A 144,179-nucleotide genomic window follows, 5' to 3' on the forward strand; every position below is an offset into this window, starting at 1 on the left:
CCGTTGCTGTCAGATCGATTTTGATTTGTTTGTTTACCATCAATATTTACCGAAGTCAAACTGGAGCCTTTGAGAGAGATTTATTTTTTTCAAGCATGAAGCACAATGTTCACAGAGGCATCAGTACCAGCTTTCACTCCATTTGGAGTGAGTGATAGAAGAGAGAGTAGAGCTCAGAAAGAGAAAGAGAGAGAGAGAAAGAGAGAGAGAGATCTACATGTCATCAGAGTGCTATGCTGGCAGATCTACTCTTGCTCTTTTATCAAAGATAAGTAGTATTGATTTACTTTGAGGCTGTAAAAAGTATTGGTCTTAAGAGCTGACATTTAATAATCTCCATCTAATCCATGTTTTGCCGAGAGCCTCATGAGATCTTGGTAAATCCTCTATAGTTTTACCCCTCACTCCTGAATGCAAGTTGATATACGAGGAAAATTAGCATTCACCTTTTCAAGTTTAAGTACGCAATATTTGTGATCCCTTTGTTATTTAATTTATTTTCAAAATGCATCAAACAAACAGATACAATCCACTTCAGAAATAGCTTTTCAAGTCTAATACGTACATGAGGTTGGCAATGTTGTACTTAATGTTGCCTGTGATTGTCAAAATAAATGCAGAGTACAAAATCTAAATAATGTATCTTTTCTGTGTGCATGTGTACCTATAATAGAAAGCTGTCTTCTCATCAGGGATGGTGGATACAGGCTCTGCATGTGTATATCCATTAACAAGCCTCTGCCTTCTCTCTCGGTCGCCCTCTGTGTCCGAAATCTCCATGGAGGTCCGTTTGAAATACAACCCACCAAATGAGATGTGACTGGCTCCGCCATACTGTTCTATTTATACTGGACGACACTCAGCCTGGGATACAGGAGTGTTCACCTGCTGCTTGATTAGGTTTGGTGCCTCTCCAAATCCGTGGTGGGGCCGTGCAATTTTCACCATCATGTCCAAAGATAGGGGAGTTTAGAAACCCCCCTTCCTCAGAGGACTAAGTCAAACAATAGATAATTATCTGGTGTGAAATTTCATTGTGCCACCAGACAGACATCTCTCCCACTCCAGGTTTATGGGGGCAAAGCCGCACATGTGTATCTGTGTTTGAGAACATGTGTCTTGGCTACTGTGGTGACTGGAGGTTTTCTCCCTTAGGGGAGAGAGGAGGCGTGCACTGCTTGTTTACAGGAGTGAAACTGTAGCAGCCAGGTTCCATCATTCACTCGTTGTTAAGCCTCTACCCTCCCCCCAAACAAGCACACACACACACACAAAAAGAAACAATGTAATTTCCTGGTTGGGTTTTTAAGACAACAGTGGACCAGGATTAATGATCAGAGCTTCAAACTTGGCTTTTGCTTGCATCAGGTAATCAATGAAGTTGAGTGAAGCAGATGGGAGGCCAGTATAGAAGGTCGGTGGAAACACAGATACCAACCAACTCTCATCCCTCACTAAGACAAAGAGCCAATGCTAGACCAAACAGACAAGGTGACACACCAGCAATGCCACAGCTGAACGGCAAAGGCGTGAGTGTAATATAAATTTGGCTAGTTCTGTTCATTTGTGAATCAGTCTGGCCTCTTCTCTATAAAAGGATGTTCAGCACTAGAATTTGGTAACACAGCTGCCTTAACAGATGAATACTTAATGATAGCTCCCAGTGTTTCTGTCCAGGCATGAGCTTTGCTGGCTGAGATATAGATTGAATTACTGTCCGACACAATGACGAATGCACACCTCGAATTACATGCGAGAGCCAAGTGTATGCTTTGGCCTGTCCCGACATTAGGTCATTTTAAACTAAACTCTTCCTCACCTCAGACGAACCCTCTTCCACAGCAGATGTACGAGGAAAGTGCTCACATTGCTGTGATGAAGCGCTGGTTCATTTGAACATGCTGACCTCACAAAGGAAAAGTGTCACAAACTTAGTCAAATCTCCCAAGTATCCAGCCTCTGAAATCATACGATCAATTGAGCTGACTCAAGTGTTTTACGAGCGTGATTCTCAGTCAAGGGTGTCAGTGCGTGATAATACCTCCATCTATCACGATGACGAGACTAAGTATTGGCTGCCTGTGACAGACTCTGAGGAATGGGACTGGGCTCTGAGACAGACTTCACAGACTCACTAGATCAGCAGTCTAGCAACATCACAAGAGACGACAATCCCTTGCCAATCCATTCGAGAACTTAATTTATACGTGGGCCCATCTGAAAGCCAGACATTTTCTAGAACACTCTTCTTTGTTTTTCGTATTTCTTGGGGGGCGACGTCACTCGGCATTGTTTGTTCATATGACAGTTTTTCTCCATTGCTTTGGCTAATTTCGCGAAACAGAAATGACATTCTCAAAACAACATGTGCAAACCTCCAAACCACTGGGCACTTGTTCACAACAGATTGGAATTTCTCATTCCTTTAATCAAATTGCGATTGTATTAGCACATCTTTGCAAATGGTTAGGTACAATATTGTCATGGCAAACAATGCTATCACATCTTCTACAAGAGGGATATTTATATGATTATAGGTTTTCATAACTCTATTTGATTTATTCCTTCCTGATTTGTGATGATGTTACTATTCCAAACGCTGTCTCTGTAGTTACTATAGTGAAATGATGTCTTAAGTCATACTTAAGCCATCGTTTGTTCCTTTTATTACCTAATTGCTGCTCTCATTCCAGCTCAGATCTATTTTGTTATAGATTTCAAACAGGATATGTTGCAGTGTAACATAGCTAAAATGTCACTAGTTTTTAGTTATAATTAGAACTCAGTGAAGCTATTCCATATTGGAATCCTGTGTCTATTTCTCCTTAATGTGTAGTCATTTAGCAGAAATCGACAGAATGCCTAGTTGGACAAGAAGCAAGTTTTACTGATATAGATTGTTGTAAGGCAGGCTTAATTGGGGTGGACTTGGGCTGAATTCTCAATGAAAAAGCAATAAAACAACGGAATGCTTGACAACCATCCAGTATCGGCTGTCTTTCAGAGAACAGTTCCTCTGCACTGCCGACTTCATCCACTATTACTCAGTGTTTCACGCATGATCTCAAGTCTGTTTTCTTGTCAGATCGTCATCCATTTTCTGTAGATGTTTCAATTCAGACGTGTCTGCTTGTACAACCAACGATTAGTCTGGCAACTTTAATAATAAATAATACATGAATACAAAAAAAGAGATGGACGTTCTTCTCAATGTTTCATGTCTCTCTAATTAAATTACACTGTGGTACAGTGTGGCTTGATTACTTATTTAATTGGATGATTATTGGAAAATTGCCGTAAAAAAAGTATTAAAGTCTATTACTTTGTAGTATATGAATAAGCAAAGGGGTCAGAGAGGGTAAGTTCCTTCTACTGTTAAAAAAAATACTTATAACAGTGGGTCTCTATGACTATTAGTAAAAGGAGAGTTTTGGAAATTGTTAATTGTCAAAAAAGAAATGTCAGTGATTATGTGCTTAAGATATTACATTTTAGTCATCTAACTGTTTGCACATTTCCTGCCATAATAAATCATGTGAGGGATAAACTGGCTTTAATTGTAGTGATGGCCAGTGATGGTGGGAGAGGAGTAGAGCCTCTACATAGATGAAGACTGATGACAGGACCATACATGGTACATGACAGTCGGAACATGCTGGAGATTGAATCCCTAACCTAGTGAGCCCACCATAAATTATCCCTCCCAAATAAAATGATTGATTAGCGTTGGTGAGCGCTGCACCTGAAATGGGCTTTTATCAGCAGTTGTAGTTGTGAGAGAAAATGCTGTACTCTTCCCTAGATCAGAAAATGCTGTACTCTTCCCAAAACAAGTGCTCAATTATTTTGTATGCATTATAGATTCAAATGAATTTTTTGCCATGTTTACCATCAGCTGCATCTCTGGTTCTCTATTGCCATGTCTCTCTTTTACTAAGAACACCATCAAAGAAAGAGAGAAAGAGAGAGAGAGAGACAGAGAGAGAGAGAGAGAGAGAGAGAGAGAGAGAGAGAGAGAGAGAGAGAGAGAGAGAGAGAGAGAGAGAGAGAGAGAGAAAGAGAAGAAAAGAAACGCTTGCTAGATAAGCAGAGACAGATGCCATGCCATTCGCTCAGTAATCTCAGGAGGTCAACATCCAGACCGAAGCAATGGTCAAAACTGTCATTTACCATCTCTCACTCTCTCACTTCCTATTTTTCCCTCTTTATCTTTCCTTCTCCCTCCCTCTCTCCCTCGGTCCTTCTCTCTCCCCCCTCACACCTATCACGCCCTCCAGACCACACAGGGCTATGGCAGGTGGACTTCCAGCAGGCTGACGGGTAGTTGTGGCATGTGACATCGGCTCAAGGTTCACCATCAGACAAATGGACTCTGTCAGCCATCCCCTGGAAAGACTGCTGGGTGTTTATATTTTTGTTTTTATATTTGATATTCTACCTGACTTTGTGTGCTGCTCACCAAACCTACTTTTGTTTACTTCTGTCGCTTCACTCTTAACTCTTATGACAAGTTTTCCCAGGAGAGTCTTCCATCTCCCGTGCTTCCTCTCCTTGTCTGCCCGCCTCACAGCGGTTTCCACAGAAAATGGCCTTTCAAATGTGCTGGGGCCTTCCTCATTACTAACTAAAAGTTCACAGTATTGTAATTAAACGAGACGCAACCTATCAGAGGACTCAAGGGACATATGGTCTGATGGTGTATCTGCGCCGTAACACTGAAATGTGGCATGTGTTGTGACATGGCTGAGCGGTAGGGCAGGACTGGATCATTACAGTTTACATTGAGACCAATGGGCTAATGACCATGATGGTTGGATAAAGTATTAGTTCATTACACATAGGAATTGTTGGAGGAAGACATGGTATACTACAATAACATGGCCTGAGAGCTTTAGGCAATGGATATATTTAGCTTTGCAACATTATGCCTTCGGATGGTTAGTGAATAGAATTTCACTGAGCTCAAGATGTGTAATGATTGCTAATAAGCCTTTGGACAAACAGGATGGTCATGTCTTGGGTCAATATGGGAATGACATGCTGTAGCCTCTCAGCAGAAGGTGAAGGATCCACAAACATGCCTGTTCTCGTTGTGATCTTAGTAAATGTGTTTAAATTATATCAAAGGGTTACATTTGGAGACCGGCTGTTAGATTGTTTTCTGTTTATGCTACATCTGATTTGATAGAGTGTTTGATAGTGAATTGATTTAACAACTAAGTCAAAATGTAATTATCATGTTCCCTGAAGGGGAAATCTAAATCCTACAATTTATCAGTGAACAGTTTTTCTATTTTTGTGTCTTGGATTTGGTGTTCAAACATTTCCCCCGAATCCTTTGATGGAAGTAACTGCAACCATCGACTTTACTGAGTGTTTTAAAGAAATAGTAGGAACACACTGCAGGCTTCATTCTCATGTTCTTACTTCTGGGACACCTTCTCAATATTGAGAAAGAGCCACAATAACAACAATGTTTTAGATTTGTTTGCAGAAACAGAAAGTCCCACATGCCTTCCTGACCTCCATACTCTAACACATCGACTCCTGCACACAGGACGGTGGAGTTCACACTCTTTGTATCTTAACTCCCTCATGTCTCTCCACATACCTTTGCTCTGACTTCTAGAATTAAGTTTTTTCAAAAATGATTTTCTTCGAGTGAGCCTTCATTTATTTTTATTTTTTTTCTTTTTTTACAATTGTCAGGTTTGGTCTGTCAAAGACCTCTGGCACTTTCTGTCTATGGAGCCCATCCCAGGTGGGTTGGACCATGGTCCACGTCTCTCTTTCTCTCCCTTTCTTTGTCTGACTCCCTGTGCTCCTTCCCTTCACCCCTCTTTTTCCTTCTCTTTCACCAGCGCATGCTCTTCCTCTCTCCGGCCGGGTTGATACTGGGCAGCTTGGCAGGGGAGTGCAGGGCAGAATGACCTTGCAGGTCTCCCTAATGGAGGATTTGGCGGAGGTCCACAGCTCTGAGCCCAGTCTGCCAGCAGTTCTCTGGGTCTGGTCTTCTCACCTCTAACCCTGCTCCTTGATCCTGTACATATCACACCACTGACACTAATTGTCACCAGCAACTCCAGCTGATAAAAGCTTCTTTTTACCCTACCACAGGGACGTTCAGTCACCCCCTCATTCAGAGTGACTCCTTGGAGTTACAAATGCTGTGTGTATCTCTGTGTGTGTACATAATATATTTCAATGCTTTCCTGACTATAAATAGTTGCTACTGTGTATGTGAATGTGTGTTTCTGTGTGTTTGTGTTAGCGCATGTGCTATTGTGCTGTTTCGGTGCTAAATCATTGCTCAATCATATTCCCACAGTAAACCTCACTTTCCAGTAGTTAAAGGTGACGTGATAGGGTTCACCTGCATAACTAGCACAATGAATTATTAAGCTCTTCAGTGCGGATGAGTGAGACTCATTATGGTTGCTTGTGTAGAGTGAGAAGATAAGCGTGGCTGATCATCCCTGGGCTTGCCTGGCAGATGATTCTCTAAGGAAGGGTGAAGCCAGTCCTACAGGCTGGGGAGAGATAAGGCGCTGAATGTGTATTTTGATGTTCATTCAGGCTCTGGGAACTGTGTGCTATATAAAAGGTAAGCAGAGTGATTCAATGTTTCTTTCAGTGTGACGACGAGACAGGCTATTTGGTGATAACTTTTCAAAGTGAACAAAGGCATCAAAAGGACGAGGAGACCCAGGGATTATTTAAATACTAGGGTGCATTAGGAGGCCTGGTGTGCTTCACATCCCATAAGACACCAACAATACCCACTCCACTTCCTTCACGCCATCTGAGCTGGCGGTCTACTACTCAATATGAGGAGAGAAAGGGATAAAGTAGCTGTCTTAAACAGCATTACTGTGTATTACACAAAAGAACGTTTTAGGGAAGGGTATTAATTCTAATAATACCTGATGAAGATAAAAGCCAGTTAGATTTCAGATTATGATCAAAACCTGGGTTTTAATGTGTATCTGATATATAGGTTACATGTGCCAGGGCTGTTAGCTCTTTCTACGTTTCTGCCCCCAGAATTTTTAGGCAACTGGGTGCTACAGTGATTCACTCAAAAGATTTGATGAAATTCAGAATGAGTCACCAAGGGTAAAATGAAACGTCTGGAACTTTGATGTTTGATCTGCCTGGATTATTTGTTACCTTAAACCTCTGACATGGTGTGAACAGCAGAATCAGTGTATGTTATTTCGCCGGATTCTCACCCTGTCACAGCCTTGGTGATTAATTCCTTTAATATGTGTTTTATCTCTGCTCCTAGTCAGAGCAGGTACGACATAGGGCATTGCTCACCGGTATGAAGGTTCTCTCTAGTCATGCATCATCTGCAAGTCAAATGTTCAAATCACGGTGCATCGCATCAGACATAAAATTGCTGGTCAATTGGTGCCAATTCTGAGTAGCACACCCAATCTCTAATCAGTGACTGTGCAGTCTGTGTCATGCTGGGAACCCATTGTGTCGCATTTGTGTGTCATTTTAAAGGTTCTGAAAGAAAATTCCAGCATCACTGAAATAATTCAGAGGTCACCTAAACACTTTGGGTGACTATTTCATGTTTACTTTCCTGTATTTAATCAAGGGGTTGAAATGCAAGACTAATTGCTTGTTTTCATAAGCTACAGTACCAGCTCAATATTATAGTAATACCGTGCACTACTTAATTGATGTTCCACAAAATTGATACCGCATGAGAAATCATCGCATTTTATGATTGATTACCGTCATTAACATCATTAATTACCACCATAATAAGAAAGCTCAGGGTGAGCCTTTGAATTGTTGCACGTAAACAGCAGCAGCGGAGAGAAAATGTAGTCGCATCCTGATCGTGTTCCCTCTGTTTGGAACATTTAGATGTCGAAGAGAATTTGCAACCGACGGGGGACTGTTTTAGCTCTGACCTCTCACAACTAAATGAACAATCGTCCTTGATCACATATGCAGGGGGAAATGGATGCATAACGCAGATTTTCAAAAAGACGTGCTGTTAAGTCCTCAAGGTTAATTTACTCTTAACTCATATTAAGTGTGAGTCTGTGGGGGCTTCATTATAGTGACATGCTAGTTGCAACCACGGACAAAATTAACCTTCAGGGAAGGGAGGTGGGGGCAGGCACGCTTCTCCTCTGCTCTAAACAGCTATCCTTCCACCGACACAATCGTCACGGGGAGTCAGACGCAGAAGCTTTATGTAGCACAAGGCGAAGGACACGGTACCTACATGGTTAACTCGTTCTCCATTCTTTTTCAAGTTTGCCCCCAAAACATATTTGGTATGAAGTGAAACATTAACAAGATTAAAGAAAAAACAACATTGATGCACAGTTGTAAGTATAGTTCAATTGTTTCTTACCAGTGCATGTGGTGCCCTGATTAACTTTAAGACTAAATGTATCTTATAGGCCCACTGTATCTGTGTATTGTGACACAGGGGGAGACAGAGGGAGTCATTTTAAATGGTCAGCTCTCCAATGTTTTCTTACATTTAAACAACTTAAGAGTAAGAGAAAGTATGAAGAAAGATAAACAACAGAAGAGTAAGGTTCCGATCACAGGCTAAAACTCCACAGCAATGTACTGTAATATTCAGACTTCAACAGGACTGTGCTGCAGGGTCCCCTAAAACAACAACACCGTGTCAAGGTTTCCAAAGGTGCTGATGCTTCTAAACGTCAAACTAAATCTGCCTTGATGTGGTTTAAGGTTATGGTTCAGTCCCAGGGGAGGTCAATATTAGATTATTGAAATCATACCTTTTTTCTGGGAAAGGGGGATTTCAATACACCAGCTGTCCATATTCATCTCAGAAGTCAGATATTCCAAACCTATTCCCATTCCTACAGAAGTCAGAGGAAAAATGATTTGCATTTTTCTGTAATAGAGATATAATTGACCTGGGCACTGCAGGATACGTCGAGGAATAGATTTGATGTCCCGCAGAGAATTTTTTTTCTCCATTGGGGAAGGGGGGGGGGATCCCGTCCCAAACTAAATACAGGCCACCCCTCCCTCCCACCCACCCGTCTGTCTTTCTTCCATCACCATCTATCATTCTCTTCTGCTGCAAACTATCAAAATAACTGCAGCAGGGAGACATTTTGAAATGGGTTTGGTGGGCTTCATTGGGAAAAACGGCAGGATTTTAAATGATAATTTCAGCTGTTATGAGAAGAACAGTGATGCCTCAGTGTGCCGCCTAACTTTGCAGAACAAACAGTTTAAAATAATTACAAAGGGTACATAGAGGAAGAAATATGGAAACTGTTCAGCATAGTATGATTTCAAGGCTTTATCATTGCTACTCTATGTTTAAATAGAGACTTTTAAGTTCAGTTTCCCTGTTAAAAACTATTTTAAATCTGTATGAATTCAGTCCAGTATTACAGTACGCTGTTTTACAGCATGACAGTAGGACTGCCTGATTTCCCATGACAGAAAATGTTCCTACTGTTAACTTTTCTGAATACTGTAGGGTTTATCTCTACGGCACAGTTTAGACATACTTCTAAATACATTACCAAGTACTTATCAAGCATGTATCCATTACAGTATTGGTTGGATTCTGTATTCCACTCTATTCCACATTTGACAAGTTGTAGACTTTGACAGTACACTTGTGTGATTAGGGTTTTGTTACAGACTATGAGAAAAAAGGGAATTTGGGACACCTGCTGAGCAACTTACAACTCCATGACATGGAAACAAGAAACATTCCTTGTGTAAAGCTTCCATTTGGTTTCTGGGTGAAAGTTTGCCCAAATAATTCAGCTGTTACATGGTGTCGGAACAGATATTTCACACCAAGTGACCAGTTACCATTACACCAGGTAGCAGTGTAACTATTAATATGCATATGGTACATGATTAAATGCAGCGGCGATAAAATGTGACAAGCCATAATGAATGGGATTTTAAAACACATATATTCAGCATATATTAATCATTTAAGATACAATCAAAGCAACTTCAGACAACCAGAGACCAATTGCAAGATCTACCAAACAATACCTACAAAGTGTTTTGCATCTTTTTTTGTTTGTTTCACCAAAATAATCTAGATATCTACTATAATCTATGACTAGGCTAGTGTTAGTCCACCAGTTAAATATGTCATAATTCATAGGATTCCTTGCAGCCATCTGATAAATGTGTCATTAAGATAGCATTAATAGTAGTATAAGATTCACGACAAGGCCAAAATGGTTGGACAGAAAATGAAACTTGGCCAAAAAAAAACACCATACAAACAACCTGCCTCACAACTCAATGTGTTCATTTTTGAGAAAAGGGAGATTGATCAATCTGAAATATCAATATCTGTTTGCATCCCTTTAACTGCACACGTTTGCCAACTAATGAAATCTGTGCATGGCTCCCCTCTTATCGATCTCAGGGAGGCTCTAATTTGCCGCTTGAGATCAGGCAGCTCCAGCTCAAACCCTCACACACACACGGACACACACACACACACACAATCTAGAGTGAGGAAAGCAGCCATGCCGCAGGCTTAGCATTGAAAAATTGCTTTACCTAGTGGAAATACTGTAATGTGAAATGCATAACAGTATTTAAAGTCAGTTAGATCTAACTAAAGTGTTAGCAGGAAGCATAATCTAATCAATTACAATCATGCATACAGTCATGAACACTCATGTGTTACCCCACACCCTGGGTCCTTTGATCACATATACTATTCACTGCTGATACAGAAAATCTCACAACAAAATGATGTTTCTCTTTTAACTTTGACTGACAGTTCAGCACCAGCATACAGTAGCCTGAGGAAGGAGTACATGCTGTTTATAGAGAGAAGAACGTATACATACAGGTATGTGAACTTTATGTTAATTTGAAGGTGCTTGTGCATTTACGTAAAAGCTAGGAGAGAGAGAGAGAGACAGCGAGCGAGCATGACAACACAGTGAATACACCACATTGTGTTGTACAGTGAATTACACCGCGGAGAAAGTATTGAGACACAACGTAATTAACCAGAAGAGTGTACTTTGGTCTGTTGGATTGGAAAGCATGTTGGCATCCAGGTTTAACTTTTTACTGTAAAAGGTGTCTAACCCCAGCCAAGTGACACCAGCCAGATGTTACGTACATGCAGCTGAAGAAGACCTCCTGCTAAGCCTTCCGATGACATACCCTACACTGGATCATGGTTAGAACCATGCACTTCATAAATAGTTTCTCTTTGAATCTCACACTGAACAGTTTTTTCCCCAGATATACTGTAATGTGAAAATACTGCACACTGAAACACGAACATTTGCACAATTAGGCAATGGTGAAGCTCTAGGATGTTGTTTGTGTGGCACATGTTTGTGTGAGGGCTGCGGTCATTGTAAAATACTGTAGCTATTACTAATGTGTGGTTGAGGTTAGGTTTAGCACTGCTATGTACAGGAATGGAGAGACAGAGGGGATGTGTTAGAAGACTTGTGAAAAACATGTTGGCCCTAGTTGCTTTGACACCTTGCTTGTTACATCCGCAGGACAGACACTACGGTCTGTGGTAATGATGTGTTAATTCTTTGCCCACAGCTTTTATCAGCTACTCTCTAACAATTAGCCCAGGCAGTGATGATGGGTTCTGGGTGGCAACAGCAGGAGACCACAGAAGGCTGGATCACTGAGGTAAGGCCTGATGATGTAGCTTGCTGAAGAGATGCTTTTCATTTGTCAAAACCCATAAATAAGCCATATCCCAGTTATTCTTTCTAGAAATTCCACATTATACAGATATGGCTCCCACAGTACCTGAACAGACCATGTTGTCATAATAGCTGAATGCAGCTATTTAAATCTTTAGTTTCAAGGTCAACATAACCAGGGATATAGTTATTATCGATATGTAATCCTTTCAATATGTAAATGTTACTAAAGGACCAGCAGTATTCCTAATGTAGTTTTATATGTCAAAATGGCCATGAGACATGTGTGACCAACGGTGTGAGACAGACTATGCTAATCTTATCTGGGGTTAGGTCAAGGGGTTACTTGTTGTATGTGCGATGGAATGAAATTGCCTCCCGCTCCCTTCTCTTACGTTTATGTGACCCAACTTGTTAAGTCTCTGTCACTCAAGCGAAAGTTAGAGAGAGAGAGAGAGAGAGAGAGAGAGAGAGAGAGAGAGAGAGAGAGAGAGAGAGAGAGAGAGAGAGGGAGGAAGAGAGCGTGATTGAGTAGGAAAGTGTGGAGGGAAGGATGTGGGGAGACATTGTGATGGAGGAGAGAGAGAGAGAGAGAGAGAGAGAGAGAGAGAGAGAGAGAGAGAGAGAGAAAGAGAGAGAGAGGGGGGAATAAAGGTGTGAGAGAAAGAGAAATGGAATCACCGGAGATGATTGCAAATTGTCTGTCTAATGCAGCTGGTGTGGCCGGGAAGCCATTACAGGTGACTTGTTATCTGTCACGTGAGACACAGACCTGTCTGGAGCTCCTCTTCTCACTTTCCTCTCAGTGTGCCATCACGTCTGAGAGCTTCAGGCCATCACATGTGCCCTCGCCACTTAAAACTTCTGTCTCCTATTTAGCCTGCCCGTCTCTCTCTGTCTCCCTCTCTCTCCCTCTCTCTCTCCCTCTCTCCCTCCCTCCCTCTTCCTCTCTCTCTCTCTCTCTCTCTCTCTCTTTGTGCTCGTCTTCCCTGCAGTGCGTCTTTCTGGTTCCTGCTCAGCAGCTGTTGTTTAGTGATAGATCAGTGAAGCAAAAAATGATGCCGGTGTAAAAAAATGGATCTTGAAGCTAGCACTGCCTCCCCATTCTTTCTCCCTATTGTTCAGCATTAGCAGAAGACCTCTGGGATTCATTTAGAGGTAATCATTTGTTACTGAGGGCAGGGTGTCTTTCAGGCACCAGTGATGAAGTCACCTTTGAAAGGTCTGTAAATGAGAGGAAAATCGTTCCCTGTCTCCTCCTTCTGGATAACTATTGATTACAATAAGTGGGCAGCCGTGGAAAGAAGATGCTCAAAACACGTAAAAGATCAGTAAACTTTATCTCTTACTTCAAGCAAGTTTTTGTCTTTGAAATGAAGCCATATGGATCCAATATTTAAAATGAGCCATTCGGAAGACTTCTGAAAACAGAATAGACTCAATGGCAAAAATCATTATTGAGATTTTTCATGTATTTAACATTGCAGACAGGCTTTCAAACTAAGCATTCAAATCAGTAGCTTTTATTTCTGCTTGTGCATCCGAGTCATTTATTCTCTCGGGTGGTATGTGTAGTGCATATCAAAAAGCCGGTACGGAGGACAGAAGCATTAGAAGCACCTGTCAACCTAAGCGCACACCTCATCCTCCTGCCAGTCCTCTGACACATTCTATGACCCATGAACCAGAGTCTCGTCTTGTCCTGCCTGGTCGCTCTCAGTGCTCTCTAAACAGTAGGGGGGTGGGGGAGTTTGGGGGGGCGCACTAAATCCCTCACCCCATAACACTCACACATACAAACGCACACAAACCCTCACTCACACACACATACAGTAAACACACACACACACACACACACACTAATAGCCCTCCAGGTGTGTTCAAGCCTGTCCAGCACAGCAGGTGTCAGTGATTGGCTCCCCAACACATCTCTCAGTTGTCAGCCACAGCTCTGATGGCTCAAGGACTGCCCAAGGAAACCTGGCGTTAGCCACTATGACTGCCAATAAGCAGAGGACTGTTAAGACAAAGGGGCCATTGAAAATCATGCTTAATGTCTACTGCAAGAGTGATTCTGTTTTGCATGATGCATCTCCATGCCCGTGAGCCGCTCTCTCTGAAGGACAACCTTAGTAGGAACGGTGTTACTAATGAATCCCAGTCTTTTGTTTTTCACCATGTACCAAACCGGGATCCTGTATTCTCTTTAAGAATACACTTTTAGCATTCCATTACAGCTGCTGTGTGAAACATATATTACTTTAAAGGTGGGAGACACGTTGAAAATAACGACACGGCGAGATAAGAAATACAGCACAACATCATCAGCACCAAGTGCAGAGAAACACACCTCCCAGCCCCTATCCCTCTTTTCCAGCGGGTCCCTGTCAGCTTCTCAGGGGACTTGTGGACAGCATGGTGATGTGGCGCTGTGGTGCTTTAGGGCTCTCTAGGCATTGGGCCTGTGGAGTCTGATTGCCTTGCAGCTCCCTCTTTGGGGAGAAAATGAGGTTGAGGTGGGCCAGTCTGTAACACAGATCCATTCTAGCTGAAGTGGAGCCCTGACCCCCAGCTGATTTCTAATGGATTTCAGGAGTCACCAGCAAACACACAGCTGGGGTCCAAACAAACTCATCAGCCGACCCAGGATTTGTGGGCCTGCTGTCTCTCGTTCTCTCTCTGTCTCTTTGTCTCTCTGCCTCTCTCTCTCATATCTGTCTTTCTCTCTCTCCCCCACTCGCCTCGCCTCTCCCCTTATTCCACTTTTTGTTCTCTTTGAAATATATTGCCTTTAAGCCAAAAGAACAACTGCATAGTTTTTTTTTTTGAACACGTGTGTGATCCACATTAACTAAAAACTGTTCTCCAACATTATATCTATGCACAGTCTATGTTAGTCAATACTGACTTCCAACTATCCAGCTCTATCATAGACACCAAGGATGGCATGTGTGTCCCCCAGAAATGTGCTTCAAGGGTTGGCAAGGTCTTGCCTTTTGTCAGTTAGAAGTCCGAGAGTATTGATTCATTCGAGTTGTGCCTCTCCATGGAGATTGGCTCTCCAAAGATGTATTATTCTGGTTTGGGAGTATTCATGGGCTATGTTACATTTGAAAGCTGAGGGAGAAAGAAGCTAAATTGTGACTCAATGACTTTGCTGCTTGTCCTTCATTATCCTGAATTGCATTTTGTTATGGAGAGTGTTGTGCTATAAGAACATACAGGATACATTGAGGACCGCACCAGAGGGGAGAACTTGAACTACCAGCTGGTAAAACGTCATCTTGGATCCAACCTTAAAAAACGTCCTACTATGTAATACTTGTGTGGTTTTACTGTGATGCAAGGCAATGAACTATGACAGTGGCATGAAGTAAATAAAATGTAGCAATATGTATTGTATGTATTTTTCTAACTTCTGCATAACGTTTCGGGGTGTATAATCAGCTAAACCCTGCCTGATGTAAGAGTGGTAAAAGTATTGCCGGAAATAGGTCTGAAATGTTGCTAGAGGCTTGGCATTTCCCACTGAGTTTGGACATTTTATGCACTCAAAGAAAACATTCGGCACAATGCTTTTTTTTCTTCTTTTTTTTCAATTACTGTAGCATTCAGATTTTTTTCAACTCTAGAAACTATTTTTGCTCTTCTCAAGGATTTAAGGTAGAGCCCACAATGCAGCTTTCAGACTAATGTCATTGTGGCTGTAATGTAGTGGAGCCAGACCTGCCATGTGTGTCCTCCTAAGTCCTTTGCCCCTACTGTCTGTAATGCATGCAACCTCGTTGTTTGTGGTTTGTGATTGATGGGGTGTCTGAGCTTGTTTGATGGGAGACACAAGACAATGTCCTCCAAGGAGGACCAGCAAATGAATGTAATGACCAAACCTCTCTTACTAAAAGAGAGGGCACTTCATGCAATGAAAACAAAATGTAATCTAAAAAAATCTAAAACAATTTAACAAATGTCTTAGTAGGTCATCCTGCTTTTTTAAATGGACAACACATTCTGTAGAAGAACTGTATTGAAAATACATCTGTGAGGATGATTGCTGTTGTTTTCATTGAGAGGTGAAAATGTCATGATTAAATAAGGTATTATTCTGACACCCACATCATCAAGACATTTTCCTCATCCAAATTCTGTGATGTTTTCTGTCATAAAACATGTAGTAGAACAATTTCATCTACATACGTGAATATATGTACTGACTTGATGTTAACAAAGCAGAATAGTCTGGCTGACCTCATAATCAGCTTGTGATTGAGGAGACTACTGTGTTTCCTTCTTGAGAATAGGAAGGGCAAGTTTTGATTCCGTCTTCCCTATTGTCTGATTACAACAAAGGCTGGAAATCATGATGTGAATCATTTTCACCACAGGAGCTCTAAGTAAGTTAAATAATCTAATGAACTATCATTACCTAACTCCCATGTCTTCCACTGGGGTGGGGGAGTAGGGATAACTTCAATAATCAAACTAAATGTGTCTTTTCTGCCGTTCTTGGCATCTCCATTCTACCTTTTTATCAAATGGTGCCTCGGGTTCTTTAACCCACCTGATGTTCACCAACAACCATGAGAACCCTCTAAGGAAACATCACCATAGAAACAGCACAAGGTGAGTTTTTCTCCTGACAAAAGAAGTAAAACAAAGACGGATAGTGCTGGATGAAGTTACTAAGATATCTGCCAAGTAGGGTCTTGAAATTACTGCATGAATATGTTTTCTAAGACAGTTATGTCCTATATACTCACTCAACATTCTCAAGACTTCAGATACCTTCCAGCTTCTACTTCTCTTTACAGTTAAGCTTCAGAGAGAAAATTAAAATACAACAGAGTACACATTTCTTAATTTCATTATCAGCTGTTAGTCAGCAGACACTGTATGATGAGCAGATTGGCTTGGATTTCAAAATGTCAGTTCTCATGTACTTCCAATTCAGAATTGGATTCAAATAAAGAAGAAATAAAATTGGGAAGAGCAGTTTCTTGAAGGAGACTCCGAGACACGCGTGCTGTCCGTCAGCACCATTTTCATATCGAACAGTCTTGACACTCCTACTTACAGCCAGGGCGCTCGATTTGAGACCAGGAATTCACCCACATTCCGATATTGCATAAGTGCAACATCGGATGTTCAGCCCTTCCTTCTCTTTGCCTATACCAGTCTGGCCTCCACCCTTGGTTCTGTCTCTCTATGTGAAGGGAAATGTGAATCATAGCTTTCTGTCACGGAAGTCGAGACAGTGTCAGGGAACCATATACACCGAGACAAAGTATTGTGTTGTAAATGAAGTGTTAACTTTAAATGATTATTAACTTACTTCAGAGTCTTCCTGCCAGAACCTCCAGTCTTCAACCTCGAGGCACCCTGCTGTTCACAGCGATGATTTGATCACATTACATACATTTACATTTTACATTGTATTCACTTACCAGACGCTTTTAGCAAAAATGACGTACACATAGTGCATTTAGAATGTTCAGTAAAAGGTTCAAGGATAAAGTGCATAGTTCTGCAGGATTTTGGCATTCATAGTTAAGGAGAAGTCTGTATTCCCTATAGCCGCAAAGTAACCACATCTCAGTTACCGGTCACAAAGAACAACAAAGTCTCATGTTCTTCAAACATTATTCCTTTCTAGATGCTATAGGACAGCCATCCATTATTTGAATAGACTTATAGACATAGATCTATAAGATAGTGCTTTATTACCAGTCTCAGAAAAACAGCATCTTTCTACAGCAATGCCAATTTATATTTTATTGCAATATAAACAAGATAAATATTTCTTACCTGTAAAACCATAACAATATGTATTTACTGATTTAGAATTGTGAATTACATAAATACAGATGTTCATCTTCAACATTCTACAGATTGCCTGGAATACCAGGGAATCACAACTACTTGTAAGACCGATACAAAATGAATAAATAAAGAGATTAGAAGGTGTGTGTCTTATCCTACTTGACCCCTTAATCCAGAGTGAAGGGAGTGAGGCTAGGAGGCTAAGTAGCATTCAGGCACTATCATCATTGAGTTTATGACTATCATCATGGGTGTGCTCAGATCTGCTGTGCTAGGGCATGGTTTCCACACAAGCTCTTCAGGACAGGAGTCATTAATTATTGACGCCCAATGCTTTCTGTTAGCCCAGGTGTGTTGCAGGAAATAACCACTGACCCAATTACCTTCTACATCCAGTTTGCTTTGGTTAATTTGTGTAAAAGCTGTAATTGCTCCTAGTTTTATAATTCATGAACACCAGTGTGCAGCGCTGGCACTGGACCAGCCTCTATTACTCAAAGACACTCCTCTTGGACCCTAATGCACACACATGAGAGAACACGCACACGCGAGAGAATACACATACACACAAACATGTACACAGTCAGAATCACACACACACAAACACACACACAACAGACAGAAACAATGGACTTCTTTCATTTATAAAATATATAAGGGTGAAATCCTTTGTAACATGAGTGGGAAAATAATTGCCCTCTTTGAATTCTTTATGTCAGACTATATGCACCCATTATGTATAGAGATTGTAATTTCTTTATGCTTGCACTTTGAAACTGATGACTTATCCTACAAGCGAGCTGACTGGGGAGACAAGGTTCAGTGGCATCCAAGGGCTTGTGTGTGAGAGGGAACTGAGTGAGGTCCTGGCATGCTTTTGGACCTGGCTTCAGTACGAGCAACTTGGAAAGGTACTGTATGATCAGTGATGACATGCCTAATTAGCCCGGGTTCAAGGGAACCAAGGAGGATAATATATCACACGCTCTCCTCAGACTCCTTTGGTGCTCCACCGAATCCTCCCCTTTTTCACCTCACCAACAGTTGGGGAATGGTTAAGATAAAATGGGGGAGGACTGGGGGAGGGAGGGCAGGACTGGGGAGGTTGAGGGGGAGGTGAAGAGGGCGAAAGAAAGGGAACGAGATATTAAAATACAGGAGGAAGAGAACATTTGTGAGGGTGACGAAGGATGATGTGAGACAGATAAGCATGAGACAACGTGAGTGAGAGAAACAGAGAGGGAAACAGAGAAAGAAAGAGAGAGCGAGAGAGAGAGAGCGAGAGAGGAAGAATGAGTAGAGAGCTAGAGAGGATGTATAAGAGAAGTTAAAGACTCATTTGTCTGGTTCCTTAATGAGAGGAAGCGGAACAAAAGCCCGACTAATATTCCAAGGGGCCTAATTAAAATTAGGTGTGATCCAAGAGAGGAAGGAGCCACAGAGGTGATTTTAGTCACAGTCCAAAAGAGAGCAGCTAATTAAGGAGAGTGATGGCCTTTACTTGGTATCCACCAGAGATTGGCGAGGGCATGCACATTGTTCTGGTCCCCTTGGTGTTTCCTTTGGTCTCTCTGGCCTGGCATGGGGGAAAACAACCATGCTGACTCTCCAAGCAGGGCAGAGAAAACAGGACAAGAACAATGGCCACCAGCTGGAACAAGGATGGTTTGGACATCTATACCAATGCACTTCAGTCTGTGGAAGCGAGGAATTCCTTTATTTCATACAATTATAATGAGTTAACAACCTGAATCATCAAGTAAAGAAAATGTTGACCACTGACATAGTTTGACATAGTATGACTCCATTATAATCAACCAATCAGAATGTGTCCTCCTAACCCCAAAGAGCACTCAGTCCCTATATGGAAATGAGGTGATTTGCGGATCTTGTGATGCAGAGTTGTTTGTTGGTTTTGAGCATTATGCATACGAGCTGTGGGGTTTGTTTGGTTTTCCCCTACAGGCTGTGCATGTTCATCTTACCTTTGACATTGAGGAAGCACCATCATCTTGTTCTTTATGACACTGTGATAGCACTTGCCCTAATCTTAATTGATGGTGCTGTGACTCATCTGCTAAAAGCAGCCTATATTTATCCTGCAAGCTCTCTATATGCGCACTAATAGCAATTGCTTTCTGCCGCCTGTCCTTGGGAAGCTGCCGGGAAGGCTGGTAGGAGGGCAGGAAGTATCATTTTAATGCTTCAACGCCACACTATATCACTCCGCTTATAACAAACACGCACAGGCACACACACACACACTCTCGAGACAGGCGCGCATACACAGTCGCGCAGACGCCTGTGCACACTTACACAGGATCTCACCGGAGGAGGGAGCATTGCTCTCTTTGTCTCTGCTCTTCACTCTGTTCCTCTCTCTCTCTCTCCCACCCTCCTATGCTAACTCCTCTCTCTCCCTCTATCTCTCCCTCCATCTCTCTCTCTCTCACAGACTCATGACACTACTTCCCTATACACCTGTAATCTTTACATCAAACTAGTCTCTAGGTCTCTGAGAGCAACGATCATTGTTGCAAAGTTTGATTGGTCTGAGAGTTGTCATGGTCTGAAGTACCTCATGTGTGACCCGATGTTCCTCATGTCTGTGATCTGCCAGGCTTCCTGCCCTTGGTTTCTTACAAAGACCTCCAATGAGTAATCGATCTGACAACCATTCAAGGGTAAATCCTTTCCACAAGTTAATTACAATGGACATTTTTACACGCATGAACCTCTGAAGCACCTGCTCAGTGTTGTGAAGCCAGGTTAGAACTAGCAGGAGGGTGGGACAATACTTTTCATGGCTGGCTTCTGTAAGAAATATCAACACCAAAATGTGGTTGATTTCCAAACATAAAATAAATAATAATCTTGAATAGCAGATTTTACTTTTTTTTTTTTGTTATTTAGATTTTATTGAGTTTTTCTGTGAAAGACAATGGTACTGAACAACCAGACAAGTACAAGGTTAAGTGTCGGCGCGACAACATTCATTTTGTACATCATATTATTGTGACATGCACTACAGCATTCCCATACATATATTGACATAATATACAGCAGCAGAGAGGAAAATGAAATGGCATAAGACATCAAAAGTCAATCAATAATCACAACCCTACTTAAACTACAGATTCCATTTTGTCCATCTTCCGATATACAAGTCATTTCTCAAACGCAGTAGAAAGGTTAGTCTTTCCATCTCATGGATCTCCCTAATAATATCCAACCAATTATCCACAGTAGGTGAGTCGGTCTGTAACCATTTACGTGTGATTGCTTTCTTTGCTGCTGCCGTAAATATTCTCAACAGGTATTTATAATTTCTAGTAAGTTCTTCTGGCATAGCAGATTTTACTTCATTTCAAAATCGTTATCAAACCATCTCTTTGAACGGAAAATGTGTCGTAGTATTTTGATCATTTCCACAATGATACGATGTATTATTCTCCAAATCCATCATGGTAACTACAAAGTAATGCAGTGACATCCATCACTGATTAGATTCATGTTAAAGAAAAGCGAAAAGGAAGTCTCCAAATCTGCTTTAAGGCACTCTAATTGCTCCAATCACTCAATTAGTTTCACACCTGAGTAATACAGTGACATAATCAAACTTCATACCAGGAAAAAACACCAAGACATCTGAACGTGATAAAATGTCGAAAGAACTCACTCTGTGATTGGCCACGGCGAGATTGATCAAGACTGGCACCATGCGATCCGATTGGCTTCCCCCTGTGGATGTGAGCATGTGTTTCTCCCCTTCCCTGGAGGACCTGTCAGTTCTCTGATGTGAAGGTTCTCCCCTAGAGAAGTGAAGGGAGCACCCATGGCTGTTGACAAAACAGTCATTGTTTTCCTCTAGCACGGCAGTCTGAAACCTCCTAAATCCTCCTTCCATCTGCACAACCTCCCATTAATCAGTGACAAAGCCTTACTTAAGAGCTTGTTGTCGTGACCTATTCATGACTGACATTGGCATTTAAGAAATCCCAGCAAAGAGCGCCGAGTATCAGTGCAGTGGGAGCATAGAAAAGTGGCGCATGTAACATTTGAGTCTTAAGGAAGAGCCATTAATATTTCCTCACAGGAACAAGCTGTCAGCCTCTTTCACAGCATCATCAGCCGAGGGTGAAATAGTTCATTCAGGGCTGATGAGCTCGATAGGTGGTCACCTGGACCAATGGAGGGAGATAGAGTGATAATGAGAAGCATATCCTTCAGAACACATTAGGCTGAATGGTGGAATGGAGGCTAGCAGGATGGTTAGGAAGCAAAGGTCAACCACTCATGACTCGCCCTGGTGACACCTGTATCACAGCACATCAGTCAGACTGCAGCTGTCATTAACATAGACAAACACACACATACACACACTGTCACCTTGTGACAGGCATCTGTACCGGTTATTGACCCAGTGGTGCTCTTTTCAAATACAAGCACCTCATAACAGACCCATTTACAAGCGCTGTGTGATCGACAAAGAAAGTCACGCACTGAGTCACCCAGAGATGGAAGATAGACAAAAGGTGAAGAAATGGTGTGAAGGGAAGTAAGAAGAAAGAAGGAGAAACACACTAGCTTGAATACAAGAGCGAAATGGAGGGAGAAAGAGAGAGCGGGGGAGAGAGAAGGTTGGAGATATAATCATATTGAGTTTTGCACATGATGACCAGTGCATTCTAGAGAACAGGGATCAGTGCTCAGAGCAGGTCTAACTTTCCTCTTTTCTCAGATAAAGTGACATTTCAATGAACCACGATGTAAGTGAGCTGCCAACAAATCCTCATTTTCCCCCAGATGCTCATGACACTGGAGGGTTTGTCCCTGAAATAGATGGGCAGAAGGTGGAGCAGTATTAAAACGGTTCCACCTTTGTGTCCTCTTTCATGGTGCACCAAAACCACAGTTGGCTTTTGCATATGCAGCTCCAGTTGTAATTTAAATTCAAATGATTTAAGCTTAAATAGTTTCTGGGACCCCTCAGCTTTCATAGGTGTTTTGCATCCTCTGATCATTCTCACCCACACCCTCCCCTTCTCCCTGCCCTAAACCAATAATCCTGCCCCTCCCGCTGGCTTCACTTCCTCCCGGTTCCCACGGATCACCACATCCCACATGTTGGTATTTGGAAACCTTGCTCGTCATCTAAGGCCTGCTGGAGCAAGGCGAGTCTTCCAGCGAGAAATGAATATTAAAAAGACGTACACGGGGGAGAAAGGAGGAGGGGGGAAGCAGTAGGGGAAGCACTAGCTGCAGAATGAGAAAGACAGAGGAAGGGGGGAGTGGAGGTGTGTGGAGGGGGGGTGGTGGTGGTGGGGGGGGGGGGACGATGACAGAGAGGAGCAGTGGTGATGCTGCTGTTGTGTCAGCCAGGGCAGAGTCTAGCTCAGACTCAAAGGGGGATTTTCACATTATGATTCCGAAACAGTGTGTTGCATACTTCAAAGACCTTATTACAACCATGTTTTAGCATTCATGGGCCATTCAGATTGTAAGTCCAGCACCTGCATGGGAAACGGGGAAGACATTTGCAATGGTGGAAGGAAGAACGGGCGGGGGGGGGGATCAAAAAACAAAGGCAAGGTGAGTCTGGGATGCTCTCAGGAAAGCTCAGAGGACATGGGTTCTAATTAACACTATTGTCGGAGACTCTCCATTCCTGCTCCGTCAGTTAAAAAGAAAGTCTGATTGTGTGTCTGCTGTATACGCATGTGTGTCTTGAGTGTGTGTCTGCTGTATACGCATGTGTGTCTTGAGTGTGTGTCTGATGTATACGCATGTGTGTCTTGAGTGTGTGTCTCTGTCGACAAGTTTACATTGTCTAATACTTGCACCGTAGATGAGATCAACATCAACACATCCAATAAGGCTACCCCTTGACAGCCATGCAATTCGGTAGAGTCGGCGCTTATGTACACATTCACGTGCACCACGAGTTAAGTAACACAAGCGATCTAAACAGAAATCCCCCTCCTTTGGAAATCTCACATCATCCCCCCATTCTTTTCCAGCCTACTCTCTCAGAGGCGCACATTGGACTCACATTCCCACCAATGGAATTTGTCTATTTTATGCCAGCCTTAGGATACAGTTTGTTCATTTGAGCGAGATGCTGCATTCAACAGAGCGCTTTTGAAGCAACTTCTTGTGCCTGCTACGCCCCACAAGCTGTTAGTGGTGCTTCATTAGCTTTCTGTTGGGATGGCTGTTAACACTTGGTATCCTTGCAGGCTGTTGTCTCTGCCTCGCTCCATGCCATCCTTTGGCTGAGCAGAGGAGAGGAAAGCTCGACAGAAATCCTCTGCTATTTGAGCAAAAACCTTTGTCTAACAGGGTTCGTATAGTCCATGAATTGATTTCCGTGCATGAGTACTGTGCGATTTGTCATTGTGGACAGGTTAGCTGGTCATGTTTTTACTTGGATACAGAGTGAAACCATTAACTACTACACACGTGTCCATGCATTACCGAGCGTGCACAATTATACATTTGTACAGCACTAAACAGTCTGTGGGCGTCAGTTGTGGTCGGGTAAATTAGGGTTAAAGTTATTTATTACACACTCAAATTTAGACTCTTACACAAAACCGCAGCAGAGCAAAACAAAGGTTGCACACTCTTTCTGTAGATCCTGCATCCTCCCCAACCTGGCATCTTTCTAAACAAACAGTTTGTACAATAAAACAAGCTTTCCTTTCTATGTAGAACACAAACAATAGCATTCACTCATGTGCCTCTTCACCACATAAGAGTGTCCCTCCTCCGCCCCTGTGTGGAGCGGCAGTATTACAGTAAGAGCGGTTAGCAGGGCACCAGTTCAGTACGTGGCGACACCATCAGAGAGGGGAGGACAGGGTTTATTTACCCACCACACAGTAAACAGCCTCATAATGAGAAATCACAGCACCTGAAAAACTCACCAAGGCTTTAAACAACTTGAAAGTGTGTGTGTGTGTGTGTGTGTGTGTGTGTGTGTGTGTGTGTGTTAGCATTGGGAATACACACAGCCAATGTGTGTGTGTGTGTGTGTGTGTGTGTGCAAAGCAACACAGCAGGAGCATCTTGCCACATAAAGCCTTGCCAAACAGCCTTTCGAAAACCTTTTACAACAGTGATTTATAAAGTTCAACTGTTAACTTTAACCACTAATAAGGCAAATTAGAAATCTACAGGCTCGGTAAAGCATGCACAGTTTCAACAGTTAATGGTTTGCTTTTGTATGGGAAAACCGTCCTCTTCATCCGTGTGTTAACATTGGATAAGCCTTTATATTGAGGGGCACTGTGTAGTGTTAATGCTTTTAGATGATGCTGCCCAGTCACCTGGTAACAGATATTCATCATGGCACTGAAGGTAAAGAGAGGAAGAATGCAGAGCGTTGGCTGGATCAATATGTTGGGCAGGAATAAGAACCGGTGGCTTCAATACTGATTGCTTTCCTAAACGGATGTGAGCACCTGCTCAAATTCCTCTTTGTGATAGTCAGTTTGGCTGAGGTTGGGGCCAGAACCCCTCTCATTAGCTCACTTATCTGAAACCCTACCGCCAAGCCCATTGGGGCAGACATGTTTTCCAACAAAACAGTGTGAAGCGTTTCTGTTTGTTTATAAATGCGCCCTGTTTACTGTAATGAAAACACTTGTCCTTTAGTGGAAGTATTTTTTATTTATCTATTTATAAGCTTCTGGAATTGTTCAAATTTGCTTCGTAATTATGCCTCATTGAGACATTGACAAATTCTTAGGCTTTTGTTAGCATTATCATTGTTTACTGGATAACTGGGTAACAGTATACAATATGGTTTCAGTAACAACCATGTAACTACATAGCAATATCTACAGTAGCTACAATATTTTTACCATAGGTAAGCTATGCAATTACATGATAGCGAATGTAATCTTATGTAAAGGGTTGCCAATAATTTATTGAATACTTCTTAAAATATTTAATAATTCTACAGTTTGACTAACATCATTAATGAGGAATATTAACAGTCCCTGTGGGCATGAGAGTAGTAACTATAGGTGGTTAAATTATACCATTATTCTCTTGTTGTTCACTGTGATCAGAAAACCAGAGCTTAAACTAATCACGTTGAGAATAGCCATATAAATAACGATCAAAGTGTTGAGGAGAAAAACTACCTGAAAGTTAACACAGGATGTATTGCAGATGTTTTAATGAGTGTAGTCTTAATTAGTGCCAGAGGATATCGATGGTTAGCCAAATGGTTGGCATTAACGAATGAGCAGTTAGACAGCCCGTGGGAGCTGTGCCAAATAACAGTTTTTCTTTCACAAAGAAGGGGGGGGGGGAGGGGGGTCAGGAGGCCATAACTGAACAAAAGCAGACATACTTTATTGCCTTTGATTTATTGATTTATACTGAGTATGCACATGGGTACAATGGACACACAATTTTTACTTGGCAGGTTCTTGGCAGGTTTAGGAGTCAAAATATAGGAAGATAACACTGTATATTCTTTATTTTTAATTAGGCAGAGATAGTATGCTGCTTTAAACTAGTCTGTTATATTTAGTGTCACAGGCCACAGGTAAAATAATTAGAGCAGAGCTGCATGCACCAAGAGCATTACAAGTTTCTCATGTTTTATTGGAACCAAGCGTCGGAGTCAGATTTAAGCCATCAGTTACCACTTACTGTGGTGGACATTTGTGAAGTTTACACTACATTGTATAGACAGTGTTTTAGCCCAAATATGCCCTCTGCCACTATGGAGTGAGGTCCTCCTAACTTGTGATCATTTTCAAGTGCTGGGTGGGTCCCAAGAATTTTCAGAGGGGACAAGCCCTCTGACTTTGATGGATTTATGGGTAATATTACCCAGAAAGCATGTATCCCTCATAAGCTGTGGTGGAACTGATCGAGGTTGACCAAATAATCTGCCAATTCCCTCTGCAGAAATGCACAGCCAACAGAATCCGCTAAGTCTCCAAACCTCTCATCCCCAAGAGCTGCTTCAGCAGTTGTACTCTGTACTCTGTACGAGACGATGACTTTGAGAGGAGGGTAATAGAAGTGCAGAGCAAATACTATAGGTCGCTCAAACAGCGTCTGTAATGCATCTTTTAAAATGTGTTCCTCAGGGAAAGTTCATCTCTTCAAATCACTTCTCATTTTAGAGCAAATTGCATTAACTCTCAATACATTCATGCTTTCCAAAGATAATTAACTTAGACAACTACTCAAAGTGTTGTTATTCCAATATATGTCTTTACATTGGCTAAATAAGAGGATATATGGATTATTCTGATATATTTGGTGCAGCAGGGGAGATATCTGGGTTTTGTGTTGTCAAAGACCCATTTTCTTTCCCTGCAATCATTTGCACAATATTGAAACTGCTGTGAGAAACAATGATAGTGTCTGGTCTTCTGTTCCAGCTAAACTCCTTGCTTGTTTTCTGGGTTCAGATTATAATGGCTGTGCTCTGTTTGTTATCAGATAGCGATGGTTAGAGTTGATAGAGCTGAATCAACTCAGCTTCCCGGGTCATCCGAATCCAGGACGCGAAAGGATACGCGTGTAAACCAACACATTGGGTTTGCACTTCACACACAAGCTCTCTCACACAAGCCCCCTTCGATAGTGTGGTGGAGCCACCCCTCATGCCTCCTCTTCTCACCTCCAAAGGTCCACACTTCTAATGAGCAATAGATTTCTTTCCTTTCCTTGCCTGGCATCCATAACTCACACTTCTGTCCAAAGGTGGGATCCTGGATACACACATGGTATGAATGGACATGAAGCACTCCAAGCACTGACACTTCTGAACATCACACTTTTTCATGGTATTGTTGATTTTCATTCGTCCTATTTCATCCCTCCAACAGCTCTGGTGAGACTTCACCCATCTGACTCATTTGCATAAAATCTTGCTGATCCCCCATCAAGGGATGAGGGGTCACTCAAGCCAACTCCTCATCAAATGGAGAATGCCCATGAGCTGTATGTGTTTGTGTGTACGTGTGTGCGTGCATGCTTGTATGATTGTGTTTGTGTGCCGGTGTGCGTGTGTTTGGGTGTGTGTGTGTGTGTGTAAATACATGCATGCGTGCTCGTGTGTGTATGTGTGTGCGTGCATGTTGTGAATGTTGATGATCGTGCCTGCCTCCCCCCTCCCCCCTGTCCTAACCCTCCCCTCATCACACCACCAATTTGACTGGGACACCAAGTGCAGACTGGGAAGTGTTCCAGGAACCTCTCTAAAGCGGCTGAATATTCATCTTCATTAGTGGCATCATCACCCTGCCACCCTCCTGGGCTGAGTCCTCTTAACAAGGAGCAAGTGCTCCCAATGTAAGGGGTCAAGCTCTCAGAGGCTACGCAGAGGTGAATATGCAGGGCTTGAGGACAGAGCCTTGATACTGAGGAGACAGGGAGATAAAGGGTAGATTTACAAAAATAATCCTTTGTAAATCTTTGTAAAGCTTTGTCCTGTTTGAGTTACCTGCATGGGTAAGGATTGTGTTTCATGTACATGCTTACTGCAAAGGTTGAGACGGGTAAAGATGAATCTTAACTTTGAACTCAATGGCCATTTTCATCACTTACCCATTTGATTATTTTAGGGTCTATTTCGACCCTAATCAGACTTTCACAATTCTGAAATAACATTTACCATGTTGTCAGCATGACACGTCATGATATCCTCAACATTGGTTAAATGAACCTGACTTATAATTGTTCATTTTAAAATGTTAAGGGTCAATTTCGACTTATCGAGTACAGGTACAGAGTGGAGAGTTACTCACTACACCTGAACATAAACACACACACACACATACAAGAAGCCAAATGGAAGAAGATATACATTTCATATACATTTCCCAGAGTAGTTAACCATTACCATAACACCTCCGCAGCCCATGAGAGGAACAAACTTGCAGTTTGGAGAGATTTGTGGAATATATCTGTGCTCTATCTGTATAATCCTGGTCCTGAAGGTACTCCTGACCAATGGCTGGTCCCTTTAGAGGTCATTGCCCTTTCCCTCAATATATGCCCAACAAGCCAGCAAAAGATGGAATAAGAATATGGGTTGTGTGAAGCGAGAACCAGTCACTCCTTGAATATGCAGGTCTACTCAGCAAAGCCAGAAGGCGGTACTCTGGGAGGAACCAGAACATGAGAGTTATACTAGATTTGACCCAAGGTCTCAGTGGGCACATGGTCACATGTGACCATTTCTTTACCTTGAATAATCTGGGTCAAGAACTTCTGAAACGAAAACTGACTGTATCGACTCCCTTATCCAGTTTCTAACATAACAGGAGGGTTAATTTATTTGATGGAATATCAAATTGGACGGTTACACCCTAAGCTCTGATCAGCGTGTGAGTAGGGTAGGGGATGGGTTTGTCACGCAGAGTAAAGTTGAGAAGGAGCTGGCTTCAGGGCAGTGGGAGTCAGTTGGCTGAGCGGTGAGGGAGTCGGGTTAGTAATCCGACGGTTGCCAGTTCGATTCCCGGTCATGCCAACTGACGTTGTGTCCTTGGGCAAGGCACTTCACCCAATTTGCCTCGGGGGAATGTCCCTGTACTTACTGTAAGTCGCTCTGGATAAGAGCGTCTGCTAAATGACTAAATGTAAAGGCAGAAGTCTGCAGGGTTTGGTACAGACTATCTCAAGGCACCTACTTGCAAGGGAAATAGGATCAAGAACAATTTCCTCAAACAAAAACAGCTATTGCAAAGTTGTTACAGTGTTGTGTTGTTTTGCATGTGAAGGGATTGGAGGGTGTTGAAAACAATCAGGGCCGGAAAACTAAGATATTTTCTGACAATTACATCATTTATTCCTACAAAATCTTTGTCCAGAGGGATTTGCTTCGTGTACTGAGAGTCAGTGATGCCTGTCAGATTGTGTGGAAAGTTTTCATAAAACCATCCAGGGCTATTGAAATATACATAACAGCATTGTTTATGGTCTGTTTCTCTGCTGTTGCAATTAAGTCCATAAATGTTCAACAAAAACATATATTATTGATAAGCCCCACCAAAAGGAATGATTCTACACACTGGGGGTGGAGTTCCTATGTTATAAGGGCTGATAATATAATATGTTGAGCATTATGCAATCATTCTCAAACAATCTTGTACGACAGTATGCATGCATGACCATTATCATACAGTACATCACAGTGTTGTGCGTGGGTATTATGCAGTATAGCAAACGTCATGAAACAAGTTTTCCTTTCTATAGACAGATGAAAGTTTATTTAAGTTAAAAGTCATGCAGAGTGTCGGTTATGAAACAACTAAACGCTTGATAAACTTGAAGTTTCTTTTTCCTCACTTGTTTTCATTCGGATTCATGTATCCTCTTTATATGACAGTTTGATTTAAATTGCTTCTGACAACCGCCAGTCAAACAGAGTCATAAATCCAAACATAGGGAGTAGAGCCTAGCAAAGGCTCAATACTATTTATAAATCTCAGAAATGCCAAGGTTTGCACTAAAGTGTGAAGAAATAAGACCGCGTGGACCCCCAAAGCCTCTTATGACCTTCCTGTCCTGTCCATGTGGTCTCAGCCAGCTTCAAGTACAGCAAAATCCTCAATATCCTAAATAAAAATGACCTCTAATCAAAGTTATGTTGAAATCGCCTTAAACATTTCCAAAGTGTGACCGATACTCAGTGGATTTATATTAAAAAGACAACATATTAAAGCTAGAAGCAATACTTGGCATGTTTCAAACAAGTATATTGATTACATTGTTTACCAACAGTATTGTAAGGAGAGGAGTGGCTCCCACTGTAATGGGATTACACTTTTATAGCATTAACATGGAAGGTATAGAATATTACCAGCTTCATGTTTAAACAGTGCCATCCTTCATCATGTGGCTCAAGAGGCATCTCCACAAGTTGTAGAAGTAGTCTTTTAAAATTGCAAAAATACAAACATAATCCATTATGTTATTCACATTATGTATTTACCTCACAATGGTGAAATATGAAATGAAAAATTCAAATGTGATAGATGTTTCTTCTTTTTATTAAATTTCCAGCTCAGCTTTCCATGTGCCATATTTACTCAAATTTATGAATTATGAGACTCCCATCTTAGTACAGCATGGTAATTGTCATCTACATCACTTCCTAATGCAATCTTTGGAGAACTAGTGAACATTATATTGCAAAGGTGCTTTAGGGTGCTCTGACACTACTACACTCTCTTTCTGAGAGTCTCAATTAAATTAAACAGTTGTGAAATAATTTAGGATAATACAATCACTTACAATTCATTTGAGATGAACAACATGTATATTGCAATGTAGACATTATAAAGAATACATTTTAAGGCATCCACTTCAGATAAGAAAAGTTAAACAACTGTGCATTGATGACATTGCCTTGAAGTGTCTTTGTCTTTTAGTTGGAGTAAAGCCCAGACCCAGTTTTTAATTTAACCCCAACCTAATCACTTAAGTGTAGTATGTACGCTTACAGTGCTTAACCGGTGTACAAATGCTTGGACACTCGCATTGACATGTTTTTCAATGCATTTTTTAAGTAAAACAGTTTTGCATTGCAAAAATAGCTCATATCAGTCTAATAGACAATGAATTTGAATTTGAGAATGATACAGTGCCAGACAATATCTCTATTCACGCTTTTGCACGAAACCAATTTTGTTGCATTCAAATGTTTAATGTCAACTGTCATTTAATATTCAGATAGGGTCCTGTGGAGATGGTTAAGAGAAGGTAAAGGTAAGAAAGGTAGGGAAGCCATTATGGAGGATATTTCACTGTTCATCTCAATCACTGAGTGGCTGAGTATCGTTGCCTCTGGAACAGATGCCCTCAGCTACCCCCCCCTCCACACACACACACACACACACACACACACACACACACACATACACACATACACCCTCCACCTTGACAACCTGCCACTGCCTCAATTATGTTATGCAGTTACAATAAAAGATTAATGGACACACTACATTTTGGTTCACAGGGATTAATTGTGTCTCGTTTTACTGCTCTCTCCTAACAGATTAGATATTCACAGCCGTAAACCTAGTGGCCATTTTTTGTCAACATAGACAGAGGGAAATTAATAGACTTCCAACAGGCCGCCTTCTTCCGCAGAGATATCTTGGGACTTCGGCTGAGGAAAGAGATGGTTTGGAATAGAACATGGTCTATTTCAGCTAAGTGATATAGTATCTATGGATTTTCCAACTTGTGTTTGGATTTATTTATTTTTTACAGCCTGTGACAGTATGTATATGCTAGCTGCCTGATGCTGCCCTGAAGCAATACATGCCCCCAGATGCCTTAGGCATGGGCTATTGGTTGGAGCTTGGCCTCTGCTTCTGGATGATGCAGCAAATATACACTATACACTGATTGTGGATTCTCAGTCAAAAACAAATATATTACACCTCTGTTGAGGAGCAAAAAGCACACATGCACTGATACTCCACACTTTGACAAGTCAAACCCAGACTTGTAATTTATAATTTCGCTTCATGTGTCAATTAAAAAACCTGTACATGCTCTGTGATTCAGTTCTTCTCATGGTCTGCAAAGTCAGATCTTGTGGCAATGCCCTAGATGATGACTTGAGGCTTCTATATTGTTCTGCTTATAGCCTTTTGAACTAAATATCTCTGAGACTGAAGTTTACTATGCTACTACTATCCGTATATAGTGTCTATACATCCCTGTATGACCACTATTTGATCTGCAGTGTTCCGGAATGTCAAGGGCTATTCTAGCCATTTTGAATTTCCGGTGATGGCTATTGGCAAACAGCTTGCCTCTGTGAGTAAGGATAACCTTCCATTTGATCAATCTTGCTCCCGTCACTAAGACTATACCCCCCAATAAATCAATAGTGCAGATTTGTTTGTCCTAGCTCTTTTCTATTCTTCTCCAGTTCTCTCAGTGTGTACACATTCTAAACAGAACACTATTTATCTCACTGTGGGTAATTGTCAATCTCTTTGTATGTTTGTGTGACTTTTATTTACAGATATTGTTGAAAAGGGCTGTTATGGCATGTTGTGAGAATCCATGGATGGTATTGATTCTTTCCATGTTTGTTGTTGTTTTTTTTTAAAGATTTGCATTTCACTTACAGGTCACCATTTTATGATCACAGTATGAATGTTTACATTTACATTTACATTTAGTCATTTAGCAGATGCTCTTATCCAGAGCGACTTACAGTAAGTACAGGGACATTCCCCCTGAGGCAAGTAGGGTGAAGTGCCTTGCCCAAGGACACAACGTCATTTTGCACAACCGGGAATCAAACCAGAGACTTTCTGATTACTAGCCCGATTCTCTAACCGCTCAGCCACCTTTCCTCAAAAGGACATTCTGTTTGTAAAATAATTTATTTTTCAACAAATGGGAAGTTGTACATAACTCGAAAGGTGAAGATTTTAGATTATAAATCAGACACGCTGTGGGTATTAGAGGGCAAGTCCAGGCTTGTGGCATTTTTATCATCAAAAAATTGGTTTGAGACTCAGGTTAAAGCTTGTCTTCAGCTGTAATATTGTTCCATTAAAAGGATCTTGGCCTTAAGAAAATGATTCTCCTTTTAATTTCATGTTGGAACAGAGTCATTATATTGTAATACTCTCAGGAACAAGTTTGTAGATTGCGCAATTAAATTTCTAGAACAAAACACTTTTGGTACCATAATGCAATCCCACTGGACCTTTATAGTCACTAGATGAAACAGAAGGGGGACATTTTATAATGACTTTTCAAATAATCGTATGTGGTGTCAGACACATACACCAATTATTAATTAGAGATGTGGAATTCCGCTGAGAATAGGCAACTCCATTGCTACAGGGCCAACTGCACTTTTACCTCAATCTTTAATGCAACATTGAATATTAAGCATAATACAAGTACAATATACCATCAAGGTTTTGCGGTTGAACAAGTCACCAACAAGGTTCTAAGAATGTTTGTAGCCAATTTATGTATCTATCCTCTCCATTACAATCTACAAAGTGTACAATTTAGATGAGTGTATATAAAAAAAGCAGAACCTTTCTCATGATTGTGGATAAGTGAGTAAAAACATTCAGTTAATTTAGTTGAACCATACTGAACATTTTATGTCATACACATTATGCTTCCAGCTGAATGTATACAATTAATGCTTACACATTTCTGACACAATGCTTACACAGGTTATACTAGTATGCATACCAGTATCAGTTACTGTAAATCACTGTAAACTTTTTTTCCTCAATTATCCCCTTTGACCAATATTTAAACTAACAGCTCAACATATACAACAGGACACCATTTTTCCATTTATTTTAACCACACCTTTTTTACCACAAATATTTAACAATCGTCCACATCTTGAGAGGGGAGAAGTCTTCTCTCATGTCCTCCATAAGTGGTTCTCGCCATAAATGATCACTATTAAAGGTAACAATTCATTACTGCAGCACTTTGTCTATTTATTACACCCATCAACGTCAATGTAAAAGCAGGCCTCAACACTCAGCGCCCTATAAAACTCCATTAACATCTATCAATGTTCAATTACTTAGTTTTAAAATGTAAGTTTCATCACTGCATCCTGCTGTAATCATACATCCTCATTGTCAAAAGCTACGTACCTCAATCTAAGCTGGAGCAGCTCTGTCTAGATTTAGTTTAAAAGTAACATACAAAAGTATTTCCTCTAGAATTTCCCTAGAAAAGGTCAATCTTTAACACTTGAGTTACAGTGCAGTTACTTAAGATCCGAACAAACTGTATATTTCTTTAGATTGCCATAGTACACCTTGATAATGAAGCATATGGTATATGGAGCATATGGAGCAGGTGGCTGAGCGGTGAGGGAATCGGGCTAGTAATCCGAAGGTTGCCAGTTCGATTCCCGGTCATGCCAACTGATGTTGTGTCCTTGGGCAAGGCACTTCACCCTACTTGCCTCGGGGAGATGTCCCTGTACTTACTGTAAGTCGCTCTGGATAAGAGCGTCTGCTAAATGACTAAATGTAAATGTAAATGTTAAGGGGAGTCAGGTGGCTGAGCGGTGAGGGAGTCGGGTTAGTAATCTGAAGGTTGCCAGTTCGATTCCCGGCCGTGTCAATTGACGTTGTGTCCTTGGGCAAGGCACTTCACCCTGCTTGCTTCGGGGGGAATGTCCCTGTACTTACTGTAAGTCGCTCTGGATAAGAGCGTCTGCTAAATGACTAAATGTAAATGTAAATGTAAATATGGAGTCTATGTTGTTTACATCAGTACAGGACCAACTGGTCCTGTATAATTGAGAAGGTATAGAGCAGATACTTTACGTGAGCATGAATACATAAGCGAAATGTAATTAATGAGGACCAACATTTAAACTAGTGATAATTAAATCTGCCATGTTTTTCAATTTTCATGATTAAGATGTTGGTTGTCTTGTTCGAGGCTATTCGCGATACAGGTTGTTCATTCTGAAAATGTCAACATATCAGAATTCTCAACACCACACTTAATTATCTGTGGAGCTTTAAACATCACCATAAAAAGCAATTAACTTTAATTTGCTTCCAATTAAAATGTGACTTTTAGGAATGCTAATATTATACCTACAAGTACGCTCCTTTTGTTTTTAGTTCCGTTTTTTTTACACAGGTGATACCCTAAGTATTTGATTAGGATATCGTATTTTTGGGTGTCCTCAGTTCTTCTCTGGATAGTACTACAATATCAAATTAATTTAGTTGTCACTGCAGCTGTAATTGTACTGTATAGCAAACCTTAAAATACACGTAGGCTTCCATAGTTCTGAATATTCTGAATAGGAAATCACATTCACTTTGTGCTTTAAGCCATTTGTTACATGTACACACTTCTTGATACTCTAATGTAAAAACATTTGCACATTGATTGGACAATACTTTATCGGAACACAGTGAATGATAACAAAGGTTGGTTCCCTGTGCTCTCACCATTAGGGCCACAATGACATGTTTTAGTCCCAGGCTACGATGGCTGCAGAGCACAGTGCAATGGTTCTGTGATTAATTTCACTGACAAAGCAGTAACTAATGATCGATTGAGGATGCCTGGGCTCTAAGGACCATTTCCCCTTCACTTACTTTGCCTTTTTCAAAGCCATCTGATATTTTGATCACTGGCAAGGGCTGTGTCAGTGGAATTAATCACAGATTTAAAGCGGATTAACAGCCGATCCTCATTTGCTCAAAACTCTCAACAATCTAAACATTTCAGCAATTTGTTGGGGTACATTTACATGTTTTGTAATAATTAGTATTTCACAATATTTCAGAAGATTTATGAAGAAAAAAAATCACAGTCATGGTTAACTTTATATGTGAAGAACACTGCATATTATATTTAGGGTTACTCATTTATATTACAATGGAAATATTATATCAGAACCTTAATATATCAAGTGTTACTTGCTCTACAGCAAGTGAGAGAGAAAGATAAATAAAAGCAGATAATGAGAGAGAGAGAGAAACATTAAAAAAGAGGGAAAGAGTGTGATTAAATCATTGATTTCTTACATGCTTATGATAATCACACTAAGTAAGTCAGCTGTTGTCTTATCAGTTCATGAATTCTGTCTTGTTAATCATTCATATGTGTTCCTACTGTAACCTATACTGTGTGCTAATGACAGTCAAGGGTCTATGATGCAGTATCCATGAACAGCTAATGGAAGCATTTTATCTTTGCCTTTCCCCATTCACTATAAATACAATCCTTTGACTTTCATGCCTTGGAGAGACTTTTCAACTGCCAGTGCCTTTGTTCTTGTCGAGGTGTACATTGACTCTCTCCAATCAGCTGATGGTCAAATACTTATAAACCCAGAACCTGAACTAATAGCCACACTTTTCTAGTGGAGACAAACAACAATTTCCACAAAAATAGAAAGAGAGACTCTTGGATATAGTTCTACACAAGTCTTAGCTTATGGAACATATAACCTTTCACATTTCCTCTTAACCCTGTAGGCCTTTCCATTCATCTGTTTATAATAAAGGCTGCAATAGAAGAGAAACACTAAACAATAATTTAACATAAGCTTTGGGACATTTGCTCAATATATTGATGCTTGAACTGCATCAGCAACAGCAAATACGTACACATGAATTGGCAGAGGATGGAGTAAATATCAGAAGCTTCAAAGCTTTTAAGAACTCTTAAGAAGTTACCATACTTAATTGAGTACAGTTCATATCATCACTAATTGCGATCCATCCCATTTGTGAGAGTATTTCACTGTACGGGAAACTTTTTTTTTTCTAAATCTAATGAGAGATGTTGGGCAAACATATCAATTTTTATCATTATTTCTATTTCTATCAATTACTCGACAATTACTTTGATAAATGATCATTAGGAACACTAGGGGGCTAGTGCTAATGTGACTTCAGTCGTGCAGTCATGACACTAATATTGGAGTAACAGTGGACCTAGGGCTGCACTAATACATTATGGAAGTCATTGATTTTTTATAAAGAGGTTCTCTTTCACAATTGAAAAACAGGGATGTGTGTGCCTCAGAATGTATTGGAGCTGACCATCCTCTCTGCCTAATAAAGTCTGTTCCCCCAGGCATTACTGGCAAATGTGCTCGTCCTCGTCCTCGTCAAGAGTCTCCTATGGCGTTGAACACTAGAGGGCTCTCGCCTTATCTGCACTGCAGTCATGCTCTCCCCATCTCTCTTTCTCTCTCTCTCTCTCTCTCTCTCTCTCTCTCTCTCTCTCTCTCTCTCTCTCTCTCTCTCTCTCTCTCTCTCTCTCTCTCTCTCTCTCTCTCTCTCTCAAACACACACACACACACACACACACACGCTATCCCTCTGTCTTGCTCTCTCTAGCTCTCTGTCTGTCTCACTCTGGAAAACACCACACTGCATGGAATTGACAGACCTATTATTCTACTGCACTCCACTCCACTCTCTCTCTTTCTCTGCTATATACATATTTTATTTTTGTAATCATCACTAGTACCTATTCTGGTGATAATCCAATGGGTGATGAGAAAGTCAGTTGATATAGCATAAATACAATACGTTTTGTATACTGTATTTACCTTGTGTCATTGTGTCCTTGTCAGTGACACAAGACACCGTATGGTCTTCTAGATAAGCCATTTCATTCTTTAGTTTCCAAACAGCCCTTTTGGTTTAAGTTCAGGTAATGTATTTTCCATTGGTTCTTGTTTTTCAGATGGGCTTATCAGTAGCCTATTCCTTTTATTTTAAGTAATTATGAGTATTTTCTGAGTATTTCTTATAATGTAGCCTAGACATGTGTAGTAGACAGTTAGCGATCTCTGATCAAATGGTCAATTTGTGTGCGTAGGCTACTGTATTTTGGGGGCAATCGTCCCTTGTTTAATTTACAAGGAACATTGTAGACCCGGTGCATTCATTAACTCTGCCTTTTCAAAGACGAGGATATCAAATTACGGTGTGAAGGAGTTGGCGTCATTACTCAAATGAAGTGGACGAGGGAGAAACCCATGGACAATTGTGCTGTAGACTATTTTGCCATCAGAGTAACGTAGAGTATGAACAAACTAATTAAAGTACGTATGTCGCTATTCGGTTTGATAACAAATACGTTTGCATTTGTTTGCGAATGTATGCAGCTAAACAGCCTATAGTACACGTTTGAAACACGCGACTGTTTGAGCGCTATCTTGGCGCGCGTGCATTAATTTCAGAGGCTATTGACCTGCCTCTTGATGAGCGCGGCAAAGGGGAGGCTCTTAGCGCCGCACATTTCTCCTTAGTCTCCGCCTCACTTTTCTAGTCGGCAAGCAAGCCTGTCGGAGCCTCAAGAAGTACTGCCACTCCTGCTGTTGATAAACTGTAAGGATTTCTACTCCTCTACTCAACATTTCTTTTATTCCTTTGCATCCGATTTATAAGCCTCCATTTTCGAATAGGCAATGCAATTGTAAGACATTCAACAACATTTTTGAAAACGTGAAATGCTGCAGGCATAAGGATGCAAGAGACTGTAGTAAGTACCTCTGAGATGTATTAACAGGTGCATGGATGTGAGAGGACTGAGTTATGTGCATGTTATTTACGCTACATTTCCCTTTCACTATACATCCAAAGGATCCAGAGGAAATAGTCTGCAATTGTCTGTGAATTAATGTAGAGGGATATCAGCAAGTTACCTGCTACTGTCTATAGCAGGAAACTGATGAACAATAAGAACCCTGTCTCAAATTGCACTCTGTATGCCTTTTCCCGTGTGTTTTTTTAAAATTAGTTAAATGGTTAACTTTATGACGATGGTGACAATGAGGATTCTGTGAGATGAGCCTACTTAAATTACTTAATCAAAACTTTGTAGACTAAGTCCATTTTTTGGTTTGTGCAGCAGATATTAAGTCATATTCATATCACTTTCGGATTATTATTTGTAGTATTTTCTTTTGCATTTGTCATCCGTCATTTTGCATCGCTCTTCGAGCTGACTTGCTTGACTGTAGCCGATATCTCGCGTATAGAGCAGGCTCTGTGATGCTGCGTCTCGTGCAGGGATCTGACCACTCTGAGTGGTGCTGAAACCAGTCGGTGAGTCACGCGTTGGGCTTAGTTGTTAAAGGCACCTGTCTCCGAGCGAATGCGAAGGAAATTCAGCTTCAACTGACCGTTAGTAAATGCACAGCTCTTCGATAAAATATGCTATTCCAGTCTCACATACACCAATGACATGATACCTGCCTAGACGAAATTGTAATACCAAATGGACAATGTTCAAAGCAATGTCGAGTACTTTCGATTTTTTTTTACTGTGGGCACAGCGGTCAACCATGGACTTCTTTTTTGCGTTATTGATTCAGTAAATGGTTATGCATTTCGATAGACTATAGATTTATAAATCTCTCGTTCTGACATTAACGTAAAAGTCGACCAAGCAGCATTTTGTCTACACATTATCTATATCTGTGTAACCTACTTAACTTATTCCAAAAAGCTATTGTCAGATATACTTTCTGAAATCTTCATAAGAACCCGTCTATTTGATTTTCTATTCGATCCCTGCTTGTCATTCTCAAGATCAACTTTGTTACGTGCCCGAGCCGTTTTGACATTTGCATTTGCGTGGTTTAGGCTACCATATGAATAGTATGTTTTTAAAGCTGGATTTGTGATGGCAAGTGGTATTCAGAAACCTTTTGAAATTGTCCCGAGCATACCAAGTTATAGGTGTAGGCTAGTTCGTAATTACTGCAGGATGACATGGTTATGCTGCATGGCCTTTCCTGTAGATCTCAAGATAGTTCATTCAGTCAGGAACCAAAACGTGATGTTTCTTTGTTATAGAATATCCTACCACGTAAAACTAAATAGGCAAAAGTGTAGACAACCTATCTGTATAGGAGAAATGTTGCTCATTAACCTTGAGAGTCTTATTTGAACTGGCCATTCGGTTAACTTTAAGATTTCTCAGTATGGTTATCACAGGTATTGTTGAAAATATGTCATGATCAATCATGATCACAATGAGCAGCTCTTAGAGAATTAAAGATACAAACTACAGCCCAACTAGACTTGAGTGTCTTATCAAGCTTCAATTACACTGACATGTGGAACACTGAAGTCATATGGCTAGGGTATTTGCTGAAAAGCATAATTTTAGCCAATGTACTATGAACACAAAAATTGTAAGAAAAAACATGTAATTGCGGAAAAAAAGCTTTTTAGGGTAATCTCCAGAACATCAGATTAAAGATAAGCAATCTGATGCTACAGACTGGCTCATATCAAGACCAGAGGCACACTCATTTGCCTTTGCAGTTGCAATTGTCTGATAAAAACAGATAGTCAAAGCATGGAATACACTTGCTGGTGTGTCTTGTAACAAGTAACTGACATATCCGCTAATCCTGAAATCAAAATCCCCAAAAGACGGTGAGGTTTTTCTTATATTTTTGTTCTTTTCAAATGTGCGGTGTAGCAAACCATTGATTTTCATACATGGAAATCCTGATGTTCCCCTCTCTTTGAATTATGCATTTTTCTCCTGATTTACATGATTGAAACTAGACAATCTCTGATTTTTCCCTTTCCAGGTCTTTCACACGGACTAAAAACCAAATGGATGGTCTACTGAGTAGCTCAACCCCTTACCATCGGCTATGGAGACATGCCAAGCTTCGTGAGTGACCTTTCTATCACACCATGAATGCGATCCCCAACGCTCAGAGAAGGAAGAAGTAACCTCTGTTCATTACCTAAGGAAGAGTGCTGTTGACATTGTGCAGAGGAAACAAAGTCTAGTAAAAGAAAAAGAAAGAAAAGAAAAAGATGCCAAAACGTTCAGAGGAGATGCTGGCTGAGCTGTGGACATCTCTGCTGCTTGTGTGGATTACTTGTGTTCCCTACACCTCCATGACACCCATAATCGGCCAGTCTAAAAGTTTACAGATAGCTGGTTCCACGGCAACAGCGCGTGGCCTCGTCGAAGGACAAAGAATACTGAGTCGAGCCAAGAGAGGATGGGTTTGGAATCAAATGTTTGTGTTGGAGGAATTCTCTGGACCAGATCCAATTTTAGTTGGCAGGGTGAGTACTGTAATTGTCAGCTGTATATTAAGCTTGCTTATCATGTGGAAACATTAATTCAGCTATTTGAATGCTCTTTCCATTTTTTTTTTTGAGGGGGGCTTGGGAGGGAGTAGGCATATTGGAGGAAACGAGGGGATAAACTAGATGGATCATGTGGTGTATAAGTCCACAGCTACTAAATACACTTGTAAGACATTCTGTTAACCCTTGTGTCCTTGAAACATACACACAGCACACTATGGTTAACCAGTGATGCTTTAAATTGAAACAGAATACATATTTCTGACACATTTTATATTTGACATCTACCATTTACTGTGAATTTGAGGAGGTCAGGACATTCTTATTGTTTTCATAGGGAACAGACACAGATTAAAGAGATATTTTGGAATAATTTTCCATTGTTGTCCAGTTGAAAGAGGCTTGCAGTCTAATCCGGAGGCTGCAGGCCACCTGGTACCTGGCCTGCGTAGACGAGTCAGAATCCAGGGAGGCTCGCTGGCCAGCTCAGCCAAGGCAGCTTGTTCACAGCTCATTGCAAGGACGCACCTGGGGAGCACAAACCTGGCAGCCGTTTTCCGTTACCCAACCATTCTGGCAACACCATAGGCAAGAGAATAGGCCGCAAAGATAATATTTGACACTGCAGTAATGTGATTCACAAATATTGCTTTGTAGTTGTCTGTCTAGGTTTATGATGTCTTTATTTATGGTTCCCATTATTTATTGTTCCCTAGAGTATTTTGATGTTTATAGGTATTTACTGCTACTCATTCAAGAGGAGTTGGTGTGATAGGGCAGAATTTTTATTTGACTGGTCTGGGTACATATATTATTCCCTGTCCCAATACACATTGACAACTCCATTAAAATGTGACAGAGGCCATGTACAGGTCTTTTTGTATTGTTGTATCACACCATTTCTTATCGTAGGTTCCTTGATACACATGCAGCCTTTTCTCTTCAAAATGCATGCAGTAGGACCCGCCTGTTCGAAATAGTGATGCCTTAACAAAGAAAACCTTTTTAAATTTCTAGTTCAGATATATACTGTGTGATCAGATACCAAATGCCACTATTTGATAAATATTCTGGGTAAACATTACCCAAGCCTTACCCTAACCAGAGGTGTGTTATGCCAAAGCTTTACCTAACCTAAGCACATCAGTTCAATGTTTCATGCACTGTTTACTGAAGCTTTCACGGAAGATACATCTTTTGAATATTGCAATCCTAGGAGTTGGTAATGATAGTGTTGACATGCAATTTGGGTCAGATGGCTCTCAGTTTGGCAGCATGTCCCCAAACATAATCACTTTGTTTCAGTGCAAAATGGCATAGAGTCTTATTAATTAAACATACATTCTCATGCGGTATTTACACCTGTGTTTTCCCAATACCATACAAACACAGAAATGTTAAGTGCATCATTATTATTTCAAGAGTCTTAATCAAGAAGTCTCTGTCAGGTGCTACAATGGCTTCTCATCTGGAGGCAGAGACAAACAGATATTGTACCGGTGTGATCTTCTCCTAGGTATACATGTAGCTCCAAATGAGATTGATGCAGCTTTTGGCTAGTGCATAGCCCGCTCCATTGGATTCACAGTTGGAGACAGTGCTCCAGTTAGCTTCAGTAGGCGATATGACTACAATGGCCCTTGCTGTATTCACAAAGAAAGTTTAATTTAAGCTTTAATTTGTGATTGAAGGACTGTTGCCTTTTTTAAACGTTTTCACTTGATACAAGTAAAATGTGTAATTGAAGAACATTAATTAGCTTGTGAAGGTTAGGGAATGGTTCCAAGGAGGAGAGTTATAGGTTGAGGGAGGATATGTCTTGTATTTGAGACACAATGTTGATGAACTGCATTTTCTACAAGGTTAAGTACTCTCAAGCATGCCTGGCAAATCACAGATAAGTTTGTGTTACAGCTTGATGGCACAGTGTTGGTCTCTCTCTCTCTCTCTCTCTCTCTCTCTCTCTCTCTCTCTCTCTCTCTCTCTCTCTCTCTCTCTCTCTCTCTCTCTCTCTCTCTCTCTCTCTCTCTCTCTCTCTCTCTCTCTCTCTCTCTCTCTCCCTCCCTTATGCTTAATTAAAAAATGAATCAAAAGGGAGTGGGAGGTGTGATTCAAATGGGTCATTCACATTCATTTTTTTTCTGCGGTGTTGCCTGTGGTTGTGGGTTGAAAAACCTCAAGCCAAGATTACACTCATTCCATCCTTTACGTTTTATTGCTTGGCACTCTGATGTTTAATTATAAATTTATCTCCTGTCTTGTCAGCAGTGGAGTTACCCTGCACATCCGGCTGCCACTGGGAGGAGAACATTAGCATACACCCAGGCGCGAACTCAGGAGGGGCAAGGGTGTGTTGGTGTGTGTCAGTGTGTGTGCATTGTTCCGCGTGCACGTGCACCCGGATGTGTGTGTGTGTTAAAGATGGTCACCCGGCGTGACAGTGCGCTCCTTTGCTGTTCTTTATAGCGCCTCATTCTGACACAGTGATTCAGTGAGCCGGATCTGCGTCGGTGGCTGTCAGTCCTGTTGGAGTGGAATGCACTACCTGTTAAAGTGGAGCTGAGGAGACAGCTGTGAAAAGCTTGTTGCTGGGATGTACTGTAGACCAGCGCCGTGTTGGAGGGATTTTAGGATCACTCATCATGAACGCGGCTAACAGATGAGTGAAGGCAGGTGCGGGGTTATATTTAAAATAGCGGAACATCTTGTTCATGTTGCACACTGATGTTGCAGTAAAGTGAGACAGGGATGTGTACAGCTTGTGTTTGCTAGTCCTGTCTTTTCCCCACTTCTTTTGGCAAATTGTGTTTGGCAGAATATTTCATACAGGATGCCACTAAAATGATCTAAATGTTTTGTTTTGGTATGTACATTGGTGGGATTACATTTAATCAGGATCTGGATGTTGTTTTTTTTGCAAGCCCAGCTGCCTTATTAACTTTCACAATGTGTAGCCTTTATAGAGTGAACATTAATTGAACAAATCGCTGCTCTTCCCAGTGAAGGGAAATTAGATTGTGTTTACTTTAAAGGGAATCCGATTTATGATGATGTCAGAATGTACAGTAGGCCTATGTCTCTGAAGCTGTTGCTTGTCTTTCCCTGATTCTAGGATATCATTTGGTGTACGTGTGGGAGAATGGGTGATGACAGAGCTCTTTCTTCTCATTGTCGTGCAGATGCACAGAAACGAGATGAGTCTCTGACTGATCCCTCGTCTTATTGTCCGAGGCTTTTATCATCGATACTGTTGTATGTGTTTTTTGACAAAGAGAATTGATAATACTCTATTCATATTCAACAATTCACACTGAAGTACGCAATTGTACAGGCTGACAGTAATTCAGATGGACGACAGCTTTGATTATTTATTCAGCAAAGGAAAATGGGTATGTCTTTAGAAATATATATACTCTTGCATGTGTGTGAGGAAGACAACTGTTATAATGTTCCAAACAGCCCTTTGACAGTGTGAGAATGAGCTGCTGGATATGGTATGAATACTATAGTAGATTTCCGTTACACATTAAAAGTGTGGGTCTAGATTTCCTACACTCTGGTTCCTACTGATTCTCACAGTTGTTTTTCATTCTTCAGAATAGAGACTCCATAGCCATAGCTACCAAACTGTCTTGACCAGCATGTCGGACTCAAACTTCCATGAAAACCTTTTGGAAGCTTGAGATATTCTGGTATTCATCTGAAAGTATACATCAGTACAGTGTAGAGATATTAGCCTCAATACCAGTGCCATAAGGTACTGTGTACTTGTCAGTCGTGGTGGATTGGCTTCCTTTCAGTGTGTGATGGGGTGATTAAAGTGAGTGGGACTCTTGAGCCTTGGAAATCCTGCCCTCAGGGACAATAGAGTGGGGGTTGGCGGTGTTAAAGTTCCGCGGTGCGTTTGACTTCAGCAATGCGTGGCGGCGAGACTGGCCTGCTCTGGGAGCTCGGTGCCGAGGCCGACAGCTTCATCCAGGCAGGAGCTTCCTGACGACAGGGGGGTTTAACAGATCAAAGATGTCTCTCCCGATCCCCCCACGATTTAGCCTTGTCAATGAAGGCTCTGATCTGAGACGATCGCACGCGTTAATCTGCATTTTCTTAGGTTAGGAGGACGGGGCAGGGGCAGGCTGGAGTGGATATCGAGTGTTGATTGATGGATGGGGAAGGAGCGTAAACCAGAGTATTAGTTGACTTCTCACTAAGGATTGATAGCAGCAATGAGATGGACATTTTACACAGAGGCGGAGCGGAAAGTCCTAAAATGACGCAAACGTACCCTGATTACGACAACAGAATGGTGCCTACTGCCCCGGAAAGTCTCTCTCTCTCTATTTATCCCTCTTTCTCTCTCTTTACTTTGTGAAACATTCCGTCTACCTTCTGCTAGTAGTATATATCACAAGGTCTTTATATCACTGGACCATGGCCGCTGTCCCTCTCTCTCTCTCTCTTGGTAGCTGCAGTGGCTGTAATAAAACACTGGGCCAGAGCAGGGAGCCCTGATTGAGCTGTGGGATCACATTAGTGCTTCCTTGGAAGACCTTGACAGGTTGTCTATGGCCCTATGTTGTTGTCTTGCTTCCCATTAACAAGGTTTGTGTGTACGTGTGTATGTGTGTGTGTGTGTGTGTGTTTGGTGGACTTGGAGGAACATAGACTAAAATGATCTTGAAGCAGATCTTAGAACAGCACCAGGGTAATGATATGAGTTTAGGTACACAAGTTGTGTTTGGAGTTTTCCAGGCTCTGCACTCCATTCATGGATTGCGTATGTGGAAAGTGTATGCTGCATGCACCCGACATAGCCCACAATCAATGACAGCAATTTGACATAACAAAAATGCAGTATGGATCGTCCAAGACTTAGACGATTAACCCTAACCAGCTCTTGAAGGGAACTGATGGTTGGAGATTTCCTCCAGGAGATTCTTGCATCTTCTTGCATTCTTGCATACACGTAACCTAAATAGCACTAACTCTGCTGTGTACGCTAGGCTTTCAGTGTTACACTGTAGACTTAGGTAAGCAGTGAAGACACAGACACTCAGTCTTGCTGTTTACCACGTCCTGTTGTGTCATAAAAAATGTATATAAGGCAGGATCACATTGAACGAATGCAGGATTTCTCTCTCTCTCCGCACCTCTCTCTCTCTGTTTCTCAGTGTCTCAGTCTCTCCCCTTCTCTGTCTCTCTCTGCTCCTCTTTCTTACACACACACACACACACACACTAAAACAGCATGCTCGCAGACAAGACTAAGAGCCAGCGCACCTTTGCTGTACAACAATGACCCTGAGGTGTTACCTTTATGGGCACTCTTGGGAAATGACACACACACACACACACACACACTTGCATTTACAAGTGCACACAGATACACCCACACCCATTCACACACAAGGCTTGGCCATGGAATCGACAATCTATCCTTTCATTGTTACCCTTGCACAATGGCCACAGCGTGTGTACCCACCAGACAGACTACTAGAAACAGGAGGAAGTCTTCAAAATGCAGGAGGCTCTGAGAATTACAGCAGGGCAATGAAGCAAATAATCACTCTGCATGCACCATATATCAATTAGATTTTTTTTTGTTTTAGCAGTAGAACCATTACATGAACTTGATGGAGTTCCTTTGCGTTAGGACTGCATGATTCATACGCCAGTGTTTACTCTTTTGCAAATAGATAATTTAAGCTTTAAAAAAACGTTTAAAGGTTGCTCTTGGCTGCAAGCAAAACTTGGGATCCATGGATGACAAGCCACTTTATGTTACACCCTCTGGCACCCCAGTCTACATTTGTTCTATTACAAACTCTTCTCGTGAGTGCGCCCGTGTTTGTGTGTAAATGTGTGCGTCTCACTATGTCAGTCTCTGTGTTTCTATATATATGGTTGTGATTAGCTTTCCCTCATCAGTGTCTGTGAGCTGGTAGCCATGGTAAACCTGTTCTTTAGTGACTGAGCTGGAACTTCCTGCCTGGCCTGGCTACTCTGCGGAGGTGGAGGGTTTAACCGCCAAGCGGGGCTGCCTGGCTTGCTGCCCCGAACTAACGCTCCAACTAATCATTGGAATTAAGCAGTTCACCTCTAATGCTTGGCTTGAGAATTGCTTTGGGTAATTTTGTCCTTTTTTAAGGTTGGTTTGCTCTACATACAAGCAACATAGCCAACCGCTTACTGAATTTGAATGGGCTTGCTGCTCTGTAATCTCACACTCTTTTCATTGACGTTTCAATCGTTTCTGATTTGTTTCCCAATATTTTCTTGGATCTAGAGTCCTTTAAATTTTCAATGCTCTAAACATCCACATTTGTTCTTCAATGTCTCTTTGTGGCATATAAATAGCGACGTGATCGTGGTTTCAGACCTCTATGGATTAATGTGCATGAATACAGAGGCCATGTACAACAACACTGGGCACACACCACCACTTATCCCTCAATGAGGTTACAATTATTCAAATCTGATTATTCAAATCTGAGATTATAATGAGCTAAAACCTACTAATTGGCCTATGTCTCTGTCACAGTTCATCACGACAGGCCCCTCCTAACAGAGCCAGTATTTGGTAGGGTAGCTACAGTAGATGTTTGGCTCTCCTCTCCCCTCTTCCTCTCCTACGGATGGCCTAGCAGCCTGTGTCTGTGTGGAAACTGTGTAGAGCTCCAGGCTCCAGCAGGAGGCTTATCCCCACGCCTCTCTTCCCATACTTCTCCCAGAAGCCAAACCGGGACTGCAGAGTAATCTTGTTAAGAATGGATGTTGTTATTGTGTGACTTGATGTGCATTTGGCTTCACGGTTAGCAAGGAGCACACGTGGGCTGGGGACAGAAGACAATAGAGGCAGGGGGTGGGAGGACAGGAAAACCTATTTCTGGGACTTAAAAGATGACAGTCCTCAGCCCTTCTTCTCTCCCCCTTCTTCAACACCCCCCCCCCCCCCCCCACGCTCAACCTTTCGCACCAAAATAACAACAAAGTAGGAGACATAAACCGTGAGGTGACATTTGCTTGAAGAGCCTTGTCTACACCAGTCTCTAGTATTGGAGATGATAGTAATCGTGGTGGATGGAAAGAGGGGAGTGTGCTAACCTTAATCTATGTTATGCTGCCATGGTGGGCTATTAAAGTAGGAAAAAGGGAGGGAGAAAGAGTCCATAAACAATCAATGGGCCGTGTTGTCTCATGCCACCATCCCAGAAAGCACTCAGCTTCCAACAGGCTGGGGCTCTGAACTTTATCGCTAATTAATTATTTCTGTTCAATAATCCTTTTTCTTTTTTTGTGTGCAAAAAGTATAAAAAGAAATCTCAGCAAAATATTGGCTGAGCACGGCTAACCTCAAAGGGCATCAGCACCCGACACTAAACTCTACGCAGGCTTTAGTCATTAGCCCTTTTCTTGCACAAACTCCTATCTGAGGACAACATATTCAATAACAGATCCAAAACATATTTGCATCACCACGGCACACACAGGATTCCAACACGAAATCTCCTAAAATGAAGATTAACTGTAAACAAATGGAATGAATCTACATCCTGGCGGCCACAAACAGTAACACAGCTGATATGTGTGAAACCGATTGCTAGATTTGTTCAGATATTTAATCTATTCTTTTCTTCCAATGGATCGGTGTGCGGGCTTGAGGGGTGTCCATGAAAAATTCAGAAGTTGTAATATAAAATCCTGATGAATCATGAATGCTTAAATGAAATCTGGACTGAGCAAGTAGGTTGAAATTGCTATCCAAGAACAATATTATCTTTGTAATCTATCAGTTGTATGCGTAAAGTCAGCATCTCTGTTTTAAGACACATGAAACCAAAATGAGATGGATTACAGGAACGCCAATGAGCAAAAAACAATCAAAATGCTTTGTGAAGGAAATACAATGTTATCCAAGTTCTAACAGTGTGATTTATATGTTATTCTTTTCATTGACAGATGTGGAAATGCAGAAATATCTAATACAATTATAAATAATCCTGCCCCTCCATGTTTTAGTGAAATAGATATTTCGGTTGTTTAAAATTGTAAATAATAGTCTAAAAAGCTAAACATTTTCCAAAGTTACTAAGGTTAACGGTCTGATTTAGGATTTTGTAACATCATACTACACTACAGTATCCTGAAGTAGTCTGAAACCCTGTACACCTGAGTCGACTTACTGTCTTTTAGCTAACATGAAATTGAGTCGAAGAGGGAGCAGATGGCAAAGTATTGAACCTTGGTTTCTAGCACTTAAATTCAACCATATTTTCAAGCAAGACAACCTTGGCTATATTTACGGACCACTTCCTTGCAACTTTTTCCGAGAATATACCCCTTGAATAGTCTCATTGTACCATGGTAAGATGAACTGTAGATGTGTAGCTAAACTGCATGTCACAGGTACCTCAGGAAACATGTACCTTTCAGTTGTGGTGGGATTGGTACTGCATGACTCAGTATCTTTATAAAGATCACAGCAAGACAAACCACAAACTGACTGTAAACTACAGCCGGATCGATGGAGTGACGTGGGCCTCTCTCTTCAGTTCTGTCTTGCGCTTGTGCCTCTTATTCTCTCTCTCTCTCTCTCTCTCTCTCTCTCTCTCTCTCTCTCTCTCTCTCTCTCTCTCTCTCTCTCTCTCTCTCTCTCTCTCTCTCTCTCTCTCTCTCTCTCTCTCTCTCTCTCTCTCTCTCTCTCTCTCTCTCTCTCTCTCTCTCTCACTCGCTATCTGTCATTGTCTATTTTTTTGTTTTTGAGAATCTTCTCATGGTCCCTCTTTATGCTATATCACCAATGCTAAGAAAGGCTATGTTTATACTACATTTCCTTAATACACGTGTGTGCACACGCATACACACAAAAATTAGATCATCTCATGTTGTCTTATCACTGTATTCATGGAGACTGACAGTGTGCTCAGGGAAAATTTTAATGTCAGAGCTTGTATCTGTTCCAATGACCTTTTCCTTTTGTTGATGTGCGCCGTTTTCATAAATACCCTACTGATATCCTAGGATGTGTAATTATGCTGCTACAGCAACACACAGCCTTTTCCTTCGTTTTCAGACAATGGTCAAGCCTCCTACCCACCTGGAGATGGTAGGGCTGGGGGGGGGGGGAGCGGCTAACTCCAGTAGTGTCTGTGTTTGATTTGCTCTGATACCTGTCACAATATCTTCTGCTCCTCCACACTTCTCCCAGTGTTTGATAAAGACTTCAGACAATATTCTTCCCATTCAAAGCAAGTATCATCACAAACGCCTCAGTGTCTGCTGAGTCCCACTCCCAGCTTGTTGAGCTCCATGTGCAACTTTATCAGGTTAGGAATCAGCCGAGGCTTTGTAGGTACATGCATCCTACCTTGTACTGGATAATAAGACTGGCTGACAACATCTGATTGTACAGTGGATAGGATAGAAGCAAAGGCAATTAACAGAGGTTATGACTACCTACAATTTCTACTGAATTATTCATCGCGGCTGCTTTTCCTTTGACTTCCTCTTGGTAATAATGTTTATCCAATCTAATCTGACACTTCTTACCGAAAATACCATTCTCAGAGAAATGCTTGAGGATGCATGTACAAATCACCTCAAGGTACTTCTAAATGGATTATGTTCAACCCAACAACTCAATGATAATATTTCTTAGGTGGGAAGGGGGTGGGGGGACTTAGTGTATGTCACTATGGATCAGGAAAGAATGGGGGTAGATCTCCATAGTTGGATTATCCTACACTACTTGCTAACATTTACAATGCAGGGGAGAAGGGATTCCATCCTTTGTTGCATCACTGGCTGTGAGAGTGTTGCATGCCAAAGGTTTTTTTTGGTGCATATGTAATAGGATCCCACTTTCTATGCACTAGCTTTGCACTTGTCGATAAGGATCACGCTCTGCAGGTTGGCCTACTGGGATTAGGGCAGAGGCGTTTGATCTGAGAAACGGAGAGAGGGGAAACTGGGTTTTGCATAAAAATCTCAACCCCACAGAATCCAATTGAGAAGGGCTGTGTCAGCTGCTTGGAGGTAGCGTCACATGCCTCTGCAGGAGTCACTGGAGGTACAATGTGTCCTTAGGGGGCAGGAATTGTTGTTCACTATCACAATGTAGGATAGTGACAACAGCTGTATGGATCCAAAATGATGAAAACCACACAAGCACACTCACAAGCGTGTACTCCCCCCCCCCCCACACACAAACACACACACCCACCCCCCCACACACACACACACACACACACACACACACCCACACACACACAAAAACCCAAGCAACAGGATGGGAACGCTACAGATCCTCGGCCGATAACCGTAATGTGGCTCAAATAACACCGGCCCATCAGAGTGCGTCCGAATCTGAACGGCTCATCACACAGGAAACTAAGTTCTTTCTCCCTTATCGTCTGAACGCCGTGCCCAGCCCCAGCTGATAACAATAGCGTATCCTGGAGTGCACTGGAAGAGCAGCTCTCAGGGTCCCTCTGGTCAGAGAGACGAGCGAGCGCCCACACGGCCAACACAGAGAGCCCAGGGCCTGGGTGTGCCAGTTACTTAACATAATTGCTACTAATGACCATTAGGAGTTTGGTTTTCACCCTCGGGGGGCTACAGAAAAGGCCTTTCGTCTTATCAGCTGATTAGAGGCAAATCGAGGGGCCAGATCCTGCATGTTAAGTAAACGGGGGTCTAAAACGTGTTGGAATACCAGGGGAAGGGCTAATGATGCAGCTAGCTTAGAGTCCATTTCAGCCATAATGCTCCCACCCCCCCTTCCTCCCCCCCACCTCCATCCTCCTGCACATATGGAAAGGCTTACAACTTAAATTCCCTTCACTTTTGCTTCTGAAATTACACCCCACCCAAAAAATATTAATTAAAAAAAATTATAAATGCTTAAGACTTTCCTTCAAATTCACAGTCTGGACTTTTGTGTTACTGTTTTCTGCATCTGAAATGCTGATGGCACCAATGTTGGTTTCCATTCTCTCTGAAATCATTTGCATATGTAGATGAACAAACCGATATGGATCTCTCCCCTTCTCTCTCTCTCCAATAAACATTTTGCACAGCAATTTGCCAAGCAAGTAATTACTTATTGACAGAGGGATATTATTGAGGGAAATTTGAATATTATGAGCTGGAAACCAACAGTGTCTAAAAAAAAATTTCCCCTGTCATGGCATGGTAATGGTGAATGTAAAGAGAACTCTGTCATTCAGCTCTGTGTTATTTCATGGAAGTTCACACACTCCTGGTGATCACGCCAGTTAGCGCTCCCTCCACCTCCCTGTTTAGTTGCTGTGTGGGTTAGCGAGAGTGCATTTTAATGACTCACAAACCGTGCGGTGAATATGATTTGACTCCCTTTAAATGCATTTGATTTTCAAGTATATTTAAATTGCAGAGCCTAATGATATACAGCACACCCAACCAATTTTTTCTTTTTTTTTCTTTTTATGTCACTGGAATTCCCAGTGGGATGTTTGTCCCAACCAAATTCTGTGTAGCAACCTACTGGGTAGCATGTCGGCGGAATAGTTGTAATTGCAACGGATTTACACCTGTTTGCAATGCCTTTGGGAATGGGTAGGGTTTTGTCCATCGTGCTAAAGGCTATTTCATTTTGGAGCCTACATAGTGTGCAATGATGGCTCTCATCCAAGGAAACTCAAACCATCCATCCCAACAGCACTGCAACCCCTTTAACCTTGAGAGTCACAAAAGTCAATAAGCAATTAATACCCCTTAACCCCGTCCCTATGCTGTATGAATGGGACACGCCAGGGTCATTCCATAATTAGGTCTATCTTATTCATAATTATCCACCGGAGAACTATTCCCTATGTCTGCAACAGCACCTAATTGCCAAAACATATTTTCTTTATGTTTGCGTCAGCTTCCATCCTGCCCTCCTTTAATATCACCTATCCCATGAGTGTGGCACCTAGAGGAGGAGGAGGAGCAGTAGAGGAGAAACCGCATGAAGCTGCATTTTCTTCCCCAGTAATCGAATAGCTCAAACAAGGTTCCATTTTTCTTCATCTCTGTGGGACCATAGGACCTATGAACAGAACTAGACACCTAAAGAAGGCACCGCAGAACACAATTATGATTCCAATATAGTCTTGTAGAGAAAATGTAAACAGATAGCCAGGCAACAAAGCTGCCCACTACTGTCCCAAAAGACTGGTAATAAAGTAGAATAGATGTAATAGTCGAAGAGCCTTTTACCCCCTGTCTTTTTCTCGCCACAGAAATTGAAAACAGTGGGCCTGTTATACACTGCAGGGATGAGAACAGGGGGATACTCTCTAGATTTATGAGGGTTGGGATGACAGTTAAGGGGGGGGATTTAGCTAGAGGCGTTAATGCGGTTTGTAAATGAAACCTAATGTATGAGTATTGATAAGTATAAATAGAGCTCTTCGGAGCAGGCATGCCTCCTCTCCAATACAATAACTCTATGCGTTTTGTCACAGGCTTAATTTCAGAGTGGTTAACCGCCACGCTTGCAGGGAGACAAACAACATTCTCCCTCCAGATATCTCAACAAGAGCAAATTGGTGGCAAACTTTGATTTGTGTGAGCGGGTGTTGTATATTGGCAAATGGAGAATTCTCGCAGGCAAGATATTTTTATCTCCATCCATTTTTTGGTTCTCTTTCCCTCCCCCTGAATATTCTGTTTGTTGCGTGTACTGTCTTGGGGCTGGCATTTGTTTAAAGTCTGATTTTGTTTTCCTTTATACTTCAGTTCTTATGGCCAATGCACAAAATATACACAAACACACACACACACAAAGGGAAGGAGGCATTAAAGTGTAATTCAAAGTTAATGTTCAACAAAGTGCAACACTTTTGTTGTGCTCTTGGCTTTTTGGAGAAAGAAACACTGACCCTGACCACGCAACTGCAAAGCCTGAGCCTAACCTAACATAAGTGACTGCACTGCATATGCATTAATAAGCATTAGTGTTTTGTGTTGGGGAAAAACAAAACAATTTATTACTAACTGAGGGAGTATCTCCTCCTTTAATCTCGGAAACTCTCTCTGCGTTTCTACTATTGTCTTTTCTCTTCAACTTGCTCCTCCCTTTTGTCTCTTTTACTTTTCTCCTCTCCGCCGTTGTGTTCCTCTCTTCCCCACCCCTGTCCTCTCCTCCACACCCCTTTTCATTTCTTTTCTTCTCCTTTCTGTGTTCCTTTCCTTTCCTGCCAGACAATATGACTGAACTGTCTCAGAGAGGCGCAGGAAGCCACTGTAGAACTAGTCATCTGTCTGTTTGACATTGACACTGTCGAAAATGTCCTCCGGCAGCAGCTTTCTCTCAGAGCTGGAGTGAGATGGTGTTAGTTGCGGCGGTGTCATGCCCTTTCTTCTGCCATCGTTTCTTTCTCCAGGTCTGCCTGGTTGTCTCCCTGTATCCAGCCTCCTTACCCTCTGTCTGTCTGTTCTTTCTTTCTTTCTTTCTTTCTTTTTTTCACTTACTCACCTGCACACTCCCTCACTCAGTCACTCACCCCCTCACTTGCTAACATCATTCTTCCTCCCCACAGTGTCTTTAAAGCAACATTAGAGCTCGCTGGTTCCCAACAGTACAACTCGACTCTTACTGGAAGTCTAGTGCACGGTGACCCAGTTGGGTGGACAGGAACTGCACTCGTAATGGTGTCTAGTTACCCTGGTCATGAACAGGCGGTGTTAAACAAGCGCTAATCAAAAGGGCCCAGGGTGTGAGTGACAGCATCAAAGCAGATGTAGTATACGGGAGGGAACTCTCCAACTTTCAGATTCCCTGCAATTAAGTGTGTGTGGAGGGAAGAAACACATGCTGTGATGATTTCTTTGGCAAGATGCAAACAACATAACCCCTTCTAGATGCGTCTGTTGAGTTTGTGTACATTCTTCCCAGGCCCCAGGAGGGCCCGGGAAGAGGAGAGAATTAAAAAGGACGAGTGGGAGCTGAAGGGTGGAGCGAAAAAGGAGATGTATTTTCACACAATTATTGTTGGGGAGTCTTTTTAGCGCCAGCATTTACAGCGTCGGGCAAGTGAAGCACCTCCTCAACAAACATCTTCCTGTTATATGATTACAGGACACCTCAAACAAAGAGGATCTTGGACCAGAACTCTGGCTTGCATTCAGAAATTTATTCATATTCTCTGACACGTTTTCGGGGGGGTTATGTCCATCTACACGACATAATTGACATGCTTTTAAATGCAAAATATTTTCTTAGATAAACTGCAAAATCATCACCTCCCAACGCCTAGTGAAGAATGTATCCATCCATGTCGGTATTCCAGGTCATTAGATTGTGCCACCCTGCTTCTGTGTATGTAAGCACTTTTCGAAGCATCTGGAGTGACTAAATGGATATTGGAGGCTGTTGTTGGGGCCCAAGCAATGTTGGACAGTGGTGGAGATTGATGAGTGTTTGGGTGCTTTCCCTGTGACCCCTCCACATCTGGTGGGAACAAAGTCAGGCAGGTGTGACAGCCAGCATCCATCTCCTAGTCAGGGGTAATAGGGAGGGGGCACCCATACACGCCCAATACCCCCCTACCCCCTCACCCTCCATCCTTTCCTCCAGCACTCATCCTCCAGCACTCACACAAAAGCACACACACACACACACACACACACACACAAACACATGTATGCACACACACACATGGCTAGATGCACACTGCCAATACTTGCTTGGATGGCAACCTGTGCTTGTCTTTTTTTTTTTGTCTGATTATGAAAGACAAATGGCTTGTCTGAATTCCACATTTGTTTGCCTTGCACCTGGCTGGGAAAGTGGCCGCACCACGATTGCAAAACTCTTGTTGTTTAAATACACACCACCACTCTTCCCATAGCACATCTGGGCCATCTATCATTCCTGCATTTTTTTGTCAAATATTAGCATGATAAAACAGGGCCTGAATCTCTTCCTCTTTTATCAGTAGCATATGACTTAGTATTTAGTAGTATGTTCATTTGTTGCCATTTCAGAGGGAGCAGCTAAATGCAGTCATGCTGTAGTCACCAATGTACCAGAGTCAGTAGTGTGTGCTGCAGAGCCACGTTGAGCGTTGTTACTGTGGAGCCATGGGTTTCAGGGCCTCACTGGCATGGAAAATCCCCCATGAGCCTCTGCTCTGATGTAAATCACAGGTGGGGGGGGATTTGAGGCTGGCTGACTCACCGGCACTGTGCCGTGAAATCTCTATTGACACTAGCGATGGACGATCCCAGGAAAGGACAGGTGAAACAGCAGACAGGAGACACGGAACATTTCTGAAAGTCACTGTCCCTGTATCCTACTCACCTACCTGACAGATTGCTGCAGTAAGATGGTTAAAGACTACTACTGTCTCTCACACACACACACACACACTCCACCCACATCCACTCTGGCTTTCATTGTCATGTTTGCCGCATTGAGGATCCAGTTCCTTTTTTTGACACAGATGTAGCTGGTTTGCATGGTTAAAAAAAGAACTCCTAATTCACCTGCTGGTTCTTACATTTACAATACCCCAAAGGCCTAACCTGTTTTCAGACTTTCTGTTCTGTAACCTTTTAACAGACAAATATGATTTAATTTTTTTTCTTATAGATTTTGATAGGAAAGATGAACCATGCGGGGTAACTTTAAAATGAGCAGATGGTAACCAGGGAAATGGGTTATAAGAAGCAATTTCCATGTTCATCGCCTCTTGGTCCTTGGGGGGAAATAAATGACTCCAACTCCGAGCATTATGAACATATTTAATTGAACTTAATATGGATTGCTGTGTTGCCCCCCAAAATAGAGCATTTTATTTGCCTTTTCAGGACCCTGTCTGTACGATAGTTGTTTGAGTGGTGCACTGAGTTACAAAAGTTCACCCATTTCACTAAAGGGTAATGTTATGTAATCCTGAGAGCTCCATACTGTATGGTGTTATTGTCTTACTGTGCTGTACTGCGTCTTAGAAGTACAATGCTAATGCACTGCGATGACTGGGCCTGGAATAAGGAGGCTTGGAGGCAAAACAGAATACCTGTGCTGTCTTCAGAAGAAAGCGAGGGTGATGACTCTCTTTTCTCCAATTCCTCCTTATTTCTGTGTTTTCAGCAGTGTAAAACACACTCACCACACACTCACACACACACACACACACTCTACACACACACACACACACACACACACACACACACACACACACACACACACACACACACACACAGGCATGACTTACACAGCCAGCACTTCAACTTGTAGTTGCTGTCCAGCGTGAGGTGATGTGACATCTTAAAACACGGCCTTGTGTAATTTTACATTCGACAAGACATCTGCGTCAACGATGCTGCCTGACTCAGGGGCCTCCTCGGCCTCCTGGCCATCTGCAGGGAGCTGCCAGGCGACGATGTGAAGAGCTGTAATTGTCACTGCTGCAGCCACATATTTTCTAATCCCAAGAACAATGAGATTGGGCTGTTATTTGCTTGTCTAATGATACTCAGGAACACCAAGTCTCTTAGTAAGGTAGAATGTGAGGAAAGACGGGAATTATGTAGCTAATGAAACACCATCCATTTGATAAATAATTTAAAAAAAAATATCCAGCCTAAATGTTCAGAGAAGAGCTCAATGAAATTATTAGATATCGTCTTACAATTTCACTTTGGACATGAAAATACCCAGAATGATTGATTTAACTGTCCATAGGGCAACGGAAACACAATTGTCTAACATAGCTCACACAGAAGCTCTTTTTAGCACCAAGAACCTGTCCAACTGCGACAATTGTCTCTAAAATTGGTTCATTTGTGAGGTCTCAGGTTGAAAACAATGACTCTGACAGCTGATCAGGCACCATGGAGCACATCTGCATGAAGAATAAGCCCCAAAGAAAGAATCATGCTCTGTGTGTGTCTCCCAATTATGCTAATTTATACATTGTACTTTGCTGTAACATGGAAGCTATTTACCCGTGGAATGCTCTCCTGCTGAAATGAACCGGAGCCTCGAACACCACTCCAGCTGCAACACCCTCCCAATAATGTTGATTCTTATTTTAGTTTTGGCGGACATTATCAAATGAATTTGGAATTGAACTGGTTACTATCAGACCTATTTTGAGGACAATCTGTTGCAAAAGCGACTATGCTACTGCTTATAAAATATAAAGCATGGTCCCATCATGGAAAATGTCACTTAACAGCCTTTTTAATATTGATAGTGTCCTACAATGCTTTGCATGTTTTCATTTTTGATGAGAGCAGACTGTCTAAACAGACACCATCTCCTTGGACCTACTCAAGCATTTAACAATGTTTTTTCCCAAACAGACTGTGGTAGTTATAGATCCTCTCTCGTCTCATTTCTGCATTAATTCATTAAGGTACTCAATGATAATAAATAAAAAAAACTACACGTTGAAATATGAATTACAAAAACCCAGGCTGTGCCATCTGGACAGAGAAAACCCTCCATCATACACAAAATCTTGCGTCAAATTAGATATGCTGCAGGTTCCATCTGCGGCTTGTGAAATCAATCTAACTATGATTTGATTAGGTCAGGAATATACAAAAGAGAGACAAACTATTGTGTTTCTTGATTATGCCTGTTGTGTTTGTCTTCTCCTCTCAGCAGGCAGGGGCATGAACAGGGCTCGCAGGTTGCCTAATCACACAGTGGAGGAGGAGGTGAAATCTCAAATCCAGGCCTCCTTCTGTACTGCACACGGCTCCCCATCTCCAAACAAATTTTCCCTGTTACGCTCCCATTTTTCTCTGCATTTTACATAATGCTGGGGTTTCTTGGCTTTGGCTCGCTGCTGGTTAAACCACTTCTCGCAGAATGCACATGCCAGGAGATAAATTGATATAATTATGGTGTCAAGAGAACAGTACAGTATTTTTTTTTCTTAGTTTTCCTATTTTCTATTTCTTTGACGAAGCAGAGTGCAGCGGTGTGCCGGCATCAATAGTAGATTGATCATGTCATATTGAGTAATTATGACATACATTACGCATGTAATAAAGAAGGGTAGTGGCTTCTGAAATCTTTAAAACTGATTAAACACAATAGATGTTTTTTTTAAGGCACCCAAATGACATTCCGTGTCTGAAGAGAATTCCGTTTTCTATTCATAGGGGTTTCACCAGCAGGTGTAGCATGTAGACTAATTGCAGGCTCCTTTTACACTCTCATGAGAACCAAGGGGCGGTGGTCGGTGACTGTTGTCCTACTCTTTAATACCTCTCCTTCGTACCTAGCTTTTGTGTGTGCTTCGTGAGGAATCATTAACACCAACAATATTTTTCTCATCAGTGACTACATTTAATTGCATTCGCCTCTTAAACTACAGCTATCCACTTTGTAATACTTTAAGACTTTGAATTAATCTGGAGAGGCTTTTGTTTTGAACAATAGTAAATGTGATGGTAGTGGCAGAGATAGGTCAGAGGCTTAAAACAACATGCACCCTTATTGACTGAGGTTTAAATCCCAAGCAACCCCTTTGCTCCTGGTCTTTCTTTCTTTTGCTTGGTAAATCCACATGACCTACTCCACCCACTCTTCATACCCTGTAGTTCTCCATGATGGAATTATAGACATGTTAGGACGGTGATTATTACACCTGTCCCCAGCGGAGTGTGACTTCGCTGAGTTTCCAGACTTTCTGTCTGATTTGATAAAATGGTGCTTTCACGAGACAGACTAGGGGGAAAATTGTTCCCAAGAATAGCTAAGTGTATCATACATCATGCATGGAGCCATCTGTTCCTTACATTCAAAATGTTATTGCAATATTTAGAATTAAATATCATTCATGTACGTGTAATTAACAAATTAAATCACCAAAATGAGAATTAGATGGATCAACCATGACCCAGACTGCTTGATTTACTTTAAATCTATCGAAAGAAACCACTTCTAGCTTTTTAGCCTAGTTCAGCGTAGCCTACTTTTGCGACATATGGTATGTCATGGCATACCCCTCTCATGTTGAACTGAGAGGTCTGAGAGCACCATCGTGGTCGATGCCTAGTTTAGGACAGATTGTAGTCAGATTTCACAGAATTAGCTTCTGTGACAATGTGTTACAATCACAGCAAGTTACAGGATGAACTGGCATCCTAGAGAGTAATAGATGTGTCCCATTACACCAACATTGACTGGCTACCTCAACATGTTATCACTCCAGTGTGTTTATATTGCAATTGCTCTGGCAGATGAGTATGTAGTTGTGCCCTGAATTAACCATTGCAGATGTATTTTAGAGATCAGAGACAACATCCCCCCCAGGGTGTGGTCTATTTGGGGTTAGAGCTTGTCATTGGTGCTCGTGAACCACGAGCAGGTCAGGGGATAACATTTGAGGACTGCAGAGAGCCATCCAAATATAGATATCTTCTATAAACTCTGTAGTGTGATCTGTACTGTGATCTGAGAGGTCAGGCCATCATTGTAAATAAGAATTTGTTCTTAATGATCTTGCCTGGGTAAATAAAGGTTCAATAAAATACAAATAAAAATCTGTAGTGTGAGCTAGGCCAAGAAAGTAATCAGTAAATGCCAATGAAAGCTACTCTGGTAAACCAGGTGAATTGGGTATTTTCCTTAGGTTCAATCAATTGTATTTCCTAAAGACCATGCTTGACCCTGTATGAAACATGAATGGGAAGGCTCCAAAGCAGTGTATCTGGTTAGTTGTTTTTCTCATCGCCTTCTGTTAGCTGGGTTTCCCAGACCAGTGTCAAACCATATTCAGTGTATTGCTGCCTCCTTGTTTAAAAAAATATATTGTTCGTCCAGTGCATCCAGCTGCTGTTTGCTGTTGAGCTCCATTTTTGTTTGTCTTGTGACTCAAAAAGTCTCGAGTTTTGTGCTTGTTTTCACACTGTCTCTGTCCATTCAGTGTTCACTCCACTCTGTTGGCAAGAAGGTAAATGTGAGAAACTCTGAAGGTAAGATTTGTGAAATATTGTTGTGTCCAAGTAGCTTTCACAGACTCAAAAAATGAAACCACTTCCTTGGAAAATAACTGAAGCAGCTATGTTTGATACAGTTTAAACTGCAGATACAGTTTATTTATGATTACATGTATTCATTGTTTTCAATGCAAACATGTATTTAACAAATATGGATGGTGTTAAGTACATGCTCCTGGTTGAGAGCAGAAGGACAAGGCCCAAAGTCTTCCATGGGGATTAATTTAGAATACTGTCACCAGGTTAAGGTTTTTCCCCACACACACACATCTGCATGTGTGAGAATCCTGGGCTCTAATAGGGCCTGTCTGTTTGACAGAACTTCCAGGGGTGCGGTGTGCTAGGTGGAAACTCTCTGACTCCAACCCTGGGCTAATTGAACCCTGAGATGGGATTCAGATGAGAAACTACTCCAGCATGGCAGACACCAGATGACACCTTGCCTCACGCCGTGACAGGGCCTCTCTCTCTCTCTCTCTCTCTCTCTCTCTCTCTCTCTCTCTCTCTCTCTCTCTCTCTCTCTCTCTCTCTCTCTCTCTCTCTCTCTCTCTCTCTCTCTCTCTCTCTCTCTCTCGCTCTCTCACTCTCTCTATCTCTCTCGCTCTCGCTCTCTCACTCTCTCTCTCTCTGTCTGACTCTCTCCCCCTTCACTCATGCTTTCTGCAGATAGGAGGAGCACATGCCCTATCTTGTGCTTGCCCTGACAAGGAGTAGAATCATTAATTCTCCGTGTAGAGCTTAACGTTACACTTGAGTGTGGAGCCTGCAGCCAGGGGAGGGGGTGGTGGTGCTGGTAGTGCTGCTGGGTGGGGGGGACACTGCTCATTAGGACACACTGATTGTTCCAGCGATTGCTGTAAAAGCACATCTCAGGCAGCGAGTGACATATTTCCTCTGGGGCGGCCTGACAGTAAGAGCAAGGCTGCACAGAGGTGATTGGAGCACTGTAATCGTCAGGAGGCAAGGTTCAGGAAATGTACATCAATGATCTGCTGCAGAAAGAAAGATAGCTATAGGGGTTGTGTGATGAAGGGCATCATGGTTAGATGTTTAATTGACATGTGGAGCTGTTTTGTTTCTTTTAAAGATATACTAGTGCGGGACTACATCTCATCATTCCATTGTGTTCCTTCTGCACAGCTGTCATATTAATATATGGTCAGTATCCTATAGGTGATTTGTTCTTGCTTTGACAGACATCATACCCATGTGTAAAAAAAATAACCCAAGCATTCACACATGGTTATGTTTACAGTACTGGAGGATGTTGTTATAGGAGAGTTTGTTCCTCCAGTTACCCTAGCGACATGGATAATGAGCAATAGGTGGTGGTCACTGCCCCCAAACTACACTACACTTCACTTCTTCTGCATGGATGAGTAAAGATCACTCCACACATCTGACATTTAGCATCCTTTCAGAGACAAGATAGGGATCAGAGTGACATTTTGTAATGATGACTACTTGAACATTTTTATCTAGTCTAAAATCTGTTGTATTCCCAGTTCACCTTGCTCTATATGTGCCTCGAAATCTCCACCTCTATATTTCTTTCCCTCTATATTTTCTTTTAATATTTTTCTCTTTCTTTTTTCCAATCTCTCTCTCTACTTCTCACTTGTACACACACAATCACTCTCATCCACGGACACACACGCAAACTCTCTTCCTATTCCACACAAACACACACAGAAAAATGACAGACCATCATCAATTTGGGCTCATTTAAAGGGTTTCTCAGTGTGCAGGATGTTGTGAGGCGTTTGTGTTAATGAGCTACATCTTTCATGTGAAATGATGGCACAATTAGGAAAACAAAAGTGCAAGGTGTGACAATTTAAGCGAATGTGCTTTGTCAGTGTCTACGAACAACACCTCAGAGACAGCATATGCATAAAAGCAGGCTTATAAAACAATCGCCAAGGCTTTAGAGGTCGGGATTTTCGTACACACATTTTACCTTGTTATTCTGTCCCCAAACACAGTCTCAGGAGAATGCCTCTGGAAAATTCTATTGAAGGAAATGGAATTGAAGCTGCTGAATAGGGATGTTCCAGTATATGTTTGAGTGTGTGCATGTGATAAAGAGAGTGAAACAAAGATGGAAAGATCTTAATGAAAGCAAAAAAATACTAATTGTTAAGAGCTCTACTTCCAGCTGTGTTTTTACACTAATGGCAACTTTGTCACATTTCCAAATGTTCTACTTTACTCTCTCTTCCTTTCCCATTCTGCAACACCCAATCCCCTACCTTGGGGATCAAGAACCTAGGGATAGAATAACTTATGCACTTCCTGTATTAACTGTATTTAGAAAATAAATGTGCTCTTCAACCTTTGAAATCTCTCTCTCTTTCTGTCTTTCTTCCTGTCTAGCTCTTTCTTGTTCTTTCTGAGCTCTTTCTCTTTGTATCTCTCTCTCTCTCTCCCTACCTCTCTATCTCTCTCTCTCTCTATATATATATATATATATATATATATATATATATATATATATATATATATATATGTATATATAATTTTCAGTCTTCCAAACATGCACTTGCATCCTGTCACACCACAATAGGTTCACACCATTATCAAGGGAAACGTCAAGTTACAAGCATACCATGTTGTGAGTTAAGAATAAAAAAGTAAAAACAGGTTTAAACAGAATCAATTCACCTTTTAGCATGCGCAGCTATTCTTTTCTTTTTTTACATTCATACCTGTTTGGAAAGAGATGAAGACGCACAGAATATGACCCACTTATAAAAGCAGATGTCCATGTTTCCTTTGTTCTCTGCGGGCTTCATTTTTATAAAGTGTGCTTGGAAAACGTTTGTTCCTTGAGGCTTGTTACAGCAGTCACAGCTAAGTGCTAATGTACATCATGGAATACTAAGAAGCCGTTTTGAAGTTGTATGACAACCTTCTACTAATAAGTATCTGTTCCAGTTGTTCACCACCCTCAGCAGTATCTAAAGTGAAACCACACATTTTACTACGGTAGTATTAAACACAAAGTATGCTGTATATCTTGTGGGGAGTTATGGTGTGTGAAAAGCCTCAGATGAAATTCAGATCACCACCACAACCATGACTCAACTTACGCAGACACTGTTTGAATAGTTTGAATTCACCAAATTCTAAATTACCCTCCATAGTCCTTGTTTCTGCGTCGACAGTGTTAGGGTTGTGGTGGTCTTACCGATTCTCCCGCAGAAGAGCCACACCAGAGCCACACCCTAAACTCCACCTCTCCCTGTCGTTTACAGCTCCACACGGATCTGGATGTCGGTGGCAAGAGCATAAAGTACGTCCTCGCAGGCGAGGGGGCGGGCACCATCTTCGCCATCAACGAGATGACAGGCGACATCCACGCCATGAAGAGGCTGGACCGCGAGGAGAAGGCCGAGTATACTCTCACGGCGCAGGTCATCAACGCTGAAACGGACCAACCCCTGGAGCCACCTTCTGAGTTCATTATCAAGGTTCAGGATATCAATGACAACCCGCCACAGTTCATTGAAGGGCCCTACAGGGCCTCAGTCCCGGAGATGTCAGCAGTTGGTAAGTAGAATAACAACCTTAGCTTTTTATTCACTGCCTGCAGACAATGTTTTCTAAGTTACCTGAGTTTACTATTCAAGTCATGAAGTGTAAACACAATTTAGTCTAGTTTACACTAGTAATAAGAATGCGTGCAACCTTTGTGGTTTGCATGTTGTCCCTACTGTATGTGTTAGCCAAAGATAACTGCTGCAGAGAAAATCGCAAATACATGTAGAGTGAAATCAGCAACAATATGGAATGAAACAACTACAAATGTTCATAGCATACTAAGAGTATGGTAATATATTCAAGAATTCATAAACATGGCCCACTGTTTGATCCTATGTTTCAAAAGCAGCTTGCACACACAGGAACGCACACACACACACACACACACACACACACACACACTGTACCACACTCAGAAACAAATGAAGTAGTTTGTTTTCAAGGGTTCCCTATACTGACTTTGGCACTGTGGGAGTCTTGTAGAGAGGGTCCACTACTAAAACAGTTAGATTGAGAGCAATGCATCCTTTCACTGCTCTGCCATTCTGACTAGAGAAAGAAGTCTGCTTCTGTTTGACGTTGCTTGTTACAGCAATTATCATGATAGGCTGTATTTGGTATCCTCATCAAATTGAAAAGTTGAGATATGATTACGTAAACAAGACAGTTCTCCACTTACAAATTCAGAAAAAGGCCTGTGCCATGGGGAAAAAAGTGTACTATGCAAATACAATTGTAGGTGTTATACACTGCTTTGAAGAGATTGCTACACTTTTTATTGGGACATGATTTATAGGAGCAACAACAAAGGTTAGTTTCTTTTTTTGCTAGTGGCCTAGCCTGAAGTTGTCATACTCATAATTCTAGTCAGAATATGAGTCTGATACCGCTCCGTTGGGCTGAGTATGGGGCGTGTTTCAACCGAACCCGGAAAAAAATGCCTCTTCACTCAATTGGATAGACCTACAACCAATCAGAGCAACGTAGTATGTTGTTTGTTGAAAGCAAATTCAACCCAAGCGCTGTTTGGTGATGTGGTTGATTACGTTACTGTTGATCATCTGTCCATCATCGTAGAAAGCCCGCCCTGTCAATTTGATTGGTCCGAACAGCTCTTGTACTCCAACCGAACAACCCCAGACCCAACTTCCCGACCACATTTTTTTGTTGGCAGGCTAAGTTTGGCTGGCACCCAGGCTACTGGTGGCCCTAACCTTCACATAAACCAGAACTGTAAACATTCAATGGAATGGCTTAACTGAAACCTCAGTAAATGGGAAATGTACATCCTTGGTAACCCACTTTTATGCAGGAATGATCGTACCACCATCGTGGATGGTGGTTTGTTAGCGTGATGAGTGATCTTCCTTATACCTTGTGATTTGTTCCTACTATTATTTATATGAACAAACTAGCTGTAACTGCTCTGTTTTCTTGTGCTGTTTTGGCTCTGAGCTTTAGTACTTCTGTTTCTCTGAGGGATTTGAGGGCATGGAGGGGGGTAGCTAGCTTGAGGGTAGGGAGAAAAGTTGCTTGATGGAGTCATGTGATTTGCCTTAGGGAAATGCATAACATAAAAGATGGAAGTCAGTCTCTTTGTTGATTGTTGTTCCATTTTTGTCACAACTGATTAATTAAACATTCACAACACTTTCTGTTGTTTGTTTGAAAGGCTTTTTCCATATTTTTTTCATCTAGTTAAGTTTTTATGCGTTGTGGCATTAACTGAAGGAATCAAAAGCTTCGGACAAACAAACAATAAGTCTTTCTTCTCAGTTGTTCTTCTTAGATTCATAAATCACAGTATTTTACAATAAAGTTTTGTTTCTATCACAGCTAAATTAGATTTTATATAGAACTCACTGATAGTTTGCTCTCATTTTGTTGTGCTTTGAAATTCCAATAAAGTCAGTCGTGAAAAAATAAAAACAATAGTGTCTGGGATATGAATTTTTGACAATAACAGGGAACTGAAAAGTATTAAAAAAGGTGAACTCAAAAATGCAACGGTTTGTTGTGCATTATGAGAAAGGGGAGATCAAGGTTGGACTCGAGAATGGCTACTGTGTGTGTGTGTGTGTGTGTGTGTGTGTGTGTGTGTGTGTGTGTGTGTATGTTTGTGTGTGCTTATCGGTTTCAGTCGTAGAATAACCCACCCACATAACATATGTAATATCCTCTAACCACAGTGTGTACTCTGGGAGGCCATCAGTTGAATCATGTCTGATAATACATGGTCAGACCCACCACCTCCACACAGTCACTATATCACCATGACCAGAGATGGAGACCTCCAACTCCCAACCCTCCGAACGCTAAATGTCACCACCACCCTGGAAAGTACTTACCACAGCCAGGAAATATATGTGACATGGGTGGATAAGGTCTCAGTGTTTCCTGTGAGAAGGTGAACCCCGAGGTTAATAGGATGTGAAGGAGAAGAGGGCCTTTGTTCTTGCCAGAGGTGACCTGGAGAAGACACACCATAAGAGGGGTTTCTCTGATCTGTTCTCTCTCCGGAACAATCTGTAGTAACCGCGGCTTCTTCTCTCCTCAACCACTTAAAAATGCAACCATGGTTTGGGATTGATAAATAATGAAGTAATGTGCTTTGAACAAACAGATCATTCTCATGTTTTCACTCGGATGATAGCAGGGTGTGACGCCAAGGAAGGAGTTTCTATGCCCATCACATATGGCTCAAAATTGTCTCAAGGGGATAATAGGGTGTGTCGGCTAATACATCTCAGATCTTCCCATCAGACGTGCAGAGTGCAGCCACATTAACTATAGAACCAGAACCTAGAGTCTAATATCCCGTCAAAGCTTTTACAGTTCTACATTATCCAGCGTTAATTTTTAATACACTGTACTCATCGGTTCATTTCTTTCATACCGAGAACCGCGGAAATCTGAGTCTATATTTATGAGATAATTATATTGAAATTCCACTTCAATTAATGTTGAGTTTGTTACTTATTTGTGTAGGTCCATCCGTGAGGCTAATTATGAAACATTTGCAAGGATTGAATAAATCTCATTGGATTAGTAGATCCATTTTCCTATTAATGGGGTCCGCAACTCTAAGGCCGAGACAAGCAAACATGTTCCCTTCCAAGGTCTTCCATATGCTGGAATGATGAGCCACTCTGAGCCTTCTGGAGCAGACAAGAAGGTTGTGATGTAGTTGAAATTACAGAGTCTGCTTGAAGTGACGATTCAGGTAATTAGAATGAGGTCATCCGACCCTCCTCCCAGCCAGAGAAAGGGGGTGTGAGTGACAATAATTGCTACACAGCCAAATAAACATGGAAAGTTGTTTTGCTGTCTCCAACTCGGGCTAGAGGCCTCAGGAGTGCTGCCTATGCCTGTGCTTCATTATCAAGGCGATTAATAAGCCAGTGGAGAAGCAGATGGCATGTCTCCCCTCATGGCCGACTCAGCCCCCTGCAAAATGAATCTGTGTACGGCAGCAAGCGGGCCCAGGAACGTGTCAGGATCCGCTAAATTGGAGCGCAGACATAAAATTGAAGTGACGTTAATAGATTACCTGGAGTTGATTTGCATTTGGAGAGTTATTATGGGCGCGGTAACAGGCTAACAGCCGCCACTGCTACATAGGCCTAATGATGTTTCTGATTATACTTTCATCACTGATGCCAGCTCCCAAAATAAGAAAAGACTTGTCATCATGAATTTTGACGATGAATGAGCTGACTTGATCAAGGAGGGACGTATGCTAATGAGACAACCGAGACTTCTATTGGTCGGATTGTCATCTACTCCCACGTGAATCCGAATGCTCGTTTTGATCCCAGATGATTCAATGCTAACACAACTTCATAAATGATACATACACAACACACAGCATAACAACTTTCCTATCAAAGCTTATGCAGGGGAGAAAAAAAACATCAATTGCGAGTGAGGAAGTCAAACTGACACAGGTGAAAGAATATTCTGTGGCACATTAGTCATTCGTTGAAAGCTAAGACTGCTGCCTATCCCTCATCCCCTCTCAGTACATCACACTTGTTCAGATCAATAACAGGACAGCTGTGCCATTTTGGAAACATTTCACGCTTCATTTGGAGCAGATGTGCAATAAACTTCCCTTTCTTTATATTATACGAAAAAGAAAAAGTATCTGTTACATAACAGTGATCTTCTTGTAAATCCAGAAATAAGCCTGCTCTTTGATGGACAGATGAAGTTTAATATGAAGAGGTTTATTAGAGAGGTCATGCCCCCACAATTAAGAGTGGAACATATTCAGACCAAGGTTTAACCTTAATCCAGTCTCTCTTTGTTGAGCTTTGGTAGTTGGAGGAAGATAGATAGATAGATAAAGAGAGAGCAAGAGATAGAAAGAGTATGTGTGTGTGTGTGAGTGCGTGTGTGCGTGCGTGTATGAGTGTGTGTGTTTGTGTCTCCTCTGGTCCCGGGTTCAGGTCTCCAGAACAGGCAGATGGACCAAGAGGCAGGGGGCTCCAGGCCTTTAACACAATGTGCAGCTGGGACAGAGCAGGGCCACATCTGAGGTCCAGGCACTGAGCCTGCCTGGGCCAGCTTGGAATTGGCTGGGCTGGGCTGGGGTTGACCCAGGGCCTCAGCTGGAGCAGGGGGTCTGAGCAATGAACCAGGCCAATGTAGCCATTCTTCCAGGCCAGCCAGGCCATTCTGGAGTGTTAAATAGGGACAGGAAAGGACAGGCTGGGTGGACAAGCTGGGCCTTTCTGTAAATAACCTGCCCAGTATCTATTGGTTGCTTCACTTAATGACTTAATGGGGTGTTTGTTTGTGTGTGTTACGTGTGAATATGTTTGTGTGCGTGTGTATACGCATGGGCTGCATCAATACCTGTGGCTATTTTATATCCCCACCCCCCCCTATAAGGTCTACCATACTATGTTAGTGCTGCTATCAATCAGTTACCTGACACCCTATATCAGCTCCATACACCTTATACACACACATGTATACATACACACGCACACAAACATTACTTATTCATCCAGTGTTATTTATTATCCAATGTACCTTGAATTATGCATGTAATATGATCAGTCTCTGGTTCAAAGAAACCAATGAAAGCCTCCTCAATGCCTCCTGAGCCATTTGTTCTTTGTAGCAAATGTAGACAGCCATTCACAGGCATACACCCCTGTGGCACACACACACACCAACACACACAAACACACATGCACGTCAGATGTCCCACACCTGCTTTAACTCTGCATTAACACACCCCTAGCCTGCAGTTGTAAATATGCTGTTGGTTGGGTGTAATTTGTCCCACTGCTCAGGGTAGCTGAGTCCTATTTCTTTGCTCCCATCCTCTCCCGCTTTCTCTTTCTTAAGCTCTATCTCTCTCTCTCCAGCTGAGTCATATTTCTTTGTCTTCTCTCTGTCTCTCTCTCTCTCTCATTCTCTCTCTCTTCCTGTCTTTTCCCTCTTTCTTTCTCTTTCTCTGTAATACCCCACCCTGGTCTTCCCTAGAGGGAGAACAAAAACTACAGGCTCCAGGTAATGAGGCCCTTCAATGTGTTCTGCATAAGATTGCCTCTCTGCCTCTCTCTCTGCCTCTCTTTCTTTCTCTCTTTCTCTGCCTCTGTCTACCTGAATGCTTCCTCTGTGGATGAATCGTAATACGGTGGAACAGCTGAATGAGACAAGGGACAAAAAACCTGAGCGTCCACTGCTTTTCACGGCTCACCCCTTTCATGGAGAACGTCAAGGAGGGATAGAAAGCAGAAGGGATGAAAGGGAAGTTAACATATTAGTTGAAGTGTGTTTTGGAGATGGTTGTGTAAAAACCCTAGCTTGTTGCAAATGGGGCTATCGCATAATTCTGTCGGAGGGGTTGACCTTCTGTAACATGGTAATCAGTGTGAGTCACTTGCATAATCCTCATTGTCACCCTAATGTACTTGTATGTCTGCATCCCAAAGAATGTCAATTAAATCCTGTTTGCCTTTTTACAGTTCTGTTGTTTACCATCCAGTCCTGAACCAAGTGATGGTTCTATCCTTTTTGTATTTCCCTTTCAATAAGCCTGCATGCTGTACCTTTTGTTTGTTCCGATTAATGATATTGGACATTCTCAATGTGCCATGCCTTGAGCTGCAAGTTTGAGTCTACAAGCTTGCGACTCTGCTGAGCCACATCCCTTCTTGAGAGCTGGCTATTACTGTTGAGGGTGCTGGGTAGCACCAGCTTAGCCTACTCTATCAGGCTTATTATGAATTAAATGAGGTGAGAAGGGAAGTCTAGAATGTGTGTGTGGTGAGTGGGAGGTCGTCTCTGGATCATCACCACCACCATCACACCGCCAGGCGGGGGAGTGTTCCAAGAATGCTGAAGTGTTCTAATTCTCACCCCAGACTTGGCAAACGCTTATTCATATCTGTCTGGATGCCAGAATGCTTTCTCACTGAAATCTTTCAGTCAGTTCGGAATCTAGCCCCGCTGATTAATTATGCAGGAGAGGAGCTGTGGATATTGAATGCCGTGTTGTAGGGTTTTCTCTCTCTCGCTCTATGTCTACCTAGCCAACCCTTTAGCATTGTTTGACTCGATTTCCCATGTGTTTCTCTTGCTTTCTCTTTCACCCCACAAACATTGACTTCAATGTGGAATATCTGTTTGTGTGTGTGTGTGTGCAGAGGACTCGTTCATGCGCGTCCTCATCCTGGGCCAGATGTTGAGCAGTACTCAGCAGTGAGACAGTGAGATCAGGATCACATGCCTTACCACTGCCCCCATCTCTGAATTTGTAATTGTCTGATGTAGCAACCACAGTTGTTTTGTCCCCACAGACAGCCAAGCCGCTATCTCAAACTTAAATATTGCTGACCACATTCCATACCATTTACCATGTTTTGAACAATGTCTGTTCTCAAAAAAGGCCAATGAACCGAATCAGCATGGTGTTGAATTCTCAGTGTGTAGAATGACCAGTGAGGGAACGCGAAACAACTCAGTTATCTCAGCGAGTGACTAGCACTTGAATAAACACAGAAATCCAGACTTTTTGGGGGTTTGTTTGTTCGTGTTGTGTGAGCATGGCACGCCAGCCAGGGGCAAGAGGGGAAGATTCATGTGGCGATGCTGGTGGCGGGGAATTGGACACAGCTACATAAATGGGAGGGAAAGCCATTCATCAACAGTGGCAGAGACCGGAGCTGAGAGGCTCATCCAATCACCAGAGCTGGAATAAAGGGGAGAGGTATAAAAGTCCGCTCAGCAAGGTCGTTTGAAAAAGAAACCGATAAGAAGACAGAATCAAGTGGTAAATCTTTGCAATGAGAAGCCCTCTCTTGTCATCCTCGTAGATGCCTAGTCCATTAGCACAAAGCCTGGACTCTGCTGCTGCTTAGGATTGAACAAAACCATCAACCTGGGCATGGTTAAATAACGATCGCCGTCGCATACTGTAGTATCAGTATCCTACAGTATTTTAAATTGGTTTTGGTTTTCTCAAACCAAGAATGCATTACTGACACTACAGTATTACTGAATCATGTAATGCTTGACGGGCAGAGATTTCCCAAACAGACTTCATAAGTATTCATTTGTAATGTAGCAATACTAAGATGAAATGCAGGAACTGTTTGATGTTGGTCCCCTGCAGAAGCAGGAACTCAGGTAGCTCAACATGCCAGACTGTTGTTACTGTAGTTAAACAGAACCTTGATGCTCACCATAGGGTTGCCTCCGAGGTCAGGCCTCAAAGTCACCCACACAGGTATTTGTTTCCGGCTGTCTTTTCTCCGGCTGTTGGTATCTATAAAGGCTTTCTTTCTGCAGCTGCAGCACAGTGCCTTATTCCTGTTTCACTGTTAGTGAAATATTGGCAGCAACATTGCCCCGAGCATGCTAGTATGGATTGAATCAGTCTGTGGTTTCTCCACAGTCACTGAGCGGTGTCCATACACCGTAGTCAGTCACTCTGGTTGCAGCCAGTCAGTGAGCAGAGGTTCAGTGTGTCATATCAGGGGCTTCAGGGTAATTGGGTGAATGTGCTCGGAGGCACACTGCTGAGATGGCCCTTTATCCTTCCACCTCACTTCAGAGAGTAGAAACAAAGCTGGAGATTACTCCCATTTTAAAATCACTCTCCAATTGCTCTTCTCTTCTTGGGATCCAACTAATGTGATCAGAGACTGTATTTGTGTGTGCGAGTGCTGTGTTCGTGTCAGAGAGAGAGAGAGAGACAGTCAAAGAGAGAGAAAAAGAAAGAGAGAGACAAAGACAGAGAACGTTCTCCAATGTGTGTCTGATGTGTGTGTGTGTGTGCGTGCATGTGCATGTGCATGGACATTATATGCAAGGCTATGTCTGCTCTGTATGTCAGAGAGACAGTTTATGTGCGTGCAGGCTTCTGTGTGTTCCGAATGATGGATTACTTGTCAGACGGTTCTAGGAGAACTCTCTGTGGCTGACTGATACATTAAGTCACCAGTCACATAACTCCTGCGAATTTACTCTTACCTTTCAGATTCCTCTGGTATTTAATTTAACCCTTCTGATGCCACAAGATCAGCCTGGCTTCACTACTGTTATGAAAGGTGTGTCCTTTGCTCTGGAACTACTAAACATTGTCTATCAGCACTGCATATTTTCCCAATACAGAAGGCCAATTTGTAACTTGTATTACAAGTATTATATGGGACATTTTCAAGGCTATATTGGCATATAATCGGTATGTCAAGAAAGAGATTTGCATGGATTATAACAAGTGTGTTACATGGAACAAGATGTGGGGAAGCTTGTGAATACAGGTTAGGTTAAAAAACTCAAGCAAATGCATTCTGACAACCCCCCCAAAAAATATTTAGCAAATGCAACAACCAGGTTAATTACATGTGATGAAGATGTTAGTTTTGATATACTCTGTCATTACTTGTTATTAGAAGTGCCATGGGAGAAATTAAACATGTGAAGTGGCCCATCTTTCTCCTCAACTTCCTTCTCTGAACTCTATCTGCATGTTGCACACATTTTGAAAGAACTAATTAAAGTGAATCAATGACACAACACTTTAAAATGGCAGCATATGTCAGAGCCATCAACGGTGAACAAAGGACACTCTTAATTGTTTTGTTCCTGTGGTTCCTGTAAATGGCTTGTCAAGGCCCCACACTCTCCGCCTGCTACTTATGTAAGGCTTTCTTGTCATCACACACAGACTCACACACACACACACACACATACACAGACTCCCTGGTTTCTCAGTGAAGGCTTCCACTCTGTGTTCTAAAAGACTATTAATTGTACGACAACAACGACAATGTAAGAACTTAAGTGTGACGGTCCCTTACTCTTCACCAGGCTGACGTCCCTTATCCATCACTGACTCAGGGGAGCAATTTTTGCGATGCTGACAACCATATCTTATCTTCAAGATTTTTGTCCCCTGCTGTTACTCATCTACAGTCCTTTACAGTATGCCCATAACATTTAAAAATGTTTAGCTCGTAAACACATGGATTTTGATCTTGTCAGGTGTTTTTCATTATGCATCATCTCTCTCACTCATCTGTGTTTAGTATACCTACTCTATAACCGAGTGTGTATTAGCTGAGCTAGAGAAAGAGCGATGTGCCGAAAGGAGAAAATTCATATTTTTTTCAGCAGGCTCGTCCAAATTTATATTCAATGTTTTAAAGGAAATGTTCATGACACAGAATAAAAAGTGAGAGCAAGGTAACCCTCGTTTTCAAGTCCAGAAATGTTTATCATTTTGTATACGAATGGATATGTTCACACCTTTCCTTTTCATACTGTTGGTTTGAAGTTTTACACAAAACACCACAATTGTAAATCTGTCTGTAGCATCATTAAAGTTGTTTTGATGTCGTAATCACCTTCAGAACACAGATGCCTCTAGCTCTTTCGACACTGTTCATCACATTTGTACTTCAGAAGCTCAGGCCAGCCTATTTTACTAAACAACAGTCAAGGCAGCACCAAATGTTTTTCAATGTTTTTTATCTTATTTTCCAGTCTGTGGATTTCTATCAGATGGGCTGTCCAGCTACAGCCATAGAATAACAAACCAGACATGCCATCACTCTTTCACTCAGATCATGAGCTATTATCCAATCTTTCCACAGCCAGGGAAGCTAGCAACACTAGTGTCTATGTGATGATAATCAATACATAATCATTCTCCTGTCAAAAGCGTAATGTTACTCACCACCCGGTCAGCCATTTTAGAGGCTGGCACCCGTCGAGTCTGACCTAGAAAGCTGAGGAGAGCATTGACTGGCCAAACTCTCATATAAACAATCGATGGTACTGAAAACACATTGCAGTATTGAATATGTCCTCTCTCTCCATTAGCTTATTTAGTGTCTGATCCACGAATAAGGTAGGGGAACCAAAAACGAAATGATTAACCCCCCCCCCCCCCCCCCCACACACACACACACACACACACACACACACACACACACTTTATGTATGTAATAGTACACTTTGCTGAAAGGTTTGAATCAGGTGGATTCTCTCAGCCCTCCATAGCAGATCCTGGCTTCATGCACGTAGAAATATTAACAGACAATTGAATGGGCTTGAAATGTGCAACACACTTGGTTCATGCAGTAAACCTGAAACAAAAACATGGATTTGTTTTTTCTCTTTTCATGCAGAAGCAGATCTCTCTTTGTCCCCCACAGTGCACACACAGTCAGATGGAAACAGTGTTGTTTTACCCCAGTAGTATACAGCAGGGTACTGCTAGCCCCATGCTTTCGTTGTAGCTAGAACAGCCATGTTCTCTCCCTATGACTGAATGGGATCTATGCCTCAGTGACTCTATACATATGCATGTGCACCTCGGCACCCCACTTCCTGTCAGTGGCCAGCTAGCCAGCCTGACTGCCAGCCAGGTGGGTGTGTAGCATATCAGAGGCCTTATTCATGTCTCCACAATTCTCTGAGAGCCAAACAGAAAACTGGGGAATGTTATTCAACTGTGTCATAAAGGCCAGCGTCTTTCTAAATTGGGAAAATACACAGATGTAATAACACTGCACTCAGACAGGCTTTGTTAGTTGGTTTACTTTACCTCCATAGTCACTCAGCTGTTATCCGCACCTAAAAGCTTGTCCTGTTTGCATCATCAAGTAAATACCACGTAGATTCTAGCAGGCATTGTCAAATAAAGTGCAAAAAAAAACGCTCTGCCTTCTCTGCAAATGCACCACCTCTGACATCCGAGAGCCTCTCAATTCATCCCCTCTCCAGTTTTCATGGAAGATTCCTATTGATTTTCTATCAACCAGGCAGTGTACACTGTAAATGGGAAGTCTACCCCAAGCAATTTTTTTAAGCTGATGAAATAGAGGGCTATAACCTTACGTCTTTATCCTACCCTAAGCCCACAGAGAAACAGGCCCCCATAACATTAAGATCACTGAACTGTCATTACCTAATTGCCTGATAACAATATCCTGTGGGTAAAACTTCTGTGCAAATGATGGCTGTGGCCGTGAATCCCTGGTACTCCAGCATGTGATTAATGAGATTACCAAGCGTACAAAAACATAAACATCCCCTTGCTGTATTTCCATTAATAAGGTTGTTACTGTACTGTAAGATCACACACACACTAGAATTTAAATACATGGTGTAGCAATTAAGAGTCTCAAAGGTGTTTGCATGTGAGAGGGCGTTTCAGAAAGAGTAAAGGGTCAAACAGTCTTGAGAAAATTCTCGACAGGAGTATCATGGTAGTACTTCTTCTTTATTTGGATGACTGAGGGTCCACCCTGTCTCCATAGTTCATGATATTGAATTTGTCTGGAGGAATGAAGAAAGAGTGCAGAGAGGAAACAGACTGGGAGTAGAGGCCACGTTTGAAAGTACTGCGGGGGAGGTGTACAGTATGTGTCTGCTAGCATGAAGTGTTACCGCCACACCACACTTTCACACATAACCCTACTGCTGGATGGCGAGACCGTCACATTAGTAACATTTCAGCACTGTCATGGCACACATCAATTGATTTTGGCTTTTAACCATCTGGTAGAAGGTTTGTCACACACTCAAATCAGCTTCTGCTTTCATTCTTTAAAAGCGATTGTGCTCTTTCATCTGCTGAAGTTTATAGGTGTTTCACCATTGTGATTGCACCCGTGCTACAGGCGTCAAATAAAACCAGAGACAATATTCTCACAATTGAGTTTCCTCGACCATCCCAAGGCCCAGAGGTGCAGCCGACTTGACAGTCAAGAGTGTCCCTGGATTCTCTCCACAATATTGAGGAAGGACAAGCTAATCTGTACTGATTTGAAACAGTGCCAAACAGAAGCTTATCGAATCCTTCATTTTTTTATTGGAGGAGCAGAGAAGAGTTTGCCCCTCTGTGAGGGAAGAGGAAGAGGGAGCTATTTCACGCTTCACCGCTTCCACTGTTTTTCTATGAGGAGTTTCTTCAGCTTCATCCATTCATATGCACCCATTTTATACTCAGTATTTGCACCAGACACACCATTGATGTTGTAAAATAACTGTATGAGGTGTCTTTTATAATTCTCAATATGTTTAATGTTATTTTCTTCTTTTGCAATGTTTACACAGTTAACCTTTTTAGGCAGACAAACTCGTAATCTTTGAAAAAGAGTGCAATTTCCTATTTTCATTATATTTGAAACTGATAAATACCTGTGACACAAAGGATTTAATTTACGTTCAGACAATTTGTCATGACTAGAGTAATTTGGATTATTGCACACATCATTGGCAAACAGTTCCTATAATTATGTTTCGTTATGTTCACACACACACAGTTGTGTTTGCTTTATTTGATTAACATGTTAATTACATTTCCATAAAATCTTGTGTACACTTCAAATCTTCAAAAGGTCTTAGAATGGGGCTCTATGCGAGGGATTACATAAATTTATGTTGAGGTTAGCTTCTTTGTTAGTTTTCCAGGCAGTCAGTCACCATCTTGTCAGGGAAACCCCAAAAATTGATGTTAGAAAAAGATAGGGTCCTTGCAGTTATTCTCGGCAATGAAAACATGACCATGAACCTAAGAAACAGTTAAACTTATGGTGGGAAATTTAAGAGGTGCTCCCTGGCAACAACAAGGGTCATCACAAGCCTATGAATTACTAACAAGCGCACATCTCCAAGGGCCACTTGAGGCTCTCTCACTGTGAAATAATTGGGTTGCAGCACAGAACCCGGGTTTCCAGTCAAAGTGCAATGGCGGCTTTATGTTTTGTTCTGTTGTTGTGAGGGGCTAGCATTAGGGGCTAATCATTGTTTGACATATAGTATGTATCTAGTGGCAAAATAAGCAGGAATATGGTTTGTAAAGGGTCAACAATATCTATAGGCTTTTTTTCAATTGTTTAAATGTGACTTTGTGAATAGTGATTATTGCAGTATTTGTGGTTGATCACAGCTGTGTAATGCATCTTTTAGAATGCCCAGGGGTCAACTTTGGATTCTAGCAAGATGCATCATATGCTATTACATGAAAGTAAAGCAACTGTTCATCATTAAATGCCCAACCAAGAGGCCAATCTTCAAGAGGAAGAGGAGGAGGCAGGGATTTCTCTGCAATACATTGTCATGACCTAAGCAGAAAAATAGTTTCAAGTTTCAAGTTTTATTTTCAGGTGCACAGAACAACACAAGGTCAGACTGGGCACTGACAAGACAACGCAAGCAACCTAGCATAACATAACATATAAGATTATATAAGATAACATTAAAATAATAGTAATAAACATGCTAATGTACAAAACAAATTATGCAATATACAATAATACACATTATACACTAATACATATAATGACCTATACTAACCTAAAACAAGACAAGTGGGGTACAGTTAGTGCAATAGTGCAATATTGAGCTGAAAGTGACAGTGTGAATAGTAACTTAAATCTAATTGAAATGTGAAGACAACATTTTTATTATATTTGTATTTTTCGACACACATGAAAGTGTACTAAAATGTACTGAGTTTGTATGTTCGCATACTTATTGACATCTTGAATACATGTAAGTATGTTTGAACTTTGGAAGTATACTTTATGCATTTTTTATACCTTTCGATACACACGTTATTGCATACAGCAGCAACGTCGCCAGAAAGCAATTTTTGAGGAGTCACATCTTAAAATGAAGGGTCCACAAAAACCAAAAACAAATCGACAATTCCTTATTTTTTTATTGTAATCATCTGGGGGGGCCGGACAGATGAGGAGGCCTAGGCCCCCCCAGGTCCTCTCGAGGCTACGCTACTGGGATACAATTTACTATAATTTATATCACATGGGCACTGGACATTTATGTTGTTATTATTGACAAAATTAAGGTATTTGTTTATTTTAATTAGAAAGGCTAGCAAAAAGTCAGCAAGAGACTTCTTATCAGTGGGTCTTAACCTAGCATAATGTAACACATTGTTCTTAACCTAGCGATGCTTAGTTGAACACTTTCTGAGCACATTTTTATATTAACTATACAAATAGTGCTACGCCTGCCTTCAAGTCTAATTACTAGAGCTCATGTCATCACTGTGTTATGGCCTGCCTTATGTCAGACCCAGTGGTGGCTAACTGGAGCATTCTCCCCACGATCAGCCACTCTATCTCCTGCTGTAGCTAGGCTGAGACACCTGTGGCTTGGCCTGATGCCTTGTCTAACCATAAAGCATTTACCTGTGTTGTGTCAGAACACCTCACTACAGATTTTACAGAAACAATTACTATGCCATCTGCACTGTCACTGCGTGGCATCGCCCTTTTTCTTTTTTTCCCTCTTTCATCATTTCCTCCCACCTGAGCCTTGTGCTCATGAATATGTAGGCCACGGGTGTGGCTCGTTATAGTGACGCTTTTTATCTTTCAAAGATTACACTTTCCCAGTTTTTGTTTTATATTTCTTGCTGGTGATATTATAGCTTAATTATGCTCCTTCATGGCTGAGAATACAACTGGAATCTACACAAATTGTCTAAGCAGTGTTAACACTTATTATCTTGGTGATAGAGGGACAACAATACTATTTACCTTCAGCTGACTTTCATTGACTTGAAGCATCATGGAAAAGCCGACTAGATCTAAAAGGTGTAAAATGTAGACACATGAAAGCAGCAAGCAGCAACTTACTTGTGCTCCTCAACATACAAATTTCACATAATTCATAGCCATAATTCACAGTATATGGCTCTCTCCACATAAATCCATTTGTTTTCTAGCTAGTATCACATTCTTACCTACACTAGCTGTTTCTGGTTATATTTAATAAGATTAGACTGTACAAAATGGATATGTATATATATGGATTTGTGATTCCATTCTGCCTATATTTTGACAGAGTCATACTAACTGTCAATTTGACCTATGTCACCCATAGGTACACCTGTGACGAGGGTGACGGCCACAGACGCTGACGATCCAGTCTATGGGAACAGTGCTAAGCTGGTGTACAGCATTCTGGATGGACAGCCTTACTTCTCAATAGACCCCAACACCGGTGAGCAGTCTTTGTGATTCTACAATTGGGGTTTTCCTCCATCATCTTAGCTCAGGCATATTAGTGGAATCAAGCCCATATACTACGTATAGTATGATGCATTGATATAGATATGATTCATTTGAATGACACAGATACTATACAGCACAGGTTATAGGAAGATGTAAAGGTAAGTACAAAATGACATTCAAGGACTGCTATTTTTATGTATTTATTTACTGACAGTGCTATCTTTAAATTCCATCTGCTGTCTGTTTCTTGTTCAACCTTGACTGTTTTTTTTTTCTTAATTGCATTTTCAGCCGACTTGTTAACAGTGTGTCTGTAAGCAACATGATTAAATAATGGTGAAATTACATTAATAAGCAATGAGATGGAAATCGACAGCTCACAATTTGGAAAAACAACACAATAAACAAGCTTTGAGAGGGAGAGATAGAAACCTGCGTTCAAAATAAACTCTTTTCTATACGTAGACTTTAGTTATTGTCTTCATTTTAGCATTTCAATTACTGTCAGTCTTGTGACATAAACACAGAGGTGTGTATAGCAAACGTTTGAAAGAACAATTTAAGGATTAGCATTCTTGTTTTGCATGATTACTGAACACATGCAGATGGCACATTCATAAGAGCCAGATGTTTTAATGAATGTTAATGAAAAATAAAAGGTAAGGGAAAACAACTATTAGAATCCATCTGACACTTCCACTATGTAGGAAATGAAATGCAGTGAATAAATAAATAAACATCATGCCCCAATTCATCACTTGGTTAATGGACCGTAAAAAAAATAGTAGCAAATATCTATGGAAATGAGTGTTTGTCTTTCCTCCTTTTTCAATGATTAGGAATTAATTTGAATAGCTAACGATGATCAACAGAGATGAGAGTGCAGTGACTAACAGAGGATGACTGATGACAGTGTGTGTGTACATGTACGTTTGTGTGTGTGTTTGTTGGTATGTGTGTATTACATTATTATTTGGGGACAGGTACTGTTACCTAAATTCCCAAGACAGAATAATGTAAGTTATAAAATTGGTTATTACTCAAATTATACAATTAAAAAAGAAGAAATAGTCAAGGTATTTATTGTTCTGCTACTACCCCTCAACCCCATTGTCACCAGTAACAAAACAATACTTCAAAGCATCTAAAGAAAGTGGTGTAGCCTACAGTGTATTCTCTACAGAAATACAGCCAAATATGCTAACCTCTGCCAGCTCAGCCATCAACCCCCAAGCCCACAGTCATTATGAAAGCCTGGATGTGACCAAGGCAGGGTGTCATGCCAAAGAATGCCTTTATGAAGGTTTTTTTTTCATTTGATGAGTCTGTGGGTCTCTGTTTTTAGAGTGGATTATCCACTGCGCCCGCACTGAGCTTTTTATATTTTGCACGGTGGCTCAGTCAATAAGGTCCGCTCTGCATACAATATTCAAGATTATACAAGACAGACAGTATAATTCACACTCAATCAGAATACAAATGGTGGCAGACAGAGGTACAACACTGAACAGCAAACAAACAGGCTAATTTTCTATGCCAGCTCACTGCTCAGGCATGGCGTTACAGCAAGTCGCAGATCACAGTTTTGAATATGACAATTGCAAACCCGACTACCCTTTTTTGTTCTTGTCATGTCACAAGCTACAATGCTCATGTTGTTTTCCTTTCCACCCCTTTTCAGCAACTATTAAAATTGCTCTGCAAGCAATGGACAGAGAGATGAGGGAGGAGTACCTTGTTGTCATCCAAGCCAAGGACATGGGTGGTCACATGGGAGGATTGTCAGGAACTACAACAGTCACTGTGACTCTGACAGACATCAATGACAACCCGCCAAAGTTTTCTAAAAGTAAGAGTACCCTATAACATCAGTGTGGTTGTTCCTGAATAATCACACTTTTTATATTATTTTTATTAACCTTTATTTAACCAGGAAGGTCCCATTGAGATTAACAATCTATTTTTCAAGGGAGACCGGGCCAAGACAGCCAGCAACACAGCAACACATAGTTAAAGACAGAAGAACACAGAATGCTTAACATTGCTAAACTGAAAGTTTTATTCTGAACATTGTCAGTAATTGTTGTATCCTCTAATACTTCATTCATTGTATGAAATATTCTACTACTCAACTCAGTGGTCATGTATCTACCCTCCAGGTCTGTACGAGTTTGTAATCCCAGAGGACCTCAGTGTGGGGAAGCCAGGGGGCAAGGTGAAGGCCAATGATCGCGACATTGGCGAGAATTCAAAATCCACCTACAGCATCATTGATGGGGACGATAGGAATATGTTTGAGATCACAACAGATGCTCAGACTCAGGAGGGAATCCTTAGGTTGAAGAAGGTGAGATTTCCTCTTCCACCTCTAACTGCACAACCTAAACAATGTCTGTAACCACATCCTCAATATAGAGCCATAATCATTTTGCTTGATGGATAACTTCAGAAGAGTTTATAACCTGATGAGCAGCCTGAAACATACTGCATGATTTGTTTCTCTCCGTTGTCACAGTAGTCAAACACACACGATTACATGGAAACTACAGCAGAGAAAACAATGTTATAAAACTTGGAACTAAAAGACCACGAACTGTTGAGAGAGAAAATGTCACATGCGTTAATCTTTCACTGCCTACTCAGGCATCCTCCTTCTGCAATGCAAACACTCGTGAGAAAACTGCCGTACCTCCTCCACCCTACGCCTTCCTACTCAGTGCATTGGCGCATCGCTAATGGTGAGATGGACAAGATGGCATTACGACAGGACGCTAGCTGCCCACCCTCCAAACAGATAGTCACTGAATTTTACTTGAGAATTCACAACTTTAGAGAAGAGTTAAAAAAGAGTTCGACAACTGTCATTATTTCTGTACCATTGGCAAGAACAAACAGATGAAGTTTCATCGCCACCAACGTGAAATGGTGTCTTTGGTGTGGGAGGCATCAAGAGGAGGAGGGATGACACAGGGAAGTTATGCATATGTGGAAGAAATGATGTCGAGGAAATGATGAAGAGATGCATTGACTTTACTTCACCACTGAACCATTTTGTATTTCTCTTTCTGGATATTCTTGCTTTCCACAGTGAATAACGGAAATGCTATCAGAGAGTGGTTTCAAAAACAACTTCTCAAGATCAACACAAAGAGCATCCTAGTAGGAGGCACCCCCATTTGCATCCTTACATAGCAGCACTAGCTGTGTTCAGACATTGAGAACACTGAGCATAAATTGAAAACCCACAGTGCAGCTTGTTGGATTATAGAGAGTCAAGTGCTATATGAATTTACCTCCCAAAAAACAATAGGCAGTGACAGAAGGCCACATAGGACTATTCCAATATGGCTGACTCAGTGAGGAGGTGTCATGAACCTCTGAGTGTCAGGCCTGGTTATTTGAGAGGTTGAGAATAATAATGGTGTCTTGAAGTTTCAAGGGAAAACATCTAGGCAGACGTTTTATTTATTTATTTTTACTCTGTCAAAACCCATGAGATATTTATATAAAAATTCCAAATATTGCTGACGAGCAATATCTTTGAACATACGGTAGGAAGGAACAAGTGTATACTGTTGAATTGTTTTTTTAAATTAAATATATCAAATAAACTAAGAAACAGTACTAAATAGAGTTCAATATAGCAACATATTGTCCAAATAAAAATTAAATACAATATTCTATATGGAATCATCACAACAAAGACTTTGAAATGTTTCAAACAGAGATGTTTGTATTTTGAAAAACAATGGATTTGCATACGTCATCCAACCAGATCGTGTTTCAATTCAAATGGCAGTCTGATGATCCTCGTTGCAATATAAGACTGGTTCCATCAATCCATAACCACATCTTGGCCTGATATCCCTAATGTACAACCTCTTGATGTAAAATTGGAATTCTTTGAATCCAACTTGTGCCCTGGGTCCAGCTGTTCACTACTTCCTTCAGCAGAGCAAGGAGAAGAGAATGGAGGGAAGGAAGGAGGGAAGGAATGAGGGAACTGGAGGGAGGGTTAATAATGAAAGAACTCCAAATAGCTTCTCCTCAGACCGTGGCAAACGGGGGGGGTCTGCACGGCCTTCGTACTAGGGCCCTAACGCCAGGCGTGTGGACTTCAAAGCCCCCTGTCGGTCCAGCTCCCCGGCTGATATTCCCTCACAGCTGTGGCCCCTCCCTCCAGCCGGCTGGCGCTGGCCCTCCGCTGGCCCGACCCTGCCTCAGGGACCACTAGAGCCTCTCGTTCTCCCTGAAAACGCTGGAATACATTTCTTTCTCTTTTTTATCCCTCTCCTATAACCTCTCTCATTCCCCAAGCCAACTCTAGTCCCCTCAAGCGGCAAGGCCCACTTTTGATTTCCCTATAAATCCTGGTTATGGAGCGAGGAAGTGACTTGATCCCATTATTCTAGTAGTATAAGAGCGGCCAGAGGTGATTCGGAATAAAACTGTGACAGTCTGGGATGTCCGTGGAGATGCCAGATAGTAGAATTGTGACATGTTGCAATATTCAAAGTTGAGCTGTATGTCAAAGCAGTAGCATGCTGCAGAATGACAATGTGGCCTAATTGCAATCAAAAGGCAATCCCTTGTCTCACCAGAACAATTGTTCCAGATTTACCTTTGGAAAAGCAGAAAGCCTTTTTGGTTGGACACATAGTGTGTAGTGAGCATGCACTGCTGGTCCTTTAATGTGGATAGTGAAAGAGCTGACAGGGATGCTTCCATTATTTGCCATTCTTGAGGTTATTGCCAGTGAAAATCAAGTAAAATCATTATCGCCATGCAACAGGGTCACAAAATAATATTTTCAGGTAGCACAATTTCGCAAATCAAATTTTTCATTATTGCTTAACACATCGGAATAGAACATGTGTGATTCCATTAGATTAACCTTGTTTAGAGCCATATCGGTATACACAACAGATGCCATAACCTTATACAGATTGCTATACTAACTCGCTGATTGCTTGAGGTAAGATTGCAGTTATTGCAAATAATTCATTTTTGTCTTTCACCAAAGATTCGGTGCTTGGATTCTCTTCCCATAGATTCTGAAAGAATACAAGCAAGCCTCCTATTGCATCCAACCTCATCATGGTCCAAATGTTCATTCATCTACATTAAGATGTTTTTGCCATGCTTGTTAGTGATTGGGATATGTCCCTCTACACAGCCCCTGGACTTCGAGACCAAAAGATCTTATACACTGAAGGTTGAGGCTGCCAATGTTAGATTTGAACCCAGTAGTGGAGGGCCCTTCAAGGACACAGCCACAGTGAAGATAGCGGTGGAGGATTCAGACGAGCCTCCTATCTTCTCCAAGGCTACATATGTGCTGGAAGTGGACGAGAACGCGCCCATCAACACTGTCATAGGAACAGTCACGGCCCGAGACCCTGATGTCACTGCCAGCCTTGTCAGGTAAGGAGCGTAACAATGTGTGGTAATGTGTTCTTTATAAGATGGAGGTGATATTTTATAACACAGTGCTCACCATCTCATCCATTACTAGTGTGTGTCACAAATGGCTGAGGAAGGCTAGACATTTTGTAAAAAGGACAACATGACCTCACAACCTGTTTTGTAAACGACCACCATTTTCTAAGAAATTGTACAAATGACATTTTTGTTCTCTTTCTACGGTCTACAAGAAGGTCAGCCTGAATGAGCCCCAACACACTCTAGCTCCCATGTCGCGTGTCATTTGAACTCATCATGTTTGTCATTCGGCACCTGCACTTTGTGAGGTTGTGAGTTTTGCTGGTTGTGAGTTTTTTCTGGCTGTAGTTTCTATCCACCACAAGCTCCAGTTCATCATCAACTTGCATATTAAATTTAATAGTCTATTATAGTCTATACGTTGGTTATACAAGAAATGTGAAAACCAACTCACAGAAAGGTATTTGCAGTTGTGTTGCTTTTGAAATAACTGTGGAAACCAGTTTCTAAATTACAACTTAGCCAGTGTTCAAATCAAATGTATTTGTATAGCCCTTTTTACAAGCAATGTCACAGAGGGCTTCACATGCGCCCATAGAACTGCCCCTCAACCAACCTAAACCCTCAAGGAAGACAAGGAAAAACTCTCCCAAAAAACGAATTTCAGTAAAAATGGAAGAAACCTTGGGAGGAGCAATTTGGTTAGGGATCCCCTCCTCCAGAGACGGTTGGTGAATGAGAGATGCAGAACAGAGGATAAACATAGTCATACATCAAGAAAAGGGCCAATGGGTGTTGATACACACAAATATAAAGTTCCACTCAGGTCAGAGTTGGCGAATGTCAGTTTAAACAGTGGTAGCCACAGGGCTGGGGTCCTGAGAACAGCGCTGCATCGCAGGACAGCCAGGTAGAGGGACAGGAAGCGAAGGGACCAGGAACTCCCTGTCGTCCGTCAATGGAGACCGATGTCCACTTGGCGACTAGGTCCAATGTTGGCAGACCGTCATAGACTGATGTCCACTGGCCACCAGTTCCAACATTGGCAGACCGGCGACCAGGCAGATGTTGACAGCTCAACACCCCACACCACAGGGGATGTGTGGAGGGTGGCATGGAGTGGGGACAGAGAAAGAAGGAATTAGAGAATGCAAAGGAGCAACTAACAGTTACAAAAACAGTAAGGGTGATGTCCCCACCGGTCAAGTGTGAACTAATGTAGCAGTTTAGCAGACAAGAAAGGGTAATTTCCTTAGCCCTAGACACCAAGACAGCGCCAGCCCCACAAAATTGTAACATTAAATCTGTTCCAGGGAAGGGAAGCTCGAAATAAGACTGCCATGTCCTCCGTAGTCTCCAACCAGCAACAGAAACAATACCAGTAACAATCAAGTTGACTTTATTTGTAAATTCAAGTTATATGATACCCATGCAGACATAACAATGCTTGGTTTGTAATGACATTTTAAACTAAACATACAAGCACACACACAAAGTTCAGCAGCCGTAAAACTGATTAAACAGAAAGGTTTTTAATAAAGCTTTGTCGAAACTGTGTCAGCCTCCTTAATTGAAACAGGGAGTTTGTTCCAGAGCATAGGTGCTCTATATGAGAACATCCTGCCCACAGCGTTTTGTTTTGTTGATTTTGGGAACCACCAGATAGCCGGCATCTTGGGATTGTAGTGTCCTTATTGGATGATAGATTTTTAGGTTAGGAGTAGGACTGCTCTGGCTTGGACTGGGAGCCAGTGTAGGGAGGCGAAAGTAGTATAATGTGGTCGTATTTTCTGGTGTGACGGTGTTGGTTCCTTAAGAAGTTAGTTAGAAGATCCAACTGACTGTGGATCAGGATAAAGCAGTGACGTCATAACCATAGCCAGACATGTCTTGGTTTATGACTTTGACTGCTGCATTCCAGTTGTGTGACTTATTCTTGGAAATACCACAAGGGCACCTTGAGTACAGGTTATATAGGCAATTTCTGTCCGTCCACCTTCGCGTTTCATTAATTCTCCAGTGACTCAAGGACCGCATTCCCAGGACAACACTCAACAGGTTGTGTAATTGCATGTGGCATCGAGTGCAGGCTGGGAATCCTAGATTGGGTTTTGCAAAGTGCAGGGGAGTTCATCGTGTGCTGCATCTTTCCGATGAGAGATGAGAATACAGAGTTTACCCTTAGGGTCCCGTGTCCCCTTTAGAGGGGAATACATTCCGTGTGTTTCTTTCACCACACTATTCGGTGACCCAAATTTGTTCATACTTCCTCTGTTTTTTCTCATTGGTCTAGTATTAACTGGTTGTATTAAAGCACAGTCCCTTGAGTAGCACTGTTGTGTGAAAAACAGTGCCGTCCCAAAGGTTTTGATCATGCCCATTCTTTGGTTTGTTGTTGTGCGCACATATTACAACATTGTATGTTCTCTTGATGATGGAAATATTAGTTTCAGCTTTTGTCTTTTTGAAAATAGTTTCCTGTATCCCTCAATGCTAACCTGGTATGAAAACTAAACTGGATTTTATATACTTAGCATATTGCGAGGGAAATGGCACATTTTCAGAAGTGAATCGAAGCTTTAGGACATCATGCCATTATGAAGAAGTCTTGCGCCAAAAAGCTTTCAAGCAATCAGTGTTCAACCATAGCGGCGGAAATGTTTTTGATAGAAAATTCTGTATTTAAACAGGTTCTTTTTAGAACATTTATTTATTTTTCTTTTCAGCTGGACAGAAAACTGGCCCATTTTTCTGTTTTCTTTTTTAACATATAAGTGGTTAATGTGACATTACGTTCCCAGTCTGTCAACTGAACTGAAGTCTCAGAAAACACGTGCAACTCCACTTATGATACAGGAATAAAATGGCCTGACATTTCCCTGCCATTCGTTTCCCAACACTGATTTCTCACCCTCAAGACAAATGTCAAAACATACATTTTCTCCAGACATGGTGATGGTTCATCAACAATGTCAAGTTCTGTATTCTCATAAATGATCTGAACACATGGTGCTTAAAATTACATTGCATTTCTTAGACACTGAAATAATAGCTTTACCTTTACATTATATTTCATTGTTTACTTTATATACTATCTGCAGTGTTACAGCATGATGCTGGGTAAATTGTCTTACACTCCAATTTCCTCTACCCAGTGTGACTTTGAGCCTTTCTTCTCTGAGATGAACAATCCCTCAGCTAGGTCTAATGCCTTCTACTAAACACCATTCTGGTTGACTCCAGTAATACTCTTCCAGCCTTTACTCTTGTAGTATGTTTGAATATTATTCTCCTCATCATTGTCTTTTGAGGCATGAGAACTTAGTTTTCCAGTTGTGGATATACTGTAACACTCATCAACTTTTCAATGGGGTCATAGGAAGTCACATTGAAAATAATGAAAAATATGTAAAGAGATGCATGTGCGACCTCCATACATACTTAAAGGTCCCACAAATGAATTGATGAATACATTTATTATTAATGTAGGGCATCCTTTATAAAAACTCCCTTACTTTTCAAACAGAACATGACATTTATTGCAAAATTTGATATTTTCACCTGCAAATCTCCATCATGTTTGGTTTGCTTTGATATTATTTACCAGATGTTTGTTTATATTAATTTTACCTGATATTAGTTTAACAGATTAAATATGTCTGCTGGAAGTAAGGTATGACAAAATGACTTTCAGTCTCATGTGCATGTTTTGCATGCATGTGATTTAATCTTTAATTGTCTTCATGGTATCGTAGTAGAGTAAAGTTTGCGAAGGTTTACTAGATTCAATCTTTAGACACTTTGACTGTAATTGCTGTTCATGTAGGCGTTGAGGAGATCATTGTGCCAGAAAGGTTGTTTCCAGTCTGTCCCAGGTATTGTGGATCAGATTGCTCGCTTTTCTTCAAGCTTCGCTGCACTGCTGTTTTCTGTATTTGACAGCCGACATGTAGCATATGGCTATACAAGGAGTCATGCAAAAGAGAGGGTTTAAGTTGGATGCAAAGGCAATGTTAAGTAGATGTTGTGTAAGAGTACCACTTTGTGTGTCTTGGATATGCTTACATTTTTTTCTATACATTTCTTGAAATAAATTTAGCCACATAAGCAACTGGTCAGCGCTATAGAAGATAGCAAAATTAGTTCTACATCTGTGACAGTCCTAGGGGAATGTCTGACCTAATAACAAGCAGAATGTCATGGATGCATTGGTTCTCTTTTAAGAAAAAAAAAGTTTGTTCTTGTTCTGCTCTCCCTATTTTTACACACACACACACACACACACACACACACACACACACACACACACACACACACACACACACACACACACACACACACACACACACACACACACACACACACACACATTCTCATTCAGACAAAACAACACATATGTAAGAAAACACCAAAATCATTTTGAATGTCCTATAGACCCCTAGTGACTATCACTGACTGTATGGCATATAGATAGAAGTCTCAGAGATTCTTCCAGAATGAGGAGGTTGGCATGTTTAATTCAGTGAAGTTTGTTCTATTTATATCAGACTTATGATATTCCTACATTGTCAGTCCCCCAGACCTTGTATTAGGACACTGTTGTTAGTTTGTACACCAATTTGATGGTAGTGAATATGTTCAATAAAGGTCATTTCAATGTCATTTTACAGATCTCACTCTGAGAATAGTAAGAAATAGATTGCACCATGGATTGCTTCAAAATCCAACAAACACGACATCCACATTGCACATAAGTAGGGAGTCAGGTGCCTGAGCGGTTAGGGAATCGGGCTAGTAATCTGAAGGTTGCCAGTTCGATTCCCAGCAGTGCAAAATGACGTTGTGTCCTTGGGCAAGGCACTTCACCCTACTTGCCTCGGGGGGAATGTCCCTGTACTTACTGTAAGTCGCTCTGGATAAGAGCGTCTGCTAAATGACTAAAATGTAAAATATGTAAGTATTAGGCAAATATACTTAGGCAAACACACACACATACACTTGGATGCTCTATCTACAAGCAGCATACAATATCTGTTTATTTGCTTTTAATTCTTTTCACATCACATTGTCAGTTTGATTGGCAGGTGGCAGAACATTTCAGGGTCTGTCTCCCTTGCTCCACGTGAAGCTGTCAGAGTTTGACTGGGATACACTCAGTCTGCAGGAGCAGGCTCAGACTCCCAGGTGGTTTGGTGCCTGTCTGCCTGTCTTGAAAGTGCTCTGCGTCTGCTGAAAGAGTCCTCCTGGACCCCTCCTGCCCGTCGTCTGAGGGTTTTACACCATTTCATCTCAAAAATGGAAATGTCATGGCTCAATACGTTTTCCTCACAATTGGAATCTGGGGCAATGGATTATTTAATAAATTCCTTGTTAAAAGCTCTTGCACTTGTTGTTAATATTGCAATTGGGGATTTTCGTTTTGTCATCTTGAAAGCACATGGGTGTGTTAACACTGTTTGGTCTGAAAGTGATAAACCATAGAAGAGGAGGAGCAGAGGTCAGGGGGAAGGGACATCCTGTAAGTAACAGATGAAGTGGAAATGATCAACGAGATGAAGCAGATTTGGCATCCATGTTGAACAATTTGTATTTTGTGCATGACATTTTGTGAGGTAGCAATTATGGTGTCCTAGATACAATCACTGATAAAATATGTTTAAATTTTTGACTGGCAAGAATGGTTGGGTAGCCTTCGAACACTATCCTGTCACAATTCAGGCACAGAAAATATAACAAAGAAAAGTGAGACTGTGTGCGGTGTTGATCTAAATGGTTCCTTAATAAACCTATTAGGACGACGTGGTAGATGATGGGTATGGTGAACTCAAGAGATCAAAACAGCTCATGAATGACCTCAACACAAGAGACACATAAAGGCAGACAGATATCCAGTTTTTCTTAAAAACAACCGGCCTATTAGACCCAATAGCACTTTTTGCCTTCCCCTGCTCATCTGAAGGCTTTAATTAATCCTTAGATAATAATTATCGACTTCCTCCTGCTTCTCACTGTGTTTGTCGACTGGAACCTCTTGATGGATCCGCTTATCCAGAGACCTTCGGGATTGTTTAGTAGGGTTAGCTGTGTATAGCATGCACACATACTGTGTGTGAGTGTCTGTGTGCTTCAGAGAGTGTGTATTTGTCTGTGTGTGTGTGTGTTGGGTTGAAAGGCTGAGTGTGTGCAATTCTTGATGATTTTCTCTCTATTTTCAGGTACTTCATCGATCGACACACAGATCTGGAGAGGCAGTTCAATATCAACGTGGATGATGGAAAAATAACATTGGCTAAACCATTGGACCGAGAGACAGATATGTGGCACAACATCACAGTAACTGCTACTGAAGTCCGTAAGTAATATTTCAAGTGGAAATCTTTACTCTGTTTTGTAATCGGTAGCATTATAATAACATGATAACCAGTCAGAAAACAAAGAACAGATGAGAAAAACTAGGTGTTCACTCTCAAAACATCTTAATGTACCAAAAGAGGGAGTAAACATCTCTTTTCATGGCTGCAGAGTAAAGTGCAAACTATTAGCAAAGTAGTCCAAAAAGTTAGTCTGATATGATTTAACTGAATCAAGTTGCTCAGCAGTCAGTTTGTTTGAGCAAGTACCTGAAGACATTTCAAATAAGCCGTTTCAAGTCGAGCACAGAGTGGCTTGTTCCAATGCCAGCATCCATTAGAGAAAAAAAGAACGTCCGTGATCCAGGAAACGATACAAAATCTCCCAGGCAAAACCACCACAAACAACTCAAAACATTGCAAGCACATTGTTTCATGGGGCTGTACATTAAGATAAAACCATATGAGATGTTTACACTATTGAAAGTAATGTTTACAAATGTTGTATTATTATTGTTTTTATTATTATCCATGTTTGAATTGTCACACACAACAAAAGCCAACATATATATTTTTTTAAATATATATTTGTTCTTCTTTTTGGATAAATCAAAGGCTGATATTTGTAAAGCAAGCATATTTATAGAAGACTGGTAGTGATGTCAATCTTTCTTCACATGTAACAAGTTTGTCTTTTCTCTGCATATTTAACTGTCTTCCATGCCCTTTGGCAAAGTGGCTGTGACTCAAGATAGTACTATTGCTGCACTTGACTCATAGGAAATATCCCAAATAAATAAGGCTGTTTGCTATTCTTCATGATGGCGCATGGCGATGGTGTCTGCTCTGGCGTGAAGCGGAAGAGATGTGTTCCCAGTTCTATTTCACCACCATTTGCCACCCAAACGGGACGTTCTGCATCTTGCACCAGTTGACATCTGACTAATCAGATTCTATTTCCCCTCTGTCGCCGAACGAAAGTCACTTAAGCAGGGTACACAGAAAAGGCCCTTCCCCTCTCTCTCCTGCCTACTCTGTCCATCTGTCACTGTCCATCAAACTGTCTTTTCCACTTTTCTTCTCTGTTTCCTTGCCTTGGTTCCTCTCCTGTGCGATAAGCTGCTAGCTGCTAGCCATATGCTGTATACTGGATGGGATTGGAGTTGTCAGAAAAGTGAGGAGTGTTGAACTTCATGGTGTCCCTCTCCCAGAAAGTCACATTAGTACTGTAGTACGTAAACTAATTATGTGTACAACCATGTTTCTTGAAGCATCTAAATGTTTCAATCAAAATATTCAATTTATGTGATTGTTCCAAATTGTCTGAATGCAAATACACCGTAATAACTGCACAGCATGTCCTTACAGCTATAGTGTGCCAACTAGCTGGCAAGACCAAGTTCTATAGTTTACCTCCAGTGCCATCAGAATGGTTGACATGGATCACTCTGAGGACCAAATTAAAAGATAATTGCTGTAAAAGTTAGTGGTTGCAACACTGATTAAATACAATCATTTACAGGGTCTCTCAAAAGGGACTGTCAATTACCGGCTATGAATAATTCCAATAAAAATCTAATCTAATTAAATAGCCCTTTATTGTCTTTTTAGACTTTAGCTGCCATTGAAACATTAATATGCATGTTTTAACCCTCATGTATAAAACATGAGCGCTTACAGGGGATTTCAAAGCACTTTGAATGTGATTTTTTCTGGTCCCCAGAATCCTGTTTTGCATTCTTGATACCAGCTAAAACTCAGATTGATGTGGTGTCTCAACTGTCTCCGGGAATGAAATAAAGAAACAAAAAAGTGAAATCTAGGTCATGGAATTTACCTGGGATTTAATTTGCTGCTGATGTGCACTGTCCAATTGTTTTCCACTTATCATCTGTATTATACTCTCTCTCTCTTTCTCTCTCGCTCTCTTTCTCTATCAGGAAACCACAGTCAGATATCTAGGGCCATCGTAGCCATCCGGGTACAGGACATCAATGACAATGCCCCAGAGTTTGCTGCAGAATATGAGGCCTTCGTGTGTGAAAACAGCAAACCTGGCCAGGTAAGGAGAATTTATCAAGGCTGCCAGTGGCGTATCCCCCACCCCCCACTCCCCTCCACCACCCCCACACCCCCCAGTAATGATCAGCCACAGTGAATTATAGCCTATTTATTTCACTGGGAAAGTATAGAGAAGGGAGCGTGGCCTTCTTTTGAAACAGTCCTCCCCAGACACAATGTGTGGGACCATGGGGAATGAGAGCAGTCAGAAGTGATCAGAGTGGATCATAATTCAGGGCTGTCTTTCATGTCCTCCTCCAGATGGCACAATGCATCTCCAGCCAAAATTCCTGGACAAGTGCTTAGTAATCTCCTTCGCATCAATCCTATTTCATACAGAGGGCTCGCTCACGTACAATGGGAATTGAAGAAAAAAGAGAGGACCAGTAGGGCTGAATTCTAATTTACAATCAATCACAAAGACATACAGCTTAAAAAGACCCATGATGACAGATAAATAGATAGATCCAAGATGCTGAAAGTGTGCCAGATGAGACAGGTTCTCATATATGATCCTCTCAAACTTTTGGAATGAATGAGGCATATTTTTTTATCTCATCCGTGCCAGTGTTACAGTCAGACATGTTGTGATGGAGAAAAAATAACTGAGTATTGAATTACTTGGCTTTGCCCCCAAACCCTATTCGGTTCCTTCTGTGTTTCTTTAGGTTATTCAAGTTCTTACTGCCATCGACAGAGACGACCCTGTGCAGGGACATTACTTTGAATACCGCCTCATCCCGGAGATGCTGAACAACCCAAACTTCACCATCAAAAACAACGGAGGTGAGGAGAAAGCGACAAAAACATACGACATTCTTAAAACTTATTTTCCTATTTTGTACACATCCTCGGGCATGCTTAGTCCAAACGAAGACAAAATGTGGTGGATTAGTGTACCCTGTAGTTAGCAGATGTGCCATTGTCTGGACACCAGATATTCTTTACTCCCCAGTGCATTTTGAAAGAAAGCAAATGAGTGGCATCCAAATGGTGTTCTGGAAAAGTCTTGAGGCTCAATGTAGGGTGACTTCCTGAGAGCTGCTGTAGTTTAGCAGATGGCGCTAAATTAGTTTGCTAAATACTGTGATTGGTTTAACAGCAGACTTGCTGGACTTCTTCTCTTACCCCTCCCCCGATTCCCTCCCTCAATACCCTGCCTCCTCTCCATTACTTTGTGTGAAGAGCTTCACCCTGATGTTGCTTAGTATTTTCAAAGAGCTCGAGGCAACAAGTCTTCATCTGGTACTGCCCGTCTGTTTGGATGCAAAGGCTGGAGGCTGTAGGCAGGAGGAACTACTGTGTGTAGTTCTTAGCAGAAGGAACGCACGTATATGATAAAACTGGGACATCAAATGGATCAACCTTTTTTATTTATTTGTTATCTAAATCGAAACCTGCCACCATGGAAACAGGTATATTAAGCAGCCAACACGATAAGACGCTGGAAACTTACCTTGGGTCAACCTCTTCGCGAAAGAGAAAACAGGCAACATTCTTCTTGATTATGATATTGCCTGTTGATTATACTATACTATATTATTTATGTATAACTTTTTTATTTGTATAAATGCTTCTCCCATAGACCCCCAGGACCCAAATCCTCATAGAAGACAATGGAAAACTCTTTCTAATCCAAGTTCCTAAAAATAAAACAGTAATTACCTGTGACACGTCTAGTTTGAAGGAGCAAGACCCAAGTATATTGTGGGAGTCAGGTGGCTGAGCGGTTAGGGAAGCGGGCTTGTAATCAGAAGGTTGCCAGTTCGATTCCCGGCCGTGCCAGATGACGTTGTGTCCTTGGGCAAGGCACTTCACCCTACTTGCCTCGGGGAGAATGTCCCTGTACTTACTGTAAGTCGCTCTGGATAAGAGCGTCTGCTAAATGACTAAATGTAAATGTAAACCCTGGTTCTTGGTGTAAACATGTACACACTACTGTCTCAGGTATAAACAGCTCTCGGTGGAATGGTGTATTGGATGTAAAGCAGAACAGTTGAGTCAAGTAGCAGTGGTGTATTTGGAGCCCATACATGACTATTCAAAGCCTTTCTGAAGTGTCAATACTTCACAAGAGAGAAGTGAATCCTCCACCTCTCGTGTGGCTATTTCCATCTGTGCGCAGCACAAGAAGCAGAGGCACTCCAGGGAAGAGTCACGGCCCCTGTGAATCTGTATGCGTGTGTGTTTTGTGATGATGTGTCTAATTGTAACTGTGCTCTGGATGGAAAGTAGTCCACTCCCACAAGGGAACAGGGGTTAGGCAGTAGCCGCAGAAGAACCTGACCAACAGCACACAGGATGTTAAGGACCCTAGCCATTCTATTTCTGTGTTAGTTAAAGTACTTAGGAAATTGCTCCTCCGCCTTCTGTAGACAATCAATGGACCATGCAGCATGTTAGAGCTGGAATCTGAATAGAGTTGCCACGACATTCAAGAAGGGATCAAATGCCAGTTGCATCTGGAAATACAGCTAATGAACACAGATTTCAGTTTAATTAACTTATTTCATTCACGGTCTTATTGTTGTCTCTCATCTACGCAGACAATACCGTTAGCGTCTTGGCCAAGCATGACAATTTCCGACGACAGAAACAGGAAATGTACCTTCTACCTATCATTGTGACGGACAACGGGAACCCACCAATGAGCAGCACCAACACTTTGATCATCCGAGTCTGTGGATGCAGCAAGGAGGGAATTGTCCAGTCATGCAACGTTGAGGCCTACGTCCTGCCTATTGGTCTCAGCATGGGAGCTCTCATCGCCATTCTGGCCTGCATAATATTGCTTTTAGGTATGCCAGTTCAATGCAGATGTATTCACTTTGTCTGACCTGTAAGACAAAAGTTTACACCCATGGGATGTACAGTTTATAGATATAAAGCTGATCCAGGTCACATGCTTATTATGTCACTCATATTCACTTATTCACTTCACATACTCATATTCACTTATTTTGAATATCTGACTTGTACCGTCTGCTTTCTAGACTACAACAAAGGTAACATTGTCTGGTAGACTTTACAAATTACATATTGTATTACTCTGTTTGACAGTGATCGTGGTGCTGTTTGTGACACTGAGGCGACACAAGAATGAGCCTTTAATCATCAAAGATGACGAGGATGTGAGGGAGAACATAATCCGCTACGATGATGAGGGCGGCGGCGAGGAGGACACGGAGGCCTTCGACATTGCCACGCTGCAGAACCCCGACGGCATCAACGGATACCTTCCACGCAAGGACATCAAGCCAGACCTGCAGTTCATGCCTCGACAGGGCCAACATTCCGGCCCTAATGGCGTAGACGTGGACGAGTTCATCAACGTTCGACTTCACGAGGCCGACAACGACCCCACAGCCCCGCCTTATGACTCCATCCAAATCTATGGCTACGAGGGAAGGGGCTCCATCGCCGGGTCGCTAAGCTCCTTGGAGACGGCTTCGTCTGACTCGGACCAGAACTATGACTACCTCAGAGAATGGGGTCCACGTTTCAGAAGACTTGGGGAACTCTACTCCGTAGGGGAAAGTGACCGAGAGACTTGACCTTGCGATCTTAAGAGACCCCTTTGATTTTTTGTCCACATACTTGTGTATTAATGCTAGGGGATGTGCCGGCTTTTAGAAACAGCTGTTTAAAAAAGGGGGCCACCTTTTTGTATTCTTCTTAGGGTGAAGTAATAGCAGTCATCTACCACATCAAGCGCATTGTAATTGTTGAGACAAACTTAACAATGTTTATATTAAAAGATCTATGATTCTTGTGGAGTGTAACTTAGATTCCGTCGTGGAGTGTCTTGCAGTTTTTTGGGTGTTTTGTCATTTGCTGTGACTGCCAGAGGCATAAAGATCCTGGAATTCTGGTAGTCGTTTGATGAGACGTGACAAAGAGAAGTAGAGCAAGGTAATTTAGAGATGTTTGACAGCCAATCGGACACACTGGAAGATGGACCACTGAGGCCACCGAACGAGAACAGCTACTTCCAATTGGTCTCTGAGCAAGAACAGATTCTTCTGATTGGTCTCAGAGCAAGAACAGCTACTTCTGATTGGCATCTGGAGTAACAACAGTTTATTCTGATTGATCTCTGAGCAAGAACAACTACTTCTGATTGGCAACTGGAGCAACAACAGCTACTTGTGATTGGCTCATGTCTCTTATCTCTACACAATACCCAGTCAATCGAAGAAAAAAATATTAGGAAATGAAAAAAAAAGCAATACTTGGTCTAAGTTACAATGTTGAATGTATGTCTGATTTGAGAAAGCAAAAAGACAACCACAAAAATATTGGCTTTAAGAATTTGTTTAGATATCATTTGATATGGTAACAGGTGGCTGCGTTTATAAACTATCTGAGCCGAAAGGCTTGCTTTCTACAACTATTTGTATTTACACGCTCCGGGTGTGGGTCGCAAGTGTTGTTAGCCTAAAAATGACTGAAGCAAAGACAAAAAAAGAATAATGTAGAAACTTTGAGGCCTTCTTTTTACAGAAGCAAGCATTATATACTGTTGTACTCTGTTTTTTGACAATGAACGTGTTGATTCTCATAATTGTTCTATGATTTTTTCTTTGTATACCTGTTCTGATATAATTTATCTCCTGTGCTAAACCTCTTGAGTGTTTTTAACCATCCTTTCATGCAACTTTTCTTCCTGCCGTGAATACAGCCAAAACAGATCTTCAGATATTGTATTTAATGATTTCAGCATTTAAAGAGAACTAATTACTGTACATTTAACCGTGACACACAGATCATAATAGCTTTGTGGAAGAGGAAAATGTTATACATACCTACAGTGTGTAAACTGTATAATGTATCTATATTCAGTATACAGTTACTAATGGCCATTTAAGCACAATAGCTAGGATGATTTAAGCGTTATGGATATTGGACCCTTCTCAGTGTTGCATTTATTTAATAAACCCTGATTTCATTAGCCCATGAAAATGATGATACAAATTCAGATACTTGTGTATTGTGCTTACACTGTATGATAGTAGATAAAAGATGACTTGTTCTGTATATAGAGTTACTGCTGACGTCCTTAGCTTTCATTGACGTGGTAGGTTTTGTCTATGCACGTTAGCTCTTGCACATGATGAGAATCAAAAATGGCACTACAGCTGCGTGCATACTCAATTTGTACTGATACAGTATTATGGCAGTTCTCAGTAGACTTACAATATATATGAAATAGTCTTACATGCAGATCATATTTTCTACTGTGCTTTAATGCTTATAAACGTGTATGTTTAATTATTTACTCCCTGTACTGTAATCTAAGATACCCTGTATTGTTTCCTACTTTGTGAAATATATTTTTATAAATATTGCTGAATGGATATTGTTTTCCTTAAGTTCAAACATTTTCGACAAATACTGGTATGCACACAGGTGTGCATGTTTGACCGAGACAGGTTTTTAACGTCTAAGACCGTTTAAGAGAAAACTCACTCGGTTTGATCTCTTCAGTTATTTGTTACAGTTATTTGACAATACAATACATGAATATCTTCATAAAATCTAAGTAAATGTAAAAACATCCTTTCTACAACCATAAAGCTTAGCTGTAACTGTACAACCCTGCTTGTTGTAGTCCAGAATACTTTAGTATTTGTACAAATGCAGAATGAAAAATGACCAGCATACACATTACTGTAAGAGGAACAGCAGGTGTATAGATGGCCAAAATAACATAAGTAAGAAGCACTGACAAACAGAGTGATTAAGAAGCTGTAGGTTTAATGTTTGAGTGGCTACAACAGTTTCATTATTGGATAGTTTGAAAATGAACAAATACACCTTCAAGTCAAATGATGTAATCAAAATATTGAAGTTGTGAAATGGTAACCTTTGATGCTGTGTCGTTAGTCTACTTGTGGTCTGCAAATTCCAAACCCTTTCCCAAACCCTGTGTCTCCTTACAGTCTCCTATTGGTTAAAACATTGCAGAATGTTCAACACAATTCTGTACATCAGTAATTGGTAACCATTCAAGTCTCATCAAAAGTGGAAAATAGAAACCTTGCCAGTGCTTTGTGTTTCATATTGTTTTATTACATCTCTAGAGATTTGGAAAAAAAAGTTTATCATGGGGAAGGACTTGATTACATAAAGTAAAGTTGGATCCATTGTCTGCTTGTGTGTTATGCACTAAGAATCATCTACCCCTCATTGTGTTACCAAACAAAAGAGAGGATTAGAGGCATGTCAGTTTTTCTGTTCTTTCATGAATCTTCTTAAAATATATATTTATTTCTTGGAGACAGCTAATCCCATTGAAAGATTATACTTTACTTCAATCTTATCATCAGTCCTTTCATAATAAATAACAAAAGCTTTTGATCTTGTCAATTACTTACTGCGGTTGAGTGAATATCTATAGTTTCTTCACAAATATGCATGAACACACAAACACACACAAACACACAGATGTATTTGCATCTGATCCTATTTAATAGTAATCCCCTCTCCAGACAATAACAGGGTTATAAAGTAATATTCAAGTTTCCCACTGTACATGATGTCCAAGGGCCCACACACTTTACACACCTTATTAAATCACAACATCCAAAACATCTGTTTGACTCCAAAACCAATCACCACACTTTGTCATTGTCTGATAAGCTATCTTTGTTTCATCAAATCTTTCATCAGTTATGATTAAACTTAAAATGTGATTCTATTGATGTCTCATAAAAGTCCATCAAACAATGCATTGAACTTATTTTAGATTACTTTGATCGTTTGATTTGGCAAACAATAGAGAAAACATTAATAGAGTTGAAGCACGTACTATAGAAAAAATATAATATGTGTGTTGATTTGTACAATATTTTGTATACCATTTGTAAATGAGTAACTGGACTATCAAACAATAAGAGTTTGCTGTGGAAACAAATCAACCATTTAGTTGGAGCAAAACAACTGACCCATTGTTTCATTTGACATTGCATAATTATGTGTTTTACAATGTTACATTCTCAGGTGATGGAAGGTTGAGGTTGTTTGTTGTGATAAATAGTTTACTAACATGGTGGTACTGGTCATGTACTGGGGAGTGTTAATTGACTTGCTCCTGTAATTAGCCTTCTTTTGCACTTTTATTGAATTATACAATAGTGTACAGATAGTGTGTAGAACATCACTTGGCCTTAACTGTTGACTTATAGTGTTAGATTTGTTGTGGCACTTACTAAATGCATTATTTTTACATCGCTTTGGATGAAAGTCTGTTAAATTAAATGGAAAAAAAGTACATTTAAGTTGTCACTTCCATGGCAACTCCCAGATGTTCTGACTCAATGTTGACTGTATATTGTCACAATGTTGTAGCTACAGTCGCTACTGTAGTTTAAAACATATGTACCATCTTACCTATGCACCACTATACCTCCCTGACTACTCACTTCTGTCACTGAAAAAATGATTCTGTTTATCTCTGAACCATACACCACTCTACTAGGGGTTGGAAGTTTGGTGTTATGAGTTCAGAAATAAACATTTGAATTATGATCTCTTCAAGCACTTACAATAGATGTATTGTAAACTGTAGAGATGACAGTTTGATCATACTATTTATTCAATAGTTTTCACCTGCCATTTTGTAAAATGGCAAGGATAAGCAAGATATTGGAAATTGTCAGAGAATCCAATTTCTCCAGGTATTGTGAAAGGGTATACTTCTTACCACCAATAATAAGCAGTTTAGACACATTACCCAGTCCCTGATTATCCCTGTCAACTGTTGTTAACGTAAAATACAGCAAGAAGTTCCTGATATACCTCTGGGATCACTATGGCAACTTTGCAATGAATATGGTGGAATCACAGAAACATAACAAGCAATGGTAACAGTCCTCCCACCAAACTACAGTATGTGACAAAACCCTTGCTGTGTAGAAAGCACAAGATTTGTATTTATTTTCGTCTTTCTTCTCAGATTCCTGATGATACTTTGACAGGGTGTCTTTAAAATAGTACTTTGTTATCCTGATGGAGTGTCTTAGCTTCAACCTGAAGGTGGCCTGGTTGGAATCAATAATTTCTGGTCAGAGTGCTTCATACCGCAGCACTTACTCCCTGTCTGCAGGCCTGGTAAAACCCTGAGTGTACTGTAGGAACATGGCCAATAACCACAGGACATTCCTGTTGTTGAGACGCCAGGTTATCATGCTCACTACGTTACCTTCACTGGAAGGACATGTAGTGCCTTATATTTGTGGAATTAAAGTTGATCTACAGTAAAGTGTATAACTGAAAGCTATACTATGTAATAACTACTCTCTTGCAAAAGTAAATACTACAGAAAATACAATGAAGTAAGCAGTACAGTTCAATACTATGACATACATACCACAGTACTATGACATACATAGTACTATGACATACATACTACTATGACATACATACTACAATATTATGACACACATACCACAGTACTATGACATACATACCACAGTACTATGACATACATACCACAATACAATCATTATAGAACGTTCAGGTATTTGTTGCAAAAATAACAAATAAACCTAAAACCTAAAAATCAGTGTTATCTTTCAACAACACAGTGTGAGCTATATAGCTGCATGTTGAGTTCTTTATTATTTAATGAGTTGCTCCAACTCCAGGTTTGGAGGTTAGCTGATCTATCTCCCTGGATTCAGATAGTGTCATGAATATTTCATGATCAATGTAAAGTCAATGAGGTCCTATACAAATCCACTAGAGAGCCAGGCCAATGAACAGGCGAGTGATCTCAAACAGTGTGGGATAAATATTGCATTTTCAAAGACAAGAACGGAAAACAGCATCTGAGAATGAATTGTGACATTTGAAGATGTTTCTCGTGTTTTCCACGAATGGAATTCTAGGTGGTGACAGGATAAATAAAAACATTTGTTCGTTTATATCCCATCCTCTACCACTCCTAAAGCTTTTTAGACAATATACATAGTGCATAGTCAATTGGATATCTCAGACGCCATATATAACATCCTCTTAAAACATAAATTATATGGGACAGCAGGACTAAACCAAGTCCACCCCTACCGCCCAACCACCCATCCACACACTCACCCCCACTCACCCCCCCCCCACACACACACAGACAAACACACCCACACAAGTCAGCTAAAACCAGTGAAAGTGTCCTCCTGCACCACTTTAAACAGAGATCTCTACCTCTCTATATTTGTCTCTCTGTTTTGTCACATATTTGTTAGTGTGTTAGAACTTTGATAGAAAGAACACCCCGGTGACGTTATCACTTCACTAATCGCCAAAGTCCTACAATCGTCGTGACTTTGTGTATTTTGTCTGCAAATCACTATGTCCTAGTGCTCCCTTTTGAGTTGGTGCGACACAGGATAGATGATTATTGGCTCCTTGTACCCCTGCAGCGAGAGGGAGGTATTATAGCATTACAGGAAGAAAGGTTGTATTTTACATCTGATCATTAGCCTTTTCAGAACTAATTATGTCCCATGGGACCCCAAACTCTCCTCTCCTATCCTCTCCTTTCCTCTAATCTTCTCTTCTCTCCTCTCCTATGCTCTGCTCTGATCTCATCTTCTCTTCTCTTTTTTCCTTCCTTCCTTCCCTCCACTCTCCTCTCCTCTGCTCTCACTTTCTCATTCACAATCTAGCAGTGTGTGTGTGTATATGTGTGCATAAGTGGGAGATTGAGTGTGTGTGTGTGTGTGTGACTGTGTGAAAAACTGAAATAAGAGAGGGATAGTTTCCACTACGTTGATGCTTTTCTCCCTTGATTGTGCATCAGTCCTTGCCTATCTCTGAGGTGCAGATGGAAGTTAAAGCAGCTTGATTTCACCTCAGTCTTAAATTTGAATAATATAGAGTTCATTCTTTTGATGCCATGGCTGAGAAGGTAGGGAGCCTCTCAATTTCTCACTTATTTATATGTCTTTCTATAAAAAACAGCAAGGAGGAAGATCCTGTAGAGATTATTTTCAAAGGTGGAGATGGTTGGATGATGTTCCTTCCTTAAGGTAATGTCTGCCTGGATGTTAGGTGTTCTTTAAAGAAAGGGGCGGGTTAAAACTTTATCTTACTGAGTCAGAGTGTTTACAAACAACATTAAAGTTTTACAGATCTAGGAAGATAAGGAATTAATGATGTTGTGTTCAGCTGTGGTGATGGACTGAGGCTCAGGAAGACTCACTCCTGGCCTGCAGCTCACCTCCATTCCATCATGTTCCTTTAAAATGTAACTCAATTTGAAATTTTATGATTAGAGATAACAGGCTTTTGCTTTCAAGCTTGGTGACTAACCTGTGCACAAATTCCTAACAAGGATTTCATTCATACTTTCTATGCAGTTGTTTGCATTTGACCTACAGAATCACCCTAAACCTACATTTCCCCCTAACCACATCCCTTAACCTACAGTGTTCAGAATTTTAATACCTATATAATTTTCTTTACAAAAATAGATAAACTCGAGCGATTGATCCCGTGGACTGTAGATATAAAACACAGAAAAATAACATGCCAAATCAGAGTCAAGAACAAGAAAAGAGAAAAGACAACAAAGAGAGATCAAGAAGCTTTTTGGGAGTCCATGCTTGCTTCGTAAACCCCTCCTCCAGGGAGCTGACTGTCAGTACCAGTGTGAACCAAAGCCGTCAGACCTCCTTGGTCTGGTTGGTGTATCTCACCTCAGAAATCACCCCTAAAATCCTTCTCTTTAAACAGGAGTAAAACCTTCTCTCACACCATGCGTTTGCAGACACAGTTCCAGAAAACCCATATAGACTGAGCTTTGTCTCTTTTTAATTGTATTCCTGGTGGCCCTCAAATTGCTCACTCTTAAATAGCGTAGCTCCCTGTGTAGCTGGATACTAACTGATTACTTGGATGGATTTAGACTGTGCTATAAATTGACATTGGAGCGCTAGGCAGTGGAGCAGAACTGAAGTGCATGTCCCTGATTAGATAAGTATGCAAAGTGCTTGTCTGTCTCTGACATGTGCTGTGCTTTAGTGCCCTCTCAGTGCAGGACCACTTGTCTTGGGGAAGGAAAGAAAGGGTTCAACGGATGAAAATAATTCAAACCCAAGCACCCCCAATTTAATTTAGAGGTTGGTGACTTGTCAGAAATTCCCAGCATGTCCGATGCCTCATTATTAAACAACACAATCATTGTAAAAGCTCTAGAATTTGTATTTTGGGGAACTAGTCTGCCAAGTTCCCAAAAACCTGTCTAGCAAAGCAGACAAATGCTATTTGATTAATTACCTGAATAATGTCACACTATGTAAACTCCCACAGTGTTCAGTCCATGTGCACAGCCATTGTAAATACGACAGCAAGGACAGCAAGAATAAGATTGTTTCCCCTTCATGCTTGATGATCAAACAATACAAGTGTTTTATGAGAATGGATTAGAAACAGCAGTGTTGTGACTAAGCTGGAATGTTTACTCCAGCTTAAATGATGATATGACATAATAGAGATAAAGCTGTCTGTCGGTTTTAATTTTCTAAAGGAAAGAAACAGCTAATCATGACAGTTTTTCTTTTTATGTGAACCAACTCTTTATGTCTATGTTACTCTCTGTCTGCTCCCTTTCTAATTTAATGAGGTGAAACGGCCTTGTGTTGCAGTTTTTATGTGTTTCAATGTTGTCAGCAAGTTCCCAACGCACCCATCTGAATTCAAATGAAAGATGTAAATATAAATCTTACTCTTAGCTGAGCAATTCCATTAAAACCTTATATTATTGAAATAAAGACAAAAACTTACAACGTGTAATTTAATTGTCTGTACTTAGTTCGTCGTAGAGTGGGAGAAAAAGAACTTATTCCATTTTCTAATATCTAAGTTCTAAGTCTTCACTGAAAACCAAATTACTGTTCACATAAATGTATTATTGCATTAAACCTTACATCTGAAAAGGTTTTACTCCAGTGATTTTGCATGAATAAGATACTCCAAAGTAAAATCTAAGATATCGTTCCAATCAGTGTTTCCAAAGCTAATGCACATTGATCAGTAGGTTTTCCTTACACAGGCACATTTTTCCATTTGTGAAATTCTGCAATGATTAAACTCAGAAAGTGATGGTTAGGGTAATGGTTGGAGTTAGGGCTGGAGCTACTACTGGAGTACAGCACGAAGGTACAACAATAAGGCTTGTAATTAGGCTTCCCATGAATTAAAATCCATGCCCTTTTAAAATGTCTGCTGTCCCCAACCTACAGGACAGTGTCACCATGCATGACATTTGTGGTTTAACATGATGCTTTAACAAATCCATTTGTATAGTAAAAAAATAGCACAAACCTTTCCATGGTCTGTGCTTTATTTTTCATCAACCCATTGACTTTACGTTTACACTAACAGAAAGCACTGGTACAAAAGTTGTACTAGTGCTGTTGTGTTTCATTGTGTCCACCTGTGTCTTGTTTGGTTCTGTGTATTTAGGTTACTGTTTTGTGTCCAGACTTTGTCTTGTCATTACCCTGTGTTCCTGTTTCAAAAAAAAAAAAACCTTTGTTCGACAATGCTGGCCGACTCTCCTGCATTTGGGTCCTACTCCACCACTCGCCGTGACACTGCCAGAATTAACTCAGGATCCTTTGGTTACAAGCAAAGTTCTTTAAAGCCCTCCATCACCCCCAGCTACCTGCCTTCTTCCTAATGAAATTCTTAGCAAATTGTTCCAATACAGAATGCCAACAACGATTGCTCTAAGCCAGTGAACAGTACAGTGTATAACTGTGGGCTTAGATGCAGCTATCATTGCCATTACATTCTGTACTGTACACACATCGTTCATGTATTTATAGGCTATGTGAAGGAGGCATCTAATGCAATATTCAGACAAAGGGAGATTTAACAGATACCATGTACCCTGAAAACATGAAACACAAACAATATTTGTCCGACCAATACTTCTAAAAACCATACAACCGGCCACTTTGAGATTAATGACACCCTAGATGCACAAGTGAATAATGTGTAAATCGTATGCTGCTCCTATGATTCCTAGAAGTTATTTGTCCCAGTCTTGACTCCAGCGGTGCTGGTATTAGTGGACACATAGATCCTGACCTGGAGGAATGCCTCAGCCTTGCAGCAGGATCATTATTCCGATGGACGTACCCAGGGTTATAAATAGGCTCATAGAGTTCTTGGGCAGCACACTCTTTGTTGTCAAACCGTCCCTATTTGTCTTATTGATCTGAATATGTGTGGCCAACGCATCCATAAGAAGGACAGGTGGAGAGATGGTTGTGTCTCTCTTTTTTCAGCAAGTCTAGATGCAGGGGAAGTTGCACCAACATTTCAGCATGGCTGAAGTCTAAGTCGATGGATATTTGCTGCTGTTTAGTTTTACATAACCTAAAATATCAAATACTGTACGTAGGCCTTGTTGTGTCTCTACAGGGAAGAACATGAAAAGTTGAAGTCCAGGCACGATTGTAACATGATTTCAGGACCATTGTTCTGGAAAAAAGGCATACTTGTTGGGAAATGTCCCGGCTGTCTGTGAGTGGGTAGATTCTGCAGTGTAGCGTGGGTCTCAGAGAGGTCTGGAATCACAGATGTGGTCTGCAGGGCTCCATGCTTTTAGCCCTCTGTCAGCATCTTTCTTCCACCTAGCATATGTGGAGCCTCAGCCTGGAATGCATCCATGAGGAAGAGAGCTGACCCCAGTCAGAATGAGAGGGAGGAAGGAAACAGGAAAAAGAGACAGAAGTTGGGGGGAGGGGTGGATGTAGAAGGAGGGGTAGGATGGGGGGTGTAGTGGTAGAAAGGTAGATATATAGATGCAGCCTTTGTTAGGTTTTGAATGCTGTCTCAAAGCCAAATCAAAGATCATTTACTTCCCTTGAATATTTCCTCTTTGCACATCTGTGGAAGTCTAAAAAGCAATAGCAAGTTTATTCCCATAACAACACTAATAACATTAGTGGTTGGCAAAGGTATTTAAACTGAAACAGCTTAGGTTGCATCAAATACTGTATAGCGTCAATATCACAATAGGGCCTAGAATAGATGCTATGGATAAACACTGATATATTGCTACAAAGGCTGTTATGTTATTTGTGAAAGTAGAAACATAATAAAAAAGTACACATCTTGAATATGGTAGTCCAGAACTCAACGCTCAGAAGTCTAAAAAGGAGGCCTTTTTAGGGCCTTCACATTCGTCTGTGCTTGGATTCCCCTCGTACCAGCGCTGAGAGACTCAAGGGCCCATGGGACAGACAGGCAGAACTGGTGGGTGGGTAACTGGGTGACCTTTCCCCCCCCCCCCTGACTGATCCTGTCCAGGAGCTCAGGCTCTGCTGGTATTTACATTAACATTTCAATAAATAAGGCTTGGTCACAGATAAAATATTCATTTGACCTTTCAGACAGAATGACTTAAATGCTGTCATGTCATTTAACCTTAAAAATGTACAGAGCAGGACTCAGTGGCGGTGGTAGGCCTCATTACTGCCACGCTGCAGACAAAGCGAGCCTTTGCAAACTGACAGCTTTGTTGTGGTGCAAGGACTGCACCATTGTTCTGTGTGAGAGCTGTTTATGCTGCCCTTCCGCACTGTAAATTTGGTTGGCACTTTTGACAATAAACAACGTGTTTCTTTTAATAAAAACCACACTTGCAGTGTGTGTGCAAACATAGATGCACACACAGACACACACACAGTCCACAAATCTAACCCCGCTAGAAACAAACAAAATAGATGCATGCCCTTTGGGAGCCATGGCAAATGAATACTGTTGACGGAACAATTAGCATTTTAAAGACAGAATAACCTTTACTCAATAAATCATCTTTATTACCCTGGACTTCCATTCTCACCCTGCCCCTGGACCTGTGTGCAGGTGTGTGTGTGTGTGGATGTATGTGTGTGTGTGGCAGGTTAGGGGAGGGGGTGTGAAAATGTGAAAGTGTGAATGCATGCGTTGGCCTATAACTGGAAGCCTGAGGGGAGTGAGGATTCACTCACCCTCTGATTAAACAGGTGCAAATGTAACAGACGTGGTCTTGCTCCGTCAGAGGTATACAGGCCGATGTTCGACCCTCAGTAACTGACTTGCCAAGCCCGACCACTACCAGCTACACCAACGAAAAGCTAGCTATTCGTTGACGCAGGTGGCCTGTTGACATACTTGAGGAGTGAGTTTAAACCGATACACACCTGCTACACAAACACACTGAAAATGCTGCCCAGATGCAGCTGGACTGGTCATCCCTTGACCCTCACAGTACCACCTGGGACGTGCGGTGCGAATTTTGTCCTTTCACGCAAACATACTGTATGTATGGGTCCTGTATAGCCTGATCTAATGATGTCTAACAGATACTGGTTAGTTTGCTGCAAGTTTATTTAGATCATATTGTGAACAATACATCACAGTAACCCATAATTGCATCATGGAATATTGAAGTAGTCCAGGACTTAAGACTTTGTGTGAATATTTAATGTTAATTCCCAACACAACACGTAGAGTTTTAGAGTATAAACAATAAAAGACAATCAGTGGTTGCATTTATTTTTAGTGTAGTAAAGTATTTACATTTGTTTGGTTAGACTGCTAATTCAAGTAAATGTGTATACAGTACAGTTTCTGAAAAGGTCCCTAAAGAAATTGATCATTTAATGACTATTGCACCACAGTGCATTCATAATCAAGAGCCTACCCATATATTTTATTATTTGGCATACATTTGCAGGCAACAAAATATACATAGTATATTATCGAGGTTGGCAACAATTATAAAAACACTTTATAACATTTCCTTGCATCTGTCTTTGTCCTTCTGTTTCTGAATTTCCTCACAGTCTTTCACTTTGTTTCATTTTTACTTTGACTGTTGCTATCCTTCTCTTTTTTCTCCATCCTTCCCTCAAACTGTGCTTACCCTTTTAGGTGAGTCCCCCTGCAATCTCACGGGCAAGTGGAGCTTTTACTGAGGAAAGATAATTAGTCTTCTGTAAAAGCTTGTCCTCCACCTCCGACTGGACAACATCTAGTAGAAGAAGTATCAGATGACATATAAGACTTGTCCGAAAACTTCTGAATGTATTGATTTTATCCACTGTGCCACCCCATATTTTTGGGGGGTTTTGTTTAGTTTTTTGCTAATTAGAAGCATAAAAACGAGCAGCATGAACCAAATACAGTAGTAAGGACTGATGAAAAAACGCGGGGAGAGGCATACAGGCAGGATTGCAGAGATCAAAACGTATTTTCGTCTCAGAAAGCTTACAGGTTATACTCACACATAGGGGAGTCACAAGGACCCAACAAAGACTGACATAAGGAGCAGACATACATACACACCAGACCACACTAGACGCAGGTGAAACAGATCACAGACAAGCTATCAAAGCAGACACTCAAAAGACACAGGTGCCAGGAGTCACAGTGAACATACGGAAACACCAGGGTGGGGCAAAACAAATGAACTCAAACAAGGGCACAGCTGTGGGTGTGACTTTGACTTGTCCCTGCAAATGACGCAAACAGTAAAAGTGTTGAAAGTGACGTATTTGTCACACAATTACAAATGGAGTGATACATGAGTAAAGAGGTCACTTAATTCTTGTGTCAAACATATATTGAAAGCACCACCATAAGGGCTCAACACAAAGTAAATAAACAGCAGACCACCTAAGTCAGCCTTGCCACCCACTCCCAGTATCCAGGCAAGTGTATCCCTCCATCCTCATCTTTCAACTGATCACAAGAAACTGAAATCACAGATAGTCTCGATTTGAAAGCAGTTTTCCACTGCCTATGGACTTATGGGCTGTCTGTCTAGCAGACCCTTTCAGAACACAGCTGCGTTAACCAGCCAGACATGGAATGTCATAAACCAATTTGCGATATTTTTCTCACTCCCAAACTGAACATGCAATCATATAGTAGGTAAATATGGTAAAGATAAACTCCAGGCCTGTAGAGCTGTCATTTTTGTGATTTAATTTCACACATATTTGCACAGGAAAATTACATTTGACTTATCTTATGCAGTCAAGGATCCTGGGTAAATACCAAGTTTCTGGATTCCTTCTTGGATATTGAGAATGAAACATGACCATACTGGGCCATTTAGTAAGTCATAAACAGCCATGTGACAAATAAAGAAAATCAGTTAGGACTAATTGGTTATTTACCAACATTTGACCCGAGAACATAAGTTTAAACAATATGATAGGGTTCCAGTATACAGAAAGTCCATAAAACGATAGATAATTATGAGCAAACACGTTGGCAAATATTCCTATTGGCTTTTAGTTAACTTGGAATGCAGGAATGTAGGAGTTCAAGCTAAACATTGCAAGCATAGAAGTGCCTCTGTCTCCATATCTAATGGAAGCACAATCTGAATTCAGAGATGTGACAAAGTAATCGGCTGCATTAGAGGAGTCAAACTTCAAATAATTTTCCTCTTTCCTGATTGGCGGTATGAAAGATTCAGAGGTAGCCTAACCATAGTGCATATGCCGCCTGTTAGGAGGAGGGGTTTCTCTGCATGATCTCTGTGACGAGGAGAAATTGAAACAGAGCAGAGGTGTAGGAGAGGAAGCCACAGGAGCTCCCCGGCTCCCCTGTTGTGAACGTTATGAACTTGTCTCAGACACAGGGATACCAGAACCCTGGGCTAATACAATATTTATCATGCTCATTGTTGCTGGCACAGACACCGACAATGTATAATGGATCAAATATCTTTGCTAAGCAGTGTTCCCATAACCTTTACCTTGAGGATATGGTTTCTTCTTCTTCCAAGCGGGTCCTTAATTGCGTGTGTGCCGCACAGATACATGTTGCGGATCAAAACGGTCACAGGTCATAACAGGCGTCTTGTGCTGTGGTGTGGTGTGTTTGTCTGTGTGTTTGTTTCTGTTTGTGTCTGTGCATGTCACGATCTTCATTTCCGAGCCCACTTTGCCTGGAGTGAGTGAGTATCTTCAAAGGGATGGAGAACTTGTTTTGAACTACATGCAGGTTTGCATTCTCCAATCCTTTGTTATACTAATCATCCCATGGGCAAACACCGCCGATAACAAAGGATAGAACAACAAGCCGTTATCTTGCAAGAAAACAGGAAAATAGATATCCCCATTGTGCATAATTTAATAGAGCTTCCATTACTACACGCCAATCTAGTGGAGGACACTGACTGGTGTGTGTGTGTGTGTGTGAGTGGGGGGGCGGGCAATGAGTGTGCTTGTGTGAATGATGGGGGCGGGCAGTGAATGTGTGTGTGTGAATGAGGGGGGGCGGGTAGTGAGTGTGTTTGATGGAGAGAGGTAGGGCATAGCACTTCTTACAAACTATCAATAAATAGAAGAAAGTGTTCAAAGGGCATTGTTGTAAACTGCCCTTGGCAATTTTACGTTCAAATTGCAAACATCTATAAATCAGCTTGCCTTAAGACATTTAGAAGGTTTTATATGTTGCAGACTGGAAGTGTTGTGTAGCTTATGTATGTTGGCCCCAAGGTATGAACACGTGTTCACAGTGTGAGGATGGTTTACGATATGTCTGTAGGTGCCTTTGTGTGAAAGAGTGTGTGAACTCCAAAGTGAAATCTGTGTTAACTGACCATATATGCATATTGGCTTTATGGAGGAATTGTGGTGGTCAGACACCCACTGGTCCTCTAGAGTAGAAGCAGGCAGGAAGGAAGAGTCAGGGAGGTAGAGTGGCCGGGAGGCAGTGGTGTGAAGTGAAGCAGGGTGGGAGTGTGGCAGAAGCAAGAAGATGCAACAGGAAGCCAGGCGGATGCTCCTCTGAGTGAGACCGTAGCTGGCAGCTGCCTCTCTCTGCATGGTCTGACCAACCTCCAGGGCCCAGACCACCCCGACCAACTCAGGCACCAGAGACTACTCTTTCACCGAGACATCATTCAATATCCCCATGGGGGCCATCTCCAAAGCTTACTCTCTCTCCGTCTCTCTCCATCTCTGTCTTTCACTCTCCTGCTCTTATTGTTGTCGGTCTCTCTCTGACATTCAACAACATCTTAAGACTATAGAGCTTGATAGATGAATGAAAGTAAAGAGCAAAGAAGGAAAAGAAATACGGAAAAAAAAAACTGTCGACTTAAAATCTGTGACTTTTTACCTTGAAGGTATGTAGCCACTCTCTTAAAGGGCAGATTATCTGCCTTCAAGAACACATTGAATCATGCTGCATTGTGCTCTCTCACATTTCTCCTTGGATAATGTACACTAACACGTAGAACAAACAAAATGTAGGAATCAGTGAAAAAAATAAACAAATATCAGTCATAGAAACAGAATTCCAGGATGTCGGTGGAACTGACCAATTACAATATAAAAATACCTTCTGATTTGTCATGCGGACTACAAAGAGCAGCCAATTGACATTTTTAATAAAACATTTCTGACATTCAAGTTGAGGACTTTGTGATTGAGGGTTAGAGCGCAATACACAAGAATGCTTCACAGTAAATTCAATATCTCACTATAAAAATAACTCTCAATGTCAAGGTGGTGCCGTCCCTGGTTGTAAATAGTGACAGCAGCCTAATAAACAATCTGCCACACTTCACCCTTTGTTAATAACTGACTTTCATCTACTGTCAATCTTAATATAAAACTCCAATTATCCATTCTTTACTGAAGTAGAAAGAACAGGATTTTCTGTAGTTTCAATGGACCTGCCAAAAATTCCACAATAAATTAGGTGAAATATCAGATTCAGTTTTTGCTACACTGAGAATATATGTATTTCTTTAGCGTGGAACACTCTTCTTTTTCAACTATTATTCTGTCATGAGTTTACATCTATAATGTAACCGTAATGTTTTTTGAGTAACCTAGTAACACTTAGTAACATTGTGTCATCTTTTAGAATCCTGAATACACCATGTAAATGTAAATACTGAAAAAACGAGAAAAAGGGATTTAATTTACTGTGATTATAAATAAGACTATATTTTGGTGGAATAGAATAATAGTGACAGATTACAATCTTTGGGGGATTTGATCTGGGCTTTGCTCCACCAGTGTGTGACAAGGGACAGCGATCACAGAGGCTCAATGAGCTTCAATGTGAATGGAAATCAGTTCAAACTACTGCAGGCACAGAGAACTGATAAACCCATTCCATCCAGCTACATCCCTCCAAAAATCCATCACAAATAAAATAGTAAAGCACTTCTGATGGCTTCTGAACTCAAACCCCATAAGGAGCACCGATCCATGGACAGACTGCACTTAGAAGCAGGAGTGAAGTCCAGGTGACTGCCAAAAGAGAAGCATGGAGAGAGCAAAATAACACCTATGCGTTTCTAATTTCAAGTGGAAAATCAGTTTGGGGATTTCTTCAGCTGATGTGTGGCATCAGCACGTCAGATTCCAGCTTCCCTATGTAGAACTCTCCCCCCCCACCTCCACTTCCTTCTGTAGGAGTGGAATGCTCTCGGCTGTTTTCTGGCTGCCTGCCTCTGCCATTGCACTAGCCCAGCTGCCACCTGAGATATTCCACACATGACATTTATCCAGGGGAGGGCATTGACAGATGCTTCAAAGCGGCTTTGTGCCACGGCCAAGAAAGGCCCCCTAGTCACATTAGATAAGGCAGGGGACTATCATATTAACCTGTGTGTGGCACTGCCATGTTTGAAACACACAGGGCCCCCAATCCGTCCGCACGCCCTCCTTCCTGCTTTGCCTGCAGCATCGCACCTTGTAGCACACAGGGCCGCACATGAGGAAGGAGAGAAATAAACGTTTAAACAAAATGCACACCGCAGAAGACCTCTGTGTCTGCATCCACATATCGACGAGTTTGAACATCAGGCAAGCGATTGGCTGGGCTGCTTACAGGAATGCCCCATGTCTTCCTGTGACAGACTGCAGTGGAACGGTGCCGCGATGACCTTGAGGTAACATACAGGGACAACAGAAGCCCACAGTTAAATCAAAGACCATGTTTGAACAAAGGTCATCACGCCCTGTACCGTCACAATGAGAATCTACAGTCATCCAGGGCATTGTCAATAACATGCTCTCATTTCACTTCCTCTGTGGCAGAGTCTAAATCCTCCTTCCCTACACTGTAAATCAGCTGCTAACAGTCGTGACATAGCGGGAGCACCAGTTGGCTGCCCTCCTTGCTGAGGGAGACATAGTTTCCCCTGGAGGTGTGTCAAAGTCAAAGTAATCAATCTTGTCTTCATTTCCCAGCCATGCCAGCCTCTGGTTGTCCTGCAGGCCCAGTCTAAACGAGGAAGCATCCCCCAGCCACTCAGCCCTCATTTAGATGTTTCCTCACCTAGTGTCACACAGACATGTAAAGCATTTGACTGGAGACTGTCCAGGGGTTGGGAGTTGACATACGCGTGTTCTGTGTAAACCAATGGCCCTCTACACCAGCCTGTCTGTATTGATACATTTGTCCAGTCAGTTCCTCCACTGCCCGCTGTCCAGCCTGCCAACTCTCATTGTCTTTACTGAGAAGTTACCTTCAAGTACAGAGGAAGACGGCTACTGCAACTTGCACCAAAGGTCAAATCCAATTGTGTATTGCTGACATTTTCAAAATAGAAAGGGGCGACTGTTGGAACACCATCAATGCAATGGAACACCATCATCTGGCCATTCTGAGATTGAATGATCTCCAGTCACACAATAGCATTAATAATAAACATGAATAGACATTCTTGTTAACTGATCTAATGCCGTCATTAATTTCCTGTTTCCCATGTTATTTTTGCTGTCCACTGTTGATATCAACAAGTGTTTTGTTCTGATTTGGAGACAAATATGGTGCTATTCTCTATGATTGTGCTATTTCACAAGACCATGATGATTTCCACTTTTTGATCAATAAGCCAACAGTGTATGTCCTTCACCACCTATAAGAACATTCAATAACATGCAAAAAAATCCCACGGTACCTCTCTCCGAGGCACACAGTCACGGCTTGTTATGTATGGAGTGATGCGACCTGCAGGCACAGCTCTGATTCTTATCAGTATGCTCACATCTGATTGGAGAAACAGTGTCAAACAAAGGCAGGTGCTCCTGTATTCTGCTCGTATCTCCTTTTTAACAATTCCATCAAAGCTGGATAAGCCGAATGGCCATGTGGACAAGATGGCAATATGTAGACAAATCTCCACAGCATCAGCGCACAAGAACGCCTGATGCAGAATGCAATTTGAATCATCAAAAAATGGATGAACTGATGAGGGGAATAGATATTGCCTGTCAAAGTCGGTCCATGGTGCGAAATGTCAGCGCAATGCTTGAATTGGCTTTCAAATGAATGACTCTCAGACTTGATTTCTGTAAATTCTGCATGTCATGGATTGTTGTTGCACACATACTCTGCCTTAGTATTTTAATGCAAAACAGTACTAGTGTCAAACAATGATTTATGTTGGTCATAAGTAATTATTATGATTTATTTTTTAGGTCAAATAAGTGTTTAACTGCAATCTCCAAGATAAGGTTGGCAACACTGTACCAAAAAGGTTGCCCAACCATCCGAAGCTGCGTAGATACCGTCTCAGGCTGTTACGGTGGGGTTGTGTACTGCATTACAGGTTGTAATGTCCCATTGTCAGTCACCAGCAGTGTATTAAATTGCAGCTTTACACTGTGGTGCTGTGCACCATGGGCGCGGCGCCTCGCCTCCCCCCGTGCCCGTCACACGCCAGCCCCATCCTGAGTGACAGGCCGCTCCCCACAGAACAGAGGGTAATTGGCATTCAGGATCGTCTGGGTGATAGCGAGGGTGGTGGATTCCGAGGGAGACATTGGGCGGGCCTCCATCTTTTATCCTGTGCCATAAAGTTCCCTCAGTCAGCCCACTCCCCATTTAGAGAGAGAGAGAGAGAGAGAGAGAGAGAGAGAGAGAGAGAGAGAGAGAGAGAGAGAGAGAGAGAGAGAGAGAGAGAGAGAGAGAGAGAGAGAGAGAGAGAGAGAGAGAGAGAGAGAGAGAGAGAGAGAGAGAGAGAGAGAGAGAGAGAGAGAGAGAGAGAGAGAGAGAGAGAGAGAGAAGGACAGAGGGAGAGAGAAAGAGAGAGAGAGTCTGTTTTGCATGCAGTAAGATGGCAGTCAGTCCCCCAGGGATACATTGTCGGTGAGGGGGAAACGTATTTCTATGCATGAGGAGAAATCTCCTTCAGGTTTGTGTTTCTCCCTCCCCAACCCTCCTGTGTCTGTAGGGATTTATGACCTGTCACCCCAGAACTCTCAGGGAGGAGGGGGGGCCTCCACACATCACTCCCCCACACACGACGTGTCAATCTGCAAGATAATTTTGTTCATCCAGCCACGTGGCGGTGAGAAGTCATAAATGAACGAGGGATTGAGAGAGACAAGCTTATTGTACTGCAGCTGTTGCTGCTACACATTAATAAGCTTGTTTATAAAACGACCTGTTTTTCCATGAGAGCACGCACTCCAAATCCTGAAACATGTCAATATTAGTCATTTTCTTTCAACCTTAAATTGTAAGTCTGATATTCCGTCTTTAAAGATAAAAAGATTGTTGAACATGATTCATGAGGCTGTTTAAAGAACAGCCTGACACCATGGATTCACAACTCTATATCACTCCAAGGATATTTAATGGATTTCAACCCGGAATCCAGCACACACTGATGAATAATTGTTCTTATACCTGTGCTGCTAGGGGTGATCATTAAAGTGTGTGATAGCTATAATAACTTTCCACATTACACAGCACTTCTGTCTCTGTAGAAGTTTGACAAAAGTGCATAGCCCAAATAATAAGAGGAATAGTATGTTCTATAGCAACAGTTTCTAGTTGGTGAATTAAAGTAGTAAGGTACTCTAAACTATAATAAGCTGAGACAAAAAGTAACTAACTTTGGCAAACCTAGACATACATTAGTTGACCGCCGTTGATATAAACACACAGGTTTGGTCAACATTTGTTATCAGTATTTATTATTACATACAGAATGTCATACTAAATCAACAATACTAATGAATATTTATGTGAAAAGTAAAAACTGTTCGTAAACACAATGACCCAACATGATTCAAAGATACACTGTCTTGTACAAAAAACACGCAGACATACATATTCTTCTCATGAACACATCTATGTCTCAAATGTGGAGAGGAACACAAGTGTGCTAGCTCTTTGAAGAATATACCCCTTTGCTGAAATAAACAAGGGATATAATTAGGAATTAATTGGCTGAGAGATTTGGAGCAGACTGTGGAGCTCCCACAAGCCTCTCTGACATTCTGTAGATCATATTAATGATGACTGTGTGAGAGGAGGTAAATTATGCAGCTTTTAGAATGAGTGTTTCCATTGTATGTGTGTAACAGTGGTGGTTTGGGAAAACACAAAACAGTACATTACTTGAGCCAGTTGTCCATTTTATAGCTTTTATTTGACAATTATTGCACCCATAACTGAGCAAATGCAATGGTAGCCACTGTGTAATGTAACGCATTGGTTACATTAGCATTTACTTAAGTAACACAATGTGTGTATCTAAACCTTAAAAGCCTTTTTGGAGGGTGTAGGAGAACATAAAACTATTCTTTTTTTTTCAGCAAGATTGTGTTTCCTTGTGTGTTGTCTGTGACTTTGATGTGGTCATACCTTCACAGGCAATGACTTTTATTTGCAACACAATTGCATGATAGTGACCACAGAGTATATAAGATGGTGGGATAAACACACCCGCTGAATAATCCACTCTCTAATCTGACCTGGTTGCTAGGGACATAAAGTAGCTATAGTCTAAAGCCTCCATTAGAGGTTTCACCAGTAAACTACTGATAGCTCACTATGCTTGACTGGACTGATGTCTCCTACTGGTTGATGCCTGTTGCCCTCTCTGGTAATCATTGTGTTTTCTCTAGGAAGGCAATGAATGTGTCCCACAACTGCTCTGAGAAGGGAAACATCAATATAAAAAGGGGGAGTGATGGCATGAATAGCTAACTGCTGAGCAGTGTGGACAGAATGATGGAAGCTAAGAGGAGTGATTCTCTTTCTCTGCTCTCAATGTTGGGATGGCGGCCAGTCAATCGCTTGTGACTTTGTAAATACAATCTTACTCTTCCCTCCATAAAAGCTATTTTGCAGATTGAACCATGGATGACCCACCGTGGCACCATAGATATGCCACTCAACAACTCGTGCGCAACAGCTGTCTTTGCAGGTCTGTCTGGAGTGTGTATTGAGCTGACCTTGCCAGCTGTTGGGCAATTTTTTGGGTGCATTGTGTTTAAATTGCATATTATTTTACGTGACAATTTTGAGTTTTTCAAATGATTTCACTAATCACCACAACCCATAATTCTACTCATTCAGTTAATTTCCAGAATACAACATTGACACCTGTTTTAGTAGGCTACTGTAATCTTACTATTTCAGTCAGTACAAACTGTACATGAAAGAATTAAAATAACTAGAGAGGATACAATTTCTGGGGAAATTGTAGGGTGTGCTTGCTTGCGTCGGTTGCACAGGGGTCTGTATATTTTATATAAAAATGCATCGGGCCTACTTATTATTTATAAAGATTACATAGATTTAAAAGCATCTTTTTTTTGCTGCTCATTTACAACTCAAAATACGAGTGAAGTGTAGAATGAAATATGATGTCTTCTCATTTCCCCTGCAAGAGGCAGCTGACAGGCTGAATCAAAACGAATACATTTGGCAGACCGGTGTTAAAATGGACCTAATCTCTATGACTTAAACGTCCTTTTAAATTGTCCCTTCTCGTGATATTTTCAGGCATTTAGCCTACTCATATTCCATTCATTCATTAATAAAGAACCCCCTTTGAAGATTATTCTACGACTTTACCGGCAGAAGATAGAATCGCGATTCAAACAGTACCATCTGCTAACTGAAAATATGCCCCCAAAAACGTAAATAAGCTTGACATTTATTTAGTGGAAAATCGCTCATTCATAAAAAGCTCACTGGTAGCGATTATTGTCAGTAACAACGCAAAATGCGATATAGCCCTGTGTGGAGAAGCTGCCCCGGTAAATTGTACTACTACAGTACAGTACTAGACTACTGCTGTGTTCGTCTTGGTAGCGATTGCGTTGGTTGAATTCGATTTAACGTTCCGTTGTACGGTTTAGGCTGAAATTAATTATTTTCATGAACAAATTGACAACGTTTAGGCTGTGGCAATGAAGTTCAGGTTAGTAGTTAGATAGACTTTTGATTTAAGTAAGGGGAGTGCCGAACATTTTCTGTCGCCGTTTGACTTCCTAAACAGCTGTGTACTGTAGCTAGATGTTTTTGTAGTGTGTCTCGCGTAAGCTACAGCGTTGCAGTGAGCTACACTGGTTTGAAACCACAGGTAATGGTAATTTCACCAACAAATCGTTTTCTAATGTCAGAATAAATCCTACAACGAAAATGTATATGTGAGGAATGTTTATTTTAACGATTGAAAACAGATAACGCTACATCATAGACCACTGTAGTATGTGTTGCCCGGGAAACACAGGCTAATGTCATGATGCTAATACTTCAGTGAAATAGTAGACTACTGTTTCCGAAAGTAGATGTACTTCCTTAATAATATCAGCTTATATTGTACATTACACATCACAATTGTGTGTCATATCACAAAGTAAAATGAGTAAATAGTTATCACCCTGGCCTCTTTTCTTGTGGCGTTTCTGCAGCTGCCTTGCAGTAAAGCTATAGTTAGCCTAGCTATCCCCCAAGTTAACAGATGCTAAACGAATGTTCTGGCAAAGGTAGTCACCCGTGTTTTCGTGACGTTAGTGACGCAGTGACGTTAGTAACGTCAGTGACTGTGGCTAGCAAATTAGCCACCGTTAGCTTCACTTTTCGCCACAAAAACGTAATTTAAGCTTAAACCATGCAACGGAACGTAAATTCCAATAGAAGCAACTCAATCGCTACCAAGACGAAACTTTTGACACCTACGTTGTCTATGTAGGCCAAATATTGACTGAGTTTTAGGGGGGCAAAAAGAATAATAAAAATAATAATAATATATATGTGAGAGAACAAAGGTTGTGCTCTCGCCGAAGGCTTGAGCACACCCAATAAATAACGTATACAGCTTCAAACATATTCTTATAATGGTTGTTTTGCCAATCCTGTTTGTTTGATAACCTGTAACTGAATTCTCCTATTACTTTTACACTTCTACACAATGCCGTCAATACCAATAAAATCGATAACAGCTCTATTCCACAACCATTTCCTCTATAACACAGTATTGTTAAATAGTTTCAGCGGATGTTCATTACTCCATTGTAACAAGTCTCTACATTAAGGTACAACATACAAGATAATTTACTCTGGCACAGTATCACTGAGATAGATTTATTTGCTAAAATACAGTCTCTTTGCTGTGCTGATTTTATAAACAATGTGCATTGACCAAATAAGCTCAACATGCGACATAGAGGGCAATGACAATATTCACTTGTGAATTTGAAACAATTTTACTTTCATACACCGTTCCTATTAAACTTGAATATCAACTGTCTAATTACAATAATCTTTCTTTGCGTTTCGAAACCTGGCAAACCCATTTGGTCAAGGGAGTGCTGATGTTTTTCATTTTACATCAAATGTGCATAATTGTTTTTATTTAATTGAGTGCATTTCATTTAAAGAGCACAGTCTCTACAGTGTTCAGTGTTCCACATCAAAGACAATGTTCTACAAAGCCCCTTGCCATAACGATATCTTCTAGGTGGAATTGTATCCACCTGTCTCTCTATACCTCCTTGTTGTTGCGACCTCATGTGTTTCTGACTCTTTTCAGCTATTTTTATTCATTCCATTCCATTCTTTCATCTCTATCTGTTTAAACACATTTTCTTCTCTTGCACAAAGTCTCCTTTGTAGCTATAAAAACTATATTTTACAGAGGATTGAGTACTAACAGTGAAAGGAAAGAGTGCATTGGAGAGGTCTGAAGTGAAAAGTATTTCAGTCATCAGAACACCATGTCACTGTATCAGTTAAAACTGCAGAAACTAAAAGTGAAGAACACCTGTTTTGACCTACAGAGTCTTAAAATACCTGGCCGCCATATTCATTAAACTGCGTGAGAGTTGCAGTGGTGGCACATGCACCTTGGTGGTGTGGTCTTGAAGGACAAAGTGACATGGGCGCCAGAAAAAGAATAGCTCAGCTGTGACCTCTGACCTTCCATCGGAAATACAACTGGACCACATTCTTTTTTCTTACTTGCGCCATGTGTCCTGTGGCTTAGACTGTGACTTTTGTTTGAACGTAGAGTACAAACTGAATGATGCAGTATGTTTCAAACACATAGCGACAACATTGTGGTTGTTCTGAATTTGCGTGAATCTTTATTTGATGCTCCTCAATACTGATACTCATGAGATTGGTGTAGTCATGCTTAGCATATTTGTCTAATGTTAATGTAATACTTGTGCAACTTGGCTCTCATAAAACAATGATGATACACTAACATGCTGTGGCAAAGACAAATTATACACTGCTAATGGATGATAATTTGTTTCAATTTAGTGTCCAACAGAAAGAAACCCTATCGCTGTGTTCCTTCACATAAACATCAATTTATGTTTTTCTTATTTAAACTTAAATTATGTCCTTGAAGAAACGGTACCTTTGTTTCATTCAATTGTCAGTTTGAACTTGTGAAAAAATATTTTATCTTTACAAGGGAGTGTGACCATTAAGTTGATGTCTTTATATAAAATGACTTTACTTCTTTCTTCTCTGTGTTCTAACACATTGCTACATGTAAATTGTCTAGAGGCCCCTGCAAGTACAAACTGCATGTTGATGACATACTAATCAGTGTAAAGGACGCTTCTAGGTATAACCTACTTCGCCAGCAAATGAATATGCTAACCCACTTACAAAGAAGAACATAGCTTTTAAATGGTCTGTTTCCTGCAGTCTACTCCAGAACTGACTAGACTCAAAGGGAAATACTCATTTGATTTTCAAAAGTTTGAAATCTTGACAAAATGTGTCCTAAACTGGCTCAAGAACACAATCGCCAAAGCAAACATCTACACACGGACACGTCTGTGAAAACAATCTGACAAACTGTCTCCCTGTTCATGGGTGAGTTCAATTTGACTGTCTTTGAATTGAACTTTAAGACACAGAAGGGGCCATGCACGGCTTACTGCATCTTGCCCATCTCGGTGGATCCCCATGGGGGTCTCAGCCCGTCCACTGGGCCTGTGTGGGAAGCCACAGCCCGGCCACTTGGAGGGTGAAGAAAGGGCCTACCCCACTGGGCCTAATTCTAGGTGACATATTTAGTACATGATTTAGCTAACAGTCCTACAGCTGTGTCCCCTGTACTCACAACAAAGCTTTTGGGATGGAGTGTACATGTAATTAGATCCTTCACTAAGAAAATAGAGAAGGGGGACATTATGGATTGGCTTTGTTTTTGATGCCGTGCTTGGTTGGCTTTGGACTGTCTATTGTACGAGGTGTGGGATGACATCTCTGTGGGACCCTTTTGGTGGAGGTATTGTCATAGAGTAAAGCAGTTCATACACTCAAAGATGCCAGCTATTACTAAACATGTGTTTCCCCTGAATGGTATGGGTTTCCTTTCAGCCTGTGCACAGTCAGCTTGTTATCTTAGACCTACTGTAACTAATCACTGAACCACACTCATGTGTATAGAAAGCGATTAATATACTATATGAAAGACACCTTTATAAGGAGACCTTGACATTTCCAGGACAGTATTCCGAGTGATGCAGTTAACAGGACCATCTGTAGTTTAACCAAAATGGGGTCTGACAGAATATGTCTGCTCTAACTATATTAGCCTCCTTTTCCCCAAAGCAGATTAGGAGACATGTCACATTTGTTAACCTCTGTATGGGCATGTTTATTATGCAAATGATAAATAAACTTGGGATTAGTCATACTGAGCACAGCGCCAATGACATTTATGAAAGGGAAGACGCAGCTGGGAAGTAGCCTCTATGAGAGTATGTGTGTGTGTGTGTGTGTGTTAGACCTGAGATGACTACACTGATGCACATAAAAAAAGAACATTTAGATGTACTTTATTTACCTTAAATTCTGTTTCAATGTGACCAGTCCATTGATTTCCTACATCCAAGTATTTGATGGGGTTTGCAAAGTTTTGACGTCTTTTTTTTAGATTATTATTATCTTTGGATATGTGTTTCTATGTGTCTGAGTGGAGGATAGATCAAAAGAAAAATACATAAAGAAAGATAAAAAATAAAATAAAATAAATACTCAATGAGACAAATGTGCCATTTTAGAATATCATCGCATTGTTGAATGAAGGCCTAATCTGTTACCCTCAGATCTAATTTTTTAACAAGTGCACAGACAATAATGTTGTATATGCTTGAATGGTTGGTTGGATGGATGGATGGATGTATGTATGGATGGAGGGATGGATGTAAGGATGGAGGGACAAGACATGATTTGAATCTGATCAGATAGAGCGTAGAGGTCACAGAAGATGCACTGAGAGATGTGGTGGTACAATCCGTCTGTCAGGGGGGGTCTCTGTGCTGACATGGAAACCAGGCCACAGCCAGGAGTAGGTTGGGATCCAGGGCCACAGCGGAGAGCTGTACAGACATGATCCACCTCCATGTGTCCCCAAGGACAGGCTGAGTCATGGCTGTGTGGCTGCTAAATGACCCAGCTGTCCCCAATGCTATGGCTAAGCATAGCCCCATGATGCTGGCCCAGCAGAGAGGAGTCTGATCCATACAGCTCTGGACTGGGACCTGTTTCTGTCATCTTTTACATGTTCTCTGTCAACCTAAGGATGAGATCTACTTTACCCATGTTTCATATGACATTGTACTATAAGTTAAACACTTTATACAATTGAGTTATGCTCATGTATTTACTTTGAAACTATCTCTGCTTTGAAGTGATTTATTTAATTAATTTAACTTGTTTAAATGTCTATTATTTTTTTTAATTAAATGTTATACCTGTACACACATTTGTAAACACTTCCTGTGTTCATGATTTGCAATTTGTGACTAAATCCAATTAGCCACTTAGTAATTAACCATAATTTCTTGTATTTTTGTCCTGTGATTTAGTCTAAGAGTAAATGCATTTTAAAGAATGCACACATTTCCTGTTGGGTAGTTAATATGGGAGCAATTTTCCACTGTGTGATCAAAGTGAAAATGAATGCATAAGAAATGAGAGTGTCCTTTGGTGACACCCTGGGCCTTGCTTCAAGTGTCCTGACTGAAGAAAATAACACAGTGTGATCCACAGCCAAACACACAGAATTTTTTTGCACGCATAGTTATTAATATTTATACACACATTATATTACTATACATCAGCATCATAACCCCTTGCCAATGAGTCAGACAAAATAAGGGCTGTGATTGACCCTGGTTGTCATAGTTTCAGACATTCTGTGCCTGGCATCACCAGTGTATTTGCCATGGGTTCATTCAGTTTGACAATCTTAACAACAAAAACAAGTCCTTGTCCATTTGTATTTGTTAGATGACCTGTCCGGCATTTGCCAGTAAAGTTCAAATAGACCACATTCTCTTTAAAACTGTTGTGTGTGAACTTCTATGCATGGCTTACAATGAACCAACCAAGAATAATATAGAGAGGGTATGACAGAGATGAGAAGGTAAGAAATTGTAGATAAATATAGAGAGGGTGAGATAAATAAACCCATTCGGTCATGATGACCCAAATGCAGAAGATCTCTTTGATACATAAAAAGTTAAAACACATCAACAACATAAATCTAGAATATTTTAAGGCATCAGTAACATTCCATGATTTGCATATGCTGTCTGACAGTTAGCTTTTGATGTAGATTGAGCAGGGCACTGATACCTGCTTCTTCCTCTAATAAATACCCTTGTTTGTCTCCTTTTAAGCAATTAACAGTTTGTTTTGATCCGTGTGTTGCCTTTCATCCTTTATCTGTAATGAGACATAAACTCCTGATGCACCCTGACAACCAACACTCCGGCGCAGGATTCTGTCAGAGCAAACCAAAAAAACAGGGTTGAGAGAGAGAGTGAAATAAACAGATAAGCTGGAGATAATAGGTACCTCAACAGGGGGGCTACCCTTTTGAAACCTGGAGTCTGGATAAAACCAGACAGCACTGTCATTTTTCCAGTGCTAAAGGCTGGTGTGTTCCTCTATGATGCCAGAGAAAAGAACACGTTGTTAACTGTACTCTGTTTTAATTATGCATGATGATTTGCTTTGTTAACTAGGGAATCACATTCATAGAGTTTTTTTTTTCCAGAGACAGGTGGAGGTCAGTTGGACATCCTGTCTTGTAGCCAAGGCCTCTCTGTTGTGAGGCTGCATTGAAGGTCTCCTGTAACTAAAGCCGGGCACAATTGGTATGTGCTTGGCTTTCAGGATAAAGATCCGCACGTCACACTAAATGTGCTGCTGAGTTGCTAGAATATGTATTCTCTTTGAATTCTACCACAAAACCCTTACACTACCACACACTACCACTATTACACTACCATGATTGTACAACAAACAGCCCTGTGTTAGGTGGATATGAATTCTCCCTGTAACTAACTTATCCAGTTAACACACAAAGAAACTGCGAACTTTATTTTATAACTACAGGGAGATTATTGAATGGCTTTGAGTAATTGGTCCTGAATCAACATCGTCACAATGCAAGTTCCACTGAGGGACGAAACCAGGCAGCTCAATTGTATGGGATCATTACATGTCATTACCATTTTTCTTATCCTGATATTGTGTTTACTTTCATGCCAAGGACATCATCTGTCAACCGCTGTAGACAGGATATGATACACAGGAGAACAGCAGAAAACAGCACTATTGAGATATATGGATGTTGATTCATTGTGTAATGTATTTTATAAGAATGATACCTCCAAGGCACTTAGACCTTTGGGAGCTTGGTGCAACAATGTACAGAGTTGTGTGTATTGTTGATGTACACACTTAATTCGTATCTAATACTATAGCATGCTTCTATTCATGAACTTTGGTCTCGGGTTGAGGGATCTTGTTTTATTCAGGTAATCTGAAGATACTCTGCAGAAATTAGAAGCAGCTCTTCAAATGTAATTCAACTCTATAATAGCGGACAATCAATTCAGTGCAGCCCTGACACAGTTGTGTCAAACTGAATCAGCATGTTCGGACATACTGTACGGTCCTGTAGGCTACCTATTGTAGATAACATTAATGAGAACACCGTGAGGTCAAAGCTTTTCAGAGCTTTAGAATGCGTGATTGAGAAGATAAACTGTGACCATCTTTGAAGCAAGTATGAAGATGTATGAAGTATGGACATGAAGAGGTAACAGTACCTGGTAAATGTCAAAGTAAAAGGGATTTGTGGATATGGCAATTCATTGACATTAAGTAAAAGTTAGGGTGCACATAAGAGCCATATGATGGACTAAGTGACCAATGCAAGTGTCCCAATATTGTGAGAGAGTGTGTATGACAGGAATCTTCCAGAATATCACACCCCCTCACGGTCAGCAGCCGGAGACATGGCAGCGCTCTGGCTCTCCGGATGTTGGACTGTGGCACCTGTGTCTCATTTGGTTGATTACTGTGCCCCTCCACCTGTGTTAGTACTCACACCACTCATTTCTCCATGGTCTTCACAAAGTCAGGTGGCTGAGCGGTGAGGGAATCGGGCTAGTAATCCAAAGGTTGCCAGTTCAATTCCCGGTCAAGCCAACTGACGTTGTGTCCTTGGGCCAGGCACTTCACCCTACTTGCCTTGGGGGAATGTCCCTGTACTTACTGTAAGTCGCTCTGGATAAGAGCGTCTGCTAAATGACTAAATGTAAATGTAAAATGTAAGTCTTGTATTGTGTTAAGTACAGACCGAGGGTTTCTCTGATATATGACCAACTATTCTCTTGAATTACCTTCTGTTGCCTTGTTTGCTACCTTGTTCCAATACATTCTGCTCTTAGATCTACTCACCAGTCTGTGGTTCCTTGCAATAACTTAACAGCAATGTAAAGGTAAATGTATCAACAATATATAGTGTGAAAGCTGTCAATAAATAACATTCTATATTTAATTTAGGATATTCAACTTAAATAGCATTTTAAAAACATAGTGTGTGATGCTGTAGAGCTTTATCATGAAGCTTTGATCAGTGATAGGGGGATGATGACATGGTTTCCATTGAATGCAACTTCCACAAAATTCACTCAATGTTCATTCTCATCGCTAATGTTACGGTTCATGTGTCAATCTGCTATCTGCATTGGTATGTTTGTTCCTAAGCATCTAAGCATGCAGCACCTTTTCCCATGTGGGCCTGACGACTCACTTCAGTAAAACAGCAGCCTGCTGAATCTATCTGTCAGTCAGTAAAGTAGTCTCCTAAAAGACATTACACCCTCTACACCTGGAGCATGTCAGTCTACATTCAGCAGCGTGTTTTCTCCTGTCAATATTTCACCAAGGCACTTTATTTTTTTATTGAATCTTATGTTCTAGAAAGGGAAAGTGTGTGTATGTGTGTGTGTGTGTGTGTAGGGGAGCGATAGCGAGAGAGACTGAAAGAGAGGGGGAGCAACTTACAGTCTTACATGCTTAGTGTTAGTAAGGATACTGGGGAAAAAACAGTTGGCCCTGCAAATACTGCATTTTCAAGATACTTTCTTACCCACCAACGTAATCTGCACAAAACTGCTTTACTGTGCCGTGTCAGTGCCGTGTTGCCAGTTCTACTGTAGAACTCAGCGGTCATAGGGAACGTACAGTATTGGGACCTTGGTGCAGGTGGATCAATATGTAGGCTCTTATGGAACTAATGTGACCTAACTGTGAAAATTGAGCAATATTACACCCTTTGCTAAAGCAATGCACTATTGATTGCGTGGTCAATGTACAGCAAATATCAAGGACCACACACAAAGCTGTAATGTGATGGACTGTCCTGTTTTTCTTGCCATTTAAGAGGGGTGGAAATTCAATAGCAATATAAAGCTTGTATCAATTTCCTCCTTTTAATGTCTCAGTGTTCCCGCACAAACATGTCCCTGCTAACATATTACATTTCGGTGTTCAGTGTTGAAACACAGCACTGCAGAACTATTTATAATGTACCCTTTTAAAATAAAATACAAATTTAATACTGGAGGTTTTTTACTGTAATCGTTTTTACTGTAAGATTTAATATATTAACATGTTGTCACTGGTAAAAAAATAACTGTTCTAAAACTTTTAGGGAATGAGAGCTGGACCTTTCATAGACATGCTGTCATTTCATCATAGAATACAACTAATGTTTTCACATTTAAATCCATTCTAAGCGAACACATTTCAAAGTAAACACATTTTCCAAATAATTTTATTTACATCCAGACTAGGTATTCTGGATTTGAATATTTTTGAATCTTTGACTCCATGGTGAGGATAACTAGGGTAAAACAAAAACTCACATAAAACAATGCAGTCGGGCTGTCCTTCATCAGGTGTACTGATATTATACAGTTGCCCGACATGGGCTCCATGAAGCTTCTAAACATGCTGCATCACTTTTAACTAACCCTAACTCTAATTGAATTTGTATATCAACATATTGTTGCAGTGTGGCAAATATACTGTACAGTATGTGCAACTTCCTATGTCTCAGTCCTGAAGCACAGGTGCTGAATATTCAATGCAGCCATTCCTTCCCCGAGCGCAAAAAAACGTACTCATTTAGTTTTTTTAATTATTCAAATTTTCTTGGGATATGCTCTGTAATTACAAAGTCAAGCCAATGGGGATATGAGTCTCCCCTCCGGGGCAAGTGTGAAGACATGCTTAACATATGACTGACAGACTTTGGCAGTGAGGACCTGGTTGGTAGGTTACAAGGGGAAACTTTGAAAGGTGAGGACGCACCACTTTGAACACTGCTATGACACAAATAAGTCCTGAAATTATGAAATAGACTGACTTTAATCTCGGCAAGGCCAATTGGACAAAAAAATATTTTGTCTCTATTTGCAATCTCTGTTCATGATTATTTATGCTTACACACAAGTACCAAAGCAATAATACAAAGTCACACACAAGGCACCCACAACACCTTTAGCAGTCCAATATCATTTAGAGTAAATTCTTGTCTGTTTTAAATCTTAAAATGTGAAGATGCCCTGGGCAATGTCAACTTGGTTAGTCCGGAATGGGCACCAGATGTTTTAACATTCCTCTATCCTGTCAATATCAATTTGATATAAAACTCAAATTTCTATGTATCTTCATCATCTTTGTTTCCGTTCAGGAAGGGAAATAGGTAGGCGTTAAAATGGGAATTGCTTAACTGAACAGCAATTGATGTAGGTGTTTTGAGCCCTATATAAGCTAATGGTCAGGGTTATGTTTGTTGACACACAATTAAATGCTGTATAGGAATGTATGTTCACATTACAGTCATCAATATTGAGTCCACAGATTGGGTTGGGTTTGCGGTTTCAAGAACAGACAATCAAAAAACTAAAAGAAATGCGAAAAGGGCAAGTATATAGTCCTAAACATTCTGTGGATGCAGTGTCTTGGAGTATGGGTCAGCTTGTGGTTATCTGCTTATGGAGACACCGCAACAACAAATCATCACAGAGCGTCACAATACTACTGTGTTCTGTATTGAGAGAGGCATGGACGTAGTACGAGGATGTGAAATTGAAAAATCTTGTTCAAACAAAGCTTTATAAGTGTGCCAGTCAAGCGAGTAGAACCAGAGAGGGGCTTCATGGGGTCCAGACAGACAGCCCAGCGCTGTCTGGGCTTCACCAAGTGTACTAACGTCCATTTACACATAGAGTGGCAGATTTCATGCTGCCCTGGAAGGTAGGTGTATGGTTAAATGTTCAATCTCTCCTCTCTCTCTCTTTTAAAGTGTTTTCTGTTTCTTTAGAATTCACTTGGGATTGAAATGGCAACATTGCTTCTGTTGTGAAGATGACCACACACACACACACTTTGTGAGTACTGTATACACGTTAAGTTATTGTGCTCTTCAATATATTATCTTTTAAGAATGATTATGGATTGTGCAGAGGTCCTTCATGTTCACAGTTACAAAATCATGAACAATAAAATGTATTGTATGACGATAGCAAAACGTGTTGAAATGCTCTTTTGGTTTCTAAAAACTATCAGGACAAATGGTCAATAGAAGCAATGAACTTTGATTTGATTTGTCAAGAAAAGCAGCAGACATAAAAGTCCTTAAGAATCTCTTGCAGTTTTCAATTACACCAAAATAGTCTACAGATTCACACTATAGTAGGCAATTTTGCTTTGTCATTTTTCGAATAGGATAAATAAGGTAGCAACAGTACCTCAATTACTTTAAAATAATTGATCGATTATTGTGCATCAATGATCTTCTGCTTAGAGAATGACAGTCCTAGCTGGGTATCTCTCACACAGGCTCTATTGACAGTTGTCTCCATCTTTTCCTTCCTGTCTGTAAACCTTCTATTTAAGTAAAATGATAATGGTACCTTTCAAAGTAAGTTAAGTCATGAATTAAAGCTGGTTTATAATTTAATTTGAAACCAATACCTACTAGTTTGTTTTGAATTGTCTAATAGTGCAGTTAAAACTGTGAGTGGAAGCCTAGTGGTGAGGATAGTACTGCACACTGACTCTGAGATTAAGACACTAATTGAACCATAATTAGGCACAGCCTTTTTTCATCAAAGCCATAGGAACAAGCTTCTCCAGCTAATGTCAATAATTGTGTCGCAGGATGCAAGGTTCTCTTTGCCCTGGTACAAATTACATAACATTAATAATGTGTAATTACAGAGAAAAGATTGGAGTGTCACTGTGTCGAAAGGATGAATTAAATGGTTCCTGGTAGGAGGAACGATGGCGGTGGCAACGACACGGGGCTGTGCAGAGACTCAGTTAGGGACGCGTGCTTCCCTGCTTGTGTCTGGAGCTTTAGCGAGACTCTGGGTAAACTTGTGGTGGTTGGTCTTGTCTGGACTTGACCACATCCACGATAGGTTTCTGGGATTTATCAACATTTGTATTGTTCTGAAAGGGTTTAAATCAAGTATACCCTCAGTATGTGTCAATTATTAAAACATCTGAGAGTAGTCTGGGATGGATTAGACTTGTTTCTAGTGACTTACCCATGCATCTAATGGTGTTGGTGGCCTGCGACATGTCGAAATGGAGTATGGTGTGTATAGTTTAAACAGTATGCTGTACAACACGGTCGGATGATTACTGAATTACTATAGCTCTGGACATTCTAAGTATGTCTTGTGAGTGTGACATTCCTGATACCAGGTCCTCAAAGGGAACACAGGGTACAACAGCTACAGTAGTTCACCAGCCCTGCTTCAACTTGATCCACCTTATTAAGAAGTAACAATTCCCCCACATGCCAACAAAAGCAACATGAAAAGCAAGCAAGAGATTATTTTCACAGACTAATCATGAGGAGTGTGACCTGAACTTGTTATTTTCAACTCTGATTGTTAACTTTCAGAGCTTTGCCACCTAGATCTGCTCAAAGCCCCCCTCACTGCCCTGCATGCCTTCAGTGTGACTGCCAAGGTGTCGTGGGTGCAGTCCTATTTCTATTTGCACCCCACAGGTGTGTTTCTTCCTGTTGGAAAGGAGCTTCTATCCTAATTACTGTTAGAGTGGGCAAAGGCTGTGACCCCGCTGTAATCATTAAAGTGCAGGAGCTGACGTGCAAGTCTGTCTGCTACATGCAAGGGCAGCACTATTGCTAAGGAACCACAAAGGTCACCACCCCCCCCCCCCCCCCCCCCCCCCAAAAAAAAAAAAAAAGCACTGCAAGGCATATACATATACTTTTTTTTTTTTTTTAAGATTAAAAGCTCAAAATACATATGAAATTAAACTTAGATCTGTATGCTAGTGCAAACATATAAAAAAACCTGAGGGGTCATAGGGGCTGGCCTCAGGGACACGGATGAGAGCTAAATTCAAGATTTCTTCAGCAACATTTGAAGTCTAGTAATTCTAGACTGCAATATAATACAATAGAATGTACTTTGTATACTGTATATGCACAACGATGTAGTCTTTTAATATACAGTAGGGGCTTGCATTAATTCTTAAAACAAACATTATATGTTCAAAAAACCTTCTACTCGCTCAACTACAGAACGCCGAGGCATTCCCCTCTCTCTCTCTCTCTCTCTCTCTCTCTCTCTCTCTCTCTCTCTCTCTCTCTCTCTCTCTCTCTCTCTCTCTCTCTCTCTCTCTCTCTCTCTCTCTTTGACTGTCTGTCTCTGTCTCCCTCTATCTCTCTCTGTGTTGCTCCCTCTTTCTCTCTCTGTCTCTGTCTCTGCGAGAATGCTCTTGAGAGGGCCAACACTGATAAATCTCTCACATTTCCCCCTTGATGTGAGAGAGACCTGAAGAGGACGGCACTTCATCATGAGGAAAGGCCCTCTCCTATCTGCCTTCAGCACTTCTTACCTTCATAGGAGGAGGAAATGGCACTAATAATGTTTTGAGGCATGTTTGGTTTGGCGAAATGGTTTCATATATCAGTTTCACGGGAGCTGGGAGAGCTGTCGATGCTGATGCCTAGTTATAGGAATTGCTGGGCCGCAGTATTTCAGGTGGGGACACGCCATTCCAACTGGACTCACCACACAGCTTGTACCACATAGGCTGGGTTGTTGATTCACTGCTGAAGATGCAGAGTGTAACTTTACAACTTTCTATTTTTGGATGGTTTTGATACCGCTGCCCCACTCTTGTCATCCTCATAACCGTTCTGGTCAAATTCCACAGCAGTTCTGTCAACCATACATGTGCTTGGGTATTGTTGAAACAAGACAATATTAGAAGAATACAACACTCATTGCAAAGCATGGCTGACTAACCCCATATAGTAGTCCTCTTCATCTCCTCCCCCCTCAACGACTGTCCTGTTCTCATTTAGATACCATCTATTGTTTATTTTCTGATGCTGAAGCCTCTACGGTACTGAGGAGCTACAATATATGAATTTGAGAAAGGAATGCAATAGGATCTTGCTCATTATGTGACTTTGCGACGGTAAAGAAACTCCAGGAGGAGAAGTCTTTGTCAGGAGTTTTGTTTCTCATTACCCACAGGGGTGCAACGCTACATATTTCTTCTGCAGCAAGTCCCCGGGTTATACCAGTGTTATCTCTTCATTACCTTGCCTTACCTCTCAACTAAATGACACCATTGGCATTGATTAAGGTGTGATGAGAACCTGCTTATGTGTTTAAATTATCTGTGCCTTATGCTTGGGGCAAGCGTTTTCAGCAGTGCCCTGGGACAGTATTATTCCTGCCATGGAAATTCTTTGAGGATCACAGCTTTGCATCCTATTTGGTGCATAGCCCTGAGACATGCCACAGGGCTCCAAGTACATTGATTAATTAATTCCTAAACTCTGATTGATGGGAAATAATGGATATAGAACAAAGATCTTTGTTTTTATTTTGCACCTAAAATGCACCTTAGTGCTTTTGTGTTTGCAACATATACTGTTGATACTGATACAATGTTCGTCATATGGATTGCTCTGAAAGGATGAGAGCTTTCAGAGGTGGCCAATATCCTTTGTTATTTTACACAAACAGGATCTTCTGAGTATTTTTGCTGTTTTGTATGGTGTCTCAGTATTTGTGATGTGAAATTGAATAGCGGTCTCTTGGTTTGCTTTTCTTTGTTTCCTTGTGTATTCTCTGAACTATCTTTGTGTCCTTGTGTATACTCTGAACTATCGGCTAAAATGATTGTGGTCCATGCAGACCCTGGAAGACTGAACTTCACCTTAGCCAAATAGTGTCTATTTTAAAAGGTCACAGGCATGGGGACACACACTGAATATAAAATGATGCTTTCTCTCTGCAAAGAGCCTTTTTTGTAAAGACAGCAGTGTAGACACCCCTACTCTGAATACAGTACTTTCAAGAGATTTCAGTATGTTTGATGGTTAAAACCAGCTGCTGTAGATCGTTAAGTTTAAGGATTCTTACAGGGTCACTTGTAATGAAGTTTTTCCTTTTTGCATGAGTTTAGAATAGTATGTGGACACACACCGATGCTTTCAGTTTTATGTTTGTATTCCAGCACAACGCTGTACTGCCACTCCATGAAAAACCTGCCGTTCACTTTTCTCCAATGGTGTTACTTTGATAAAACCCGCATGGCCTGTCAATCGTCTCCATCTCCCTAACAGCACAGTAACAACATTGTGATTCTTCTTTTTTTAAACATCACATTGAAGATGTAATACCTAGTAAGAACACAAAAATAACGATAAAACATTTAAACTGGATTCAGGCCATACTAATTAATTCACATGGTGGTACCTGTATGCTGTTAAGTATACAGGTATAAGTAATATGTTCCAAGAAGTGGGAGTTATTACAGGTTTTGGCCAGGAGTGAAATAATAGCGGAAATGTGTTTGCAGGCCCAGGGAGCCTGGGTTTGGCCCAGGCAGTAATTGTCTTGTTGAATTACAAACCTATGTGGCACCTGAGCCCCAGATCTGGTGTAGCACTGCTGGAGAGGTTCAGCATTGGACATGGCTGATCATATTGTGAGGGTGCGTGGTCCTGAGAGCTTTGCAGCATTAGGGCACTGTGGGCTGTGGATGAGAGATGGTCCATCATCTCAGTGCTTCAAAGCCACTGGGATGCTAGGTGTTTATTGTTATTGATAGTTGCAGCAATACCTAATAGTTTCGTAGTTGTGTTATTTCATGAGCCTACTGTATGTGGAGGGGCCTGTGCAATGATAACCGTTTATCCCAACTTATTGCAGTCTGTGCTTTATTATTACAATCTGTTCTTTATGTTTATTGTGATATGTTATGTTGTTTCAGATATCTGTTTTTGTCAACATGTTGCCATTTCAATATGTAGTATTATAATGCCTGTTAGCATTTTGCCTGTAATGACAACTCCTAAATCAAAACACACCATTCCCAACAGTATACATTTACATTGCCTATTCTGACAAAAGCCCATAAACAGAATGTGTTTGTGAAATGTTGCTTGCAATTTCTGGTCTACCCTCTAGAAGGGATCATTCAAATTAACATTGCCTTTTCACCACAATAACATAACAACAGTAACTCTGTAACCAAAATTGAATGCAGTCCAATGTATCACCACCATTACCAATCCAAACCGCTCCCCTGTTATGTTTATGTGACATATTGACATGTTTTGAAAATGTTTCAGTAATGTGCTACAATGTCATGCTTGTTTTATTAGTGCCGTAAAGATTTATATTGATACAGTATACATGGTGTGGTGCAACTATATATCTTCTCATGTTAGCCCAATTAAACATTTTATTATGAAAAGTGCCAGAGGCCTATTATTAGCGTAATATCTGGGCCCCTCAAATTTGTAGATCCCTATAATTCATGTGTTGTCTTGTCAAATTCAATACAGCAACACACCTAATGTTTATTGTGACATCAACCCCAAGGGAATCGCAGTGTGAACGTGTTTCCCTTCTGGGACAGTAGGAAGTCCTTGAATCCCATTCTATTATGCTATAAAATAAATGAATAAATATACACTGGCCTCTGTCCCCATATGCAGCTATTATTAACATGATTTTCACCTTCTCCCTTTGTGATGCCTCCAAAACATGTGAGTGAAATCTTAAAGGGCTCTGTGATGGCTTTTGCATAGAGAGAGGGAAGGAGAGAGAGAGAAAGACAGAAAGAAAGAGAAAGATAGAAGGAAAGAGAACGTGATGGAAGGAGAGAGAGAGAATGGGAGATGTGTGAGGAAAGTAGGGGATAGGAAAAGAGAGAGAAAAGAGGGGGGAGAAGGGCACGGAGTGAGGGGGAGAAAGCGGCGGGAGGGGGAGGGGGGGGACAGAAAGCGAGAGATGGGGGACAGAGTCTTCATCCAGGACACACTTGGTATGCACAGTGGAGATCAGCAGAGTCAGCGGGCCTCAGCTGCAAATGTACTCACATTTGTCCACATTTACGGTCAAATGGACCACATTTGCATCCAGATGAAAGTAAAGGAGACAGAGAGGATATAACCCTCCACTGTCAAGAGTGATAAGAGCATTTGTTGATTGATATTTTTTTTTTATCATAGACTAGTATAAAATGAGAAAACAATATACAGTAAGATACTGTATATGTGGCCATCTCATTGTATTATATCCTCTCATTGATAGAAGGTGGATCAGTTCAATGACTTAATTCCCTGAGTGAAACGATGGAATTACCGCAAATGTGCCATTAATTTTTAAAAGCATTTGCTAACAGTGATGAACTGGTGGTCGGACTTTAAATGTTGTTGAAATAATTGCCTGTGTTCCTTTCAATGGGATTTTGAGAGAAATTTGTATTTAACTTCCCAGCACTTAGTATTCTGCACGCTGTACACTCTTTGAGATATTGCATTATGCCCTGTCAACATCTTGTCTCAGTCATTCCTTTAATGTGGATCGGCAAGTGAGGTGGAACGTGCTATTTTGGTCCAGCTCAAGACACGTGTTTGCACAGCCAATCAATGGCCACATACCAAACAAACACAATCATCCTCAAATATTTGAGGATGCAAAGGATTGTAGGTGTATGTTTTAGCACACCATCCTAAATCTGGGCATAATTAGCCAACCACTTTGTTTGTAGTTGGATTCATGGGCAAACCCAAAATAGAACCCTACTTTCCGTCAAAGTAAAGTTGAATAAGGTAATGACATTGAAAATCCTTTAATATCAAAAACTAGGCATATTACATTAACCTTTACTAAACTGTGTTGCCTGACTCTTATGAAAGGAAGCATAGCTTGTCAACATCCCCTGATTGTTATTCCTTCTGCAGATTGTCAGGATTCACGGCAGGGCCTCATGTGATTCATACGTGGTCTGTGATTTGGAAAGCATGCGAGGGATTTGCTGAGATATTCACTGGCCCTTATTGGCTCACAAGAGGAGCTTGGGGAAAATAGTGGCTGAATTGATTACAATTGTAAATCAAGATCTAATTCAATGCACTCCAAGAAAGAACACTTAACATGAGAGGCATGCTCCATCAATCGTTGGGTTTCACTCTAGCCATACGGAATACTTGGTGAAGTTTAAATAAGTTCTGCTCCACTATTTATAGGTTTGGTAATAAGGACTTTTGCTACTAAACACTGGTGATACAGTTGAGAGCCCTAAAAGTCTTTTTGAGCTATGGTCTGGAATAGCGACAGCGACCCAAAGATCATTACTTTGTATAAATGAGCTCAGTCTCCCAGGCATTTTGTCGTTATCAAACTATTTTGCAAAACGTGATTGCGTTCCCTGTCAACATATCATTTTGATGCAACCTGAAATCAACAGAAAACATTTTGTTTGAGCACTCAATCACTCTGCAGAATGCTTTCTGTTGTTCAAGATCACATGCTGACATGCAGCATGGTCATTCCGTTTTTAATTGATACACTTTACAATGCATACACACGTGAACACACACACACACACAGATAAACAGATACACATCTTGCTTCTCGTGCTTTACATCACAAAGCCGAGGGTGTAGACAACAGGAGCTGGAGGGAGATGTGGTGAGGATGTGCTGTGGATGGCTGGAATTATTAATGTCACCATGTGACTCACCCATATGCCTGTTAGGTGTAAGTCAGCATGCACATCTGGTGCCACCCTTTCTGTTTCCCATGCATAAACATGATGCATTCATGAAGAGATAACATCTTGTGATTGAAGAAAAACAAGAGTTTAGAGCATTATCGCGTATCATCTCGTAGTGATTTTGGTTTGCTGCACAGTACGTCTGAGTCATTTATAATTATGATGACAGTATTTACAGCATATGCTGTAGACACAAAAGTGTGTCTTTCAAATTTAAACTGACACATAGAGATGATTCAAGAACACAAGAGGAACAACAGACGATAGGTAATGTGACAAACTGGAGATATCACTATTTATTTAGACTTTCATTTTGCTGTCTCTGTCTCTCTCTCCTTTCCCTCCCATTCTCTCCATCTTTGACAGATTGTGACAGAGGCGAGGGAGGTTGTTTGGCTGGAAATTAAAGGACCCCTGATATTTGTGGTTGGTGATGGATTTCTGAGCAGTGGCAGCAGAAGCTGAATGCTAAGGCGCAGGAGCGCTGCGTTTTCCAATCATCTTCTCCGGAACATTCAGCATCTGATCAGCAGAAGCTCTGAGCAAAGGGGGCCAAGCAACCCCCCTACCAAGGAATCTCCTGACCAGCTGGTACACACACACACACACTCCCGCAGACACCGCCACCTGTAAAGAACAGATGATTAGGGCCCTACCTGCAGACAAAGCCTATCCTTTTTCTGAAATATTCTCAGTACTTAACTGCGTTCTTTACCTCTAGTTTTATAGATGTGGATTCTGTCTTCAAGAAGTTAGTCAACTGAAAGTTATTTTCTCATGTTCCCCGGTCTAACGCTTAGAGAACTCATTAGCTGACACACACACACTGTTTCCGCTCCTCATCATGCTGAATAAAACAGGGTTGCCAAAGAGGGGCAAAGGGATCCACACAGGAAATGAATCTGCATTGTTTGTGAAGTCATTAAATTACTTTAATTCCTAATGATTTCGAAATTGCCCTCAGTGGCCCAACAGCAGGTGCCCATATCCCAGCAGTACCATATGTTTTTCCTGGCAAATGGTGTGCCTCCCCTGGACTCACACAAGGTGCACGCATAAACAAACAGAAAATTGGCCAATGCCTCCAAAGAGAGGGATCAGGGGAAACCTGCAGGTGATTGGAACACACACACACACACTAAAACATACTCCTTTCAGTTTAAAAAGAGGTGTTAGGTTTCTTAATGGGCACCAGTTATCATTAGAGCCGGGATGAGTGCAGCTGAGTCTGAGAGTCAGAGAACCGATAGGCGTGGGTCCGGTCGGAGGGGATTCACAGAGAGGAGGGGGAGGAGTAGAGGACATGCTGTGTGGTTCTCTGGGAGTCTGTTGGAGCAATGGGGCCCTGCTGAGTCGACTGAAATTGCTAGACTGTCGAGTGATGGGAGGTGAGGGGAACACCTACAAGGGCTTGGCAGGCAGCATCTAAGATGGACCCTAATGTCATCCTTCATACATATGCATCGTGAGGAGCTGTTCTGTTTGGCTTCTGATTACTTTTCATGTTTACTTGTTCACCCAAACACTAATACTGTTAGGTACCACATGTCAGCAATTAAGTATGTACGTAAGGCCTCATTGCACTGGGTGACACTCAAGTGTAACAATGCAATGCAATGGGTTTTGGACAGGCAATTATGTCATCATTATATTATATACATTGTATAATAATGTACTACACGCCCTTAGTTACTAATACAGTGTAACTTCATAAGCAAGATAGCATGTACACATGTGGTGATTACGTCTAAGGATCTGACAGCTACGATAGCACAAGGAAAATACACCTATCAAAGCACAGGGAGAAAAAAATAAAAAACGATGTCAGAAGAAGGAAAATGTCCATGAAGTTGTTCTCAACTTCTTTATTGAGGTTATATTAGTGCAATCTATCAGTGATGTACTGGAAAATCCATAACCCTACAGTGGAATTTCACCCCAGTGTGTTGTTCCCTTTATGAAGTGCAATCTCACCAGACCCTACTCGCCCCCGTGGAGCTCATTTTTCAAACACTCCAGAGTGGAATGGCAATGTCAAAAATCTAGAAGACTGACTTGTCGTGGCCATTTTTGTACCATTTATTTGTCAGCGTGTCTATGTCATTCCATCTGCAGTTCACACCATTCCTGTAAATATGACTGTCAGACTGCCATTGTAATATGTGTGTTGAAGCATTGTAGAATAATGTGGGAATCAGATGGCTGAGCGGTGAGGGAGTCGGGCTAGTAATCTGAAGGTTGCCAGTTCGATTCCCAGCCGCGCAAAATGACGTTGTGTCCTTGGGCAAGGCACTGCACCCTACTTGTCACTGGGGGAATGTCCCTGTAATTACTGTAAGGCTCTGGATAAGAGCGTCTGCTGAATATGGTAATGTAGGTATAGCAAAGTCATGTACTGCATTGTACTGTAAACGTTTACGAAGAGAAGCTCTCAAAATCGCAGTTTTTATTTTAAAAATCGAACTGAAATATAGTGTGCATCATCTCCCCATTCCTTCATTTATCAATGTTACTCATGCTTTGATGTTTCATACAATTTGCTGTACTATTTGTCTGAATTGATACAAAAGACTTTCAAACATCACATTAAGTGGTAACCCTGAACAACAGTCTCCAAAATTCTAAGCTATTAAAATGAATCCCTTATACACAAACCACCTCCCACTCCAACTCCCTATCTCCCCCTATCACCCCCTATCACCCCCTGTCACCCACTTCCTCCTGCTCCAAAGTTCCACTCTGTTCGCTTTTAAACTGAAAATCATCTTTAGAGGGATGTGCATGCTTTGAACCCACTGCAAGACAAAAAGAGCTTTCTGAAGAAATAATGTCTGTTTATACGAAGCAGCATGCGAGGAGCTGTCAGAAGCCACCTTTAAGTTGATTTGTAGGAACGCCAGAGAAAGTGAGGACGTGAGAAGGTGAATCTTAGATTGTCAGAAATCAATTCTCTGGGCTGCTCTCCTGAGAAAACTCCAGTCACTGTCAACAACATGAAAACGAACAAACTGAAATTTCAACAAAATATAAAACTGTAGGTAACAGTATTTACTGTAGAACATTTAATAAAGCTTCAAAGGGTAATAGTTGATTAGGGCTAAATTGGACATCTCCATTCGGTGCACTTAAATGTTGGAACCATAGGATACACAACCACACTCCAAATCCCTTCTCACCCACCTCTTTCTCTATTCAACCACCAGATTTTGAATTCTCAGTCAGTGTTTCATAGAAATCAAATGCATCAAAACTCTGATGGATCACAAATCCACAGAAAACGTTTCATAGAAAATGTCTCTAAGTGAGAGGCTTCTGTGCATCAGGGACTTGCCATTCCACGCTGACATGCCAATTTCCGTTTTCATCTCCCCTGCTTTAAATTTCCACCAGGCTCATTATTGCTCCAATACGGCAGCCTGGAGTTGGCAGTGAAACTTGTTTGCCTCATATGCATCATCGCACGACATCACAATGTCAATGCACAGAAGCTAAACGCTTTAAACAATGCAAGTTTAATGAGCAACAAAGCAACAATGTACCTAAGGGTATAGTATTTCTCCCAGTTTCCCAATCCTGTAACACAGTGGTGTGTTGCAGTGGTTCATGAGTCTATAGACTCAGCTTTGGTGAGATAGTGTTTGTCACCGCATATTTATCATCGTCATTATTTCAAATGCATTGGCAGAGAGCTCACACTGCTATCTAAATACATTATTTAAATAAATAAGTTGACAAAAAAAAATATTGTCAATTCAGGTCCTCTAGACATATCCCTCATAACTGTTATTGTTGCTGAAGTAATATGTTATTAATGTGCAATGATATTTCATAAGATATGGCATCAAATCAAATTGGGTGTGAGTTATTTACTAACTTGGAAAATCATTTTGTTTTGCAGAGGATAGTTATGATGTTACAGATAGACACTGCCCAGGGTAGATGGAGGCTGAAATTGAATAATTTTCCTGTCACTTTGGTAATTTAAACATAGTCCCAGACAACCTTGGCACACAACCCCTCTTTGCAAGTATATATGACAGATAACGAAAGGTTCTATGTATATGTAAATTCAATATATACATTTTATAATGGATCATTTCTCAGACACAAATATGTTCAGCTTACTAATGACTTAGATAATGGATATCCATTTTAAAAGTAAATAATCATACTCAATAGAATCACATTTTGCGGTAGTTCAGGTTAAATTGTAAACTTATTATAACAAATAGTCTTGAATATCTTTCAGACCAAAAAAATGGATAATTCAATGGAATGTCATAATTCCTACAACCTCTCTGCACACTCAATGGACTAACCAGTCTCTAGAAATGCTGTAACTTGCTTTGAGGAATCGGCTTTTTAGGGTGAGGAGGGGGGTGGCATAATCCGCCCCCCATCAAGGCTCCCTGACTGTGTGAAGAGTCTTCCTTTCTCCTTCCTCTCCTTACTCTACCTCCTCTGTCTCCCGCGTTGCTCAGTAGTTGGTCAGACACAGGGAGTCTCCGACTAACTGCTGATGTGAAGCCAAGCACCTGTGTGTGTGTGTGTGTGTGCGAGTGTGTCTTGGTGTAGTGTGGGACGCCCCACAACAACACCTCAGAGTGTGAGTGTCTCTGGGGTGTGTAACAAGCAGGATTTGTGCTGTGTAGACTTCCTTTTCCACTGCAATGAAAATCTATAGGTGTGCAAATGAGAAGTGTTTTACAAGGTTTGGGAATACGTCAGCAGAAAATTCTTCCTTTATTTTAATCAAGCAGAGGAAGACCAAAAATAACTCATTTGGAGTTTGGTTACTAGCTTTGAAACACAGAAGACTGATCTCCAGGTAACAATAATGTGGATTTATTTAGAGTTGCAATACTGCACTCACAATGCACAAGGCTTATTATGAGTTTAAGTAGTTCTTCAGACCAGCTTTATTAGTTGCAGCTCCATTCATAGGCACAATTATAACCTTTCGAGGGGTACAGAACTATGTGTATCCTCTGATGGTAAACAGTGTATACACGCATGATTGTCTATTCAAATAATAGTGATGGAAAAATATAATTCCAAATTCTGATGTGATTGAATCCCAGTCTTCACAGTTTATGATGATAAGAGGGGCAACATTTCAATTTTAATCACCATCACCATCCCTCTGTAATAAAATCTCTTCTCTCTCTCTCTCTCTCTCTCTCTCTCTCTCTCTCTCTCTCTCTCTCTCTCTCTCTCTCTCTCTCTCTCTCTCTCTCTCTCTCTCTCTCTCTCTCTCTCTCTCTCTCTCTCTCACGCTCTCTCTCTCTCTCCCACTTTGTTTGTTTCCATTTTTGTCCCTCTACCCCCCCCCCCCTAAAGTTATTTTTCCCTTCAACATGAAGGACAGCAAAGGAAAATTGGCATAATTTGTTGTCATGCAATAGGATTTGGGTCTGAGCCCCTCAGTCGGTCTGTACTGCTGTAGGTGACGACATCCCA

The 144,179-nt window shown here is 41.2% G+C and overlaps 1 protein-coding gene across 1 annotated transcript; it reads left to right on the plus strand.

Moving 5' to 3' along the window:
- Positions 1–40,840: 40,840 nt before the first annotated feature.
- cdh8 (cadherin 8) lies at positions 40,841–97,576 on the plus strand. The gene is made up of 11 exons (XM_067248509.1): positions 40,841–41,098; positions 64,366–64,660; positions 80,039–80,158; positions 81,851–82,018; positions 82,329–82,516; positions 85,346–85,593; positions 91,827–91,963; positions 93,902–94,023; positions 94,691–94,808; positions 96,569–96,820; positions 97,083–97,576. Exons 1-11 carry the CDS (start codon positions 40,841–40,843, stop codon positions 97,574–97,576), a joined length of 2,400 nt encoding a protein of 799 aa, XP_067104610.1.
- Positions 97,577–144,179: the final 46,603 nt, after the last annotated feature.

The sequence above is a fragment of the Osmerus mordax genome, chromosome 13 (assembly GCF_038355195.1).
Source record: "Osmerus mordax isolate fOsmMor3 chromosome 13, fOsmMor3.pri, whole genome shotgun sequence".
Classification (NCBI taxonomy): Eukaryota; Metazoa; Chordata; class Actinopteri; order Osmeriformes; family Osmeridae; genus Osmerus; species Osmerus mordax.

Coding starts and splice junctions, on each gene's coding strand:
- cdh8 (XM_067248509.1), top strand. CDS start 40,841: ATGCCAAAACGTTCAGAGGAGATGCTGGCTGAGCTGTGGACATCTCTG. Junction 80,159..81,850: donor CTCAATAGACCCCAACACCG/GTGAGCAGTCTT, acceptor ACCCCTTTTCAG/CAACTATTAAAATTGCTCTG. Junction 85,594..91,826: donor GTCACTGCCAGCCTTGTCAG/GTAAGGAGCGTA, acceptor CTCTATTTTCAG/GTACTTCATCGATCGACACA.